Here is a 138,080-nt window from a genome sequence, read left to right as displayed (position 1 = left end):
GAAGCAGCTGAGCATCTGATTATGGTAATAGATGCTCAGCTGTTTCATTCCCCTCTCATGCAATGTAGCACCCCAAAATTAGAAGTGCTAGTACATGTGAATTATTCTCCTTCTTGTACTTATTAGACGTCGTACATATATACGGAGAAATATCGTTCAACTTCTTGTATTAGACTTATTACACGTCCGTAAAAAGAACTGTTACTGTACTTGGCCAAAGCCCAGAGCGTCGCCGAAGTACAGTAGCAGTAAACGGGACAGATGGAAGTTGGGAGGCGACAATTGAAAAGCCACGGGCACGCAAAAGCCTGCGACGGAATAGAAACAGAGATCGCTCACGGCCGAGCCAGAGCGCGGCTTCCCCGGGCCATTTCCTCGTGTCGTCGCTGTCCAGACCACCTCTCTCTCTCGCTCGCGCTCTCTCTCTCTCCTGTGGCCGGGAGCCAGGCTGGACGCCACGGCAAAGGCTGGCACAGGCGGCACGGCCACCAGTACAACAGGCGGCGAGACGAGGAGCCAGATGGGCAGCACGGCCGGCCGTGCTGCCGCCGCGGGGCAGGCACGGCACTACGCGTACCGTGCCGGCACGGTGGGCACGGCGGCCCGGCGTTTCCGTGCCGGCCCAAGCCCGACGCCGGCGATGTACGGAGGCCGGGTGACGTGGTGGCAGTGGCGGTATGGATGTGCAGAGGATGGGCGAAGCGGCGGCGGCGACGGTTAGGCACGGGGAGGTTATTGGAGCTCAGGCAAGGGGGAAGACGGCGGCGGCGGCATGGATGTAGGAGGCTGAGTGAGCCGGTGGCGGAGGTTATTGGAGCTCAGGCAAGGGGGAAGACGGCGGCGGCGGCATGGATGCAGGAGGCTGAGTGAGCCGGTGGCGGAGATGATCAGGTGTAGGGGAGGCTGTCTGAGCTCAAGCGAGGGGGGAGCCGTTGGTGGCTGGGGTTTGGGGAGGCGAGGACGTCGATGGCCGCACGCTCAGAGCTCAGACTCGCGTGCGAGAGAAGGATAGAGATCGAGGGGAGGAGAAGGGCGGCTGCTGATTGGAGGCAGGAGTGACGTGGATTAAGGTTTAAGAATATTTATATGAGTGGTTTATAACGGATCGAATCGTGCAGCCTATTAATCGTGTTGCGCCCGTGCTAGCACTACGGGTCAGGATTTCGGCCCACGCACCCCACTACGGCCGTTGCCATGCTAACACTGGCATTATATCCATCACGTCGGACCGTTTTTAGTGTCACTTGCCATGCAGCCCATAGGCAATATCGTGAGACTGTAGCCACCGCCGTGCACCCATGCCATGCCACTATACCAGTACGCTCGGCCGCCGTCCGGTCCTCTCCCATCATCACTAGTCGCCACGCGGTCCGCCGCCGAGGTTCCCGTGTGCGGCGGCGCATGCGATGCGCAGCCGGCGGGCCCCCGCGCGATTCATTCGCCTATTGGATCGGTGCGTGGCTGCCGCCTGGGTGGGATGACGCGAGCTGCGACCGCGCACAGCGCTGGGCTGCCGGCTAGCTGCGTGCCCCCGCCCCCCCCCTCCGGGCGCTGCGGCGATCGGTCGAACTGCCTGCGAGGCATGCATGCAGGCGGCGGAACCATGGCGCCGACGCTGTAGCCCGTGCTGGGGGCGGCCGGCCGGCTGCTGCGTCACGGCCGTGGTACGACTGGCCGGAGGGGCCGAGATAGGAATATGGACGGTGGTGCCATGCTTGTGCCCGTGTCAGCGCAGCACGGGCAAGCCGGCCGGGCCTGCTGGGGTGGCCTCGGCTGGTCTGGTCTGACCCGCGGCATGTGGCCAGATGCATGCATGCATGCGTTGTGGCAGTGTGGTCCGACGGGTCGGTCGCCTCTCCGGTCCCGCTGGCTGGCTGGCTGGCTGGCGCTGCCAGGAGGTCTATTCCAGGGCTGTGCATGTTCCCTGAGCCCACTGACAGGGCTGGGGATGGGGAGGGCCTAGCTCCTAGCTGGTGCCCGAAAGAGTGACAGCTGAGGCTATCTCCAGCGACGCGCTGTAAACCGTTCCGTTCCGTATGCGCGGAGGATACTGTAGCCCGATAGCGCTCCATCGGTGTACTCCAAAGCGTCCGGTAAAATGGAGGAAGCGGCATGCGTCCCGCACAGAGGGAGCGGCAAGCGGCGTCCTCCATCGCTCCTGCCCGCCCTGTTCGCGCTCGAGGCGGCTCCCGCGCGCGGGGCGGCGGGACGGCGCACGGGGCGGCGGCGCTGCGGGGCGGGAGGGACGGAGGAAGGGGCGGCCGGCGCTGCGGGGCGGAGCAGGAGCGCGGGGCGGAGGGCGCGGCGGGGGGCGGAGGAAGGGGCGGCGGAGGAAGGGGCGACGGAGGGGCGGAGGAGCGGAGGGCGCGGCGGGGCGCGGGCGCGGCGGGCCGGAGGAGCGGAGGGCGGCGTGTGGCGCGCAGGCCGGAGGAGCGGAGGGCGCGGCGGGGCGCGCGCGCGGCGGGCCGGAGGAGCGGAGGGCGGCGTGTGGCAGGGGCGGCGGGGCGGAGGAAGGGGCGGCGGAGGGCCGGAGGAAGGGGCGGCGGGGCGGCGCGCGGCAGGGGCGGCGGAGGCGCGGAGGAGGAGCAGGGGCGGAGGGGCGCGGGCGGCGGAGGGGCGGAGCAGGGGCGGCGGGGCGGCGCGCGGGAGGGGCGGCGGAGGGGCGGAGCGGCGGCGGGCCGGAGGAGGAGCGGCGGCGCGGAGGAGGAGGGGGGGGCGGAGGAGGAGGGGGCGGAGGAGGAGGGGGGGGCGCGGAGGAGCGCGGCCGGGCGGAGCAGGAGCGCGGCCGGGCGGCGGGGTAGGGGCGCGCGGCGGGAGGGGCGGCGCGGGAGGGGCGGCGCGGTCGGCGGCGCGGGCGGAGGCGTGCGGGGCGGTGGAAACGGCCGTTGGAAGAAAGTAAAGAAAAATAAGAATGTGGGGTATGGAGGATGCAAATAGAGGATATCGTTGGAGCTCGATTTGGTATAGAGAATGAAGTTGATATGGAGAATGGATATAGAGGATGAGATTTAGGGGATATCGTTGGAGATAGCCTCACAAGGGCGCGCGTCCACGTAGGATAGGCCACCTGTCCCGTTCCACGCAAGCCACACCACCACGCGCACGATGGCGAGCTCATCGGCCATCCCACACGATCGATCGATCGATCGATCGCTGGAGGGTGGGAGCTGCAGGCCTGTACTCCGTAGATAGCAAGCAGTAGTAGGCGTAACTCTCGGTCGCCATCGCAGCAGCCAGCATCAAGGACCCTGAAGCCTGCCCAGGCGGTATGGCCATGACCCGGCTCCCCGCCGATCCCCGCAGGCGGACGGAGACGGACCACGTGAGCGGCTGACGGCGCCCGGGGCGCTGTTGCCGCTGCCGCGGCATGCACGCAGGCAGCAGCGCCAGCAGACGTTGCCAACGAAGCGCGCACGCAGGGAGAGCAGGCACAACCGTCCGCGCCGGGGTTTAACTCCGGCACGCTCTCCGCCCTCGATCCGGCCGAGATCCGGTGGTCCCCGTCCCCGGGCGCGGCCGCCTGCCACCGTCCCATGCCGCGGCAGCGTACGCAATCCGCGCTGGGAATATTTGTAGGCAGGGTCGCAGGGAGCTCCAGAGCTGTGCGTGTCTACAGGCCATTGCATGGGGTTGCCCCCTCTGGCTCGGACGGTCCTGCGAGTGGCATCATACGCGCGGCCAGGTTACCGCACATATTAGGGCAAGCATCACGCATCAGGGGAGTGGTAACCGTCTGCCGCCTGGAGGCCGTGCTAGGGCTAGACGCTTTGCATGTTCTTGTCGTCCTCAGCACCTCCGCGGGGTTCCAAGTCCCAAGGCTCGGCAAAGCCTTCGATCGATCCGTCTTTTCGGCGAGCTTGGACGCATCCCTGCAGGCGAGGCACGCACACACAAGCAAGCTAGCGCGCGCGCACCTCGCCACGAGCAGTGCCCCACCCCCAGGCCGTCGCACGCACACTCGAGTGGATCGCGACGCGCGCTGGGGGGCAACGAGGCGTGAGCAAGATGGACGGAGAGGTCATGAGGTCTCCCCGCAATCATGCGGCGCGATCTTTGCCGGCCGGCGACATGGTGGTGGCGCTCAGGGGCAGCATGTGCGCGGAAGCAACGCTGCGGACGGAGTCGTGTGCATCAGATCATCAGCCGTATCGTCTGCGTCCCTCGCGTCCTTTTCTTTGGCGTTTATGCAGAGCTTGGGCTCCCATCTCCACGCCAGATTTGGGTCACCACAAATTAGACATTTGTGGTCACACTCCGCCACTAATATTTACTCATCCTCCTCCACTAATAACCAGTACGTAGTAATCCATTAAAGTATGTTGTTCCATGTGCTAGTGATGAGACGTTTCTTCATAGAAACATCACTTGCTTAATGGCAAAATGGTTAATTAAGAAGCAAGTATTATGGATTACTTGGCTCTCTTTTTTAGTGACAAGAGTGGGTAATTTAGAGAGAGAGAAAACCTTGGAACCAATAATTGGTTCCACCTAGGAAGATTCTGAAGTCCCAAGGTATTCTAGCTAGGTGTTTTTGTGGCTTCCAAATGGGCGTTCCGACCATTTTTCGGGATACTTTTCCGAATGGGGAATGCGCCTCATTTGGCCTAGCTTAACTGGGGGAGTATCATTGTATGCACTTAGTGCCTCTTTGAAAGGGAAGGAACGTACTGCAGTGTACCAACCGGCAGTACTTGTGTGCTGGTTGACGATGAATTGATAAGCTAACACTTGTAGCGTACTGGACGTAGGAGCAGCGTTCACTCATCAAGGCCACAGATGGTACACGACAAGTGCAGACCCCTGCGCCGAGCGGCCTTGTCGTGGCCACGCGGAGAGGATCAAAGGATGGGCCGGGCCTCGCTCGTCGAGTGAACTACGTAACGTCGTAACCGTAGCAAGCGATCGAACAGCGCCAGGCCGGCGATCGACCGTCCCGTGATGGCGCCACGCACAGGATCGAGCAGACCATTCGCTCGCCGCGCCGAGGATCGGAAGCGAGCACGCACGTACGCGATCGTGCCGGCCGGGGTACACGAGCGGAGCCGCTCCTACAGTGGGCTAGCTGTGGCCTCTCGTGCTCCTGGGCCCTCTCATCACGCGCGAATCGACGAAGGGGAGTTACCGCGGCGGCCGTGGGCATGACCGGACGGGCCTTAATATTTCTGGACGCGTGAGATGACCGAGTTCGTTCACGGAGGACACATCACCGGATCATCGGGATGCAGAAATCTGCCGCACTCGTTGCTAATAAGCGTAGGACAATTAGTACTCGATGTCAGTTAAAATTTGCACTTCGGATGCTGTCGGCTTTCTATCGAGCAAAGATCACATGTTCTCTTTCACGGGCGCCATTGTTACCTGTAAGGCAGAATTTACAATTTTTACCCTTCTCCGTAGCTTAAAGGATCGGAAGTAAACACTCTCTGATCTACCATCACGTCCTTCAATTCATTCCCCGACTGCTCGACCTCCAGGTACCACTTGCAAGCGCATCCACCCCAACCGTGGAGGCAAGCTCCTCCTCATCTGCATTTGTGTAAATCCGTATTTTTGGAGAGGCCGGTAATTAGCTCATTAGTGGCGGTGATTTATGCATCGTTAAAGCGGTCGATATTACTTACGCCAAAATTTACCGTCACGCACCGATGTGCTTTTAGAGCCGTCACTAATTATGATATCTGATGACGTAGTGCGGTGCAAAACTGTTAGAAATCCAGGAATGATATTGAGATCCCAAATAAACCGATCTGCCAGTTGTAGCACAAAATTCACTAGCTGGAGCGACAGCAAAGCCCCTACACAAGCCCTACTTAAAAAGTAGGAGCCGAGCGTTAAAAAACCAACTTCAGTAGGGTCCCTAGAGTAGAGAGGCACCAAAATCCCCCCTCCCAGCCCTACTCACACGGATCCCTAGGAGGCACCCTTACTCGGCCGTTTTCTGTTTTTCCTCCGCGCACGCATCCCTTCCTCTGCACCTCTTGCCTCCGCTCAAGCTCCTCACGTCGCCGCCTCCTCCGTCGCCTCCAAGCGCCCGAGCGTGGAGCCTCCCCGTCGGATCTGGCCTCTCCGCGGCTGGATTCGCGAGAGGGAGCCGCCACCGGTCCATCCACGACCAAGAACCAAGCAGATGACATCCTTCCTCCCGACCATGCCCGTCCTCCCCGCCGCCACCACCGAGCAGACCAAAAACTGACGCCAGCGCCTCATTCTTGTCAGGACAGCAAAGAAAAGGCCGGGACAGCAAAGCGGTGGTGCTGGGGCTCGTGAGGTAGCAGATCACCGGCGCGAGGCGTGGCTTGATGGCGGCGCTTATGCAGACACGCGGCACCAGGGGGGCGGCAAGTGCATCATGCAGCCCGCAAGCTTGAGCTCACCCCCACCTGCCGCTACCTGAGCTCGAGCACACGCGCCACTTGAGCTTGACCATGGTGGTGGGAGAACCAGCGGCGAGAGGATGGGAACTGGCAGAGGGGAGGATGCGGGCGGGAGGCGAGAGTATGGAGACGGCCAGACCTCCGATGGCAGGGTGTGGGCGGCGAGAAGACGATAAAAATAAAAGAGAGAAACATTAAAATAAATTAGAGCCACTGATGGATAGGTCCTACGGATCATATAGAAAGTAGGGGCTAAGGAGTTAGGGTTATTGCTGAAATTGTGGGTTAATTTTGGAGCCCCAGAAAGTTGGAAGACCCTTACTTAGAAAAGTAGAGGCATTAAATAAGTACTATTGCTAGAGATGCTCCAATAAGATTCAACTGAAATCCTCAAGATATAAAGATACGGTTGAATCCACCGTAGTCGCCTCAAGGTTAAAAAGGGGTGGTTACCAATACTTGGTTCATGTTATGGACAACATATATTTCTTTACGATGATAGGTAAAGTTATTTTTATAGTTAACTCTAGAAGGTTTGGTTCGTGCCCTGGAGAATATATGGTCTGCGTGCCTGTCACCACTAGCTAGGCTCCAATGCAATTGTCCTTGTCCTCGTATGTATTGTCCTCCCCTGCATGTAAAGTCCCTCGTTCCTCATTGTCTCTCCTTTTGTGCACTCTCTTGGCGCCTACTACGATTTGTAGACATGTCTTGAACATATATTTTGAAATTATTAGCTCAGTGACAAGCCATTAATATTGCCCCCTCGTGCGGGCTATCACCGGGGGTGACGTGCATAGCAATGGGATGACGTAACAATTATCTTCATGCAGGAATGCAGTCATGAATTACCACCATAAATACATTCTCACAAGTCTGACGATGCAATGCCCCATTTTTCTGGATGTGACCGTCAGAAACTACCATCACCAAAATTGGATCTCCACTGCGTTTGATTCGTGAAGGTTACTGTGTGAAGGTTGACCATCACAAATCAATTTTATGATGGATATATATACTCCTTCCGTTTCAAATTGCAGGTCATTTTAAAAAATCTAGATATATAAATTTTTCTATGCATTTAGATATATATTGTGTCTACATATATAGCAAATATTATGTATCTTCATTTGTTAAAACGAACTATATCATTTGGAACGGTTCTTATGACGGTTTTTCACCCTTGCGGATTTTTTATCTTTTTTGGTAATGCTCGCAAATCACGCTGACGGATGACATTGAGATTTTATACTCGTATGGGCTAGTCAATATTCATCCTGTGTGTGTTCTTGAATACAAATATACTTGAGGATAATGTGGGAGCCTGAACTTGTTTACAAATAGATTAGATTTGGACTAGCACGGTACCCATACGTTGTTGCGGGTAACAAAAATTCAATTTTACTACACATTAGATTGTGGAGGTTGAAATATGTCGAATTTCATAACTTCTTTTCTGGTGGCTCCTCTTCTTCTCCAACGTGCTTCTTCCTTCTTCTCCAAAGTCTGGCAACCTTCATTAGCTCTGGTGGTTTAGGATTTTGGGTTGGGGGTTGGGATTTGAGAGTTGGGATCCCCGGCTATAGAGGAAGCTTCAGGGGAGGCTGCCAGCCTGCGGTGGTGGCGGTGTGTGGGCGGACGGCGGGGCGGTACGCGATGGTGGCGGTGTGTGGGCGGACGGCAGGGCACCGCCCGCTGCAGGTGGCGGAGGACAATAGGTTGGCCTGTGGTGCTAAGGGGCGAGCATGGCCAAGGGGTTGCAAGGGAGGGAGTGGTCGGAAGGGTGGCGGCTCTGGCGGCGGCGGCGCTGGAGTCGAGCTAGGCCGTGATGAAGGTGGGGGAGCGCGGGAGATTGGGCAGCGAGAGAGAGAAGGGATAGGCGGTGGTGGAGGCATCGGCGGCAAGCACAGCAACGCTGAGATCACAAGGAGGTGGTGGCGGGTTGGGGCGGACGTCAAGTCGGACCTCACTCGACAAGGGCGGAGCGCCTCTGGACTCTGGAGGCAGGGAGAAGGCAACCATCGGATAAGTTTCTCTAGTTTTGTTCCGTGATCAGTAGATTTAGACCGTCATATCTCGATCAAATGGTCCAAAATTTGATAGATTTGGAACCTTTTTTTTCTAACGACAGATAAACAGACAGACACATAAATTTTAACTGGATCTATATAAGACCACCAACTTTGTGCAAATGTATTTTAATTCACTATGTGTACATGCTGTGTTGAGACCGCGCGAGGCATGATTGTCCGGGTACCGATTGGGATTCCGATTGATTTGTCCTGGTTCCGATTGATTTGTCCGGATTTCAATTAGGATTCCGATTGATTTGTCCGGATTCCGATTAAGATTGCGATTGATGACCAAGGTATCATTACTTATTTTAGAAATGAATTTTAATAGTGTCGGAGGAATTCTCCAGCCGGGTGGCAGAATGCACCCGCCTAATCCTAGTTAGGATGGGTTTGGAGGAGACTTAGGAGCGCTGGATCGCCGTGCGGATGAACACAGGAAGGACGCGAGGATTTAGAGTGGTTCAGGCCGCCGGAGCGTAATACCCTACGTCCACTTTAGTGTTGTATTGACTATGCAAGCCTGAACGGAGAGCAGCGTGAACGCGCATGTGTGTGTGAACCCTTTTCTAACGAGTACACTCTCCCTTTTATAGTCCAAGGGGAGTGCTTACACTGTGCGGGGCCCCGACAGGTGGGCCTGGCCAACAGGAGCCTGCTCTATGAGAGATGTGGAGATCTTCATCTCCAGCTCCTCTCCGTAGTCTTCTCTATCGGGAAGTTGATGTGCGTATCCATAGCCAGGATATGGCCGTGTACAGCCTTGTCTTGCACAGTGTCCGGTGTCAGTGTTGCCCAACAGCGAAGCCGTGCTGTCACTGTTGGGATGTAACCTCCTGTCAGGCGGTGAAACAGCGCTGACCCGTTGCGTGCGCACTGCTGCAGCGCACGCCTTGGCTCGCCTAATACAGGCTATCATCACGCACGCAGCGCCGTGACGGGACTGTACACAGCGCCGTGACGGGACTGTACAATGAAAACCCCACTAAGAAGTGATTTGTTCTATCACCACAGTCTCGTGAGATCATGGTTAATGTGTTAGTAATTAATCTAGTTACAGCTACTAGTGGTTATACAATTCATATAACCCATGTTATCTCAAAACCATGCACCAAATAAATGTCATGGCTATCATCTGAAACCATAAAAGTGAAACTATGCATTGGGAGAGATTGTTTTATTCATCCAACTAAATCTCTAGAAATAACACTCTTACAAACCGCGTAACGAAACACTACATTGAGAATTGGCGGCTCAATCTGGCTCGTTAGCCTAACAGGCCAACTCAACTCGGCTCGTTAACAAAACGAGCAAAATAGCGACTTGACTCGGCTCGTCAATAGCTCGCTAACTTATTAGACTCTCGAACCGGATGTGTAAATTTAGGATTACCACCTTAGTATATGCGAAATATAAAAATTATAGCAATATTAAGTTATGCTAGGTATATACCCGTGCGTTGCTACGGGTAAATAACATTCATCTATAAGCATCGATCTTTATCATATGAAATATTTTTAACCACATGTAGCAATGGAGGAATGCACTATACATTAAACAGAAGTACAAATCATCGTCAATAAAAATGACTATTAAGCAATTCTGTTTCCTAGCATCCGATTTTTCAACCAATGAATTCAAGTGACTGACACAAGATTTTGCGACACCTGAGGCATGATCCTCAGTAGTAGCATGCTTGTAGCTTCAATCTTCTGCACCAACCCTTGGGCACCTAAATGTGGAAATAAATAAGAAAAACTTTGAAAACTTACCTCTCCAATTGGCCATCAGAGCATGGAGGCATATAAGTGGTACCTCACTATCTCTCATCTCAAACATGGCAAACTGATGTTAAAAAAACCCTCTAGTCAGCTAACAAACAAAACTTGTAAGGATGTAATGGTAAAAACTCATACAATCAATCACTCATATTTGGACATGGAAATAAAAGAATCTAGTTGAGACAGTTTTAGATACTATTATAGCAAGTTCTGAAATTATCAGTTAATGGTAGTCTAGGATAACATTGTTTAGACAAGTCAAAGTTGAGTGCTGAAAAATATTTTGGTATCTGTCCAGCCAAATGGTTGCTATTGAATGACCTGCAAATAAAATAATCTAGTTGAGACCGTCTGAGATAGTACCATAGCAAATTCTCAACTCACATACTCTTAGAAAATACTCGGAACGTCCAGATGCAGTAATAATCAAAATATGTGATAGCTTTAGCTTGCATTACTTTGCCATATACGGTTACAACCAAAATGATAGAGATCCCAATATTCAAGGAAGGAAATTAGACAAGGAAATAGACTAACATGCCAGGCGTATCTCCTGTACAACTAAACATGCTACTGACTTTAACTAAGGCAGTATGGATATAGAAAATTATTGGCCCTGCCCATACATATAAGTACATCTGTTCTTCCGCACTCAAATAAAGAAGTCGACAGTTACCACTTATAATGGGGAAAGGTTCAAAAGTTTCTTCACATATCATCATGTATGACGGGGACGACACGATGGCAAGTACGGCGAGCAGCTCGAGCAATCGGACCGATCTCGAGCGTCCCAGCACAACTGTTTACGTGTGAGGGGGGGGGGGGGGGAGGAGAGGGAGGGAAACTTAGAGGTGTGCTCACCAATGGCGGAGAGGGCCGGATTTTGCCGGAAAATCTGGCCGGCTTCGGAGCTGCTCCATGGTGGCGGCTCGGCACCGGCGGGGAGGCTGCAAGGACTTGCCAAATGAAGTAGAGGGGAAGGTAGGGGATGTTGGCGGGGAGGCCACAGGCGGGAGGCGCCGCAAGGATGTCGGAGTGGGGTGAGGTCGCGAGCGCGCGGGAGGAGCCGGCGTCGTGCGTGGGGTGGCAGGGGAGGAGCTGGATTGCGAGCTCGCGACCGATTTTTCTTTCGCCTCTTGGGGTGGGACGGTGGGAGCGTGGGAGAGGCAGCGGCGGAAGGCAACGACAGGGAGGGGGCTGGTGAGGCGTGGACACTAAGCGTTTTTTAGCAGTAGAGAAGTACTGGTAAGTGTGTGTGTATATGTGTGTGTGTGTGTATATATAACTTCGTCTCCAAGAATTCTAGGACTTCAATTCTGCGCGCTTCTTACAATGCCTGACCTCTGTGCGGTTGCCTGCTTGGGTGCCATAATCTTGAGACCGTTTGCTTGCAAAACTATTTTAGTGACTAGTTATAATTGCATTCGGGCTTTATGCTCTTATTATTGATCATACATCTAAATCACACTTGAATGTGCCTAGAGACCAAACAGATGTTGTCCGGCGTCTGCTCCTATCTGTGCCGCGCGTGAAGTGTTATTACGTCGAACAGTATTGACAGCTCTCGGCGACACACCCGTGCGCGTATACAGTTCACTGTTACTAACCGGACGGTAAAATACATGTCTGTAGAGGGATCATCGAGAAGTGCACAAATTTACCAGCGAGAAAAAAGAGCTCCTGCCTTCAGAAATGCAGACTGTAACCATTTGAGACAGTGCTGCGCTGGAGCCAAATCCCCTTCAAAACTGCAACATCCGCAGAGAGGACAAAGATCCAAGATATATACAGGAGCCAAACCCACACCGTCAGGCCACAGGGCGACAGGTGCGTCTCAGAGTAGAGTGAGGAGGCATGGCTAGGCCTAGGTTAGACTGGTAGAGAGAGACACACACACAGAGGGAGAGAGAACGCAGTGTGCCCACATCATCAATCCAAAGGGCGCAACAGCCGCTTGCCTGCCTGCAGCCTGCTGCCGCTGCCGATGCGTCAAAATTAGCAGCAGGGAGGAGTGTGCACAGTTCACTGCTATATTTTTTCTCCTTTCTCCTGCCCCGTTACAAACACTATCCCTGTAGCTAGCTCGTGCGTAAGCCACTAAGCCCTCGCTGCTAACCTCGCCCAAGAACCTACTAGAAAATCCCAAATCGAAAAGGAAAGCAGCGAGCTTTCCCGTGCGCCGTCCGCCGGGTACGTCACCGACAGCCATGGACTTCGACGAGCACGACGACGGCGACGGCGACGAGGACATGACGCCGATGCCCGTGACCTCGAGCTACGACGCGCCGATGCAGCCGGGGCTGGGACCGGGCGGCGGCGGCGGGACCCCAAAGCCTGGGGACTCCGGAGGCGGGAGCTTCAGGACGCCAGGTGGCGGCGGCGGCGGGGGCGCGAGGTATCGGGAGTGCCTCAAGAACCACGCTGTCGGCATCGGCGGCCACGCCGTCGACGGCTGCGGCGAGTTCATGGCCGCGGGCGAGGAAGGCTCCATCGACGCGCTCCGCTGCGCGGCCTGCGGCTGCCACCGCAACTTCCACCGCAAGGAGTCCGACTCGCCCACGGGCGGCGCCTCGCCGGCCGATCCCACCGCCGCCCTGTCCCCGGCCGCCATCACCGCCTACGGCGCCGCGGCGCACCACCACCCGTTCTCCGCCTACTACCGCACGCCCGCCGGGTACCTCCTCCACCCGCACCAGCAGCTGGCAGCCGCGGCCGCGGGGCACATGCAGCGCCCGCTCGCGCTCCCGTCCACCTCCCACTCGGGGCGCGACGAGGGCGACGACATGGCCGGGCTGATCGGCCCCATGATGGTGGCGCCCATGGTGGGCATGTCCCTGGGCTCCGGCGGCGGTCCGTCAGGGTGCGGCGGGTCCGGTTCCGGCAAGAAGCGGTTCCGCACCAAGTTCACGCAGGAGCAGAAGGACCGGATGCTGGCGTTCGCGGAGCAGCTCGGGTGGCGCATCCAGAAGCACGACGAGGCCGCCGTGCAGCAATTCTGCGAGGAGGTCGGCGTCAAGCGCCAGGTGCTCAAGGTCTGGATGCACAACAACAAGCACACCCTGGGCAAGAAGCCATGATCCCTCCCCGCCGCCGGCGCCTGTGCTAGCTAGGTACACTGCCACCGATCGCATTGCATCATCGATCTCCCCAGCAGCTTAGCCTTTTTCCCCCTCATTGCCTTCCTTCTTTTTTCAGCTAGAAAAAAATGCGAGCTAGCTAGGTTCGTAGCGAGCAGCAGTTCCTGGATTTAGCTAGGATGGAGGAGACGGCCGTTGTTCTTTTTTCGCCTTATTTTATCCTGGTTCTTTGGCTGCGTGTGTTGTTTCCTAGTAGATGAGACGATCATGACGTTGGTGTTGGGAAGGAGGAGGGCAGGACATGGCCATTTGCCGATTTGGATCTTGGGAATGTACTAGCTTTTGTGTTGCAATTGAAATTTCTTCGATCGTGTCTGGGGATTTGGGTTCATTGGATTGTTTCATCCTTTTTTTTTCTCGTGCTTGGGACTTGATGAGAACCGGGATAATTTTACTCCCCGGCCAGGCCTCATGGGTCCGCCTGGCCGGCCGGCCGGCCGGCTTTGGCCACAGCTACTAGGGCAGAGGCAATTCATGAGAAGCGTCTGTTCCTAGTCTTCTACAGCGGCAGCAAACGCAAGCCTGCCGCTGCCATGCATGCCAGCAGCAACACTGTTGCATGCCCTTTCCAGCATCATCCAAAGTGTTGTGGGAGTAACTCTTGGTACCAGCATTACAGTAACTTGTTCTTGATCTGTCCATTTCCACAATCTGATCTGCTCTACTCTTCATCTTCTTTTTTTTTAAAAAAAGTTTGCTGACAATTCAACCTCGACCGGCGCCACTGTTGCGACGTCACCGCTCGGATCCGTACCATTGATGATCCGTGACGCCTCTTGCTCAATTTTGTGAGCAGCGAAAGCAGCCGCAGGCTCGCAGTAAACGCTGATGATATGCGCGAGGCCGTAGCGGCGGGCGAGCCGCCGGGCAGGCGATCAATGGCGGGGACTTTTCAGGCCTCCGAATTCAATGAAGCTCCGTCGTCTCCTTCCTCGCTTTAATTAGTTCCGGCATCCTCCTTTCGACCTTTCCGCTTTTAACTCCGGCGGCTTGCTCGAACGCGCGGGTTGCCGAGTTCGGCATTCAATTTCGACTGGGCCCTCCGGCATTTATGGCCACCACCTTCGCCTTGCGATATGCTGCTGCGCAGGCGTCCATGGCGGCTCCGGTGGCAGGCGGCGGAAAGGAAGGGGGCAGAGATGAGCCAGCGTTTCGAGCCACCCTCCCTTCGTTTTGGAGGAAAGGAGAGCGAGAGGAGACGACGATCTCTCCCTCCCGCTTTAAATTTCTCTCTCTAGTCTTTTCCTCGCGCTGCCTTTCTTTGTTTCCAGGCGTGGCTTGCGGACGCCGGCTGCCTCCAAGTACCAGCAGCTTCCTCCTGCGCCGGCTTTCCGCGCCGGGCGGCCGGCGTCACAGGCCAATGTGGGAACAACGGGGCACGGGCGGCGGGATTGAAAGCACGCGCGGCGCGTATGCGGTCACACTGAGGAGCGGCTGGTAGTTACCTTTCCCGTCGCCTCTCCGTGCTGTACTTTGGCGCGTCCCGCCATTATTGAAGCCCTCCTTTAATGGCCGAACCAGGGCGGCACGCACGCACGGCCGAGGGGCGGGGGGGCGCGTGCGCCGTGCCGTGCGGCGGTGGCCGGTGGCCGGTGGGCGCGCGCGCAGAATCTCTCTAGGGCGCAAGCTTTTGTTCTCTACTGCAGAGCGAGCGCGGCAGGGAGGGGGAGGCGGTGTGTGGAGGGTCCGGGTGCCGGGCGGCGGGGGCGGGCGCGGCAGGCCGGCCGGCTAGGCTGGTGGGCTCTGTAGATCGGCGTGGACCACGGCGCCGATCCGCGCCGCGCGCGCACGGGGGGTCCCTCGGCGCGGCGCGGCGCGGGACGCGCCACGGAGCGGGGGCCTGGGCGCGCGCCAGGCAGGCTGGCTGGCTGGTGGGGCTAGGACGCAGCGCGGCGACGTACGGCCTGGCCGCCACAGGACGGCGAGGGCGTTGGCCTGCGGCGGGGGCCGGCGCGGGGGATACGCCGCCGAGCTCGGGCTGCGTGGTAGTGGCGGGATGGATCCGACGTGCGGCCGTGGTCCAACGCCATGGCAAGGCCCGCCGGACGCCTGGGGAGGTGGCCGGAGTTTTACCCTTAGTGACAACACCTGCTGCTGGTGTTTTGGCAGCTGGGCTAGCGTGTCGTGTGATGGCACTGGAAGTTTATTCAGATGTTGCCAAAAAGCTCAGATTTCTTGTTGTGTATGCTCCACTTTTTGCTCCAGCAACTTTTGTTTTTTTTCTTTATGAAACAGCCAGCAACTTTTGTTACGGTGTTTTTTGGAGATCAAGATGGTGTTCAGTATGAATCCTTGAGCTGTACATGCATGGTGTGTCACATGCATTTACCGAGCCAGTGACTAGTTGAAGTTGTGTACACAAAGCAGCTGGAACCAGTAACCAGTACGGTCCTTGGTACCAGTTAGATAGCGCGGCCTCTTCATTTCGGCCTTCAATTTTGTTCCGTAATTCCCTTGGTACTTACGATACTGCATGAAAAGGTAAAAGGGTATGGCTAGTATTGTGTCATTTGTGTGCTGGTGATCTGAATATTCAATGTTTTACTTGACTGCTATAGTACATTAATTTTATTACTAGTTCACTCTGATTTTAGATAGGGAGTTGTTGGTCTGAGAGCATTGCCTAGCGAGACAGCAGATACCCAGCGGTCACTGACTACCAGGGCAGTTTGGTAAATGCAGCATCATCTCATGTGAAACAGTAAAATGGATGCGGTGGAAAAGCTGAACTAGCAGGCATAGTGGCATCCAGTAATATTGCAACACTAGCTAGTGCCATTTGATGTGCAAAAATAAAATAAAAAAGTTATTTTACTTTTCAGGTTGTCAACGAACCAGCCAACATACCTCTACATATAATGTCTCGCCCAAACTATTCAAACTTATGCCTCCTGATTCCTGAGAACTAAGGAGTTTTGAGGGTAAGAGAGATGGGTTCAGTCCTCAGTCCTCACGAAAAATACCCCACGAACAGCATTTGTTTGTAAGAATGAACGAATGGTCATATAGCTTATCAATATTTTCTACTTGTGTTATAGTAGAAATAATAACATTAGGGTTTGACATCATCTATTTGTCGACAAGCGTCTACATAAATTACCTGTGGGTGGGCTACTGCAGTAAGACTCTTGTTTTTACATTGCACTGAATTCATGGCCTCCTTTTCCACCCAACTATTGTGTTTTTTATGAACGCATGCAAACAAGTCCATGATTAGCTGTTCACAAACAATGAGTAGATTCGTCAAGAAAGATTATTCCATCAGTGTATATTAGAGCTTTGTTTCGCAAGTACCTTTCATACACGGTCAACCTGCTGCCTTATCTGGTGTAACACGAAGTAATTATGCCCGTGCTGCTGTGGTTAGCTGTATATGAACGAGCACAGTTTGTGCATTCCTGAAGGAAATCCTGTTTTGCTAGGGAAGTGCCAACCAACAAACTATGCAGTAGTGTCTATGATATCCATGTCATATGGACATCACTTCCCAATGCATAATTTGTAATTGTAGTTATAAAATAAATACCTTCAATGACCTTTCTTCTCTCTCTACCAATCCGCATCCTTCCCGCTCTTTAATTCTATCTTGGTATCTGTGATATTCCCAATAGGTATGGTGTAGTTTCTTAGACTTTGATTTTTATGCAAGAAATTTGCATGAGACCAAGTTTTTTGGTCTTTTCCTATCTCTCCTCTTTGATTGAATTGCCAAATCAGCAAAACATCCTACATAGTGTCATATTAAATGCTATGAAAATCATCCTAAAAATGCTTGGGACTGCCCTAAGAAGGTAGCCGGAGGAATCCAAGAGAAACATACGTAATCTTATTTTCTAAAATGGAGAACCCGAGACATTGCCTGCATGCACATGCTAATCAGAAGAATGGGATACAGTTTTGTATATCCTAGATTTAGCTAAGAGCCGTAGATGGGTTGGATCTAAACGTGTCCACCTAATAATGCACAGTTAAAACTTTAATAACTAACTGGACAGAAACTATCCAATTAGCTGGTTCAATCCAGCTAGTTAGCTAATAGATCAGCTTGGTGAATTCAAGTAAGACCTAGGCGGGTAGAGAATAGCTAACAACATAACCTACCTGTATTTTTTTTAGAACATATAGTTGCTTTGCTTGAGCTTGCGTGGTTTGGTCGTCTGGAGTTGAAACCTCAGGTTTTGTCCAGCAGAAGCCCTCATGCACTTATCCATGACATTATTTTTTTTAAAAAAGGATCCATGACATTATACAGTATAAAGTTGCTGCAGGTTGTCTATAGAGTATAGACACGTGCCTAGGGGGTGATCTAGTGAAATGTCAGGGACAGGCGCACAGTGGCATCCCTGCGCTGCGCGGGTTGTGGTGTTGACCCGGACTGCCTTTCGGTCAAGGCATGACGTGTGCCATCACATTGCCTACCGGGCTACTCCTACCACTGGCGCAGGCCATGACATAAGGCTAGCCTGGGGCACGCCCTGACACGACGCTTGACTCGGGTGATCTCTGCTGGCGCGCAGGGCTAGGTCGCGTGCTCGCAGGCGGTAGCGAGCATTCCGCCATTCCGGCGAGGACTCGCGAGGTCAAAGCTGTAGTGTTGCCAGATGCACGCAAGGAAGTGAGCAACTCCTTTCACACGAGCCGATCAACGACAGCATAGATCGACGATCACTCGCCTGCTGCCGGTCCGGGCATTTTTAAGTTCCCTCCCAACGTAATCATCTGCCGTTTTTCTGTTGCATTAGCACTTCATCAGGTTGCATCCAGAACACCCCCCCCCCCCCCCCCCCCCAAGTTGAATCAAGGGAAGTTCCTCCCCTCGTGTGTCCTCTGAAAGAGCGAAAGACTGGAAGGGAGCAAGCTCTAGCACGTACGTTGTAGCGACAAAACGCGCAGCTGGCCCTGTGGCAGGCGGCAAAAAGTTCTCAGGCCGGACGAAAGCTCCGAGCTGGGGGCTGGGCATCTGCCCTGGCAAGCAGCGCCGCCGGCGGATCGATCGGCAGCACGGAGGCGTGTTCGCTCTCGCTAAGCCTTTCGGCCCTTTCTCTCCGTCCTTCGGCTTGCGTCATGCGCGTGGTCGACCCGGCGTCGGGGCGGTGGCCTTGGCTGGCGTCGCGCAGAGGGCAATGCAGTAGGGAGGAGATGATGCCTCGACTCGCGTCGACCTCGACCACCTCTGGAAAGGGCGAGGGAGCAAAAGGGGACACGGGCGAAAGCCCGAAAGGGGCGCTGGCGCCTAAAGAAAGCCTAAAGCGGCGTGGCGACCTCGATTCCATTCCGTGGGCCGATGGCAGCGGCCGTAAGGTTCCAAAAAGCCCAGGCTCAGCTGCTGCCGCTGTCGAATTTTTTAAAGGTCGAAGACACGTCTACCACTTTTGCCTCCCCGCTCGACAAAGCTAGAGAGAGAGAGAGAGAGAGTCGTGGCGATCAATGGCTCAGATCAGATGCATGGCGATCAATGGCAATGGCATGCAGCTGCTGCAAGCCTGCATGGGATCCTCCGATAGGCCATTGCATGGACATTAGCCAGCCGCCTGCATGCGCGTGGTCGACCTGATGGAGACATAGAGCCTGTAATCAAACGCCAAACAGCAAAAGATTGTGCCATCGATGGAACAAGACCGCCAAAGCCTGTCGCGTGGCGTACGCCAGGGTGGCCAAGCGCGCATCTCGGACGGACGACGTATCGGGCAGCGGAAAGCTAGCCCGTGAAAGGGACAAAACGATGCGCTAGCCGCTGCGCCCGGCGACCGAAGCACCTGCTCGCTCGCCTTTTGGCTTTCCCTCCGAGGCTCCCTGACGGCTGACCACTCGTCGGCGAGGAAGAACGAAGGCTCCGGCGCCACCCGCGTGGCGCGCCGCCCAACGTGGCCGCGGGACGGCCACTGTGTGCCGGCCTTGGCGCTGGCATGGGACATGCCCCGTCGGGCCAGGCAGGCCTGGGCGACGGGTCTCACTGTGCGTGTGAGATCCGTGTTTCTCGGACGGATTCGTCGCCAGGACGCCGGGCACAGCAGTGCGGATGTCACTGTAGAGTGTAGACGCCCGTCCGCACCGCGTGCGCTAGGGCTGTTGGCTCCGTCTCCTGTAGCTAGGCGCCATTGCCAAAAGCGAAGCAAAAGAAGACGTTGTCGTCCACATATCCGTAGCTGATGCCCAGCTGTTTGTCGTCTCCACCGCACCGCAAGTCCGCAGCAAACAAACCCTAGCCACGATGGAAAAGGAGGGAGGGAGGAAAGAGAAACGTGGTGGGCTCCGAAAGGCCATGAACCTTCCCTGCCGCTTAGGAGCGGGCTTGGGCCGACAAAAAAAGCCTGCGTTTTGAACCGAACAGGCGGACAAAGATGTTTACGCCCGGCCTGCCTAATCAACTAGGCGGGCCCCGAATTGCCTTTCTGGTGTGGCCATGTAGCCACCCGGTGCTGGGCCTACAGGGCTACTAAATTCCCGCCCCCCATGCAAGAAACATCATTGTGCAATCCGCTCACAATGATGGGGATCTTCTGTCTCCCGTTGACCTGCAGGCTTTCCCGGAGCACGCGTTGGGCCCAGGCCTCTCAGCTCGTGCAAGCCCACCTTGCCTGGCCCATATCCGGAGGAGCACCACCTTTCTTCCTCCTAGTGCTGTAAAGCCGACCTCTTCTAATGTCTGAATCTGAATCATCCCCTCGCCCTCGGCAGATCGGCATGTCGCTCAGACACAGCGCCACCTTTTCGTCCCATTCTCTAGCTTCTCCTGCTACTGCCACTGCAGCTCAGTCCACTAGGGTTTTTCTAACACAATGTACTCCCAGTTGGCCAGTTTGTGCTCCGGAGTTGGTCGCTAGCGAGCGTGAGCTCGCGCCCTGCGAGGCGTGGTGGGTGCGCGGCTGTGGCTCTGCAGGGCTGCCCGGCCGTTGGCGAGCAGAAAGACACTCCACCACTGTAGCCCCCGTGGCGACAAGGCCAGCCGCCGGCGTGCGTCCTTCCTGTGTATAGCACGCACGGGCGCAATACCTGTTAAAGCTCTGTTCGTCATCTTATTCCCCGAGCCGGGACAGGAGCGCTGCGTGCTACTGCCTCTGAACATGTCGAGAAGCACGGGCCACGGCTCGGCTTTGGTGTGGCCCGCAGATAGTTGGCCAAATGGGCCACCCGCACGACCTAGCCCTAGCACGGTTTGGTCAAAGTAAGATTCGGTTCGGCCCTAACTGGTCCGATCAGTTAATCGGGCTTGGCTGGGCCGCCCGGCGTGCCGACTCAGCGGCCCAGGCACGACCCTAAGCCCTCGTAACAGGGCTGGCCTGGCCAGGCCACTCGGCACGCTGGGCCCTACGTGCCTGTACCGGCCCGTGCACTATGCCACAAATCATCACCACTCATTCAACTCATGCTCTATGTGCCAAGTTAAAAATATGAATTATTCAATCAGTTTCACGGTACCAGATCAACAAAACTTACAATTCAGAAGAAAAAATAAGGACAGGCACAGAGATAAGAGATGATTCAAATATTAAATATTATTGAGCTTTAGTGCAATGGCTGCCTCATTAAAAACTTATCTAGGTAAAAACTCATACCTCGTGAGAAAATTCTAGATAGCCTAGCTCAAATCAAATAGCTCAAGTTCAACCATATTATAGTACAGTTACACCCTAATATTACAATTATAAATTTGAACCATCAAGATAAAGTTGTCTAAATGGAGCTTCAAGATCTTTATCCTCCACTGAGTGTTGGGCTCTTGCTTGACCAGCTTCCCAATTCTTGATGCAGGTGAGCATCTCCACCATCTCCGAGTTCAATCGATGCCGCCTTTCTTCAATGATCCTGCCAGTAAGACTAAATGCAGATTCTGGAGAGATGGTAAAAGCAGGAACAGTCAAAACATCCTTAGCTAAGATTGAAAGCACTGAATAGATTAGTTTGTGCTCATGCCACTAGGCTATGATATTAAAATCATCATCATATTGGTCCACGGTGTCACTATCTAAATACGAAGACAATTCAGATCCAATACCAAAGCCAGCAGTAGTGCTTGTTGCATGCAGCAAAGCACTTGCTGATGTCCTTCTACATACAGAGAGTGGGTGGGTGGAGGAAATACAAGAACCCATACTAGATGAACTTGAACTTGAAGCACCATCAGATGCAAAAATCTTACTCCAGGTTGTTTTCTTCCTACCAGTAAAGGGTTGTTGTGCAGACTTCTGCAATCTCACTACACCAAACTTACTTACTAGCATACTTGTTAAACATGGTTGCAAGCTCAACTCTTACCTCAGTGAAGTAAGCAGAATAATCAGTGCCAGTACTTTTAACTAACAACAATAACACATTGTTGAAATCCCTTAATTTAGCTCTAGGATCCAAGATTAATGCAACATAATAAAGTATGGGAATGTCTCTCCAGTACCTCAATTATTTATCTTTTACAGGGACTACAACATTTCTAAGCAAACTATCATTCTTATAACAATTTAGGTGGCCACCAATCTCAATTATATGATGCAGTATTAGTGGAGATGTAGGATAATAAATACCAGAGAGTGCAACAATTGAATCATAAAAAAGTTCAAAAAATTCTAAGATCTTCTCACCAACATACCAATGTGCTTCAGTCAAGAGCATAATATCACCTTGTCCTCTAGGATAGTGAGTTTGGAGAAACATACTGAACGTGCTCTTATAAGGGATGACATGCTTAAGCATGAGGTAGGTAGATTTCCACCTTATCTCCATGTCCAAGCCAAACTTTCTAGATGCAATAGCTTTTGTATGCAACAATCGCTGGTTAGAAGTGTTCAATAATGAAATTGAAGATCTAAATGCCTCCAGGTAAAGCTTGAGGCTCTTCAAGCCACACTTAACAATCAGATTAATTATGTGACGGGTACAACGTTGATGCAAAAGAGTTCACCAACATAAGGAGACAATCTATGGGTCAATCTTTCCACCGTATTAGAATTAGCAGAGGCATTATCTAAAGTAATAGCAAACATCTTATCAGCTAAATCATACTCCTCAAGCACATGAAGCAAACGCTCAGCAATGTTCTCACCGAGACACATCAATGAGTCTAAGACCAATTATCTTTTTTTCTAATTGCTAATCAAAGTTAACAAAATGGGCAACCACATTAAGGTAGTCCTTCTTAGCATTTCCAGATCATAGATCAGATGTAAGAGCAACAGAAGAAACCCCATCACCCAAGGTCGTAATAAGCTTAGCACGATAATCAGCATAATACTTCACAATATCTCTAGTCGTGGTCTGCATAGACACAGAAGCAAACCTAGGGTTGTGGGCAATTTTAATGTACTCCTCAAAAGCATCAGTCTCATCCAAACAGATAGAAAGATCAAATCTAGCAATCAAACGATAGAGCTGGGTACGAGCAACCTCGGCATTATACTCCCAATGACGTACGCTATCATCAGGGTTAAACTGGATCATGGTTTGAGACATACGACTCACGAGACTTAGCATTTCTAACTTCACATCTCTCTCTATGATATTGCAGATGACCAGTACCATTGGAAGACAGACCAGAGTAGACAGTTTTGCAATGCTTGCACACAGCTTGGAAGCGAATGTTCTTACCGTCCACAATTTTGTAGACCTTGTCGAAATCATTCCAGACATTAGAGGTGTACTGGCGCCTCCTCTTGGCGCTGGTGGTCACGGTGTCAGGCTCGGCACCAGCACCAACCGCATCACCCGCGCCATCGCCATCACCATCGTCAGCAGCAAGATTGATTGGTGAGGCGGCGCTACGGCCGAACAGAGCTTCCTAGTCTGCCACAAGGTCCTCTTCGGCCCCATCATACAAAGATCATCATTGATGGTGTGCCCTTCGTCGTCATCGTCCATTGCGGCTGCTCTGGTCCCTCAACGGCCTGCAAAAGAACAAGAACATAAGAACAGGAATAGAGGTACAAGAATAGAAGAACAAGATCAAGAAAATGGGATTTACCTGCTGCGAGACCGGAGCACCAGAGCAGTCAACAAGGTCAACGACTAAATGGCCCACTGGTTCCTCACGACTTCACAGATCTGCAACCGATCTGCGAAGCCAGAGCACCATAGCGGCCGCTAGATGGAGCACTAGGACCAGGGCACCAGAATCTACGAGACTACGAGAAGGAGTGCCACAGCAAAAACATAAGAACAAGACCAAGGATCTGCGAGATCGGAGCACCATGGTTCAACATGGCTTCACATATCAGCAACAGATCTGCGAGACCAGATACCGGAGCACCATAGCGGCCGCCGAGTCGATGAGAGGATGAGAGCTCCAGATCTAGAACACGAGCGCGCTCAAGATCCAGTGGCAAGAGCGGAACGGAGAGAGCAAGGTGAGAGCTGGAGGCGAGGAGTTGGTCAGGGTGCGGAGGAGAGGCTCGCGGTGGCCTCTGCCGGCCGCCGGAGAGCTAGGGTTTTGGGAGGGGAGCAGAGAGCGGAGGGAGAGAGACTAGAAGGCGAGGCGTCGAGGAGGGGTGGAGGCGAGTGGAGGGAGGCGGAGGCTAGGGTTTCAGACGCTGAGGGAGGGCGAGCCGGCGGGGGCAAATATGCCCCCCTCCCAACGGTAAGTGGGCTAGGCCAACGGCTCGCAGGCCGGAAAACTGGGCTACCATCGGGCCTGTCTATTAGTCAGGCCGTGCCTGGGACGGTACTATGGGCCGGGTTGGTGGCCTAGGCACGGCTTGCTCCATCATGTCGGGCCGGCCCGAGCATGATTGCCATCATGCCGTGCCGGGCTCATGCCGAGCCTTTTTGGGCCGGGTTTCGTGCCGCCCGTTTGGCCCAGCCCACATAGCCAACAACTATAGCCTGCACCTTTTTCCAGCGGGACATGACGTTTTGCCCTTGCTGGCTGGCTGAGCCCTGCTCCTCCTGTCCCACACTTTGTGTCGTCGTGCATCTCGGTCTGCCGGTCTGGTGCTAAGGGTGTGCGTGTGCCCGATCATGCTCGGCCTGAACCCTACGCCACGCGGGCCGTCTGGCTCATCGAACGAGCCAAGCATCCGATGCGCACGGGCACGGTGACCTGACAAAGCGCCATGTCCCTCCGCACGAGCTAGCGTGCTCGAATCTTTTTGGCGCTAGCTCCACGGCCGCGCCCTCTCTCCGGCTGGCTCTCCAGCCCGGTCCAGCCCACTGGCGCATGCGCGGCACATCGATCTCCGCAATGATCCCCCGCCATGGGCGGCGATCGGAGGCGATCATTGCACGGCACTCTACGGCCGGGTGGTGGTCTGACGCCGCGAGCGCGCGGGCGCGCTCATCGATCGGCTCGCACGGACACAGACCGATCGCGCGCGCGCGTTGATCAAAGCCCTTCGGCTTCCGAGGCGCTGCGTGCAGAGCCAGCCGGCCGGTCCTCGTGCCCCGAGCCAAATTAAAATTGCAGTTTTTTTAGCCGCCTTTTGGCGGCCGGGTGCGATGATGATGGCCCGGACAACTCTGGTGATTGGCCGGACGGACAGCGGCAGCAGATTACCGGCGCGGAACACTCGATGAGCCGCTGTGCAGCTTTGGGCTCTGCCCCAGCCGCTGCCGCTCGTACAGTTGTCGACGCGGCCTAGTGGGGGATGCAAGATCCCCGTATGTTTTTTTTGAAAGAAATGATCCCCGTATGTGATCCGGCACGGCGGTACTGATCCTGTATGCGACTCAATTGCCAGAGCATCCATCCACCATCCTACAAGTACCAGTATCTTTTAGACCCGTTCAAATATCTGCAGAATTTCTTGCGACGAAACTCTGGTAGGAATTCTCGTGCCAATCCCAGCGTTTTCTTCACATGTCTCTTGACTCTCGGCATCAGCACGCTTGCTCGCCGAAGATGTGTCCCCACGGCAACCAATTTGACCAGAGCGCATCGGCACCACTGCGCTCCGGCCGGGCGGTCAGCACCGTGACTGGGACGCACGGTTCCACCCCCGGTTCGCCGGTGAACTACCAGGAATCCGGGCCTGCCGGATACGGTAATAAATTAGCTAGGGTGGAACGGCCGGATTGGTTACGGTTGGAGGCAAGCGGCGGCCTGCAGCCAGCCAGCCCTGCGCGCTGCGACGCGGCAGGGTGGCGGGCACGCGCTGCAGGGTTCCTCCCTGGCCGCCGGCCGCCGCGCTGGGGAAAGGTGGCCGGCAGTTGGGCCTTTGCACGCCCGCCCTTGTACGCACTCGCCTTGTAGAGTTGCAGGGTTGCTGGGCGAGTGCACCGTGTTCGTGTCTGCGAGGAGCTGGGGAAGGCGTACGTGTCGCGATCAAGATCGATCTCGAAGACGGCTAAAACCCTGTGGTCCAAAGCCAAGTTTCGTGCTGCAGATACCATTCATCTATTTCCCTGCTGAGCGTAGATCTCTACACGCCAAGCTGTCTGTATGTGAAGGATCAACACGAATTTCAGATATGAATTTGTCCTACAGATGAATGAGAACAGCATTCACCATAAGCAGATATAGCATCGCACAACATTGGGCGCCTCATTTAAGTCCGGATTGTAAAAAAAAGGTGGATTTTGGTGACAGTATAAGAGTTGCATTATCTTCTTTCCCTGCAAAACCTCCCACTCCCTGGGAACCATGGAAACTGCTTGGATGGTAAGTGGAGGTGTTTTTAGCTTCTACCCCTATGTTCAATGTAGCATCACGAGTCTCTTGATGTGGCTATTTATTCAGTGGTAGCCTACATATGCCCTTTCCAGCGGGATCTCTACCGTTCATCGGTATCAAGATATATGTGCAAACTGAGCGTGAGCGTTTGTGGCCATACTATATTTATCAAGAAAAATTACGACGCATCAAGTATTCATGTATTGAAAACACATGATTGAATAGAAGGTGCCATCCCATTACTACATTTTCCTATTCTTGTGATCCAAAAAGGCACTTCAAATGTATTTTTTGCAATAAAATATAAAAAAACACTAATAACTAGTGGTGAAGTATTCTTATCTCACCCGTTTCCTAAAAAAAAGCACGACCCCTTTTCTTTCCTTTTCATTCTAGCATATAAAGCATGTTCTTTAAGTTCAATCTTTTTAATTTACTCTGATGTTCTTATACCGCCAAAATGCATATATTTGACAATATATGGTATGCGAAACAGGATTCGTCATAGAAAATACATTCATGATTTATAGCTATTTTATTTGAAATAATATATGATGATAGATATTATTAGTCAAATTACTATATTGAAGACCAAAGTCATTATCCTAGTGGATTTTTATTTAGGAATAGAGGAAGCAAGATCTCTTAAATTTATTATCCTTCATACATTCATGTTGCTTTTATAATTTCTAAAACCGAAACCGAGCGGCAGTGAACCATACTATATCTCCTGAGCAGGATCCAATCAGTATGGGAATTCAGATTCGTGATACCCCTGATGCATGCAACTGTTCTCTAGGCGGTGGAGTTTAACAATAGCTCCTACTAATTCGAACAAGGAGACAGATGCTCAGCACTGATCGGGATGGTATTATAAGTTTGTGTTCCCAATGCTCCTTCTGACAAGGTCCCCCTTCTTTTAATTCCTAGAGAAAGCAATGCCCATGGTCTTAAAGCAGACAAGCAGTCAAACAATATAGGCAGGCAAGACAGGATTAAATAAAATTTAAAATAAATGATGAAGAATAATGCTGATTAGTGGTATTAGTTAGTATTACTAGACTCAACCCACTTCCCCTTTTCATGGGTTTTTTTTCCGAACAAATTGCAGGAGCACTACACTTTTCATGGGTTCTGTTCTCTTCATTTTCTTATGCTATCCTGATAATTTATTAACCTGGATGAACATTTTTTTTCTCATAAAATACATTTTTCATTCTCACCTACATTTTTTTTGCCAAACCTACATTTTCTCTTCACAATGAAATGGGAAAAAAAGAATACTAGAAATTACTGCAAACAACTTATCAGACACTCCAACACAGACAGGTCAGTGCCTAGTTCTTGTACATCTTGTCTACGGCCTGGTCCCTTCACCACCCTTTATTCTGATCATCATCTCATCGATCTCCTCCAGCTTTGTGCTCCTGTAAAGCCGTGGTTCGCCCCCTTTGTGGCACACCAAGGTTGTGCCGGCTGTCTACCCCTCCACAGTCACAAAAAGCTCAGCAATTTAGGTGTTGTCCACCTCACATCTTTATTCATCAACTTCTTGCCCTCTCGTCATGTCAAAACGCCCTCCTTTCCGCCTCCCCATTCTCAACGCACCTCCATCTCACACAGCAGCATTTGACCTTTTCTTCATCAAGATGATTGGCGCGGTAAAAAAAAACAAAAACAAAAGCAGACTAGTCAATTCGCTCTGATCATTGGGCACGCACTTTGACCGGTCAGGGCGAGCCATCATCTGGTGGTGATTTTTCTCCTTTTGCTGGTCACCGGGGAGGAGGCCGCGAAACCATAGGCCGAGGCCCCATGTGAGGCAACAGTCGCCGCTGCCGTGGCATCGTCGTCGCTCTTGTAGCTCAGGCAGCCAGCGTCCAGCACCCCCACAGGGCTCTGCGGCGCGGGGGAGGCCCTGCCGCTTGCAGATTTCGGTGGCACAGTGTTAATGGCCGGGGTCGCCATGGACTGGATCGCGCCCTGGCACTGCAACACCCGCTCCTGCAGACACAGCAGCCGGAGGCAACAGCTCATTAAATAACTCGCCGGCCGGCCGAGCTCACACACAGACAGGCACACGGGGTGTAAATGCGTTTCACGCATCTGTACCCGGAGCCAGCGTTTACGCAAGTACGGCTGCGAGATTTGAGCTATGAATGTGTGGGATCTCGAACTGTGCCGTTGCATTTTCTCTGGCTAGAGCAAACTAGGGAATGAAATGAGTTCTCATGAGGGCGTGCTTCAATGTACCTTGTCGACATGGGCGCAGGCGGCTTCAATGCCTGAGACGGCCGCTTCTCCGACCACGGTGGCTGCCACGGCGGCGGCGATCTCAGAAGGCCTGAAGCCGATGCAGCCGGTTCCTGCTGCGCAGGTGTGCAACAACACGTATCAATCACATTAGTACGAGATGGTGTGATCCACGCTGAGTTCACGGGTAATGTCATGCTTTGCATACCTCTGGCTACACACAAGATAAGCTCTGCCGACTGAAAGAACCAGCTTCTTGGAGCCCGGATGCCGCCGTTGAGCTTGTTTAGGAAGTAGTCCAGGTAGGAGAAAGGGGTTACGGCCTGCATCCTCCAATTGAGGGTGCTTAGAACAAGGAGCTCCATTCTCTGGATCGTCTTCGCCTCAAACACATACCGGGCATCTCCGACCTGATTTGCACAATTCAATCACGCTTGGAACAAGAATATGATCACATGAACAAGAACAGTGTGCATCGGCATTGCAATGCCTATAGGCAGTTTGCCCACCTGAAGGTCCAAGGATTGTGGGACAAAGGTTTCCTCCATCTTGGCGGCCAGAGAAAGACACGCCACGGAGAGCAGTTGCGTCATCCAGTCCTTGCCATCCTGAAAATAACATCGGCAACAAAGGTTAGCGAATCAAACACTTACTGATATTGATAGCATTACCAATTCGTTAAGTAACTAAAAGAATGCTAGTGTGGTTCTTACCGGCAGCTCGTACCGTGAGAGGAAACGATCAAGGTAGTTCACAGCCAAGTAGGCAGTAACAGGACCAAAGTTGTAGTATGTGTAGACCTGCAGAGAGATCGCAGGTAACAAGTTAGTAACCACACGGAAAATCAGCATAGCTCTAGAAACTTCACGTGAATTATATTCAGAACTTTTGCCAATAAAGGGTTTTTCTTGGTTATAGAAATAGTACATTTTTCTCTCGAAAATATAAAAAGTACGATGTTGAATCAGACAGTGCATCCCAGTATCTCGTGATTCAGGAAGCGGACGAAAGGCCAGCTTTGGCCGAGATGGTCCCAAGTTTCACCCGGGAAAAATGGTCACGGCATATCTACAAGGCACGTTACAACAGTGTTTTGATGTAATCACGCACAGTAGTGAAATCATTGGCATAAGTTAATTGGATACAAGCTAAACGCCAACACTATACGGCCATGAAAGATCGATGCAAATAATTAAAGCAATCAGCATTGCAGAGATTGGCGAAGAAACGATCTATGCTCCGTGGAAAGATGAACAAGTATTGCAGAAGTGTTTGGGTGCAGAAACAAAGAACAGATGCATCTTTCTATTCCAGATGAACAGAACTAGTAGTAATCAATCATGGAAACGGAATGCGTTGTAGAACCTCCAAAGCAATGAGCAAAAATGTTTCCTTTTTTCCCTCCCCCCTGTCCAACCACGCAAGACACTCAGATCAATCAAGAACCCACCTTCCAAATCCAATCGACGCCCTCCCGGCGGACGCAGAGATCGACGCCGTCGCCGCCGCGCAGCCGCTCGCCGTAGTCCGACCTGGGCATGTGCTCCGGCTCCCGCTCCACCAGCCCGGCCACACATTCCTCCGACTGCGGCGGGAACAAATCCGCGCCGAAACCGTCCGCGCAGCCCGGCGACCGGGCCCTCTTCCTCCCCGCCGCCGCCACATCGTCCTCCTCGTCCAGGCACAGGATGCTGCTGTGCTCCTCGGCGCACAGGAGCATGGACGCGGCCGCGTCGTAGCAGCTCGGAGCCATGGCTTCCTCTGTCACCGGCCACCGGCAAGCCAAAGACTGCGCCTTTCCCCTCTCCCTCTCCGCCGTAATCTCCGCTCCGGCTGGGCGGCGGTGGCTGGTGCGCGTGCTTGGGTAGCGAGCGAGGAGTAGTACGCTAGTGCCGAGCGGTCAAGGACAAGGCCAAGGGAGGGGGAAGACCGGAGGAGGCTGGGTGCGCCGCAGTTGTGCCGTGCGGCTGCCTGGCTGCGCCCGCCCTCGCGCTTTGTATCGGCGGGGGGGAGTATTTCGGGAAAGCGCACGCGGTGGTACGCCGAAATTGGGACAGCCGGAGCGGGAATGGAGGAGCCGGACGGCAGGAAAAGGCGAGCGTTTGCCGAGAGCGCGGCGGGATCCGGCGGCGGGAGACCCCGGCCGTCCGATCCGGGGATCGGCGGGTGCGATTGGACGCGGCGGTTGACGCGGCCAGAGGAGCGCCAGCCCTCGGGACCCCTTCGATCGCGAGGGTTTGCCTAAATTGAATCAGAGTGTGAACTGCGAGTTCGAATTGATTTTGAGTGGAAGCAGATTTCAAACGGTCAACTGCGCTCGCTGCCCCTTGTGAACACGCTTGCAAACATATTCGGCAGGTATTCGAACGCATCGCGTCCAATAGCAAATGCTGAAGTTGAACATCATGCCAGGTAAGATGGAACCTAATTTACAAAGCAGGCTACTAACTCTCCCTCTCTTTTTCGCAAAAAAGGAAGTCTTTCTCTCCTTAATTCTTCAAACATACATTCTTATAGTTCCATTTGTCACTCCTATTTTTCACCATCATGTGACCTAAAGATACAATATGATCAAAAGCAGGTGATTTTTTTTAAAAAAAATGTTAAGTTAGTCTCCCATCAAAAATTCTTGTAGGGCTAGTCTCACATCAAAACTTTGATGACGATAAAGCAAGTGGTCTTCACTTATTAGGTACTTATGTGTCTGGATGAAACTCTCAGTATCTCCAGAACTCCAATCCCATCTTTTATGATGACGCATCCCGCTTGTAGTGATATTTAATTTTCATATGATGATTGGCCACATGATCACATGAATGGGACTCTATAGCTACAACGGAGAATGCAGGGATTTCCAAAAACTAAAAAGAGTACTCATGTGGTTTCATAGTTTACTCTCTTTCTACTTAAATCTTTATCTTGTCATCACTTTTGCTTAGAACATGACTAATAGTATAGCAAACTACTGACTACGTACTATTACCATGTTATCATGAGCCATCGCTAATAACCAATCATAAATAGATTGGCTATTATGCTTCTGGCCACCTTCTCTCCAGCTCTTTCCTCTAGAACAACTCTGCTTGTTTTGAAGCACGTGTAAAGGGGTGGCTCTTGTATAAGATCGAGAGCCACCTTCTCTTAGTTTTTTTTTCTCTTATCTCTCTCCTCCAAATAGGCAACAATACCATGTAAACGGGTCTATAAACCTCATATTGTACTTGGTTTTATGCGACAACTTATCAGTTGAAAACCAGTTTATTAATTGAAAACGAAACTATCATTGCGAGTGACCTGATCGCCGCAACTGCGGCCACGTTGTGCAATCGATGAAGAAGGGATGTATTATATCAACCACAACTAATGTTGGATAATGGGATAAACTATATGCTCGCGGTAAGAATACAACTTCCTCCAAAAAAACTCTCTTTTTTTTCAAGAATTCGTTAGGGCACTAAAAAAACCTAGAGTTATTTAGACGCGAACAAAGAAACTACCCATAAGAGAGAACACGATGCTTACCAGCTAGCCATGATCTTGTTTCTCCATTAAGGCCGATGCACGTACGTCCTATACATACGGAATTATTAATATAATTGCAAGAGAGATAAGGCTACCGAAGCCCCCGTACAGAATGCGCAGGCAATTAGGTCACCAGCGGTACGAGCACCGCGCAGTACGCTCGTACCGAGCGAGCACAGATCCTGCGCCAGGACGGGCCGCCGGCGCGATCACACGGATCGGCAGTTTTATGTTCGCTGTCGCCGGAGTTAACGCTCGCTCGCGCCCCTGATGCACGCACGGCCTCGCGCGTTAACTCTCGAGGCGCTACGTACCTTGGCGTGGCGAGTTGGCTCGGAAAGCTGCACACGAGGCAGCAGCATTGAGCTGCTGGCGTCGCTCGGCGCCCACCCCCCCCCCCCCCCCCCCCCCCAACTCCCTGGCCGGCCCGCCCCGATCACATGTCCGCGTCGCGCTCGCGCGTTCGGCGTCGCCGGCGGTAGCGAGACCGACCGCGGCCGTGGGCGCCGCGCGGCGCCGTGCCTGCCGCCCCCGCTCCGCTCCACCTCGCCGACTTACCGTCCGTCCGTCCCGTATCGCTCGCTCGACGGACCGTGTCCGATCCCGTCCCGCGCCGACTGTGTCTTTTACCCCGCCCGCTAGCTTCTCACCGGCCGGCCTCGCGTACGTACGGCATGCCGGGGCCGGCATGGGCGGTCGTACGCACGTACGTACGTACGAGGGCTGTTCGCGTACGTGTACCTCGGCACGTCGTGTACCGCGCGGTCCACGCCTACGCTTACGGCGGCGTACGTGCGTGTCTCGGTGTGAGCGATAGGGTGTCACGTGTGGGCGCAACGGCGGCCCATTCCGGCGAGGGGCAGCGTGCGTACGTGTGCTTTGTTACCTCTGCGGCGTACGTGTGCTATGTGCTCTCCCGTCCGGTGGTCGCGCAAGAACGACGAACCAGCCGGCCGGTGGCGTACGTACGCACGTACGCGGTGATAGATGGAGCATGGATGAGCAGTCGGATCGTACGGTCGTTCGGACACGGACACGGCCGTTGTTTGTTGCGGCTTACTGGTCGTGACCGATGGGTCGTGGTAGTGCTCGATCGAGTTGGGCAGTCAACGTACCTCTGGGCTCTGGCTGGGTCTGTCACGTGCCTGCTGTTGTTTTCTCTGGCTCACACTTCGTTACATGGCCAGTTTTGCAGCGATACTTTAAGTTGTTGATTGGTGGCGTTCACAAAGTTGGATTCAAAAAGGAAACGATTTGCCGTGTCTCGCTTGACTACTGTACATTATCCCCGGATCATATCTAGCTCGTTTTCTTGCTTCAGACTTTCTTATGGCGGGTTTTGCATCAGTAACTCACAGATTAATCATCAAGTCGGGTAGTAGTTCTTGAGGTACGTACCTGCTCGTTCTTGTCATTTTTAAAAATATTTATTCTTTAAAATGTTATATTTTCACGGGAATTATTGTGCAAAGCTTTACTTTATACTTTATAGTAGATCCTACCGATGTCAAAGATGACATTTACTAGGCGGGGAGTAGGGTGCACAAAGTTTGAATCTTGTACCCTCCTACGTACATGAGCGCGCGCCTTGTAAAAAGGAAACGGGTAATAACGACAACCATTTAAGAGAGGAGGATAGTACTGTAAGCTAGCTTAACCTCTTGCAATTGGATTGCAATCCGGCCATTAAGGTTCTTGTCCCGTACGTTGTCCAGTCGACCCCTTGATTTGCTAGAATCATTTGGGGTAGGGAAGGACCTGGCGCGCAGCTGCTAACCTATTGGCTACTGCATTGGCGGCTTCGTGTTTTGACCTGGGATAACTCTACTTCTGACACAGATGAGTATATAGCCTAAACCAACTGGGCATTCCCTAAACGCATCGATGCTCAAAAAGATGTTCTAGACATGCATTAGGTCTAGATCTTGCGCGGCTCTCGAGCCAGAAGAGAAGGCCGCTACAGCTACAACCAGGTAAAAACAGGCGAAGTGACGGGCCCTGCCGTGTGCGTGGGCGCAGTAAGTACGCCGTTTTGTTCCTTGTGTGACCCATAACTGCACTGGCTGTAGTGCCACCTGCTCTAACTCCAAAGCACGCTCAAACCTAGGTTACCGCATGATGGTCGCCGTGAAAATTGAATCCTTCTTGGCTCCAATCAAAAAAGAAAAGAAAATGGAATCCTTGGTGCGTGCTCTCTCCTTGAGTAAAAACGTGAGCATGAGGTTAAGAGCTAGATGCCTCATTGTACTGGACAGGATATAGTTTTCTTCCCTTCTAAACATAGAGGGAAATCTCATTCTTGGCGGATGCGTTTGGGCATTATCCGTGACGGAGTACCGCGAGTACCCTAGACCTATGGCAAGCATCGAGAACATCCGCCACACCTTGCCTGGCGCCGCCGTCCGTGCTGAGCCACCACCACCGTATTCCCATGCATTGTTTCACGGCCACACCGACACCACACCACCAAAAGAAACGGTCCTGGTTCAGCTAGACATGTGACTCATGTCTCCGCCTAAACTTACTGACCACAGTACGTAGCTCGTAAACTTGGTCTACACAAATCAATTTGTGATTTGCCGATTGATTTTTGAATTTGCATTGGAGGGCAATTGCAGAATTGCAACTCAGGCAGGATTACATGATTGTGAAGGGATCCGATCAAGGGAGGGAGGGGAAGAATTGGATGCTAGCTCGTGAGAGTAACAAAAGCTTACGCTCAGATGGCTGAGGTTTTCTAAAGCCATTATGCTGTCGATAGGTAGCTAAACAGCTTTTCGTAGAGCTAAGCTCAAGCTCTAGCACAATCAAGTTTGCTAATTGGCATGTTTTACCTAGAGTGTATAGTTCTCAAGCTTTAACTATCGGTGCTGGCAGAACTGCCAGTGCACGAAGACCAATGGGAAAGTAGCTCGACCATTCTCATCTCCACCCCGGCGCAAGTGGCGAATCCAGCGGCCAAGTGAAGAGGAGGTTTATCTTATTTCTGTTCTTCTTTCTCCTCTCTTCTTCTTCCTTCTTTGTTTTCAAAAATAAGAAGAGGATTCAGGGAGCTATCCATTGATTTTGGGGAGGAAGGAGGGCTTGATCCGCTGGCCTCCCTGAGATCTGCCCCTGCCCGGCGCTGGGTCTATAATCAGCATTGTTTTCTTTCGTAAAATTCTGCTATTTCCGGCAGAGATGCTATAAGGTTTGAAAAGGGAAACTCCGCCAAGCAAATTAGAAAGCGCCTTCTTCCATGACAGGCTGAGAGCTTCAGTCTTCCGCTTTTCAGAGTTCGAGAGCAGAGTGACTGAAACGATAGCTTCACTGCTCTGAACCTGACAGTCTGACACTCGGGCTCCGCTAAAGATTGACTCGCTCTTGAAACAGCATTTTTTAGAGATACAAGGAGAATCCAGTGCTTCAAGAAGAGCACTGTTTCTGCGCGGCTTCAATAATTAGAACCCTAGCTCGCTCCCCAGCATCATGTATAACCACAACATATAAATGGAGCTGATGTGAGGGACTGAGGATATGGCAGTGGCAGTAGTGTTCCTGATCGATCCTGCAGTGTTCTTTGGTACTACAGTTTACGGGAGCAGTGCATCTAATCTAGGTCCCTACTGCAGTACTCCACGATAATCAAATGATCTAGGGCCTAGTAGGAGTAGCTTAGCTTCCAGTAGTAGGTATACGAACTAGATCTGCAGAAGCATTAATGCCCATTACATTTTACTATTAGCATCAAACTTTCGCAAGAAATCTAAATCATAGTTTTCAGATTTGTTTCAGAGGGAAGTCTTTGTCTTCTTTCTTTGGGGGAACGGAAGTATTCATAAACTCTATCAGGTCAAAAGAAATTGTCGAGCCTGTAAACAGGGTTAATTTAAAGAAAAACAGTTGAAATCGTTACGATCAAATTTGAATTCAGTCAAAAATACATTAGAGCAGTCGAACCGGCTCAATATAACGTGGTTAACGAGCACATTTTGAGCCTGGCCAATAATTTTTTTTTGAGGGAATGCCATCTGGCTAGCTTAATATTTTCGTAGTATTGCTACATTTGTGCCCTTCGTTATGTAAGATTCGGACGTGAGCCTCTGTTGGGCTGGGCTAAAGAAGACCCCCGGTTCGATGGGAACCAAAGCTGGCCCGAATAACACCACTTGGTAGCACGGGCCTATTGTGCAAGACTCGGGCTCGGTTGGGCCACCTGTGTGGCTTTTATGTTCAGAAATAGTTTTTAAGGGTCCATGATGAAATTGGGCCATGACTTTTTGAGAAGGCCCCGAGATATATGATTTGGATTAACCAACTAGGCTTTGGGGCCTTGGGCAGTTAGACCGCCGCCAGGCCGTCAGCCCCTTCGTCGCGCTCACTGGGCAGCCCACCATCACCTCGTGGGCTCGATTCAACGGATACTCGTCTTGTCTGCTGCCCGGGTGCTCCTCCCATCCACCGTATCCGCCGGCCGGCGTAGCCGCGTAGGGCGGGCCTCCCTCTTCCTCCGGCGAGGCCGTGAGGCGGCGCCGCCGCCTTCCACCAGGTAGGTCTAGGAGATGCTGCGCCGGTGTGTTAGCAGGAATAGGATCAAGGTAGCACTGCTGCTCGCTGCAGCCTTTTTAGCGGTAGATTTAGCATAGATCTCCCGGTCATTACACGCTTCGCATGTTGAAGAACAAGAGGGTGGCTTCACTTGTTGCGCCGCGCATGTCCGTGCGAAGCTGGAAACTCAGCAACGGGAAGGATCAGAGAACATGAGTTCGTTCGATTCTCTCTTCAGAATGATGATGATGAGATTTTTTTTTAAGAAAAAAGAAAGGAGGAAAAGGGAAAAGGACCAGGGATTGGCGTGCACATGCTGGCGCCCGTAATCGCACGTGCCAGGACCGATTCGACACGCACGCAACGGGCCGACTGCCGGCCGGGCCGCGGCGCATTGATGGGAGCGGAGCTGCGCCGAGAGCGCGTCCGGCCGGCCGGGCGGCCGCGCGGCTGACCGCGACCGCCGGCGTGCGTTCGATGAACCCACGACCACGAGCAGATGATTCAAGGGCATATTTAGTTCCCTGCCTCAGTTGCAACAGTTTGCCACGTTTAAAATTAGGCAGGTTTAATCGAGTTAGCCGTGCGTTTGGTTTGCATCTATATCTGTGGCAAGATTTTTCTTTTACTGTGTAGATCCCACTCGTCAATAATTTGTAAAAGTATAGCAAGATTTTTTTAGACATGCTAAGGTGTGGCGTAGAATTTCAGCGACTAACCTCAGTCAGATATGGTAGAAAATGTATAGCAACTTTTAGCACTTTGGATGTGCAAACAAACGTGCCCTCACTTTTCGGCGAACTGGACGGACGGATCGGCCAAGGGCCAGGCACGACCCGTTCCGGCGTCAGCTGTTTCCATCGCCGCACGCACCGGCCTTATCCGTTGTAACTAGTACAAGTTACAAAAATACTTCCACGGGCCTTGAACGTGTAGTCACTGGCACCAGTATGATGTCTGTATGATGGGCGGAAATAAAATCGGTCGACTACTGCAAACACGGTACTCTGTTCAGGTGTCCGTGAACCGCCGGAAAGGTCCGCACTGCTGCTCGGATCGCACGCGCCGCCGCCCGCCGGCGCCACGACCACGACGGCCTCCTTGGCTAGCCGGCGCAACGGAGGAAGGAGCTAGGAGCCCTTCGCCGCGCCGGCGGCTCCGTACTCCGTGGTACTTTGTGTGCTCGCGCAGCGCCCCTAGCTGACTTTCAGTTTTTCAGTGGAGGAGCAAGTCAAAGCTCAAGAGCTGACTTCTGGCAGATGTCTCGTCAAAAGAAAAAGGGGGTGAACTGCACGGCAACCACTGGCTGCTCGGAACTCCACGGGATGCTGTGCTCTTTTTTTTTTGGCGAACAGTCTTGACGAGCGTCTGTTTGACCTGGCTCGCGATCCCCACGTCACTTGCGACCGCGTGTCAGATACATGCTTCGTCTCTGAAACTGTCAGCAGCAGCCATGTTCTAGGAGGAGCTGCTGCTGCCGGTGACTTTCCTGTATTCAACGACTTTACAACGCTGTTTTCTTCAGAACTTTCGGGCCTGAAACTTTGGACTTCGCCGTGCTGTGTTGGTCATCAATCCATTATTCACCCGACTACACCTTCTGGAGCCGTTTACACTTCACGTCCGAACACGGTTAGTTATTTCCTTTTATGAGAAAGGAAACACAGTTAGTTATTTCATTCTCGTAGGATATTTTATCGCCTTCGACAGTCCCCTGTGTCAAGACAGGAAGTCGGGGCCCTTATTTTTTTTACTGCTCGTCTGCTCGTAGCATCTCCTCACACTTGTGTTCTCAGACTCCTGTCCTAAGTGCTTGGACGCTGGTCTTTTTTTTTATCTTAAAGGAAAGCTATTGGTAAACATGTTAAAAAAAGTACATGTTTTCAACAAAGAATAGCACAATGCGCAAGGCTTGAAGGCCACTCACGCCGTCGTCGTGCGCTCTTACTCACTAGTCCGTCGGTCCCACTGCCACGCAAGATCTTAGCCTGTGACTATGAAACGCCTTTCTCCAGGGGGAAAAAAAATAAGTTCTCCTCGAAATTTTAAAATCAAAAGGTGAGCGCCACCATCTGCACGAGCGAGCGGTGCACGCAGCTGTGCTGCCTGCGCTCTTCCTCGCTCTCCACTAGCACCGGAGAGATTAGCATCCCAAAAGGCAGCATCGTAGCCGTCCTTTTGGTCACTTGACACCCCATTAGCCCATCAAGGACACGTCCCGTAAAAGCAGTGCTAGTACTACTACCATCTACCGCCACGCTACTTACTCCCAAAAAGTCCGAAAAAGAAAGCAGAAAACACAGCGAGAGCGTGTACGAGCACCCCGACTTGGCACGTGTTTAGCGAAAGGAAAAGGCACAGGTTTAATGCAGCACTGATGGGCACTGCTCGGTGCTCGCAGGGTCAGAGTCTCAGAGATGTCGACACGCCTCGCCTCGCCTCGCCATTTCGTAGCAGCGCGGCTGCCTGGGAGGACGAGGACTGCCCCGTTCCAGCCCGCACCAGCTGCGCCCTCGCCCCCCGCGTTTCTGGAACGGTCGCCGCCTCGCCCGGCCACGAGCACAAGCAGGCGGCCGCGCACCACGCGCTCCCACCCTAGTAGAAATCTTAATTCAACCAGTCCACCATCCATGCCAAGGTGCAGGGCAAGGAGTCCGAGTCCAACGCCGCGACCAACGCACCCACCTGACGGACGCGGTGCGCACCGGCGCAGACGGGGTGCGGCCGGACGCGGCGACGTGCGGCAGGGCCCCATGCCGGGGCCGCCAGCCCGTCGCGCTCGCATCCGATTCCCATTCCCACCACCTGCGGCTGGCGCGGGCCCGTCTGGGCGAGGGCGGCGAGCGGAGCGGCCAGCCGCGCGCCGGCGGCGGCCGGAACGCTCCCTAGCGTGGCAACCGTAGCGTTTGGACTTTGGACGAGAGTATATTCAGTGTGGTGCCAGAGAAATCCCCTTTTTCGCGCGTGTGGCTGGATCCCCCGGCGCGGGCTGCCATCGGCGACGTCGTTCTACGCAAGAATCTCGCAAAGAGATCCCGTGCCGCGAAAAGGCGACAAGAAAGAAGAAAAAAAGTTGATCCACCATTGCGTTAAGACATCCGAATAGGTCGAGAAGCGGTGTGAGCCGCGAGCTGCTGCGAGTGGTAGAACGGGCGTCTTCTCGTCCGACCATTTCTCTGATCATTTGTGTTCTAGACGTCGAGAGGCCACCGGCGATCGGATTGGGTCCTGAACCACCAGCTCGGCACGGCACGGCTACGCAAGGAGGAACCTGGGTGGTGAAGAGGCGCCACACGGGGGCTCAAGGGGAATTCCGTCGTGAGGTTGCTCACTACTAGTTCCATGCAAGTAATCCAAGCTGAGCCGCCAAGGGTACGAGTACGATACATCAGGCATCGCACACGTACACGGTGCTTGGCTGTTTGCTGCTGGGAGCTCATGTGGCTTCAAGCAAGAGGAAAAGGTTCCGGTAGGTACAAGTCACGACGGCCCACGGGTCTGCCCTGCTGCTCGCACGAGATGTGAGAATTACAAACACCGTATGGAGAGGCGCTGATGGCGTCGGTCTGATTATCTTATGGTTGACGCATGGTTATGCATAAACGTGCCTGAGGCAGCGTGAACTGTTCATTCTGACTTTCGGTTTGTCTAATAACACATGAAAGCGTGCCACGTGACGTACGGATGGAAAATTTAGGAACTCAGAATTTTGTCCGAGGATCAGCACTCTACCCCCCAACTTGTGGGTTTTTTTTTTATGAGAACGATCAAAAGCGTGCACATCATGTGAGGATGTGTTGGGAATTTTTTTTAGAGTTATAGGGTGGCATCACCCCAGCCATACTTAGAGAAGTAGGACCGTCCATTTAAGCGGTTTACAACACAGGTTCTCAGTTTAACATCATGACAGACATAAAGCGCCGCGCATGACTGCCGAAGGAGCCGAAATACAAAATGCCAGGGGTATCCCCTTACGGCACAAGCTTCCTTTTGTCTTTGTTCGGGGCGACGTTCAGCCGCACAGCATTCAGCTCTCCAGGACACCATTGCCGATCTTCTTCAGCAGGGACGCAAGATGTGGAGGCGCATGCTCCCGGTCACCATCGGTTGCCATCAAGAAGGCCGCCAGTTCTTTCTGCAGCTCGCCAGCTACATTGCTAAATTTCCAGGTCGTTTTGCCAAGAGTTTCAATGTTTCTGCCAAGAGCTCGTGGCAGCTTCTCTGGTGGGCAGAGGAGCTTCCAACTATGCCCTAGGTTTGATATATGATGCAACACACCCTGAACATCTTTCCAGCTCCCATTCTGAAAGCATAGAGAACTTCCATAGCCCCCACAGGGCAGCAGAGGAGATAATATTAACAGCAGCATACTTTTTGTCACTAAGCCACAGTTTACCAATTGAAATAAGATCATCACCACATTTAAGGCCTACCACTTCAGAGATGCTGCACAAGATTTGAATGGCTACTACACAGCCAAAAAAGAGGTGACGAGGAGTTTCCTCCTCATTGCGGAAAAAAAACATCTCTTATTCTCTACATTTTTCCTCTTAGCCACATTGTCCCAAGTCATAATCTTATGCCGTGAGAGGAGCCAAAGAAAATAGACTCTAGATGGAATATTCAGGACAGATTGTTGATAGGTAGACAGGTCTAATGCCACCTTATACAGGGATTGGGAAGAGTAAACTCCATTAGAATTAAAGGTCCAAAAAAGCTCATCACTATCATCGGACAGGTTCAGGGTTGAAACCCACCTCCTCCCATTGTTGCATACAGTTCTCCTAAAAGAGTAGTGGGTAATTTAAAAAGATTTAAATTCATGCCCAAACCAGGACAAGATCATACCACTCCGTTCCGTTCCAAACAAACGAGAAATCCCAAAGGCGCTTGCGTTGCCGCTGTTCAACAGCTGATCATACTTTTCTGCTCCCCGTTTTCTAAGCCGTAACCCCGGGACGCACCCTTTCCGTCTACTAACGGAACGGCGGACCCGCCGTTGCCGTTCCCACAGAGCCACGACTCTGCTGCCGGCCCGTCACGAAGCATCCCGTTCCTAACTTCCTATTCTTCCGTCTTTATTCCAACGCCCCGTCCCGTCCCAGTCTTCCTCCGCCGTCTGTCCGTCGCGTCCGCCCAGCCCTCGAGGAAAATCCGCCACCGTCCGCTCCGAAAAACCCTAGCCAGGGCCCACCCACGGACGGCCCAGATGCGAAGCAACGGCCAAGCCGCGCCGCGCGCCTGCCTGCTTTCCGTTTCCAATGTGCCCGCGCCGCCGCGCGACGTGCGGGGAAGCCGCAGGCAGCCGGCCACCGACCCGACGCGGCCACAGCCAGCCGTCCGCCTCCCGCGTCAAGGCGAAGCGAACCCCGGAAAGCTCTGCCGCTGGGGCTGGCGGCCAGGTCGCCTCTCCCTCCCCACCCACCTCCTGACCTCCCCCCGGCCCCCGCCCGCGACTACGGACGAATCTGCCTTCCCCAGTCCGACCGCTGGAGGCCGCGAAGCCAGCCAGCCACCTCCCCCCGTCCGCTCGTCTTCTTCCTCGCCTCTTGCGCGCGGCGCTCCGGCCCAGCTATAAATAGCGCCCGCCCCCGCCGCCCCAGCACCGAGGCAGCATATGTCACAGAGGACCAGCGTCCCACACTCCTCCCGCATAGCCTGCGTCCTCCATTGCCACCTCCTGGTCTCCAGTCAGACGTGTGCCCCAGCTCCTATTGGCAGCAGTAGAAGCTAGCTAAATCTCGAGTTTTTCTTCGTTTCGTTTCGGGGTCCGCTCGAGCTTCCTTGAGCAGCTTCCGTTTTTGGTTATCGGCTTCCTTTGGTCTCGGATCCACCCTCCCCGATAAAAGGGAGGCGGAGAGGAAGGAAGGAACAGCGGCGAGGAAGAAAGCAAGGGAGCGAGCAATGGGGGTCAAGGGATTCGTCGAGGGCGGCATCGCCTCCATCGTGGCCGGCTGCTCCACGCACCCGCTCGACCTCATCAAGGTCCGCATGCAGCTGCAGGGGGAGGCGGCGGCCGCGGCGGCGCCGCAGCCGGCGATGCGCCCGGCGCTCGCGGTCCCCGCGGGCGGCCAGACCGTGGCGCTCCCGCAAGAAGTCCCGGTGCCGCCGCCGAGGAAGCCCGGCCCGCTCGCCGTCGGCGCGCAGATCCTGCGCTCCGAGGGCGCCGCGGGGCTCTTCTCCGGGGTGTCCGCCACCATGCTTCGCCAGACGCTCTACTCCACCACGCGGATGGGGCTCTACGACATCCTCAAGACCAAGTGGACCCAGGAGAACGGCGGCGTGCTGCCGCTGCACCGCAAGATCGCGGCGGGGCTCATCGCGGGCGGCGTCGGCGCGGCCGTGGGCAACCCGGCCGACGTGGCCATGGTGCGGATGCAGGCGGACGGGCGCCTGCCCCTCGCCGAGCGCCGCAACTATCGCAGCGTCGGGGACGCCATCGGCCGGATGGCGCGCGACGAGGGCGTCCGCAGCCTCTGGCGCGGCTCGTCGCTCACGGTGAACCGCGCCATGATCGTCACGGCGTCGCAGCTGGCCACCTACGACCAGGCCAAGGAGGCCATCCTCGCGCGCCGGGGCGCCGGCGCCGACGGCCTCGCCACGCACGTCGCCGCCAGCTTCACCGCCGGCCTCGTAGCCGCCGCGGCCTCCAACCCCGTCGACGTGGTCAAGACGCGGATGATGAACATGAAGGTGGCGCCCGGCGCACCCCCGCCGTACGCCGGCGCCGTGGACTGCGCGCTCAAGACCGTGCGGTCCGAGGGGCCCATGGCTCTGTACAAGGGGTTCATCCCCACCGTGATGCGCCAGGGCCCCTTCACCGTGGTGCTCTTCGTCACGCTCGAGCAGGTGCGCAAGGTCTTCAAGGGCGTCGAGTTCTGAGGCCGCCGGCCACCACGACGAAGATGATGACGACAACCGCCACCACCGCCGTGTTACCGGCCTACCACCGCGTCGGCTGCTACGAGTAATCGCTCGCTGCCACCCGGCATAGCTTGCATCCCGTGTCAGCCTAGCGATAATCCCTTCCTGCATCCTATTGTCTGGGGATGGAAATAGGGAATATGGAATTGAGTACATGACCAGAAGTTCAATGGAAATTTCAGATATTTTATTAAAAATCGCCGCTGCAATTTCTAGCGATTATTCACGCTTTCATTTCGGTGAGCTCCCAAGATGTTGGAACTTGAAAGAACTGAATAGACAATTGGACCCGATCGAAGTAGGGTAGGGGGTTGGCAATCAACAATCAATGGTGTTCTAAACTCGATCAAGAACAGACGGTTTGAGGATTTGACGGGCCATGAACGAACCCTCCCCGGTTCCAGCCTCCCGGATGATGCTAGCTGGGGCCGTCACGAGATCCCGCGGGGCGAACGGCAAGGCGCCAAGCCGGAGACGTGTCGCTGGATCTGCAAAAACTTTAGTACCATCTTGGTACCGCACGATAGCGACGTGCTGGTTCTGGGCCCCAGGGTCACTGCTAGCACTACTCTTTTTAAGATTCAAATCAAAATCCTCCTAAAAGTTGTCCACGTTCACACACGCAAAACAAAATGTTCTCTCGGTGTCTGACAGTGCTTGATGCCGATGCAAATTAGGTGTCACGGCTGCCATTAGAGGCCAATAGCAACGGCAGTAGGTGCGGCTCTGACAATTACCGGACCTAGAGCACGATAAACCAATAATCCTCTTGACAATTGGGTGCCAACTTTGCCAGCAGCAGCAGCAGCACTAGCGCAGGAACGAACATGGCAACCACGCAAAGAGGTCACAGCGGGTCAGGTTTGTTTCCTAGTAGCTGGGCGGCTGGGCAGACTTCCAGTTTCGGGTTAGATGTTTCTATTTACATCATGCTGAGATTTCAAATTATATTTCGTCCAAGAAAAAGGACAGGTTCCATAAATTTCAGCATAGTTTTAAGTGTTTAAATCCGACAGTAGTTCTTTTACCTTTAAGCATAACCGTTGACATCATGCGTGAGACCAACTGATCCTCTTGAGAAAACAACAATGTTGCCCTTCAAGCGCTTACTACAGCCGGCTCATCTGGTTCTCCCATATCCTGCAGGCTGACAAGGACGATGCTGAAAAACGCGAATCACATGGCATGGTTATTAGTAGTGGCGAAAAAAAGATGGGCTGAAATTCAGTTTTGGGCAGGTAATCATAAAAGGAATTCCATCCTCAACTTGCATTGGTCGATTCTAGGAAAGAAACAAACTGTCAACTTGGCAATCTGATTACTTTAAGTGGACACACTGTTCAGCATATCGCGTTGTGGCGTTGAGTTATGACCAACTTGTGCTGAGAATTTCCATTTATCAAGCTAGCATATCACAGTGCTTTGTGGCAGACAGGCAGTCAATGAAAATGCTAGCAGATGCTTAAGAGTTATTGGAGACATGCACTGTTAGAGGTATGAACTCTCTCGTGTACAGAAGAATAAGGCTAAGGCGAATACTGTGTATCAAGCAGAACCAGCAGATTAGTTGATCACGAATCAAACAATAATGACTAGGAGCCTACAACTAGGGCTATGTGAAATTGATGGCAATAAGTATGGTTTTAAGTATACGTACATGTACCAAAAAGATCTGATCATAGCTAGTGCTATGTTAAATTGGTGTCAAAAGTTATATTTAAATATACATCTAAATGCTGAGGTCTGAATGAAACGGACCTCATAAGCATCTATCTGTAAGGATTTCCTACAGCATACTTTCCTAGAAAAGGGAGTGTCCAAAAGAAATTGTCAAATAAGATTATGTATTTAACAATATATCTCCAATGCTATTCTATACCCAAGTACGAGAAGGTTGGATATAGGATGTGATTTGAAAGTTCATTTTATCTAGATTGATAGGTTTCATAAATTTCTCTAAATTTACACAGGCAGGGTTTCCAGTTGGGAAAACTTAAAAGCCAAAAATAGAGTTCGCAGTATATGCCCATCCTGCCATTTAGATGAAGGGTAGGAACCCGGAGATGCATACCTGATCATACGAGTGATGGTTTAATTAGTCCTTACCAACTCCAACAAAATTGTTGTGAGAAAATCATGGTCATCGACTTCCTTCAGACATACATCTGACAATGATAATCAGAATAACACGATGCTCAAACTGATAAGAGGGTCAATACAAGTCAGAAAGTTACACAGCTGGTATGTTTTCTAGAAACACCAGGGGGTCTAAGTATAACAGTAAAACTGAGAAGTCAGCGAACCCAATCATCACAAAACAAAAGGCACAAAAATTTCGAAGATCAATCATTTATCAAGCCAGCATGTGTCTTAACACAGAAATCACCTGAGGAAAAGCTTTAGTTGTGCAATGCACCCAGGTTCTTAGCATATAAATCTTGCTTGCATAGTTGCAAGGATGCAATCAATAGTGATACAGTTCAGAATGGAATTTTACCATCATCAGTATTTTTTTCTCTATCGAATAAGGAAGAGAGCTGTGCATCATTTCATTATAGAAGCAGCTGCGTGTTGAGCAAACCATCCTCACCTTTCATTATCATCAGTGTTATAAATGATCTTTAATGTCGTTGATCAATTGTTAGAATTACGTTCCACTACACCATTATTACTTGGACCAACTGGTTTGACCTGCAACATGTACAGCCACAGAATTGAAGTAGTAGAACACCAGAGACAGCCAGCAGAGAGAAAGAAGCCAAATGTGTTTTCTTTCCAGAAAAGAAGCGACATGTTTTAATTGTATATACATTCACAGGAAGTCATGAAAATAAGTGAAAAGTAACAGATCACAATAAAGGATTGCCAAGGGATCAGAAGTTCCCATGACAGCACAGAAGTTTTCCTCAGGCTTGAAGTGAGAACCAGAATTCTTTAGTTGACAGACACTTCACACTATAGGATCTAGTGGGCTGAATTGACCAGTACAATCTGTCGGCCAATTGGACTTGGCCCACTTGCTGTTTTTCATCTTTGCCCCCAGGACAAGTTGTATGGTTTTTCAAAGAGCCATAAAAGGTTAATAGCATGAACTTAGAGGTCTTACAAATTTATCATTCAATATTTCCACCTAAAGGCAAGCCTGCACATGATTATTTGTGAACACTTAAGAGAAGGGTGTAAACTACAAAAGAACAGGCTCAGCGGCCAAACCTAAACTCAACATGACACATACATCAAACAACACAAGCAACTTTTTTTTTTACAGGATTGCACCTAACCTACAGGAAACATACACAGGCTCAGCGGTTTGCTTAACATTTTATTCCTCTCTTGTGTTAAAATAAAAATTTCAAAATGATACTTTACGGTTATGTGAACAAACTTGTGCATTTCAACGGCACCAATTTCCTAAGCTGCAGAGTTTCCGGTGTTACAGAGGATATATCCTGATAAATAAAACCATGTACTACTAGTTTGAAAAAAAAAAAGTACTACTGGGACATTGAACATGTTCTTTATGAAGATGGACTGTTGATCTATAGGTCAAAGTCCCATGGATGCATGGTCTCTGTGAATCTGCTTGTGCAAACCTGAGAGACCTAGAGACTAAAGAAAGTATCTCAGGGACATGGATTACCCTATTCCTATCAATCATCTGGAAACATGTAGTGGACTTCTGAATTCAGATACCACCTTAGTGGACGTAGCTAAACTAATGTTGTGATAAACTTCATAGATATAGATAGGCTATTGGACAGTAGACAACATATGGTGGTGTGCACTCTCTTATTTTAGAGTCTGTACTCAGCTTTAGATGAAGATAAAAAAATTTACATCCCTTGGAATCAAATAATGGGGAGGACAACTTCCTTTTCCTTGACAGATAAGAAATTCCTGATCCAAGGAAATTTGAATCCATTTCTATCAAACTTTAAACAACCTTCACAAGGGTTCTTGAAAAAAAATATGTTGTTATCAAACTTTAAACAACTATCAAACTTTTAGAATGACATTTTACTGTTTACTCTGTTGTGAATATATAACCTAATCCAAAGATTCCAGGTTGCTGAACTGCAGAGTTTCCAGTGTCATTGAGAAAATATCCTGATGCAAAACTAAATAGTTGTTGGGATTCGAATGTGCCCCTTGTGAAGATAAAGGGTTGAGCTATAGGCAGGTCCCATGGATACCTAATTGTGAAAGCCTGAAGTGATCTAGAGATCAAGACAGTGCCCCTGTGGACATGAATCACACAATTTGTATCTATCATCTGGAAGCATGTAGTAAACTTGGATTTTGATCCCAACTTACTGAACTTAGATAAAGTAATGGCCGTGATAAAGTTCATAGACAAAGATAGGCTATTGAGCAGTACAACTTACAGTGATCTGGCAATTTCTTAATTTATGGTAGACTCAACTTGAGATGATAATTACAATTTTTGGCATCCTTTGCTTGGTATCAAGAAAGTGGAAGACACTTCATTTTCCTGAAAAATAAATGTGAATCTATTTGTATCAAACTTTATGTCCTTTCGCAAAGGATTCTTGGAAAAATTAAGTGTGGTCGTAAATATATCAGATCATCGAAGCAAATTACTACAAAGGAGTGCTATTCAAAGACTGGATTCGAAATAAGAAATGAAGTGCATGTGCATTAAAGAACAGCAGCGTTATCTTGGTAGTGATAGTACATCACTGGCAAATAGATGATACATGCCAAGGAGAACAGCACTAAATTTCTGTGCGGAACAATGTTCTAACTAAGGCAATCTTAAATGTTAACAAAGGCAATCTTAAATGTACAATGCAACTACGGCAAATCCTTGGAGCCATGTTCAGAAAGAGTAGCATCATCAAACAATAAGCATGTACACATACATAGGAACGTGATGAAAACAATTGGACTACCTTTTCATATGGAAACCAATCCAAATGCTAAATCTAAAGGCTGGATATACTTCCAAAAGGACTTATGAGCTTTTGTCCAAGTGCATACTGAAAGCTCCATCTCATCTAACAACAACTACTCTGTCAAAGTTCAAAGCACTTGTCACTTCCAGAAAGGACTCTCGTCATTTAGGACAAAGGTGGATTCTTTATCTAGTGTAACTTCGGAATGGCTGATCTGCACTGGACTAAAGGACCACCACACAGGAACCACTGTTCTACCCATTTTCTACAACCTGTCCCCAAACATAACAATCAAAAAGCTACTTACTGAAAATGTAACAGAGAAGACAACAAGACTTTGAATCACCGTCCATTCTATTTCCGTCAGGGGCACCTGGGACCAAATTAACCTATCCAGTCAAATTGCCATGCACCTGCAATCAATTATTTTCGATGGTGTAATAGGTGGTAACCCTCGTGAAGAGAACAACAACTACACGAAACCTGAACTTAGTCATCACCAGGAAGCATGAATATTCTCCAAGGCGACACCGTGAATCTCTGGATGGCGCAATCCTACCTAAACAACACCTACACCGCACGCACCAATTCGCAACTCCACGAATCCGCGTCGATTACCTATCCATCATATTCCTGACGCTGACGCGGGATCTTCAGGACGCTAACAGCCTACTTAACCTGCTGACCCATTACATCGAACACCTAGAGCGCGCACCAAACCACCACATGCCCCAGAATCCCCTCCCCCCCCCCCCCCCGGTCCGTCATCTTCCGCTTGTCGCGTTGCTCCTGGACTGCGGGATTTTAAGAGCGCTCGATCCACCGGTGGTCCACGCCTCGCGTGCGGGCGAAAAGGAGGGGATAAGCCTATATTTAGCAAGCTGGTGGTGGTGGATCCGGCCATCTATGGATTGAACAACGCGGCTGTGATCGCTGATCGGAGTGGATTGAGCCAATTCGTAATTGTTTGACTTGCAATGCGAGAAGAGAACGTGGACGAGTGCAAGAGGACTGGAGGTGCGTGGCCTAGTCTAGACGGAAACGAAAGGGATCCCGGAATCTTACGTTGCGACGGCGAAGCGCGGGGCCGTACCGGGCTGGTTGGTTGGTACAGAAGAAACAGCTTGTTGCGGTTGCGGCGGCGGACGCCGGCGGTGCGGCGCCGGGGCGCACTGCCACTGGGCAATGTGACTGACCGGCCACTGGGCTAGTGGGCTCCCACCCCGGCCCGTGACGCCAAGCGGCGAAGGTTGGTTCAACTTCCTCGACGACTTCAACAGAGGATGGAAAACGAAAACCGCATGCGCAGCTCAGCTGGATACAAAATGGCCGTTTGTTCACCATGGGATCATAAATTCCATTAGCTATGCCTCGGATCACCATAGAGCTGCCACATCCCTGCTGCTGGAACAGAAGTTTTTCTGTAAAATTACCACGAAGGTTCACGCAGATGAGGTCCACTACATCTTGTTCCAAAGCAAAATGCTTTTTTGCAGCCTGACGGCAAGATCGTTGCGTTGCGTTCAGATGATCAGATCGCCACTTCTCTTTACCCAAATGAGGATACGGACAGTAACTACCTAAACGAGTCGGCCCCGCTGGGCCTCCTGGTCTCGTCGGCTGCATCTAAACCTACTGGCCGACGACGTCGGCGGGCGCATCGGCTGCGACATGATCTGCGAGCTTGGTCAATACGACGCTGCCCCGACTGTGATACCTGAGGAAAAAGTTGGCGCACTAGAAAACGAACACACGCAGCGCAGCGTGAGCTTCGGCCAAGTATTCTGCTGGGAGACTTTTACCCGGTGGATAGGTTGGGACCTAAACCACACCGCAAGCCAACAAGTACTACGGCTTTTCCATAAGGTAGAGTACCGAGTACTCCATTCGGGAAAACGGCCAAGTACCAGTTCGAGACTTTAGACTTTAAACTACTGGGTCTCGCACGCACGTTCATGGGTAGCGCGGAGTAGGCGCTAGGCGCGATCTGTCCGAGCAGTCTCCGTCGAAGACCCCGGGCTACGCTGAACCAACAGGTAGTCGCGCACGTGCAGTGGACTCGCCTCCTTTTTTCTTCGTCTACTCCAGTATCTTTCACCGGTGTGCAAAGAGTGAGGCCATTCTTAATTTCAGCTGACAAGTAAACTGGGCGTAAAATTATTTTCAGCGAGCGGCAGTCGGTGAGGATCGGAATCTAGTGGGCAAGTGGCGAGACCGTCTACTGCGTCGTCGTGGTCTCACCGTGTCCGTCCATCGTAGACGCTGGCTACCTTGCATGTTACTACGTGTCCGGTCAAAAAAGAAAAACAGATCGCTCGTGTCTCCAGAGAAGGTGCGCGTGCTGCGGAAGCGAGTGTTAATTCCCTATGCCCCCCGCCGGACGCGACCGGGGCCGGCCCACGCGTCGGCTGGCGCGGAGGAATCAGCGCCGCGCGTGTAGCTCGCCGCGTCCGAGAGGCCAGGGCGATTGAGCCGGGAGGCGCTTTCGCCTTTGTCTCCTGCGTTGCGTCCGCCCTCCGGCGCCGACGTGGTGCCGCGTCGTCCGGACCCGGCTCGACCCACCCCACCGACCGACCGACCCGCCCTCGTCCTCCCTCCACCCGCCGACCGCTAGCCGCGCCCGACGGCTCCGACCAACGACCCGGCCCGGCGCGTACGGTACGTGGCTGCCGTCGCGCCCTCGCCACGCCGCACGCCCGCACGTGAGCACCCCGGGTTCGGCTTTGGCGGCTTCCGCGCTTACCACGCGGGCTCGGGCGACACCTGTCGCGCCCGTGCGCCGCCGTTGCGTGGGCGCGGAACGGGCCCGCGGGCGTCGGTCGTCTGGCCAGCACGTCTGCGGCCATGTTGTCTGTTCCGTCTCACCTCTCTCTCGTCCGGCCATTGGACACTGGCGGATGATCCACGGAAGCGACCTCCATTCTCGTACGAGGATAAATGAACGAGGTTACGGGGAAAAGGATCGAGGTGTTCGTGCCTGGTTCGGTCGGTGTACGCAATTGCGACACCGCTGGGTGCCGCTGCGTCCAGCACTTCTTTTCTCTGCTGGAGATTTTCACTTTTACCAACTTCCCATGCCACTTCACAGCCGATCGTTGCCTAATCGGAAGGCGATCAAATTCCGGCACACGTTGCACGTTGGAATGCCATGATGGTTTTGTTAATCCGGTGAGAACTGAATTCCGGTAACGATCGACTCCAAAGCTCAAACGGAACAGGCTCCTCTTAAGTGGCGTGACACAAGGAAACACATGAAAAGATGACTACACCAAGGTTTTTCCTCCTAAAAATACCTTCACCAAGACGAGACTCCAATAAATGTTCTTTAATTCGTGTGAAAAAAAAAACGGATCACATATTTCCCCAAACAAAAGGATCAGAATCACTTGCAATTGAAACGCCATAATACTCGATGTGTCAGCGCCAACGTTTTTCTCCAGGAAAGATCCGGAAACACTTCGATCATGACATGCACTTGCCTGGGACCCACTCGTCAGCCGGTGGGTCCCGCGGGCATAATGGCGGGTACTGCCACAGTTTCCCGCGATTCCTCTCCCGCGGAAAAGCACCTGCCCCTCCGTACCCCGCACACCGCCGCGGCGCAGCACCCCGCGAAAAGCATCTATCTGATCGACGGCCGCGGCCCGGCCGGTCAGACCCATCGGACGGCCGGGACCGCGCGTCCGCACGGAGAACCGAGCCCACAGGGGGCCCCCGTGGGAACCCATTCCTTTCTTGCCTCTCCCCCTCTGCCCTGCCGTAGTACCGCGCCGGCGCAGCGTAAGCTATCCGTTACTTGCCCCGTCTTCCTGCCTCGCACCCAAGTCGCGCGCGCGCCTTTTGCACCTCGCCCCCTCCACAAGTCGTCTAATTATTCCCCGGGTGCGTGCGCGGACCGGGAACGGATACCGCCGGGCTCCTTCCCTGCCGCCTGCCTGCCTCTCCGTCACTTCCAAAGACCAGACACAGACCAGGTGGAGAAACCCGAACCGGAGAAGAGGAGGGGAAAAAATTGGAAACCCTCGGGGTGTAAATTGCAGCGGATTCGCGCGGGTGAGGTGGGGATCGGGGCGCGGATCCGGCGGGTGGGAGCGGCGGGGGCGAGATCTATGCGCGGAGGAGGGGGAGGAGGAGGAGGAGGAGCGGGGTGAGGAGGAGGTGGGTGGGGGGAGCCAATGGAGGAGGAGGAGGCGGGGTCGCCCTCGGCGGCGGCCGTGGTGCTGGTGCTAGTGGCGCTCCTGGTGGCGCCGGGGCTGGCGCTGCTGGCGCGGAGCCGGTGGCGCCGGGCCGCGGCGCGGAGGGAGGAGGTGCGGCGCCTCGCGCGGCTCGCGGCCGAGGAGTCCGAGCTGGCGGAGCGGGAGTCCGTGCTCGCCTACTACTCCGAGCTCTTCCCGGGCGTGGTGCACGCCGCGGAGGTGCCCGAGGCGCCGGTGTGGGGGCCGACCCCGGTGGTGGCTCCCGCGCAGGAGGACGTGGAGGCGCAGCCGCAGCCGCAGCCGCCGGCGGGGGCGAAGGGGGTCTGCGCGGTGTGCTTCAGGCCCACCACGTTCAGGTGCAAGCAGTGCAAGGCCGTCAAGTACTGGTGAGTGGGCTGATGCCCTTGCTCCTTGGTCCTGATTCCATACCGGGTCTGTTTAATTTCTTCCAGTGATTGGGGAATTGTGGGGGGATAGTCCGTGATTTGTGCAGTTTTGGGTGGGGTTGTCCTGTATTCGGTACAAAATTGGGGTGTCGGTAGCATGTGATTGGCCGGTAATTCCACAAACTCTAGACTCTGCAGTACCTTGGTTTAGGGCGTCGCTAACCCTCCACTTAGTCCTTATGTATGTTTTTAATTGTGACGCATTAATCTTGGGCGCATGTACAGCATTGATCTACTCGGATTTCGTTGAACTTTGGTAATGAGTTGGTCAGCTATTGTATTAACCTTAAGTTATCTAGGACCCCTTATGGCTTGTTCCTTGCAAAATCAACTGTTTGTTTCAGATCCCTGAATCCATGCCTCTGCCTCTCAGAGTGTGTTCGAGTGTGTGTTGGTTTTGATAAATTTAGGCCACGGAATGTCGTATGTTATCAGCCATCTTAGTGACTCTGTATGTTGTTTTGATGAGCATGGTATTATTTCCATGCCTCCGTGTTACCAGTTCCATGGACAATACTGTCATTGATCTGGTGCAAGGATATACGGTATAGAAGGGACAAATGCGCTACAGGGTGTCAACATCTGTAGATATATTTAAGTATGTGCAAGAAAATGGTTGAAAATTTGTATGCATACTGAAATTTGCATAAACCTATCTCTTCCATTTTAGTTCCTTACATCTAAGTAAACGAAATGTGCAAGTGCGTTTGCACAGGCGTGGACATATGATGCGGTACTACTGGAGAACAGCAGCAGATCTGTGCGTTTATGACAATATCAATCAGTGGTCAAACTCATGTTCAGGGACCATGCCAGAAAAAAAATTGCCCCAAACATCGCTGATTTGTGATAGTAGAAAGCACCATGCATGACACACTTGTTTGATGGTGATAAATGCACAGTTATAAGGTGTGAGATGCCAGTATGCTATAGATCCATAGTGCATCTGCTTGTCCTTAAGTTTACATGATATATTGTTTAATTCATTTTGTTAATCCTTTGTTTAACTATTTATTTGCATGCGTGCATCTCCTGCAGAATAGAGCAGTATGACACTCATCGTTTCCTTAAATCATCAAATGGTAGCATTGGACATTTTGGAAATAAAACAAGAAGGCGGAATAGAGCAGTATGGCACTCATCGCTTCCTTAAATCATCAAAATGGTAGCATTGGACATCTTGGAAATAAAACAAGAAGGGGAAGGGTAAAGGGGCATGCCCCATGCAGAAATGGCATGCGTTCATTTCTGATGCTGTGCTGGGTGTTTGACACTTAGCATCATAGTATGATTACTGGTTGAGATAAAATGCTTGGTGGATTGGATGTGTCTTGCCTTTTTGGGGAAAGTTTTGCACGGGCATATGTGATTTAGCATGTTTGAATTCCTAAACGATGCTGAATTATTGTGTGTGTGTTTACAACATCAACAACTTTCTTAGTTGCTCAACATTATTGACACCTTCCTTTTTGCAGTTCCTTCAAATGCCAGATAGCCCACTGGCGACAAGGTCACAAAGATGAATGTCATCCACCTAAGCCCCTTGATGAAGGAAAAGTTGAACAGGAAAGAGCTGCTGAAGAGAATGTGCCAGCTGGTGTAAAGCCAGTTGCTGAAACAAACAAACCAGTTGCTGTTGGATCTGAAACTTCTGATGCAAACCATAGCTTGAAGAGTTTGAATGGTGATGGTAAACACATGCATTTAGAAGATGTATGTACCAGCACAGAGGTTCCTGGAGGTCATCAGTCCAATGGCACAGTCCAAATTCCTCAAAATGTTCCAGTATCTGTTGACAGTAGTAAGGTGGCATCAAATACTGAACATGCAAATTTTGTTGAAGATGGTCCTTCGAGCAAGGACTTCAATGAGGAGTTGCCATGTAAGTCTCAAACTACTGCACCAAATGTAAGTGGCCAGAGCAGTTCTTTCAATGAAAAATCCTTTAATCATTCCAAGGAACATCATAAAGCTCGGAATGCCAGTGTCGTTGAGGATTTTTCTCAGGCAAGTCATAACAGAAAACTTGAAGATAGTAGCAATCTTGGAGCTGCTGCATCTGCTGCCTTGGAGCCCAAAAGTTCTAGGACTCCTATTAGTGTGGAACTTGAGAGGTCCAAAACAAAACCTGTTGGGAATGACAACATTCAAAGCACAAAGCCTGTGCCATCTGCATTGACTGTCGACAAAGCTACTTCCATTCATGGAGGATGTTCTGTGATACCTATTCCATCTAAAGTTGCTGACAATCATTTTGATAGAAGTTTTAAACCTTCAGAGAGACCAGGTTCAACAGCAAATAACCTCACAACAACTCTGAAGAAAATTGTCAGCAAGCAAACCGCACCAAAAGTTGTGAGGCATTATCCATCAGAATCGGTAAAATAACTGAATATCTCTTTGTAATTAGCATCTTATTTTCTCTCATCTATTGCTAATGGTTCTTTTTTGTGCCAGACGCTTTTTCCATATGAACTTTTTGTGAAGCTCTACGACAAGGTTGAGTTGCACCCTTTTGGTCTTCATAACCTTGGCAACAGGTAAGCAGTGAATTGCTTTCAAATAGTATGAGTAGGAAGGTTAACTGGCATGCATACATGGTTTATCAATAAGGTTATCCTTTTTTTTGTCTGGCATTTGTAATACCTCAAGTGAATGCTCCCAAAATATTTGTATTTTACTTCCATTAAAACCTTCTTTGTGCATAGAAGGTGTCACTTTTAGGTGGATTGCATGGGCCAATATATTAGCACTGAACTTGTACCTTTCCGTTGCATAGAGCTTAGGGGCTAAGTTGCTGTTTTGGCTGGACTTATTTTTTACTGTGTTTTTGTTGTTCACTTTGCCTACCCTGTGTCTTCTTTTGCAGTTGCTATGCGAATGCTGTTCTTCAGTGCTTGATGTTTACTCGACCACTTACAACATATCTTTTGGAAGGGCTTCATTCAAAAAACTGTAATTCTCCACTACAATGTTTGTTATGCCGCTTCCTTTTTTTTACTCTTCACTTGAGTATTTTACATATATACCTCATGTGCTGTAGGTTCCAAAAGGGAATGGTGCTTCATGTGTGAATTTGAAAAACTCATTGTGGAGGGCAAACGGCGCAAGACTTCTTTGTCACCAACTGGGATACTCTCTCATTTGCATGACATTGGCAGTAGCTTTGGTCCTGGTAAACAAGAAGATGCTCATGAATTTCTTAGGTAAGGCAGCAGTATTTTACTATATTTTTTTTTGTCCATCAACAATTGACACTTGAATCTGAAGCAGTTCATAATCATACAGAAGCTATGTGCAGAAAAGTGTGGAAAAGTTGAATATATAGGTTTCATGATTATTTAATTGTTAATTTGAATCTAATTGTGGTTATGCCATATACCGATTATTATGGGTAAGCGGAAGGGGAAAAATTGTGCTTTACATCTGGTTGGGCTATTTTACTACCTGTGGATGAGCTCTTTTGCCATAGCAGATTGTTTAGATGTCCTTCCACGGAGGCTGAATTTGTTACACAAAAGCACACTAGTTTACAGTTAGGATGTCTTGATTTGATTTTTTTTTTTTGAAAAGAGATCAACTCAGCTTTTCTTGAAAGCAATAATGTTCGAATCTTGATTTGATTTTCCTTATCCTGTTTGAACCAAATGCAAGTTGTGATACCATTCGGTGCTTGTTTTGAACTCATATTCCCCAACTGGTTGCCTATTCACACTTTGGAGTTGCTATGCCTATCAGGACTTAGAGAACTTGATATTAGTAATGGATCCCACAGTGATTTATTTTGTTACTTTTTTTAGACCACTTTCTTTGGGGTTGCAAGTGACCCACAGGATAGTGACAAACTTAGTTGATCTTAAGCTACCTCATTCAAGTGCAAGAGTTATTCGATAGGACAAAAATGCCTTAATTCTTATATATGAATGGCATTACTTTTACTTCTATTGAAAGCATAGCACCTGGTCTTTTTACAGGTATGCAATTGATGCTATGCAATCCGTATGCATGAAAGAAGCTAGAAAAGGAGGTTCCCTTCGTTCAGCAGAAGAAACTACACTTGTGCAATTGATATTTGGGGGCTATCTGCGATCTAAGGTTTTATTTACATAAATCTTTTTTTTTTGTTTTGATATATATTCAGTTACCTTAGACTAGTTATATAGTGAACTTTTTTGTACACCCTTTCTGATTATTCCTTCCTCTTTCTTATTTCATAGATAAAGTGCTCAAAGTGTCATACTACTTCTGAGCAATGTGAGCGTATGTTGGATCTTACTGTTGAAATAGATGGTGACATCAGTTCACTCGATGAGGCTCTTGTGCGATTTACATCCACAGAAGTATTGGATGGAGAAAATAGATATCACTGCAGCAGGTTCTTACGTCACTTGATATTTTCTTTTTATCACTTAGTTTGTGCCTAACTGTGTTCATTACATTGGTCATCTTTTATCTGGGAGACCATAATCTTCGGCTATTATTGAATCTAAATAAAACTAAGGAAGCACTCCAACATTGCCTCTTAATTTTGAAAAGAACAGATAGTCAGCTGCATAACATTTTGTTCTGGTTACTAATGTGGTTAGAGATTTTCATCGTTATGTCATTGAAGGACAATTACATCCGCATGGGTCATCATACCCAACTGCATGGCAACCATTTTTGGATATTGAAAATGATGTCCTTTTCAGTGTCTTGGAAAAAGAGAAAAAGATTGGTTTTCTTAGGGCTATCTATCATGGCATTCTTAGATTATTTCACTATTCTAGTATTTATTGTATTAATGCTTGCTTCACGTCTAGTCACTTGTATGTAGCTTCAATTATTCTTTTGCCAAGTCCTGATTCTCGTAGCTCTACTCGTACCTTTTCAGATGCAAATCCTACGAGCGTGCTAAAAAGAAGTTGACAGTAGAAGAAGCACCAAATGTTCTGACAATTGCACTGAAAAGATATCAGGTACATGCCATTTGATAGTTACTTATTGAAAGTTATAGATGAACACCCTTCTAGGAAAAGAGGGGACACGTGCATCTAGACTACTGAAATGTTCATAGTTTCATGTATTGTTAGGAATTGAGTTTTGTTGAGATCTACTAAACATCCCTTTTATATGTGCAGTCTGGCAAGTTTGGGAAGATTAGCAAAGCCATCAGATTTCCGGAGACCCTGAACATGGCTCGCTATATGAACTCCGATACTGATGACAGACTGCCTGTTTACAGCCTCTATGCGGTGGTTGTCCATCATGATGTCATGAATGCTGCCTTCTCTGGTCATTATGTATGTTATGTCAAAGATACACAAGGAAAGTGGTTCAAGGCAGATGACAGTCAGGTATGCTTCTCATTATCCGGTTCCCATAAGCTTCTGTATTTCATTGACAGGCCCTGAATGCTGCCTTCTCTGTTCCAATAAGTGGTCAAACTATTTGAAAAGGTTATTTTGGGATCCAAAATTCAAGGATTTAGTACAAACATGAACTAAATCCTGAAAGTTCCTAGACTCATTCTTTCCTTCCAAACAGGCCCTTGGTGTTTTTCGTTGACAATAAATGAAATTATATTCGTTACTGGAAATATGGAATAATGGTCATACTATGCATATTATTAGGAAATAGCGAGGATAATTTTATATGTTTGTAAAAGAATTGTAAACGTATTATAAGTCAAAACTTGACAGTCACTGAACTGACTGTGCCTCAAGCGACCTCTACTGGGTTATCATCAAAGAGAATCAGTTGTTTTGATATGCTTTTCTTAATCGCTGATGTTGTATGCAGGTGAAACCTGTATCTGTGGACAATGTTATGTCAAAATGTGCGTATATGCTGCTGTATGCAAGGTGAATACCAGGATTCTCTTATTTTAATTGCATATGCTAGCACTTGTCCTGCACATGCCAGTGAGGGCTTTTATCAGGATATCTAAGTCTTGTTCTAATTAAATCAGGTGTTCACCAAGGGTGCCAAGCTCTGTGCGGCAAGCAATGATGGTTCAAGACCCGACACGTCCGAAGAAGGCCAAGCCGAAGATAGTTCCAGGAGGGACACCATGGCTAGGAGGTTCCTTCAGCGGACATCAAGGTGGTCACCCACATAAAGACCACACTGCAGATGACCTTACCCATACATTTGATGAATACGGAGATGCACCTTATCCGCCGGCAGAATCTCCAAGTCCGAGCGAGAGCTCGTCGCTCTTCAGCAACTCTGATGCTGGGTCGCACAGCACTGTCAGCACAGATAGTAGCGACAGCACAAGGAACTCAACAAGCACCGAGGAGTATGAGTACCTGTTTGGTACCTCAGATCAAATGTACCCAGGAGGCCCCATGGGAACACCTGTGGAGAACGACTACCTGACGTATTCCCGTTCGAGGTCCAGCTTGAATACCAGCTCGTCAGGTCGGGTGGCGGACGACGCCGAGAGGTTTGCCGAGCACAGGCCTCAGGGTGGTGGTGCCGGAGGGGGTTGGGTTGTGAGCGACGAGAGCCCGTCCTTGTTGTATACTGACAGAAGTAGACATCAGTCGAGCAGTAAGTTAACAGACCAGTATAGGCTGTTAGATAGGAGCGGACATGACCCTGGAGAAACCAGGGGCAGCGTTTTATTGAGAAGATCGGCTAGGGACAGGACCGCCCAAACATTTTATTGATGTGGAGGGGTTTGGGCTGTGTAGAGGAATAATATGATGTAGCCTGTAATATTATCTCGTTGCAATGTGTAAAAAAGAGGAGGAATGTGGTAGCCATAAAAGTGAAATCCTAACCCTAACTTGATAACTTCCGATGAACTTGGTAACAAACCTTGCATTTGCATTTCCATCCATTGGATCGACATGAATAGATCAACAACGCAAGGTTTAAACAAACACAAACACAAGCTCAGAAATGCAGGACCTGTCAACGTTGAAGCGGATGGCGTGTCACGCTGCACGATCGCAAGTACAACTTTGACAGGCACAGCATAGAGATCTCTCCTTGAATGACACGGGTGGGGTGGGTAGATACAAATGCAGGGCGACGCGAGGCTTCAGATTCGTTGTCCTGCAGCCGGATTGATTGCATGCGCCAAAGTGATGGCCAAGCCAGGACCAGTCTATCGGATAAGGTGATCAGTTGGGGGTTGGGGCCTGTCTGGAGTCTGGACATCTGGTTGGCCTAATGCATCACATGCTTGTTGATAGCGCCCGTCGCTATTACGGCGAGTAGCATGGATAGGATTGGCTCAGATGTGTGTTTTTTGGGTATGAAAACGTGGCTCAGCTATTGCATGAGTAGTTCTGTTTCTTTCTTTTTCTCCCATGAATGTGATGAACAGTCGCCTTGTGATTTGATTGGAGTGAGAAATCTCTGCTATGCCTCAAGAACTAAATTATCTTCGGCGAAAAATCCCCATAAAACCCTACATTATTAATGTGTTCCAAACAAGTTCTTGGAGTCTTCTTGCTAGATTTCACCTTTGAAAATATGCTGATTTCCTAACCGTTAGACCTCCGCTTGACGTTTTGAGTGAGTAGCAACTAGCAGAAAACCATAGCCGCCTCCATTGACCATTGGTAGTCGCTGCCAGCCAGCACATACACTTCTTGCACGTCCTTTCCCGTGAAACTTCGTATACAGGGTTCACCAAGCAGGACAAACATACAATCGCTAGCTCAAACTGGTTGGATGCATGCAGGGGTGGTAACGGATCGCAGCTCTAGTATTCTCTTCACAATTTAATTTAATTTTTATGTACATTTAGTTTAAAATTGAATAAAATTAGAGTCCGACCCTTTTAGAGCCCAGCCATTAGATTATTCAGCCACCTCTACCTGCACGGGAGTTACGGGAGAGTACTCGCTGGAGATTGGAGAAGATGATCACATCACAAATCGCGTCATGGATCATCACGATGCCAAGAAATGGGTCATCAGATAAATAACACAATTATTTACAAGCGAAGTCTATCAAACCTTGTATGCTGGGGCTGATCATGCCGTGTTTCGTGAAAGAAAAAAGGTACTACCGGATATAGCTTAAATAAAGTGTCAACTGGTTAGCCGAAAAGTACACATTTGTCTCAGCGGAGTGCTGGACATTTTGAATTTGGATCGCTGCCTCCTCACCTCTGTCTCGTTGCCCGACCTGATGCTCGCCGCGCAAACATGCAACGGCGGCGGCCAGTGGGGCATGTGCTTCTTCGGCAGGCGACACGCGCGGTCTCGGCCGTCCGGTCCCCCGTGCCCACGCCGGTCGCGCGTCGCTGGCGATCGCCGTGGCCCGTGGCTACCTTACCTCGCTTGGCGTACCGTCAAAGGATGCGGCGGCGCCACCGGCCGGGCCGGCCGGTGGTTGGGCCCCGATCAGTCCGGAGCGACAGATCCGCCTCCGCTCCGCGCGCGCTGCGCTTTTCGGCCAGTTTCCACTCGCCCCAAGCAACCTACACCTCACCGACCGGAACACACCGGCAGTCTGACACACGCAGCCGCGCGCACACCAGCATGGACGCATGGCGTCTGTGTACTTGGCAACAGTGTATCCAGCCGCCACCCACCACCGCCGGTCTCCGTCCATACTACTATACTAGCTAGGGCAAAAGAGGCAAGCCATGAGAACGAGTGAGATGTCAAAAGATTGGAAAAAATGAAAGCAGCAGGGCCCAGTCGCAGTCCCGTGTCATCCATCATTCGCGCCCGGATCCGGTGGCCAATCCTGTCTGTCCCTGCGGCTCATCCCCTACCCTTGCTTATATCTCGCCGACCGGCTCAAAAGTCCAAAAGAAACCCGTGCTCCGTCTCCCAGCTGCCCCGCCATGCGCGTGCCATGGAAAGGCGCCGAGGACCCCTCCTCCTACTATTACTACCACGACGCAGCCACCATTCTTGCCCTTACACCCCGAGCTAGCTGCTAGCTACTCTCAAACATCTCACCGTCGCGCGCCTCGCTGTCGTGTCGTTTGCCCCGGCGGCAAGCATGGACCGGGAGGGGCTTTACGGAGGCCGTGGCGACGGCAGTCTCGTGGGCCAAGCTGACTTCGCACGGCCGCAGCAGCAGCGGCAGATGGAGTGCTTCTCTGACGAGGCGAACAGCCGGGACGGCGAGGCGGAGGCGAACAACGGCGGCGGCCCGCAGGAGGCGGCGACCTCGGGGGGAGGAGGAGGCGACGCGGCGAGCGTGGAGACGGGGAAGCGGAGGCGGGGGCGGCCGCCGGGGTCCAAGAACAAGCCGAAGCCGCCGCCGGTGGTGACGCGGGACGTGGAGCCCGCGGCGGCCATGCGGCCACACGTGCTCGAGGTCCCCGCCGGCGGGGACGTCGCCCGCGCGCTCGCGGGCTTCGCGCGCCGCCGCGGCCTCGGGATCTGCGTGCTCGCGGGGACGGGCGCCGTCGCCGACGTGCCGCTCCGCCACCCGTTGCCGCCGCCCCCCGGCGCGGCCCCGGACGGCGCGGCCGTCGTCTTCCGCGGCCGGTACGAGATCCTCTCCATCTCGGCCACGTTCCTGGCCCCGTCCATGTCAGCGGCGGTGCCCCGCGCTGTCAGGGACCTCTCGGTGTCGCTCGCCGGCCCGCACGGCCAGATCGTGGGGGGCGCCGTGGCGGGGCCCCTCGTCGCCGCCACCACCGTCGTCGTCCTGGCCGCCGCGTTCACCGACCTTACCTTCCACCGGCTCCCCCTCGAGGACGATGCGTCGGCGTCCGCCTCCGGCAGCGCCGAAGCCGACGAACACCGTGGGCATCACCAGCCGCAGGACGCGAGCGGGCTGCGCCCGCACCTGCTCAGCGTGGCTCCGGCGACTCAGGCGGTTCCCTTGTACGGTCGCCAGTCCCAGGAGGTGTGGCCGGCGGCGGCAAGCGCACAGCGCCCACGGCCGCCGTATCAATAACGAACTCCGAGCCTCCGACGACGATGCTTTTCCTGACATCGGACGTCGCTTCTTATACGGTCAATGGCGCTCGATCTATTTCTTCATAGTTACACATCTGATTATTTCCGTCTAATTCGTCTCGAGACATTTGATAGTCTGGCCAGTGTTAGGGTTTAATATCGGAAACATTGATGCTTCAGCCTTCAGATGCTCCAGCTGGACAGCTAGTTGTTACCACTACTTTGTTAGGATTCAGCATTCCTGTTTGCATAAAAACATATTTGATGCCAATGGCGAGATCGAAGCATGCAAATAGTCTGTGTCATTTGCTCCCTCTCGTTAGGACCTTTGCCAACAATTACTTCATTAATTTTTATTTATATGCATTTCATTAATCTTTTATTTACATGCTACATACAAAAATATACTCTTTAGAACATATTTTGGGTACACATCTAATGGTATTATTTTTTTTACATAACATTATGTATGTGTGTGAATATATATATATAGAGAGAGAGAGTAATTATTGGTTCAAGGCGTGTTGTATGTATGTAACGAAATAAATTTTATAATTTCAAACTGAAAGAGTATCTGTTGGTGGTCCCACAGTCGTCACTGCGTGCAGTGGGCGGGTTAGGATTTGAGGAGAGGAAAATCTGGGTGTGACTCTATTAGCAGTGTTTCATGGCACAGCAATGATGATCAAGAACTAGGTAACTGTGCCAGATGCATGCCAGATAGATTTCATGGTGATGAAACTCCTCTCACATCCTATAAAACTCTTCTTCTCTTCTCTCTCCTAATCATATTAGCAAAATTGATGATGTGGTATAGAATTTAATGCCATGAAACTTTTCATGGAACTTCCACTGGTACTGGCCTTACGTGTAGCATTGCTAGTCCGCTAGAGCCATGGTCCATAGGCGACTGGAAGATGATAGACATTATCCGGAACAAGGGAAGCAAAGAAATAGCTAGACACCATCAAATAAGGTTGGTGGTGATCGTTATAGAATTATTGTCAAGAGCCATCATTATTAGAGATAAGGGGAAGTGGACGAGTGAAAGTGCTCTAAATCTTATGGAATACTCCATCCATTTTGAAAATATAGATTATTTTAATTTCTCTAGGTTTGTATATAAATTTTGCTACGTACCTAGATATATATTATATCTGGATACATAGTAAATATACTGTGAATTTTAAAAAATTAAAACGATCTATATTTTAAAATGGAATATTTTAAAACGGAAGGAGTAGTTGTGATTATTTTGCACCTCAATCATTTGTCATGACACTTGATTTCTATGGCATTTAATTATGTATCCTTTTCTCCTCCAGATGTCCCTTATATCTCTGCCCCTACCCGTTTGTACGCCGCACTTCCGCCATAACAGATTATCTCGCCGAAGCATGCATCCATTTACCGAGACCTCGTCGTAGCCTTTTCCTGTTGCTCAGCCACCTCTTCCTCTTCCTATCGTATTATCCGTACGACCATACCCTTATTCCGCCTATCGGTCATCATTCCCGACCTCATCAACTACGGCATGATCACTTTGTTTCTACACTCACCACACTATCGTTTGACTACAATGCTGCTTTGACTCCTTGCTGGCCGCCATCGTTGTTCTGCTGGCCTCCACCAGATATTATACCCTCTTAATTTATTATACGTGAGCGGGTACCGTACCCGTCCTTGTAAATACTGTTTTACCCGTCATGAAAAATATTTTGTGTAGTAGTGTATGTGACCTCTTTCTTAGTCCAAACAGCTGCACGAAACATGACGTTTGTTTAACCCTAACCTTGACGAGTCGGGGAAATCGCAATATCTATTGCATGGACTAAGAGATAGAGGTTCAGAAAGAGTGACGGCTAGGTTATCTTAAAGAAACACGTTTGTTCATTGCGATAGATTGTAAATGCTCTTATTAGATTGTAATGGTTGAGTAGCTGGTTGATAATAAAGCTATCAACTGGCCTGTTAGCTGAAATCCGGCATCGCCTAAGGGTGTATTCGTTTCCTCCCCTCTAAAGTTTAGACCCGTCACATTAAAGAGAATCTTGCTATTTAGAAATATTAAATAAAATATGTTTGTAAAACTTTTTGCACAGATGGGTGCTAATTCGCGAGATAAATTTAATGAGCCTAATTAATCCATAATTTGCCACATTGATGCTACAGTAATCATCCGCTAATCATGGACTAATATACCTCATTAGATTCGTCTCGCGAATTAGCCCTACGATTCTGCAATTAGTTTTGTAATTAGACTTTATTTAACACTTCTAAATGATAAGATTCGTTTTGATGTGACATCTCTAAACTTTAGATCCTAGAAAACGAACACACCCTGCGTTGGAGTAGGGTGTACTGGCATCTTATCTATCTTTTACTCATCCACGTGGTTTGGACGCTGGCCAGTGCAAGTTGCTGCTGCGTACTTGCTGGGAACATTACTCTCACTGTGCCGATGAGACAGGCCTTGCCGTCCCTGCGAGCCCATCTTCGCGCCAGATGTGTGCGGATGTTGCCATGGGACAGCCCGGCCATGTCATGCATGGCGCGCGACAGGATAGGTGCATGAACGGTGAACCTGGGTTCCGGGAAGACCCCGTTGCCCGTTGGGCGGCGGGCAGACAAAGCAAGCTCGGGCTTCCCTCGGCTGGAAACCTCAGGCCCACGCCTGGGATCGATCGTCAGCCCCTCAGCCGTGGCGTAGCGCGACGGCGCGCACGTCGACCGGCAACTGTCTGTGGCATGCACCGCATGTCCGCATGCTCTCTTCTTCCATGTGCTACCCAGCAGGCGGCCAGGCCCAGCTCCTCTCTGGGCGCGGCATGCAGCTCTGCGTGCACCAGGCCGCCAGCATGCACTCCAGCGTTGCATCAGTGGGAGCGTGGCCACGCCGTGGCACCGGCGCGTCGGCGCGTGGTTGTCGACCGGCGGAACGGGGCCGATCCCAGCCAGGCCGGGAGGAGGCGCGCCGCCGAAGCAAGAGATCGCCGGGGTTATTCCGTCGGCGATGCCGCGCGACAGCGCCCAGCTTTCGGGAAAGCCCTGGGGTCCGGCCGACGGGACGGATCGCGATGTGGATGCCGATACGTTTGCTGTGCCGCTGCAGTAGAGCGTGCTTTCTCTGCTTTCCTCGAAGGGACGACGCTCTCGGCTGCCCGCCGGCCTGCTTTCGCTGCTTTTCTGGCAGGCGCTTCCTGTGTACTTGCGCCACCCTGGCCCCCCGGTACCTCCTTTGCTTGACGCGCTCGGCTCAACCTGCTGCCCGGATCAGTTCTCCAGCGTTGCTGCTCCACGCGTTCTCTCTTCGAATTTTCCTTTCTTTTCTTTTTTGATGGATGGAAGAATTTTTCTTTCCGTTGGAGATGAATCTCGCTTGGTTAGGGTGTGGGTGTTGGGCTTTTCAAGCTGTTTTTATTTTTGCAAAAGCCAAACTTTCACCGTAGCACAGATGAAAAAGCACCCCTCCCCTACTTTCAGTGGCTTTTGAGATAAAATTACCCACCTGCCACTAGTTACGAAGAAAACGGTTTGTTCTAATCTCCCCAACCCGTCTTCCGCCCCCGCCTCATCCCGCCCTATCCCACCCCCATCTCCTGTCCCCATCCCACCCGCTGCCCCGCCTCCCGCCCCACCCCGCTTGCCCCCCCCCCCGGCCCGCCCGCCCCGGCGCTGCCCCGCCCCGCCCGTCGCCGGCACTTCATGACTTGCTAGTTTCTACTAACGGATCGACCTCTATCAATAATGTTTCATCCATTGAGTCATTGGCGATGTTCTTATGGATTGTCGGAGGACCACAATCATTTTCACAAGCTGAAAATCATTTCACTCGGTCGCTTTGGACAGTTCACATGAAGTTTCATGAAATGTTTAAGTGCATGCGCAAGTTAGGTAAAGATAATATTATTCCGAGAGATCCTACTTTTTCTACATACCATGCAAGAGTGAGAGAGAACCGTTTTTTGCCATACTTCAAAGGTGCAATTGGAGCAATAAATAGTTCACATGTGAAAAGTGGTAGTGCCAGTGGACGAAGTGGTTAACCACACATGTCGTCACGAATATACATCTCAGAATATACTTTGACATGAGGTTTACCTTTGTTGACACGGATATACATCAAAAAGATACATTTACATACAAAATAGTGAACATATTGGGTTTGTACGAGTATTTTGGTATATAAACAGTCCCAGAGGTATTACAATTATTTCACCCATAACACACAGTTTCCCATAGCTTATAGTTGTTCTAACCAAACGGTCTTCTACTTTTTTCCACAGCAGATTTTTCGCAGCAGTTTTTTCACAGCCCACACTCAAAACAGCTTTTTTTTTTTTTTTAATCACGGTCCAACCAAAAACACCCCTAGCGTAGCGCCAAACAGTGGGCTGTATCATCAGCGCCAATATGGGCTTTAGTCGTCCCTCCCCGAAAATGCAAAAATGGGCTTCGCGTGGTATTAAGCACAACCAGCCTACAAGGAAGCACCTTAGACACGGCCTATTGAAGCCCAACCAAGGCGTCGTTGTTCCCGGCCCGTTTGAACCCACCAAAATACTCCGCCGCCTGCGACTCTGCCCACTACGCGTGATCCACCACCACACCCATTTCCTCGTGCGGTCGGAGCGCAGCGCAGCGGCGGCGGCAGCGGGAGAGGGGAGCCGGCGGAAGGGAGGAGGCAGCGGCGGGCCGGCGAAGATGAGCGGCAACGGCGCGAAGAAGGTGGCCGACATGGCGGTGAAGGCCGGCAAGGCGATCGACTGGGACGGCATGGCCAAGATGCTCGTCTCCGAGGAGGCGCGCAAGGAGTTCGCCACCCTCCGCCGCACCTTCGAGGACGTAAACCACCAGCTCCAGACCAAGTTCTCCCAGGTGCTCGATCCTGCTCTCTCCTTCCCCTGGCTGATCTGGCCTAGGGTTTCTAGATCTGGCGCCCATCTATTTCCTTCCCCTGATTGGATCCGATCCGTTTGAGTACTCGATGTAGAGACTGCGCCGCGCGGTAGGTAATGTCTAGTGGAGGCAATCCGATTCTTCTGAGATTTATTTTAACGCGGGGGCGTTTTATGTATGTTTTTTTGTGTGACCACCAGCGATCTCTTATTGATCTAACTTGGTTGGATATATTATTATATTTGTACGAAAGGGGACAGCCCCTTGATAGGCTGCTGCTATTCGAAATTGATCGACTGATATGCTACATTTCACTTAGAGGCCATTGTTAGTTTAGTTTTAGTATTGATCGTAATGAAAACAGGAGCCCTCCATGTCTTAGGATCCGGAAGGTTACGTTCTGTTCCTGATGAGAGAAAATATGGAGGAATTACATTTAAAGACTTAGGTTTCAGAGTAAATATCTCTTGTATTGATAGATGGGATCATTTTTGGCTTCATATGCGAACCAAGCATTGTCTCTTGGCCAGAAATGTCTGTTGCATCTTGTAAGTTGTGGGGTTTATTATTCAAACTGCAATTACATCTCCCTTGGTAGGCAGCAAGCTTCCTCTGAAATAGGATTAGTGAGGGGAAATTGAATGACCCTTTTCTGTCATGTTGGATGCTTACCTCATGTTCCATTGCTACATTATCTTGCAAGTTCCTGAAGTATCAAGACAGCCGCGACATGCATTGTCCCATGAACTTGTAGTACTGCATATTCCACAGATGTTAGTTTAAATCCTAGATCAATGTGTTTTCTAAGTTGTGTATGTGTTTTGTTGTTGCAGGAACCCCAACCGATTGATTGGGAGTACTACAGAAAAGGAATTGGATCTAAAGTGGTCGATATGTACAAAGAGGCTTATGAAAGTAAGTATCCTTGTACTGCGGAACTAAGTTCATTTTTAGAAATCTGAAAGGAGTGTTTTCTGGGTAACATTGAGGATATTATTAAGTAACTACCTTGCTCGGTTGATTTTTCGAGCTTCTTTCTAGTTACTGGGCAAGGGTTTATACTCATGAATACCTTATAAACCTTTGAAACTTACAAACCAATCTGCCAATGTGTTTCTGGTTTCAGTTCCTTCTGTTAGTCAGAACAATTGTTCCACTGTGTTTGAAGGATAAATTCATTGTATTTCCTTCCATTAGGCCCTGTTTGGATACTCCCCAACTAATGATTAGCTAGCTAATTGATAATAGTCTCCTGTGCTAGCTAAAGATTAGCTAATGTGTTTGGATCCACCAACTAGTTGCTAACTGTTAACATGAATAGACCATGCTACCCCTGTGTTAGGAAATTCAACAGAAGGTTTGGGGTAATATGGTCTTTTGACGTTTTTAGTTGGGATTAGCTGGGTTCAATCGACTAATGAAATAATACTATTTCAATGAGCTGAAACATCAAAGCTAGTCCATTAGCTGACCTGTTTGGATCCATAATAGCTAAATTTAGCTAGCTAACCATTAGCTGGAGGATCCAAACAGGGCCTTAGTGTTTCTATTGAATACTTGTGTTGCAATATGTTAGCATGTTTTTGCTGGAAGCTATGGACATGTAACACTATGTATCATATTGTTTTTTCACTTATAGTGGACCTTTGTCTACCTCAATTTCGTTGAAACTGATGCTGTGAAGTAGTTCTGAGTTATTGAAATACTTCTCTGGGTGATTGTCGGCCGAACAAATGTCCTTTTGGTTCATTATATACCTCACTCGCTGAGATAGAAATCTTGTAATAAATGCAGGCATCGAGATCCCCAAGTATGTTGACACCGTTACTCCCGAGTACAAGCCGAAGTTTGACGCTCTGGTCAGCAGCTACTGCTCTCACACTATTGTCTTTTCAAGTTTATTGCCTTATGAAAATTTTTGTTCTGTTCGTTGTGTCTTGAGTTGTCCTACCAGCATACTGATGTGCTTTTTGTTGCTCCTATATGTATGTTATCTGTAGGTTGTTGAACTGAAGGAGGCTGAGAAAGCGTCTCTGAAGGAGTCAGAAAGGATAGAGAAGGAAATTGCTGAACTCAGGGAAATGAAGGTGGGGACATTCTTTAGTGCTACTCATATAAGACCACTTTCCCTGAACTTTCGCATCTATTTGTCATTTTTAAGACGGCATGTTCATTCACTTCGATATCTTGTTTGGCGCGCAGAAAAAGATCAGCACAATGACAGTGGATGAATACTTTGAGAAGCACCCTGAAGTCAAGCAGAAGTTTGACGATGAAATCCGTAATGACAACTGGGGATATTGAAGAGCAGAACGGAACTCTTATCTGGCCATTTCCATGTCTGTGAAGAACCAATAATTTTTCCGTGCCCTGATATGTATAGGGGAAATCCACCATCTCAAATCTGGTGGTTTCCGTAACATGTGCATGGGGCTTGGTGGAATCCCTACACAATCGACTGTGTCAAGCTTTCCCGAAATTCCATCTAAACACATTTTGTTTGACCTCATCATTTTCTCGAGGATTGTCCGTTGTCTTATAAAGATTATATGTTGTGTCCTTAGCTCCTTTCTACTTGAATAAGAGGACTCTGCAGACTTTTTGCCTCCACTGGCCTTCAGTAACGTGTTAGTCTTTAGTCCGAACGCTTGCTGTTTGGTGCAAGTGTAACACTGATGCTGCCTAATGCCCATTTTAAACCTTTTTTTATGCTTCTGGTGTCGTCTTGGACATGAACCACCTTGAAACGTAATGGATATATTAATCTCAAATGTGGTGTGCTTATGAATGCTAAATATCCATGTGCTCCCTCCATTCTTACATACATAACACTATTAATTCTCTTTTCGTTCGTTTGACTTTTCATCTTTTCTATAAATATTTATGCAAATAGAAAAAACTCTATATGTCAAATCTAAAGTATATTTGACGATAGATGTGGTGGTACATATATTACTTTATTTAATTAATTGAGTCGGTCTCAAGTAAAAAGTCAGTGATATCATATATATTTAAAAACGGGTAGTAGTTAGTTTTGTTAAGAAAAAATCTATACTTTTGTAAATGCATCCTCTACATTTATTAATTTCCAGTGGAGCTATTGAAAAAAAAAATGAGAAGATAAAAATAACGGCCGTGTACAAGAGTAATTGAAGTCCGGGATTGGAGAAAGGATGGTCCCACCTGTCACTGACTCGGAAGCCGCGAGGTCCCACTGGCCCAGCGAGTAGCTCCGGCCGCTACACGGAACCGGTGCGTCGCGCACCCACGGTTTCCACCAAGCCACGCGCCCCGCGACATGGCGGCGGTGCGCGCATCCCCACGCCTCCGCTCCCTTCCCCTGCTGCTCTCCCAGCCAGACGCCGCCGCCGCCGCAGTCCAGCGTAGTTTCTCCTGCGCCAGCGCCTCCCCCTCCCCGGCGGCCGCCCGGGCCATGGCGTCCCCATCCTCGTCATCCGCGGCCCCCTCCCCGTACACGACGCTCGTGGGGCGCGTGAGCTGCGAGCGCGAGATCAAGCGCAGCAAGTTCATCGCCATCGCCGCTCCCGTCCCCAACGAGCGCGCCGCCATGGCCTTTCTCGACGAGGTGCTCCTCCCTCCCTCCGGCGTTTATCTTCTAGCGAGGTCATAATTCCTCATGTCCAGCTGCAGCAGAATCTGTGCCTCATCTTATAGTTAGCGTTGCAATTTCGCTGTAATTCCGGTAGCTGGTAACTAATGTGGAGCAATTCAAATACTAGAAATACTGCATCGAGGAATTCATTCATGCAACTCCCAACCAGTATTTCCACTAATCTGCACTGCAAACTTATCCATGCTACAAAGTACCGAACTATTTCTGTGATCCGTAACTCTGTTAACTTATCCACTTGGTTCTGTGTGATAGGTCAAGGATCCAAAAGCTACCCATAATTGCTGGGCATACAAGGTTTGTAGTCCCATCTAAAGCCTGCTATTCATGTATGTGTGTTCAACAGTGAACCAATCTTGTGCGAATTTGTGTTTAGCTGGGAGAGCAATTCCGTTACAACGATGATGGTGAGCCTTCTAGCACTGCTGGGAAGCCAATTTACTCTGCCATCATTTCTTCGGGCATTGATATGGTCATGGTGGTTGTCATTAGGTAATCATTTTGTAAGTAAAACACTCTATTCATATGTTCTTCAATCATGATTTACCCAATTGGCTTTAGTTATCAGTAACTGGTATCATCCATACAGTGTATGTTCCACCACATATTTTGATAGGATACACTTTCCATGTGATTATTCTTTACTTTACCTTTCTGTTTTAAACAACCTGAACAGATATTTTGGAGGCATAAAATTGGGTACTGGTGGGCTGGTCAGAGCTTATGGTGGGGTTGCTTCTGAATGCCTTAAAGATGCTCCTACTTGCCTTGTGAAACCAAAGGTGATCGATGTTTAATTATTTAGCATATTTGTTTTCTTGTTGCTTGTTACATGTTAGGTATAGTTCTTACATGGTGTGTATTTACATTCCAGGCTCGTGTTGGTATGGAGGTACCGTTTGATCTGTTGGGCACTGTCTATCATCAGGTAATTCTAATCATCTTGCTTTAAAGAACGTATAGCACAGATTATAAAACTGGATTTACCTACACTTTTCATATCCTTGATGGAAGCTTAGTCTATAACTGTTGTAAGCATGTCAAAGTGCATTTGTGGTGTCAGTGTAGTGATGCTAAGAAATTATCTTTAAAAATCTAGGTTAGTTTACCTAATATGCGCATCCACCTCTTATGTTCATGCAATGATATACAGAATACACTTCCAAAAAACAATATCCAGAATTGACTAGCTATACGTCTACTTATTTGATCTGCCATACAGTGTGTAGTTTTTGTACTTCCTGTTACTAGTGACCTGATTACAGCAACTTTGTGCCTCTTGCAGCAAGCTAGAAGTAGAAGGTTTCCTATGACCAGTAGTTTGGTTAAATATAAAAAGTATTCTTATTTTTTGTTTAAAGAGTCTAAACAATCAATATATACTTGCTATATCTTGTTTCTTAAAAATTGTTGAGCTGGTGTTCTTTTTTGGTACACTACTTTGGGACCCTAGCTGAGCAGAGTTGAATTCCTGATTGTCTATTTACATTCAGGCGCAGTTGGCCCGATCTACAACTGCATGAAGTTTTACTCTTAGTTTACAAAATCAATTGAGCGGAGTTATTTGTATTTTGACACCAAACTGACATCCTAGCTCCAGATTGTTTGAAAATGATTTCAATATTCTTACTTTGCTAATGCTAGCATATGGGGCTGGAATGTTTAAGCATCCAAGGTTCTGGAAGTTGATACTGGATTGATATGTGCCCCGTTGGGGGTGATAGTGATTTCTGGACTGTAAAGTAAAACAGGTTGAAACCTGACTGGTTATCAAAAAAAAATCAGCAAAGCTTAGTGAACCCATGGTCATGTGATCTAAATTCTAGGTTGCAAGAGCTAACGTTAATCCCTGGAGGTAGATGTTTTTCACGCACGCACGCACACACAGACACAGACTCACACAAAAATAAAAAAAAACTCTGTTGTCACACAAGTTCTGCTGCCTGTTGGCATATGGGCATCTGTTTAATCCTTATTCATTTGACATGCTTATGACTTCTTTTTTTATTTCTATGACTGAATTAAATCTTCAAACAGCTGCAGCATTTCCAAGCTGAAGATATTAAACAAGACTATGACACTGGCAAAGATGGTACTGTTATGGTCATGTTCAAAGTGGGATATGAAAAAATTGAGGATCTTGGAAATGCAGTGAATTCAGCTTGCAGCAGGAAAATAGAACTGTTTCTATAAATGGCAGGCAAGGATAAGGATTATTTTTCAGTTGCACTGGTGTAAGTTAGAATTGGTACAGCTTCTGCTAGTTGATTGTAAGTATGGAAACACTCAAATCCTCTGCACTTGCAAGCCAGCTCTTCATTCCCTCCTGCTTTGATACTCATTTCCCTTTTCTGGAATCTTCATGGCTTATTTTTCACCCAGCATGTAGGCATCAGAAATATTTGGTATCTTGTTTGAGCTAACAGCTAGACCATATTGAATTGCCCCAGTTTACACTGTATAGTCTTCTGTCTTTTAAATTTCACAATGTTAATAGATTTATGATCTTTGTTCCAGTTTTCCCTTTCCATGTTCTAGTAGTACTGTCATAGTAATCAGAATTTTTGCTGTACTATCTGCATGCTCTAGTGCTTTGAGGGTTTGCTCAAACACTTGATATCTAAGCCACTTGAAGTCTCATCCCAAATCTTTATCTTGCTCGCAAATGTAAAAAAAAAAAAGTAATACTTTATTAACAGAAGACAATATGGTACAATACTCAGTACAGTCGACTGGCTGCATTCACAATCACACAAAATGGTAGCCAGTATCATCCAAATAGCAGAACAAACATGACAAATACACTGATAGTGATCACATATGACAAATCAAATTCCTGACTAACAGTAATAAATAGAAGTCTCCTGCTACCATAAACTTCAAGGGCTGGCGGTTTGTGGGGGTGGGGTGGTGAATGGAATCGGTGGCATCTGGAGCCCGGGAATGGTAGGGATTGTTGTTGGCATCGTGGTTGGAATTGATGGCACAGTAGTGGGAATTGAGGGAATTGGTGGCAATGTAACCGGCACTGCAGGAATGGTTGACACGGTGGTCGGAATCACAGGGTTTGGTAGAGATGGGATTGTGCCAGAGGCTGCTGGTGGCAGGGCGACCTTTGGAATGGGAATGGATGGAATTGGTGGGATTGCCACCTTTGGGACCGCTGGAATGGAAGGAATTGGAGGCAGTGTGGTTGGAACTGCTGGTATGGAAGGAACTGGGGGCAGTGTGGTTGGAATCGCTGGTGTGGATGGCTGAGCCGGTGCAGCCTCTGGTGCAGCTGCTGTGTCCAAAAGATGGCGTGCTGCGAAACTGCCATTGAAGGCTGTCAAGGCTAGGAGCAGGACGAGAAGACGGCAACTAGGTCCACAACGAGCCATGGTGACACAGAAAGTTTCTCCTTGCTGGGGGGCTACTAGAAATGTTTTGATTTTTGGTGATACCTGTGATTTTGTGAAGCTCCTGGTGCTGGGACTATTTATAGCAGTATGTGGTCAGGTGAGCAAGAGCAATGGTATCGTTGGTTGTTGACCTGTGCCCTGGCTTCTGAACGCACCTGGGCTTGGTGGTTTACCGACCAATGTGCTTGGGGTTTGTAGTTCAGGGAGTTGGGAACTTCTTGCTCAATTGTTGAACTGATGGACAGACCAGTTGTTGGATTGTTGCTCTGAGCTTTTGACATGCTCGCCGGTGAGAAATTCAGTAGACATCTTCTAGTTGAACCGTTTAAATTTGTAAATGTGATATATCAAAATTTTGAGTGAGAACCTGTTCACATCGCACGCCAGTTATTGGGTAAAGAGACGTGCAATTTTAACGTTCGACCTTTCGCTACTGCTATGCGGGAGTATCGATGAAAACTAGAGTGGAGTCACATTCAGAACTTCCATTACTTGGACGTACACGCTGAAACCGTTCCATGGAATATATCGATGAATAACGTTTCGAAGCCAGAAATGGCATGAGTTTTGCAGACGAATATAAGAATGTTTAAAACTTGTAAATCAGGCTATCTACACTTAGTATCTTCCTAATTCATAGTTCCAAAATAAATTCCCATCCAATCCTCCTCTCTTTTCCAGTTCCTATCTACCTTCTCCCTTCTTTGGTTTTCGCGCTGAACGTGTTTCTTATTTCTTACTCAAATATAAGGCATTGAAAGTCCTTAATATAAGGTACTCTAGCCATCCTTGACTCTCCACTAGTTTCTTCTCAAATGTTGCCTTTTAACTCGTATGGACACCAACAGGCCAATAATAATCAAGGAAACAGCTGCCAATGCACAAATGAGGCGCATGTAAGTCTTTTCCTTGCCCCTTTAATACATGGAGAGCGTGGAGCGTGCATGTGTAGGTTAATACTACCTCTGTTCATGAATATGTGACACCATTCGACCTGATCACTTTTAATTTTTGGGAAAATCCAATTTGCACCCTTGAACTGTTACCAAAATCCGATTTTTAACATTCAATTACAAAATCGGATAACATAGGCCATCCAACAATCAAAACCGGACGAATTTGGCCCTTTAGGTGGTTTCGAAGTTGGTTTTTCATTTTATAAAAATTAAAAATATTCAAATTTAAAGTAAAAAATTATAAGTAATTTGTTTTAAATAAAAAAATACAAAATGGGTATAAAAAGTTTTCTAAAAATATAACCTATCTATTGGTATTATTCTTGTCAGTTATTCCGTTCAAATTTTTTTTTATGTTCATAGTATTTGATTGCTTGTAGTTATGCCTATTATTTTTGAATAAATCAGAATCAAATAGAGCTATAATAGATAGGTTATATTTTTTAGAAAATTTTGGTACTAGTTTTATATTTTTCTGATTTAAAATGAATTAGTTTTAATTTTCGGATCTAATTAGATTTTTTTACTTTTTTAAAAAGTACAAAACCACCTTCAAAACCACTCTAAAGACCAATTTGTCCGGTTTCAACGGTTGGATGGACTATATTATCTGATTTTATATAATTTTATAGTTGAAGGTTGAAAATCGAACTTCTATGATACTTCAAAGGTATAAATCAGATTTTTCGCTTAACTTTTTAGCGACTGCGGCTAAAGTTGCATAGCCTAGGGGCCGTCTGGGAGGGTTTCTCCCAAAATGGCTTCACTAGTGAAGCCAAAACGAGATGAGCCAAAAAAGTGGCTTCACCTGGCTTCCGATTCATTTTAGCAAGGGTTACAAAACGGCTTTACGCTACAGTATCTCAATTTATATGAAACATGAAACAGTTGAAGCCAGAGACAAAATAAGTCCCGCCAAATAGGCACTCAGAAGCCACCTAGTCAATTGTTGTAGGTTGATGCATCTGCAGCACTGCGCCAGCAACACTTCCAAACACTCTCATTGAATTTTTTTTCCTTCGGTTTATAGAAAAAGAAAATAGTCAACCGACATCCGGTATCCAAACAACCTCTTAGAGCATTTCCAGCAGATTGTTCATCCATATCTCCAATACTAAAAAATTAATACTTTAGTAATTAGAGGTGCTCTAGCAGATTACATCTCCAGAATACATCTCCCTCTCCCCTAAATGAAGGAGATTATCTCTCTACCCTATCTTTGGTGATTAGATTTTAGTAGTCTGCTGCAGCAACCATTACCAAAATCACAAAAGTTATTATCGGTAACGAGAGAGTATGTATTTTAGGTGTGAGGTACTCACTTCATCTATTTTTATAAGGCGCACACGCATATCAAGATTTAAACTTTGCAATCTTTGACCAATAGTTTGACTATTAATTTTTTATTTTTTAATGTAAACTTTATATAATTCGATTCGTAATAAATATACTTTACCATATTATAAGTTTATAACCATAAATGATATACTATATGATAAATGAATGATCAAAATATTATATGAAAGACTGTGCTATGTTATACTATACCTTATAAAAATGAACGAGGGAGTGTAAGGGGAGTATAAGGCCAATGTCAATGGGGGTTTCATAAAGGGTTTCATGAGCATTAAATGTCATACCACATCAGCAAATTTACTGACATGGTAGAGTCATTAAGAGGAGAGAGCAGGGGGAGTTTTATAGGATATGAGAGAAGTTTCATCACCATAATACTCCTCTGGAACAGTTACCGAGTTCTTAGTTTTGGTAATTGTACAATGAAACTGTGCATTGAGACCGGTCTAAGTAATCTATTGAAGATGCTCTTGCACCTCCTTTAATTTCCATGATCCGGCTCTTATTCATGTGCACTGGGCCAAGTTGTCACTTCAACAAGCCAACTAGAGTACCAGATGTCCAATAGCGTCCATAACTGGCAGCGCCATTGAACACAAGTAGATGGCCAAACGGGCCGTGCCTCGTGGGCGGCCTGAAGCACGGCCTGGCCCTATCCACATCGTGCCTGGGCCGGCACAGTCTGATAGGTCGTGCCGTGCTTGGGCCGCATGTGTGGCTCGTCGTGCGGCCCAGGCATGACCCGTTTATTTTGGCAGTCTGATCGGCCCGTATAAAACTAAAATTCTAACCCAACCCTAGCTGCTTCTGGCTACCCGCCTGCCACCTCTCCCGCCCGCCACCGCTTCCCTCCTGCTCGCTGCCCGCCGGCGAACCCATGGCTCCGCTCGACAGCCGCCGCTCGGCCCTCTCCGTTCGTCCGCTCCTGCTCCAGCCTCCTCGCTCGGTCTCTCCGCGCGCCGGCCGCCGCCGCTAGTCTCCTGCGCGGCCTCTCCGCCCAGCCGCCGGCCGCTCCGACCTCCAGCGCCTCCTCTTCGCCCCGCCGCCGGCCGCTCCGACCTCCAGCGCTTCCTCTTCGCCCCGCCGCCGGCCGCTCCGACCTCTGCTCCGCCCGATCTAAGCCCAGGCTGGCATGAGCACTATGAGCCCGGCGTGCCGAGCAGCACGGCCTAGCCCTATTTTGGAGGCTTAGGGTCGCGCCTAGGCCGCTGAGTCGGCACGGCGGGCAGCCCAGCCCAGGCAACTGATCTTGCTAGATAGGGCCGGGCAGCCAAGCCGTGCTAGGGCCGGGTCGTGCCGGACGATCTATTTGGCCAACTATAAACATAAGTGTATCGCCTCCCCGACCCCCAGATCTCGAAACCTAACTCGTCGGAGCCATCACGATGGTGGGGAAGACGACGTTGCTCAAATTACTCGAATACGTGTGATGTTTTAAGCTAGTTTTAGGTGATCGGGAGAGAAGGCATTTTCAAGAGACTTTGAATAAGCAAAACTATTTTTTCTTCTTCTTCTGAAGACTACATAGAACTAGTCAACAATTCCTTGTTTACAAGAGGTGGAAAGGCTCAGCACACTGCACACACCTACAGAATCTCAAGAACTAGCTCCTTCTGTTCATGCAGTGTGGCATGTCTAGCCCTCAAGTCTCCAACCCATCAGCACCACGCTGCCCTAAATTCCACTGTCGCAAAACAGTATACCCGACAAGTCTGCATACGACCGTTCTATACTTTGCAAGTACAACTGTTGAATGGCACGTAGAATCAGACTAGCACGAAGAGACAGGCGTACGATCGAGTGTCTCAGCAGGGGCCTCGTTTTGCCACCGCCGCCGCCTAGCTCGTCACGCCGTTCACTTCACCTTGGCGATCTGCGCGGAGAAGCGCGGCCGCTTGTACCCCTCGGCGGCGGCGAGGTGGTCCTCCCGGTTGAGCAGCACGGCGCGCAGCGCCGCCCGCAGCGTGGACAGCGCCACCGCCCCGCCTTTGTCCGTGGCTGCGGCCGCCACGTGGTCGTCGTCGCGGCAGACGTCCAGCTCCACGACGCCGCGGGTCCTCCCCCCAACGGTGGCGATCTCGGCGCGGACGGGGCGCGCGTTCCCGACGGACCGCACGGCGCGGCCCAGGTCGGCCATGAGCCCCGGGCGGTCCGCGCAGCACACCCACGCCCTGACGCGCCGCGGCGGCAGGCGGCCGTCGGCGGCGCCCGTCCCGAGCAGCCCGCCGGTGCCGCAGCGGCGGCCTCCGGGCCGCCAGCGGTCGTCCTCCTCCTCCTCGACGCCCACATCGTCGCCTTCCCCGGGGATGACGCCGGCGCCGACGCCCTCCGCCGCTTCGCTCGCCTTCCCGCGAAGCTCCCGCACGTACCGCACCACCTCGCCCAGCAACGCCGCCTTGTCCATCTGCACGAGCGCATGTCAGCCCATGCCTAGCTTCGTCTCGGTGGACTCGCTCGCGTAGCGCGCGCACGTACCCGGGATGCGGAGGGGACGAGGGTGCGGAGCGTGGCGAGGTGCGCGTTGATCCGCTGCCGTCGCTTGCGCTCGGCCTCGCTGTGGCTCCGGCCCCGCTCCTTCCGCACCGCCGGCGCTGGCGCCGGGCGCTCCCCCTCCACTCCGCCGTCCGTCACCACCATCTCTCTGCCGCCTCTCACCGCTCGCCAACCGGTCCACGAACTGAGCGGACACCAGCTGCCGTGAAAAAGCTCGTGCCGCTTGGCTGGCGATCGACCGGAATCGGAAGCGTCGCGGGCCGGGGCGTTTAAAAAGGAGCCGTCGATCGAGCCGGCGGGGAACCCCAGGAGGCGACCGCGACATGCCGGGCGCAGTGACTGCGCAGAGCTCGGGCCGCGCGCCGACACGCGGTGCGCCCCCTTTTTGTTCGGGGCTGGCTGGCTGGCGTCAGCGCCGGGCGCCCGCGACGACGGCTGTTTTGGCGCCTGGCGCGCGGTGGAAACGGGGCTCGACTGCCCGGACGGGGGACGCTTTTTCCTCGTCGGCCGCGCGCGGCCGGCCTAGCCCCGGAGCCGAAGCGTCGGGCGGCGGCGAGGAGGCAGGCCGGCCGGCACGTCGCGTCGCGTCTCGGGGACATGGGAGCGACACGGCGCCTGTGGCTGATCGCGGCGTTGCTTTGCGTCAGGAGGGGCGCGGCAGCCTTTCTTTGGTTGGGGTTCAGAATTCCTGCTGGGCTGGGGGATGCTTTTCCACGTTCCCTTGGAACGTAACCTGTCGGCTGGTCAGCGAAAAGCGTCGGCGGCCAAAACGCTGCTGCTGCAGAGCGAAGCTTTGCTGCTTGAAAAATTACCCGTCCGGATATCTCGTTTGGGAACAAGAAATTCATTGATCCCCGAGTAGACCTGAGGTTCTATTTGGACCGGCTGGGCTAAACTTTAGGCCTATCACATCAAATATTTAGTTGGTAATTATAAATATTAAATATAAACTAATGATAAAACTAATTCTATAAGTCCTAGACTAATTCGCGAGACGAATCTATTAAGTTTAATTAATCTATAATTAGTCTTTGTGATGCTACAGTAAATATATACTAATTTATGGATTAATTAAGGTTGATATATTAATTTTGTGAATTAGCTCTACGTTTTTGCAACTAGTTCTATAATTAGCTTATGCTTAGTTCTCCTAATTGATATGGAAACATACGATATGATAGGATTAAATTTTAGCACTTGGGATCCGAATACAAACAACGGACCGGGCCATCTTGCTTGCTTTGGTTCCAAAATAGCTATGCGGGCCTGACCCTAAACAGTTTCCACCAGCCGTTTTCGGGCCATGGATGGGTGAACTCGAGCCAGCTTAAACCTTTTTTTTGGACCGGCATTTTGTTCATAGGTCTATTCTATTTCACGGTCTCGAAACATTTCCTACAAAATTACTAGATGAACACCGCAATAAAGTAGTAGTTATGTTTTAGTCGGTACATATAGACAGGGGTACCTTCTGTTAGGGTGTCCAGACCCTTAGCGTCTTGCTATCCGTAACTTCCTCCTCGTCCTCTGGGTGATGTGGCATATGGCCTAGGCCTGACAGCTAGGATCATGGTCTCCGGACCTTCCCCGTGCTCTTATAGGTCCAGAGCCTCCACGTGCCTATGAGGGTAGGGGTGCTCTCGGGTGGCCCCTCGGACCCGGACTCCCCAGGGAGGTCCGGGGCCGCCACGTGTGGCGGCCAGACCTCCACGGGCCTGACCGCTCTGACCGGCTTCGGGGGCTTGGACCCCCCTCCCCCGGGGGAGGGGTCTGGTGCCGCCACATGCCGCCTCCGTGGTAGGAGCGGGGCTGGCCCTGCCACGTGCCCGTGGCAGAAGGCTCTTCGCAGGACTCCAGCCCAACTACCATATTAAATGCGGATAGGTGGGCTGGGTGCGCCCAAGTCAAAAGTATGGCCTGCCACTGACACACAGGGCAGGTAGGCTGACACCACGGTAAGCCCGCCTGATCTGAAGGCAGCGCGTCCTGTGCTCTGCGCGCAGCCAGGCGGCATGTTGTCCCATCACGGCGCCGCGCGTGTGGGTAATGATGGCTTGCAACAGGTGAGCCAAGGCGTGCGCTGCAACAGTGCGCGCGGAGGCAACGGCGCGGCGGGTCAGCGCTGCTTCTTCGCGCTGACAGGTTCTGACCCAACAGTGGCAGCACGGCTTCACTGTTGGGTAATACTGCTGTCACTGTACCCGCAAGGCGGCGCACGGCCATATCCCGATTGTGGATACGCACGTCAACTTCCCAATCGTGAGGACTACAGTGAGGAGCTGGAGATGAAGATCTCCATATCTCATAAAACAAGCTCCTGTTGGCCGGACCCACCTGTCGGGGCCCCGCTCAATGTAAGCACCTCCTTTGGACTATAAAAGGGAGAGTGCACCCGTTAGAACTCAAGTGAAGTTGGACCCAGGACTACTACAATCAATACAACTCCCAAGTGGACGTAGGGTATTACGCTCCGGCGGCCCGAACCACTCTAAAATCCTCGTGTCTTTCCTGTGTTCATCCGCTCATCGATTAAGTGCTCCTAGGTCTCCTCCAAACCCATCCTTCCACCACCCGACTGGAGATTTCCTCCGACAGTAGATAATGCTTCTCTCCACCCAATTCATAGAGCTAAAACCTAAAATGCTCGGCGACTTTGATATGGGGGCCCCAACAAAAAGGACCTTTACGATTGCATACTTAAAAGAGAAAAGTCTGATTTTCACTCTTGAAATACAGTAAAAGTTTGATTTTTAACCTTCAGCTATAAAATCAGATAACATAAGCCATCCAACTGTCAAAACCGGGCAAATTTGGCTCTTAGACTGGTTTCGAAGGTGGTTTTGTATTTTTTTAAAAGTAAAAAAAATATAATTAGATCTAAAAAATCAAAACTCATTTATTTTATATCAGAAAAATATGAAACTAGTACTAATTTTTTCTAAAAATGTAACCTATCTATTATAGCTCTATTTGAATGTGATTTATTTCAAAATAAGAGGTATAACTACAAACAACCAAATACTATGAACATAAAAAAATTGATCCGAATAACTGACAACTATAGTGCCAATAGATAGGTTATATTTTTAGAAAACTTTTGATATCCATTTTTTATTTAAAATAAGTTACTTATGAATTTTTTAGTTCAGATCTGAATATTTTTAATTTTCATAAAATAAAAAATATGAAATTTTAGTTCAGAGCTGAATATTTTTAATTTTTATAAAATGAAAACCACCTTCGAAACGGCCAAATTCATCCAGTTTTAATAGTTGGATGGTCTGTATTATAATGGTTAAAAATTGGATTTTTATAATAATTCAAGGGTGTAAACCAAATTTTTCCCTACTTAGAAATATCTTCCATACTAGGGGACCAACGCTCCAGGTTTTATTCATATGACGTGCTCAATTATTCCTTTTTTTTTCCGAAACGAGGTGCTCAATTATTCGTGTCTCTTGTCAATCCTTTCTTTCAGAGTTTAGGTTGGAGCTTCCGTCAAAGTTTTTAGAGCTATCCTGCAAAAAAAAGCCTGTAGTCTAAAGATCAAGATTTGAATTAGGGCTAACCCAAGGCCGGTGGGCTTGAAGCAAAGTTCCGCAGGGCGACCGATGCGGCATGGGAGTCACTCGAGGCAGGACGAAGTTCTGAGCTTCGACAATGGTAGAGCCAAAATTTGAATTTTTCTAGGGAAATCACTTTTCACCAGCTCCAGTAAACTGGAGCTTTTTCATGGCGACCGATGAACCGAGACGAGGGAGGGACAAATTCACTGCGCAACTTTACCGCGTGTCCCCTCGCGATGCAGCAGCAGCACTCGGATTCCACCTTTGGTCGCAACGCAGGCAGAGCAGGAGACTAGCTGCACAGGTAGTCAGGGGGGAAAGGAAAGTCAAAAGAGAGCGTCAGGGACATGTCACGGTTCGTGAGTCGCCCATTTGGATCGTAAATGTTTATAATATTTGGAACTTTTTGGTACTGTAACGTTTTCGTTTGTATTTGATAAATTTTATCTAATTATGGACTAACTAGGCTTAAAAGATTCGTCTCGTAATGTACAATTAAACTGTACAATTAGTTATTTTTTTTACATACATTTACTGCTCCATGCATGTGTCCCAAAATTGATGTGATGAAGAGAGAGTGTAAAAAGTTGGAAGTTGCAAGGGATCTAAACAAGGTCCTGAAATCTTGCAAAGTTGCAACAGGAATTTCTGTGACCTCACACAGCCATGTAGCGGCAGGGAACAGGAATTTCTCTGTAGACGTGACAGCGTTCGTTCACCCCCGGCAGGTCCGGTACAAATGCGTACGGTGTTGCTCCTCTGACGCCGGCCTCACCGTCACTGCAGGGTATCCTAGTGGCAGGTCAGGTAAGATTTGATCCATCAGTTCAGAGCTCTACTGTCTACGTGCACATGCATTTTTCTTGTTCATCTACTACTTTTCACCGGTTGCAGTTGCATCTGCGATGTCCCTGTTTTGACAGTAAAAATTCCGGCCCTGAAATGCTGGAAACTAGTACTAATTTAGGGGGCAACTCAGCAACTTGGTGATAGTGTATAGGCACCACATTTGCCAATTTTGGATGGTTGCAGTTGCAGCAGTACCGAACCAACAACGTGCTTACATAGCAATTAAAAACAGCCTGAAGTCCTCTGTAGAGAATAGTTGCTATGTGTTCCAGTACATAAGGCACCATATATAGGTGTTTCTCAAAAGCTGAATGCCAGTAGGCAGTAGCGACTCAATATCCCTTGAGCTACCAGCCGCACCAGCCATCGTGCAAGGAGCCGATGACTGCAAAATATTGGCAATCGTTCGCTGAACCTTATGTTTCTGAAAGTCGTCGCAAGAGAGTTAGCGTTGTCGGTTGATGGCAGAAACCGCCTCGTTCCGACCAAATGGAGATCCTGACGGAGCAATCAGGCCAAGGCTTTGCATGATCCTGATTTGCCTGATCTGGCGCGCGCTAAGTTGCCCCGGTGTCTTCACCACTGCTTCCCTGCTCTGGTGAAAGCTCGTCAAATTAGCGTGCAAAATTTGAGATCATAAAGGGAGTTGGAAAGTGTAGAGTGTGGACAACGGGGTCAACTTACATGGGTCGTATCAGTATTCCCTTTCATGGTCTCTGGACTTGTCGTGTGCAAGGCGTCCTCACTTGCTTCATCTCTATGCCTTTGTCTGACATTGCTTGACTCACCCTCAACTCCACTACCACTCAGCTTGGCACCTCGACCACCCTTCGTAGAAGCAGCAGCACCACCACTTATGATGTCATCAGTAGCACTACAGATTCCATTAATCACTTCATCCACATAAGCCATATCAGCATCATGCTCCCTATCAATAATGTCTTTGAACAGAATATCCCTGACCATGGCTTTTATTTCAGTATGAGGAGCTGGAGTTTCATATAGCAGTGAATCTTCAGTTCCATGTATATCAGTGAGTGGTTCTGTATTTTCTTCAGCTGCGACCAAATATTGCTTGGCATCAGAACGAGCTGATCGTCTCAACACTTCCCTGCTGCCCACCGAAGCACTTTGAGCAGCATTCTTCTGTCTCTTGTTCCTTAAACCTTCAGCTGAAATTTCACTAGAAGCTTTGTCAATGGTATCATGAATAGAACTTGGTTGTCTCACACGTCCACCCTTTTTCTTGCGAGCAGTAACTCCAGTAGTTTCAGTGCTCCCAACATCTTGGTCGTCTTCTTCTCCTTCATTATATTGTGGCTTCAAACCTTCTTGTTTTCTGACTTTTCTAGATGAGTTCTTCTTTGAGGTCACTTTGGTGGAACCGCCTGAAAATTCAATTTTAGAAAATTTAGATGCATAGAAACTGAAGCAAAATTAAATTTGCTTCATTGACAATAAGCTTGAAATTGAACTTATTTCACAAAAACAAAAGCTCAAGCGGATAAATTCACATGTTGCATAACTGATATCTAATAACACCACTGTTCATAACATCTGACATTTTAAGCAACCACAAGATGAATTGTCTTTAGTCCTTACATAAACACTATGCCACATAACATGTTCCCAAATAACACCAAAATGAAGAAATTCAATAACTGAAATACCCTTGTCACAAGAATCAGTGAATCACGTTAAAAAAGAGGGTGATGAATAATCAAATGATTGTCCACAAAGACCACCATATTGAGGACACATGACCTGTATGCATTAGATTGAACACCAAAGCAGAAAAGGTTCACCTTTTGAGTTGACAACTTCCTCATCACAATCACTGGGTGAGTTAACACAAGACAGCTCCTGCATTATTGGATTAAACATGTTTCTCAACTACCATTACAATTTTTTTACTTGTAACCTGTCTAGTCTAAATTGTAGAGATGACTGCTCTACCTTCTCAAGCACCTCATGGAATGCTTCCATTGCGCTCTTGTTTTCTTGTTTCAGCATCTACACACAATGCATTTATATGAGAAATCCTTATTACCACCACTATAGAACAAGGTCCATATTATTGTCCTTATGAGACAGGAGCTTATGCATACCATTTCAAATTCTGAGTTAGACTTCCAAGGGTCTATGTAGAAGCTGAAAGTAAAATAGCATGAACAATAAAAGAATGTCACCAGAGTGTCATGACAGAGAGAAAAGAAAGGAATAATGTGCCATAGGATCCCTTACTATTGACACGTGCCATAAAGCCGGACTAGGCAATCATACTTGTCTTTCTTCTTAGGCTTGCTACCAACACATGATTCATCAATGACCTTGAACTCAGAAAAAGAAAGTCAGGGTAATTAGATGCAGGGGAAGCTAGAGTCCAGAACAAGTAGTGTTAACAAAAATGTCATAACTTCAGATCATAAGCATGCTAAGATGATGGCAAATGAACTGTAAATACAGTCCATTCCAGTCGCTGTTGATCGATGTTACTGTTCAAACACAAATGCCAAGCTACAGTACCAGACAAATTTAGATTCTAAAATTTTAAGCTAGCATCTGTCCAGTGTTTAGTTCCAATGTGCAGTAAGCCACATGGACATTTGCCACTAGCAATCTAAACTTTTGCCTAGTTACAAGGAGGGAGGGGGCTACTTTCTGCATTAAAAGATATGCTAACAAGGTGCAGTGTGATAACACATACCTGGGCTGGCCACCATGAAGATCCACCAAGCTTAACCCATGTTATATCTCCCAATCGAAAATTGTGCCTTGACTTATTTTCTGGAACCTGAGAAGCTGATGGGCTTTCATCAATACCATCATCTTTCTCCGCATTTTCATTCACCATAATGATCAGTGCAAACCTGCATTACCATGCAGCAGCAACAACAACAACAACAATTTAGTCTTTTGTCCTAAGCAAGTTGGGGTAGACTAGAGATGAAACCCACAGAAAATAAGAATAAGAAACACAAAAAGCGCACAAGCCAAAGGAAGAGTTATGGGTTAAACAAAAAGTAACAAAGGTCACGGTTCAGGTACGTTAATTGCTAATCTCTAAGCGCTCCTATCCATAACTAATTCCTTAGCGATATTCCACTCCCTAAGGTCTCTCTTAACCGTCTCGTCCCAAGTTAGTCTAGGTCTACCTCTACCTCTCTTTACATTATCGCCCCGCTTTAAAACTCCACTACGCACCGGCGCCTCGGGAGGCCTCCATTGTACATGTCCAAACCATCTCAACCGATGTTGAATCAACTTCTCCTCGATAGGTACCACCCCGACCCTATCTCGAATCTCTTCATTCCGGACTCTATCCCTTCTTGTATGCCCGCAGAACCAACGCAGCATACGCATCTCTGCTACACTCAGTTGCTGGACATGTCGCCTTTGTGTAGGCCAACATTCAGCACCGTATAGCATCGCCGGGCGAATCGCCGTCCTATAGAACTTACCTTTTAGCCTCTGTGGCACCTTCTTGTCACAGAGGACGCCAGAAGCCTGCCGCCACTTCAACCAACCGGCTGAAATTCTATGCCTAACATCTTCATCAATGTCTCCATCTTTCTGAAGCATTGATCCTAGATACCGAAAAGTATCCTTCTTGGCCACCACTTGACCTTCGAGACTAACGTCCCCATCCTCATGCCTAGTCGGGCTAAAGTCGCACATCATATACTCGGTCTTGGTCCCACTCAGTCTGAACCCCCTCGACTCAAACGTGTGTCTCCACAGCTCTAACTTCATATTAACCCCTGCCCTACTCTCGTCAACTAGCACCACATCATCAGCAAAGAGCATACACCAAGGGATATCACCCTGTATGTCCCTTGTGACCTCATCCATCACCAAAGCAAATAGATAAGGGCTCAATGCTGACCCCTGATGTAGTCCTATTTTAATTGGAAAGTCACTGGTATCGCCATCACATGTTCGAACACAAGTCATCGCATCTTTGTACATATCCTTGATGAGGGTAATATACTTAGTTGGGACTTTGTGTTTTTCCAAGACCCACCACATGACGTCTCTCGGTACTTTGTCATACGCCTTCTCTAGGTCAATAAAGACCATATGTAAATCCTTCTTCTCCTCTCTATATCTCCCCATCAATTGTCATACTAAGAAAATCGTCTCCATGGTCGACCTCCTAGGCATGAACCCAAACTGGTTTTGGGTCACCCTTGTCAATCTTCTTAGGCGATGCTCGATAACCCTCTCCCAAAGCTTCATCGTATGGCTCATCAGCTTAATCCCCCGGTAGTTAGTACAACTTTGAACATCTCTCTTGTTCTTGAAGATCGGTACTAATATACTTCTCCTCCATTCCTTCGACATCTTGTTTGACCGGAAAATTAGGTTAAAAAGCTTAGTTAACCATACTACCGCCCTCTCGCCCAGGCATCTCCACACCTCAATGGGGATGCCATCAGGACCCATCGCTTTACCTCCCTTCATTCTCTTCAAAGCCTCCCCGATCTCTGCCTCCTGAATCCTCCTCACAAAGCGTCTGTTGGTATCATCAAATGAGTCTCCCAACTCGAAAGTAAGATCCTCATTTTCCCCATTAAACAACTTGTCGAAGTATTCTCGCCATCTGTCCTTGATCTCCTCATCCTTCACCAGAAGTCGATCTGTCCCATCCTTGATGCATTTGATTTGGTTTATGTCCCTTGTCTTCCTCTCGCGGGTCCTAGCGATCCTATAAATATCCTTCTCTCATTCCTTCGTACCTAGCCGTTGATAAAGGTCATCAAAAGCCTGACCTTTCGCTACACTTACAGCTCGCTTTGCAGCCCTCTTCGCTACTCTATAGCCCTCGATGTTGGTTGCGCTCTTGTCAAGGTGAAGGCGTTTGAAACACTCCTTCTTCTCCTTAATAGCCCTTTGCACCTCGTCATTCCACCACCAAGTCTCTTTCACTTCCTGCTTGCCTCCCCTACTCACACCAAACACTTCTGAGGCAACCTTCCGAACACATGTCGCCATCTTTAGCCACATATCATCTACATCTGCTCCTTCTTCCCAAGGCCCCTCACCTAGCATCCTCTCCTTAAACGTTTGTGCCTCTTCCCCTCTAAGCTTCCACCACTTCGTTCTCGCAATCTTGGCACGTTTGTCCCGGTGGACACGTACCCGAAAACGAAAATCCGCCACCACAAGCTTGTGTTGGGGGACAACACACTCCTCAGGTATCACCTTGCAATCTAAGCAGGCACGTCTATCCTCTCTCCTAGCAAGGATAAAGTCGATTTGGCTCGAGTATTGTCCACTATGGAAGGTCACTAGGTGGGACTCCCTCTTTCTAAAGAGGGTATTCGCTAACAGCAGGTCGTAGGCCAAGGCAAAATTCAAGACATCCTCCCCGTTCCTACTACCATACCCGAAACCCCCGTGTACTCGCTCATATCATACATTAGTCACACCCACATGGCCATTGAGGTCTCCTCCTATGAAGAATGAGCTGGTTGCTTAATGGAAAGGATGTCACTCTACCAAAGGATCATTTTCAAGCATCTGCAACTGCAAGGATAAATCAGGGCAGCTGCAGTGCTGCACTACCCAATTGATGCCTAAAACCTATTTTCTAAAAGGCTGCAGCTCATTCTATGCTTATATAAGCAGCAGTCTACCCATATAACCCCTGAAGGAATTTAAGAAAAACCATGGTAAAATAGGTGATTCAGTTATGAGTTATGAATGCAGAATACATGTGACCTTGACATCCAAGGTTTCATCAGAAGCTTTTGAAGCCAAATTGTATTTCTCTCCAGTATGCACTGAAATTAAACTAGATTTGTTCACTTCACGTTCAAGTTCACAAACACTCATGAGAGTAACACCAGTCAGCGAGGCAGCAAGCCACACTCATGCAAGAGTAACACCACCTGGTACTCCACTACTTCTTTCCTAAACAAATGACGGCTATCTGACGCAAAATTATAAGAGTAAAACATGACCCTTCAACACATTTCGCAGTTCGAAAAAGTTGAAATCAGGTGCTAGCTTAACGTGGGGAACGGGGAATCCTCCGAACACCCTAAAAATCTTTGGGAAAATAAATTAAACCCGCACGGCCGCACCTTAATTGGCGTCCTAACCTAACTCCAATGCCCTATGGGGCTAAAAGGAGATGGGGTCGCTCGATCTCGCCCAATAACCGCCCAATCGAACCCGAATCAGGCTGGATGGGTGCTTGGATGCATAGATCAGCATGCATCGAACAAACCCGCTCCTACCTGCCGGGAGAGTAGGTTTTGGATTTGGGTGTTCCCATGGTGGGTTCAATTGATTTACTAAAAAAAACCTTCACCCATAGAGCTATCCATCCATTTCTTTCAAAAAAAATAGAGCAATCCATCCATGAAAGCGGATTCCTTACCAGCAAACGAAATCGGCCTTGAGTCCCGATGGATCTCCACTCCACCACGCTGAGCTAGTACCAGTTGAGCTGTGGGGAGTGGGGGTTGGAGGCGGCCGACGACACAGCAGCAGCAACCGACCAATGACGACGAGACAAGACTGCAGAGGATGCATCGATGATCACATGCGGGTCCGGTGGGCCGCTTGCTGGGCCTCCTCCTGTCGGACAGCCCATGAGCCCCAATAGGCCACAGCAAAAAAACAGGTAAAGCTATCTTTTGTTAGCCCATATAGCCCACTACGTCTACCAGGCAGGCACGGAAGTACGGAACGGAGCCGCCATTGCGCTCTGTTTCTTCCTGCTCAGGTCAACGCGGTGCCGTCGCACAAAGTCCTCGCCACCGGCCACTATCTTCAACCATAGACTATCAAAATCAGATGATCATGGGCTCCTCATCTCTTTCTGTCATCTCGGATTTGCAATGTTCAACTGTTTTGCTGTAGCTGCCGCTGCAGACTGCACCATCGCGGCGCTGGTCTTCAGACAAGCTAGATTTGGAGCAGCTGCCAGATAACTGAACTTGTTAAAAAAGGACAGTAGGTCATTCAGGTAAAGGCCTAAATCTTTTGAACCGACTCAAAACCGACTCAACTTGAAAGAACCAGGCGACTTGTATTTGAAAAGAGACATATATCATTTGCAATATCAACACTCTCGAAATGTGACCGACTTACTATTCCACAGTGAAGTTGAGCGAGTGTAATAGTAGTAACATGAGTCTTTCCAATCAACTGCACAAAAATTGTACCAAGCGTTTCAACCAAAAACAGCATCCATCATGCTTACCATGTGTACCTGGACAGCATTACTATTGCCAAGTATTTCAACCAGCAACCGCATCCATCATGCTTACCAAGTGTAGTGTGCCTGGACCAGTTCTTCTATCCTGGCAAATGCAGAATTACCAGGTCATTCAGACTGGCCAATAGAACACACACGGGTTCTGACGCACATCTAACGATTATATGTCCACATTTCAGCAGCTTCATACTATTTCTAATTAATGTGCTTTCACTGAGCTTATTATTCACCTCATAATCTTACAAGCAGAGAGCATATCTGGCACTTGAGCAGCTGCCACTCTACTACATGGGACATCTAACAATCTAATGGGATGATACAAAGAAAGCAAACACACTAGCCACTATGCTACACTTTGCAATGAAAGTAAGGAGGGCAACCTACAACCTAATCACCAAAATTCTCTTGAATGGAGAAGCTCTGATTCTGGACCACCTTATCATGGAGGAAGCTCCAATGCTCAACCATCTCACTGCACCCATGTCATCTGCGAACAAGAAAACTCTCCTACAGATACAGATTGTTTAGTTTACAGCAGATGCAGATGCTGAATGGCGCAGCCAATGTACACAATTTGCCATTCCATCTTCATAGTAGTCCTGATCTCAATAACCACTTTCTTGTTCTTGCCGGCTTGTCACCTTTGGGCTGTCCTCACTTTCTTGCCCCAATCTTTACATGTGAGGACTTCATTGGCATTGTCGCTGCAGCGCTGATGCTGTAACTATGGGAGTGATGGGAATGCCATCGCGGGCACCAACAATCAAAGCTCTAATTGATCTCAATCACCACTTTCTTGTTCTTGCTGCCTTTGGGCCGCCCTCACTTCCTTGCTTCAACCTTTAGATGTGAGGAATTCACTGGCTTTGCCACCGTCGGCGCTGGCACCGCTGATGCTGTAACTATGGGAGTGACGGGAATGACATCGCGGGCACCAACAATCAAAGCCCTAATTGATCTCAATCACCACTTTCTTGTTCTTGCTGCCTTTGGGCCGCCCTCGCTTCCTTGCTTCAACCTTTTGATGTGAGGAATTCACTGGCTTTGCCACCGTCGGCGCCAGCGCAGTTACTGCAGGGGTGACCGGCATTGGCGCTGTTACTGTGGGGGTGACTGGCACTGGCGCTGTCATGGTGGGGGTGACGGGAATGCGACTGCTGGCACCAACTGCCGTGTTGCCTTCCACAATGCCACCTTGTCCCAGCAATGGCAAATATGGCCCCATTGGATAATATCCTAGAGCAGAAGGGGCTTGCTGCCCCGGGGAACTGACTGGTCTGGCGAATGCAGGGCCACCAGGGAACCCCATGGGGAAGAACCCCCATGAGCAGTAGTACATGTCGGTGCCTGGCACGATGGGTGGCGGCGTGGCGATTGCCGTGGCGGCGAATGGCCGGCGACAGCTGGGGCAGAGCAGCGTTTGTGACTCGTAGGAACGGTCGTACTGGTGTAGGTGGCAGCAGGAGGGGCAAGCCGTCCAGAACTGTGGTGCCTGCGGTGCCTCCCCCTCCTGGTTCTGTTCAACCGCCGGCGGCGTTTTGGCAGCGCGGGGCGGCCGGCCGCGCTTTGACGGTGGCGTGGCCAACACGGTCTGCCGTGGCTGGGGAGCAGGTGGTGGCGAGGCTGGTTGAGGCGGCGGCGGCTGATGCAGCTTATCTGGAAAGGGAACGGTGGGTACACGAGCTGCAGATGCTACTGCGGCGGCGGCGGCGGCTTTGGCGGTTGCAGCAGCAGCGGCCGCGTCGAGGTCGGAGTCGAGGGAGGCTTTGCGAAGAGGATCCGACAGGAAGGCCCAGGCGTCGGCGACGAGGCGGGCGGCGTCGGCGAAGGCGAGCGAACAGGGGCGGTCGGGGTGGGAGCGGTTGAGCAGGAGGGAGAGGCGGCGATAGTGGGAGTGGACGACGTCGGGATCGCGGGAGCCTGGAACGGCGGAGTCGAGGCCAAGGACGGCGTAGGGGTCGGGGGGCCCGGACGGGAGGCGCCGGCGCTGGGCGGCGAGGAGGGCGTCGGCGGCGGCGAAGAGGTCGTCGGCGCCCGGGGCGCGAGGGTCGGCGGAGAGGGCCTCAGCGACGAACTGCTTGCAGCCCTCGAGGTCGCGCGCCATCAGGAGCTTCTCGGCGATGCTCATGGACCGCTCCGCCTCCCGCCGCTGGGCGGGGGAAGGATCCATGGGCTCGCCGGCGGGGGCACAGCACACTGGAGGGCGGGGATTTGACTGGGGAAGGGGAATGGATCGAGGGGACTTGTGGGGTTGTGGTCATTGGGTGCGTACAGTAATTTTGGTTGCAGCACGGGTGCTTGTACTCTTGCGTCGGTCTTTCGCGTCTGAGCTAGGGTGAATTGCTACGTGTACCCACACAGGATACCTGGTCACAGTCGCAAATATCCCAAAGCATCCACAAACAAATAAATGCACAAGCAAGCGCGCAAACCATCCGAAGAATGTTCTATGAGCCCAGGCTTATAAAAGAGAAAAAATCTATTAAGTCTAATTTATTTATAATTAGCATATATTTACTGTAGCATTATATGAGCTAATTATAAATTAATTAGGTTTAATAGATTTATCTCGCGAATAAGCCTAGGTTTTGAAATTTATTTTATCATTAGTCTATATTTAATACTTCTAATTAGCATCTAAACATCCGATGTGATAGGAATTTAAAAAAGCCCATGGAAACCAAACACCCCCCTTAGATCATGCTAACGAGTAAAAATCATGGTGGGCAGATAAATTTATCTTTTCATAAATATATTTAGGGTCAAGTTATATCTAGACAAAGATAAAAATGCGGTATATTTTCTCGTTTGTTGATATGGGTGATAGGTGTATATTAAAAACCACTGATAAATAAAGGAACCAGGTAACACCTTGTGCCTTTAAGCGGTTCAATACCATAAGCACACTCGTACATACCGAAACTACTAGCAAAAATAGTAAAATTGATAGACTCTTAATGTCTACTTTTAGTAGGTAACTTTTGATTCAATACGATGAACAAGTAGCAACTAGCAAGAACCATATGTCAACTAGGACTACTAGTAAATATAGCAAAATTGACAGCATCTTACATGCTTTTAGAACTTTGACCAGTTTGAATGACACGACGATTTACCTTAGGAAAGAAGATTGAGAGAGTAAGTTTTCAGTGGCAAACAAATAGTTTGTCTTAGGAAAGGTGAATAAGACAGAAAGTTTGAGTGACAACAATCATTTGCTTGGGAAAAAGGAAATTGAGAGGGAAAAAAGCGTGTGGAGGACAGGAGGAGAGACCATTTTTCTCCTGCGATCTGACTTCTGAGACCCATAAATCAGTCTACAGACATATTAATACTTAGAGTTAAATGGCCACTATACCTGCTCATGCATATCAAGATATTTCCTTTTGTCTCACGAAAATGGCAGCATTAAATTTGTTACAAGAAGTACTCTAGTATATTTCTTATTTTTTGTAACTTGTTACTTTTTGAAAGAAAATGATCATCAACTGTTCGTCTGTGATATTATATTGGTAAAAGAAAGAACACTTACAATCAGATTCAGTAAATCAAAGTAGAACTAAATCTCTTCCAAAATAAAATGGGAGTAGAAAGATCTAAAGCCAAATCATGTCATGTTGATCTCTGTCGGAGGAATTCTCCAGTCGGGTGGCGGAAAGCACCCGCCTAATCCTAGTTAAGGATGGGTTTGGAGGAGACTTAGGAGCGCTCGATCGGTGGACAGATGAACACAGGAGGGACACGAAGATTTAGAGTGGTTCGGGCCGCCGGAGCGTAACACCCTACGTCCACTTGGGAGTTGTATTGGCTGCGTGAGCCTGAATGGAAAGCAGCATAAGCTTGTGTGCCTGAGCCTTGGATGTCGGAACCCCCATCTAACGAGTGCACTCTCCCTTTTATAGTCCAAGGGGAGTGCTTACACTGAGCGGGACCCCGACAGGTGGGTCCGGCCAACAGGAGCTGTTCTATGGGAGATGTGAAGATCTTCATCTCCAGCTCCTCTCCGTAGTCTTCTCGATCGAGAAGTTGATGTGCGTATCTTTAGCCAGGATATGGCCGTGTACAACCTTGTCTTGTACAGTGTCCGGCGTCAGCGCTGCATAACAGTGAAGCCGTGCTGTCACTGTTAGGATGGGACCTCCCGTCAGGCGGTGAAGCAGCGCTGACCCGTTGCGCGTGCAGCGCACGCCTTGGCTTTGCCTATTACAGACTATCATCACGTGCGCAGCGCCGTGACGGGACTGTATACAGTCCACGCACTATGTACGGTGATACGACGCGCCGCCTTCAGATCAGGCAGGCTTATCGTGGTGTCAGTCTACCTGCCCCATGTGTCAGTGGCAGGCCGCTCTTTTTGACTTGGGCGCGCCCGGCTCAGCTACCGCATTAAATGCTGGTAGGTGGGTTGGAGACCCGCGAAGGGCCTTCAGCCGCAGGCACGTGGCAGGGCCAGCCCCGCTCCCTCTATAGGACGGCACATGGCGGCACCGGTCTCCTTCCCCGGGGGAAAGGGGGTCCGGGCCCTTCGAGGCCGGTTGTAGCAGTCTGGCCCGTGATGGTCCGGCCATCACACGTAGCGGCCCCGGACCCCCTGGGGAGTCCGGGTCCGCGGGGGCAACCCGTGAGCCCTCCTGCCCTCCAGAGCGCGCAGAGGCCCCGGACCTCCTAGAGCTCCGGGAGGGTCCGGAGACAGTGGTCCCAGTTGTCAGGCCCGGGTAATGTGCCTCGTCACCCAGAAGGCGAGGGGGAGATTATGGATTATGAGACGCCAAGGGCCTGAACACCCTAGCAGGAGGTACCCCTGTCTGTATGTACCGAATGAGGCCCCCGAGCCCACCTTGGGTGAGGGATGAACCCGCAGGTGGGGCCAAGTCCCAGCTTCGCGCCGGGTGGACAGCTCGTTCTCGCCGGGTAAGGGCATGGATGTCCTTTCGCCCATAGCGGGATCCCCGAGGGGCCCGTCCCCCACGCGCGCCGTGCGCGTCAGACGGTTCAGATTCTTGTCTTATTCGAGCCCGTCGTGTGGCTCGGGCGGTTCGGATTCCGCCTTTTCCCCTTCCCTCTAGTGGTCACGCCTTTGACTGGCGGGCCCGGGCCCACCAGTCATAGGGTGTGAGAGGAGGGGGCCTGGTGTAGACAACCGTTCGGCTTCTCCTCGGTCGCCGCGGGCGCGAGAAGGCAGCGGCCTTTTGCATAAAAGGTATGCGCCGAAGGGAGCGGCTACCTTTTCGCTCTTGCCAACAACAGACGCCGTAGCGCCCCTTCGTCTCCGCATCCCTTCTCGTGATTGGTTTCCTTGCACTCAGCTCCCTTCTCTTCTATGTTCCTTTGCAATCCACTCCCAACATTCACCATGGCTTCGCTTCCTTTCCCGCACCGCTTCCAGAGCCAGGATCAGTTGGACGCAGTGCGGCGCCTTCTGGGATGGACCGCGCCGGCGTACGCCGGGAAGGTCCGGGCCGGCAAGATTCCTCTCCGCGACCTTGCCGCGGGGGAGTTTGTCCTTTTCAATTCGTACATTATATGCGGGTTGGTTCCTCCGATCTCCTCCTTCTTCCTCCTGCTCCTGGAGGAGTTCGGCCTCCAACTTCATCATCTCACCCCCCACTCCGTCCTCCTCGTGGCGGTCTTCGTCCACTTTATGGAGATGTTCGTGGGGGTGCGCCCCTGCACCACCATCTTCAAACATTTCTACTCCCTGGTTGGGACCGGGAAGAAGCGCGGCGAGATCGGCGCTTATTACTTCCAGCTCCGGCACGGGATGGCGGGCTCCTACATCGCCGCCTTCTCCAGCTCCAAGTGGGAGGACTGGCGCGAAGGCTGGGTCATCGCGGCAGTCGAGCCCCACGACCGCCTGGAGCTGCCAACAGAGGGTCCCCAGAGCGACCGGAGCACATGGAAGGCCAGGCCATCGATACCAGCGGAACTCGACCCGGTGCTGTACCGAATCAAGAAGCTGGCAAGGAGCGGCCTGACTTCCATGATGGTGCTGGGCGACTTCCTGAAGCGGCGGATCGCCCCCCTGCAGCAGCGGTCCCGGATGGCCTACGTGTACACGGGGCTAAACGACTGCTGCAGGATCGCACACGTGCCCGGCGGCGACTTCACCAAGGCGGAGCTGGAGGCGGCGATCCGGGCGATGACCGGCGAGGTGTTCGTTCTCGAGTCCCTGGTCCTCCCGAGTGGGGTGAAGGCCCTGTGCGAGGACCAGGCACTGCGGTCATCGGTCCTGGCGTCGATGCCGACTCTGGACGAGGGCGGCCTGGCGGTCCGGCAACTGGGGGGCGACCCCAACCGCGGGCTCCAGATCCCTGGCGCCTCTCCGGACCGCCAGCAACGCCCGAGCGAAGGTCCCGGGGAGCCGGGACCCAGAGGTCCGGCTCCCAGCGGAAAAGGGAAGGAGAAGGTGCCGGCGCCAGCGCACCGGGAGAAGGACAATGTGGGTGCTGGCCCGGCCCAAAGGAGCAACGAGGCTCAGGGGGCAGCACCCACACAGAGCAGCCAAGCCGAAGGGAGCAAATCCCGGAGGCTCCAGCGAGGCGACGGCTCCTTGGTCGGGGAGCCGGCGCCCAAGCGCCAGAGGACGGCGGGGGTGGAGGAGCAGAGCGGAGCTGCACCACCTCCACCACAACACCGACCTCCCCCGAGACAACAGACTCCACCGCCACCACCACCAGAACGGCGGCCCGCGACACCACCACCACCGTCTGAGATCAGGCCACAGTCCCCATCGCCGCCGCCAGGAGGCTCGAAGGCCGGGGACGCCCCCCAAAGGTCCGGGGGGTCCTCGGCAGGGAGGAAGGTCCCCCCAGCCGCCCGGGGCAGATGGGAGTGGTGCGACTTCCCGTAAGTAGTTTTGTCAAGGTTTTTTATTTCCTTTCTTGGCTTCTGGTTCTTAACCATACAGGTGATACGGCAGGCCGCAATCTTCAGACGTACCAACTGGGGGATCCGGCCCCCAGCCAGCGTCGGGACTCTTGGCGCCGTCCCCAGCAGGACCCCCGCCCGAAGCAGCTCCAGAAGCTACCGGACCCATGGGCCCGGAGCCGGATGCCTCCACCCTGCCATGACCCGAAGCTGCCCCCCAGGAGGAGGCCACCAAAGCCGCTGCTGCTATGGAGGCAGCAGCCGCCGCTTCAAACGACGAGGCCAGGCCCTCACCAGCCGAGCCAGCGGCTGAGGGGGCCGCTGCCACGGCGGAGGCTGCAGCGCCGGAGGCAGCAGAGGTGGCAGCACCGGAGGCAGCGGAAGAGGCGGAGGGGGCGGCACCAGGGGTCGCCGAAGTTGCCAGCAGCAACGCCCCACCGGCAGAGGAGGTGGAACCGGAGGTGGTACTGGGAAGGCGCCTCCTCCCAAGCACGGCGGAGATCCCTCTTCCCCGGCTCATAGCCAAATGCCACCAAGCTCAGCAGGAGCTGGAGGCTGGCATGCGCCGGGAGTGGGAGAAGCTGGAGGCCCGCTACGCCGAGGAGCGCGCCAAGCTCGTGCAGGGGCGCTAGCTTCTGCAGGAGGAGCTGGAGCAAGCTCGCGTCCGGGAGGCGGCGGCGCTCCAACGGGAGAAGGAGGCCAGGCGGCGGGAAGCAGAGGCCCTCGAGGGGCTGATTGCTGTGGAGGAGATGAAGCAGGCGGTGGCAGACAGGGACCGGGTCGCCCGAGAGCTGGCGGCTCAGGCCAGGAAGGCGTCGGCAGCGGTCGAGGCGGAAAAGTCCGCCCTCACAGATTTGGCGGCGGCGGCAGCAAAGAAAGAAGAATGGCTGGCCGCCCGCGAAGCAGAGGAGGTGGCCCGGCTTCAGGAGCTCCAGAAGCGGGAAGAGGCCGTGGAGGAGGAGCTGGCAGCCAGGAACCGGAGGCTCCAGAAACGCGAGGCAGCGCTCCAGGAGAGGGAGGCCAAGGTGGAGGGGCTCCTGGCAGAGCAGCGCGCCGGCTCCGACCGGTTAACAAGATGGGTCGGTACGGTGAACCCTCTGCTAGAGGCACTCGGAGCCAACCCCATCTGGGTACCGGAGGCTCCCTCGCCATTTGGCGCCGCACTCCAACTGCTGGACTCCACCGCCAGGCGGCTACAGGACGCGGAGGCCGGGATGCAGGACCTCCTGGAGACAGAGGGGCGAATAGTTGCTCGGGGGATGGCTGAGTACATCCTCACCAGCTTCCGGAGCCATGACCCCTCCATCCAGCTGACTCCTGTCTTGGTCGGACCCCTTCGGGTGACCGCAGCCGCCGCGCGAGAAGGGGTCCAGGAGGCAGTGGACATGGTCGCGGCCCGCCTCCGGCGTCGTCCCGAACCTGCAGAGAGTGGGAGTGCCTCCGGACCACCAGAGGAGTAGTGCTAGTATCTTTTTGTTATTTCTTTTGTAACATAACTTTTGTTATTGTAAGATAGCTTTAAACTGTTGTGCACATTATTAGTAATGCGTTTAAGTATTTGATGTGTCTACTTTTCGCGAAAAACTTAGCTTTTTTCCTGATTGTCGATCTGCAAAGTGCTGTTGGGCACACCGAGGTCCCGTGGCCCCCTGGGAGGTAGTCGCGATAGGTCGGGACTAGCTGCCATAAGACCAAGGTCCTGCACATGACTTAGGATCGACGTTTAGTAGACGTCCCCACGGGTTCTCAGTCTGGCCAGCGAAGGTCCTCTAAGTTGCGTAGCAAGCCAGAGCACTAGGACCTGCGTTCGGGGATCAAAAAGGGGTCCCGGCCCCCGGGTCCACGGTTCAAGGTACGACGGTACCCACCCTAGGGGGGCAGAGTGTGTAGGCTTTGGGTACGGAACTAGGCTAAGCGGCTAGACAACCCTGGACCCCAGCAAAGGGCGAGCACGTCCCCCTGAAGCCAGTTCCCAGGAATCCGGTCCCTTCTCTCCTGCGAAACAGAGGTCCGAGGCAGAGACGTAGCATAGCAACTCAAGGGAGGCTTTAGGCACAACACAGACGTGAAGAACACGTGGGGGGTTAGCATAACAAGAAGCGAAAAAGTATAGAATCGCATAGACTTCAAGGATACATTTGAGAACAAATTTTCCCTTAATGAATTGGTACAGAAGAGTTGTGCGATGTATGCCAGGGGCCGGGTTTACGAGGGCGGACCTCTACCGCCCTGGTCCGCACGGCAATGCTACCAATTACAAAGGAAAAATTTCCTCTCAACCAGGTCCTAGGGATAGAATTTACGGAGGTGCTCAATGTTCCATGGATTCGGTAGTTGCATTCCATCCTCCGCAGCCAGGCGAACAGATCCGGGTCGGCATACCTTTGTCACCTTGAAGGGCCCCTCCCAGCTGGGGGAGAGCTTGTGCATGCCCTCCCGGTTCAGGATTCGCCTTAGGACTAGGTCCCCGACCCGGAGCTCCCTACTTCGCACGAACCGTTGGTGGTAGCGTCGGAGCGCTTGGTTGTACCGTGCATTTTGGACTGCTGCTTGCCATCTGCGCTCGTCGACGAGGTCCATGTCTTGGCGACGCTGTTGTTCCTGCAAATCCTCATCAAAAGCCTGGACTCGGAGAGAGCCCATGGTGATCTCCGGGGGAAGGCACGCTTCAGCCCCGTAAACTAGGAAGAAATGGGTTTTCCCTATTCCGCGGCTGGGTGTGGTCCGGTTCCCCCATAACACACTCGGAAGCTCTTCAATCCACCTTACGCCATGCTTCTCAAGATCACAGTAGGTCCGGATCTTGAGTCCTCTGAGGATCTCAGCGTTGGCCCGCTCAACTTGGCCATTGCTCCTGGGGTGCGCCACTGAGGCGAAACAGAGCTGTATACCCATATCCTCACAGTACTCCTGGAAGTATTGGCTCGTGAACTGAGTCCCATTGTCAGTAATGACCCGGTTCGGGACCCCGAACCGGCATACAATTGACCTGAGGAAAGCAGTTGCCGACACCTTGGTGATGTTGACCACAGGGGTTGCCTCCGGCCATTTGGTGAACTTGTCAATGGCGACATAGAGGTACCGGTATCCGCCGACGGCCCTAGAGAAAGGTCCCAAGATATCCAACCCCCATACCGCAAAGGGCCAAGAGGGAGGAATCATCTGCAGCGCCTGAGCTGGAGTGTGTATCTGCTTTGCGTGGAACTGGCACGCTTTACAGGTCTTTACCAACTCAGCTGCATCCTGGAGTGCTGTCGGCCAGTAAAAGCCATGCCGGAAAGCTTTACCAACCATCGTGCGGGATGAAGAATGACTTCCGCACTCGCCTCCATGGATCTCCACAAGCAAGTCGCGGCCCTCTTCCTGGGTGATGCACCGCATGAGGACGCCGTTGGCGCCACGGCGGTAGAGATCCCCTTCTACCACTGTGTATCGCTTAGCCATCCGGACAATGCGCTCAACAGATGCTTGATCTTCAGGAAGGTAATTATCTTTCAGGTACTTCCGGACCTTAGAGATCCATGCATCGGGACCTTCCTGAGAAACTGGGCGTGGCTCCCTGAGGTCCTCGGGTCCCTCAAGGGAGCACACGACCCTTGGCGGGCACCACGGATGGAGCGCCGCCAGGACCGCTAGCTTCGAGGTGCTAGTCCGACCCCCATCGCCCAGGTTGGCAGGCTGGGCGGAAGGCTTCAGCAGACGTCTCTGGAAGACGGCCTCAGGCACGGGTGCCTGGGTCGACGCGCTCGCCGAGAGTGCATCAGCTGCTGTGTTGCCTTCGCGTGGAACATGTTGCAGTTCCAGCACATCGAAGTCCTTCTCCAGCCTCTTTACATGAATGAGATAGGCTGCGAGCTGGGGGTTGTTGCAGCAACACTCCCCCCGGACTTGCCTGACGATGAGCTGGGAGTCCCCTTTGACTAGGAGCTCCCGGACCCACAGGGACAGAGCCGCTGTGAGCCCAAAGATTAAGGCCTCATACTCCGCCATGTTGTTGGTGGCCTCAAAATCAAGGTGCACCATGTACTTTAACTGCTCGCCACGTGGGTCGATGAGGACCACGCCAGCCCCGGCCCTCTTGCCGCAGGCGGACCCGTCAAAGAAGAGGGTCCAGTGAGGTCCGGTAAAGACCGGAGCCTTGACCTCCGGACGTGGGGGGTCCGTCCCTTGGTCCGGACCCCCGGAGGCGCTTGGTGCAGGCGTCCATTCCGCGATGAAGTCAGCAAGGATCTGGCTCTTGATGGCGTGACGCGGTTGGAAGTCGAGCTGGAACCCAGCGAGCTCTGCTGCCCACTTGGCGATGTTGCCTGTGGCGTTGGAGTTGTGGAGGATGGCCCTCAATGGGTAGGCGGTCACCACCACAATCCTATGGGCCTGAAAGTAGTGGCGGAGCTTTCTGGACGCTACAAGTATAGCATAAAGGAGCTTATACGTCTCAGGATACCTGGCCTTTGCCTCATGAAGGACCTCACTGACGTAGTAGACCGGCTTCTGGATGGTCCTGGCTCTGCCAGGTGGACTAGATCCTTCGGCTCCAGCTGGGTACCCGTCGGCCCCGAGACTGCTTAGCGCTTCTCCGGGTCGGGACCCGGCCGGATCCTCCGAAGTAGGGCCGGTTACTGGAGTGGTGGAGGCCGGACCTCCCTTTCTAGCAGGGGGGTCTGCGGGCGCCTCCTGTGGGAGAGGCTCGGACCTCTCGGTGACCAGCACCATGCTGATCACTTCAGTCATTGCTGCAAGATAAAGAAACAGTGTCTCACCTGGGTCCGGTGCAACCAGGACCGGCAAGGAGGTAAGATACTGCTTCATCTCTTGGAAGGCACGTTCTGCCTCTTCGGTCCATGCGAATGGGCCGGACCCCCTCATCAACTTGAAGAAGGGAAGTTCCCTCTCCGCCAGCCTCGAAATGAAGCGGCTGAGAGCTGCCAGGGACCCCGTCAGCCTCTGTACATACTTGAGGCGTGCAGGGGGTCTCATTGCCTCAATCGCCCGGACCTTCTCCGGGTTGGCTTCGATTCCCCGATGGGAGACCAGGAAACCAAGGAGCTTCCCCGCCGATACGCCGAAGACGCACTTCTCGGGGTTAAGCTTAGTGGAGGTCGCTCGTAACTTGTTAAAAACACGAGCTAAATTTTCCAATAGGGAACACGACTCTCTAGTCTTGACAACGATGTCATTGACATAAACCTCTACTATATCTCTAACCAAATCACCTAGAGTGATATTCATTGCACGAGCAAAGGTGGGTAGAGCATTGAGCAATCCATAAGGCATCACTATATAACAATAAAGACCATCTACTGTTACAAAAGCTGTATGCTTCCTATCATTCCTAGCCATTTTGATTTGATGAAAAACCAGAATAGGCATCTATGAAGGACAGCAAATCACACCCGAAGGTGGAGTCTACAATATGATCTATACGCGGGAGTGGATAAGGGTCTTTTGGACATGCCTTATTAAGATTGGTGTAGTCGATGCACATCCGATGTTTCCCGTTGGCCTTTGAGACCACAACTGGGTTGGCCAACCATACAGGATGGTAGACCTCCTCGATGAAGCCAGCCTGCAGCAGCTTGCGGACCTCTTCACGGATGAAGTTTTGCCGCTCAATGGACTGCTTGCGTGGCTTCTGCCAGACTGGCCTGGCGTCCGGGCGGATCTTCAGATGATGCTCAATCACCTCCTTGGGGATCCCGGGCATTTGTGACGGTTCCCAGATGAACACATCAACATTTGCCCGGAGGAAGGCGATGAGCGCGCTTTCCTATTTCTCTCCCAGGTTGCCACCGATGCGGGTGGTCTGGGAGGTCTCCGCTCCGACGTGGACGGTCTTCACGGGAACATCGCCTGTGTCGGACGGACAGACCCTCGGTGCCTTGGCCAGAGCCTTGGCACGTGAGGTCGAGGGGTCGGACCCCTGGGCGCCGGCTGCAGGGGCAAGTCCTGTTGCCAGTGCGTGGAGCTTTTCAACCGCCACAACAGCAGCGGCACGGTCACTCTGGACAGTGAGGACGCCTGCCGGAGAAGGCATCTTCAGGGCCAGGTACCCGTAGTGGGCGACGGCCATGAACCGGTACAGGGCCGGTCTGCCGATGATGGCGTTGAAGGGGAGGTTAACTTCCGCAACCTCGAACTGCACGTTCTCGGTACGGAAATTATCCTCCGTCCCGAATGTAACCGGTAGGGTGATGGTCCCCACCGGGTACACGGGATCCGGGCCCACTCCTGAGAATGGGCGTGATGGAGCCAGCTTGGACTTCGGGATCTGCAGGTGCTTGAACGCTGCATAGCTGATGACGCTGAGGCCGGCGCCTCCGTCAATCAGCACATGGTGAAGGCGGACATTGGCGATAGTGGGTGCCGTGATGAGCGGCAGCACTCCAGCGCCCGCCATATTCTCTGGGCAGTCAGATGGCCCAAAGGAGATGGTGGTGCCCTTCCACCGCTGATGGGGCGCCGCTCTCGGCACCCCTGGCTTCACCGAGAGGACCTCCCGGCGAAGGGCCTTGACGTCCCGCCGGGAGACGAGCTCCGAACTGCCGCCGTACATAACGTACAGCTTCTTGCGGCGCTCGTCCCCGCCGGACTCGGAATCAGACTGCTGGAAAAGTCCCTTGAGGTCTTTATTGGGGGTTTGATACCCCAGCTCCCTCTCAGTCGCAGCCGCGTCGGCATCAGAGGCTTTCTCCTTGCCGGACCGCCGCGGAGGTGAGGAGCCTTCCTTGGAGGCTTGGTCACGCCTCTTACTGAGGCGCTCCGCGAGCTTTTGGATCTCGCGGCACTCAGTGGCACTGTGGCGAGCCCCAGGATGGACAGGACACGACCCGGGGTCGGTGCGCTGCTGTCGTGGGCGCTTGCCACGGGAGTTCTGGCCCCCGGTCGTCGCAGCTGCAACGGCCGGACCCCCAATCCGTGACTTGTCGAAGCCACGGTTCTTCCTGTTCTTCTTCTTGCCGCTGCTAGGGGCAGTGACACTGGGCCCACTCGTTTGAGCAGGTCCTGCATGGGTTGCAGAGTGCCATGCACGACCTTCTGCAGCCCGAGCGCACTTGTCCGCCAGAGCGAACAGGGTGGTGACGGCTTCCACTTGGTGGGTCGCCAGCTTCTCTAGCATCTTCTCGTCTCGGACCCCCTGTCGGAAGGCCGTGATGATAGATGCATCGGAGATACGTGGGATAGTTCCACGTACCTTGGTGAAGCGGGAGATGAAGGCCCGGAGGGTTTCCCCGGGTTGTTGCCTCCACGCCATGCTGCTGGTACGCACTGGCGAAGTTCGCCGTGAACTGTGCGCAGAGCTCACCCCAGGACTGGATGGACCCCGGGGTAAGATTCATGAGCCAGGTCCGGGCTGGCCCGGTCAAGGCTACATGAAAGTAACTTGCCATGACGGCTTCGTTACCTCCAGCCGCCGTGATGGCGGTGATATAGACCTGCAGGAACTCTGACGGGTTGGTGGACCCGTCATATTTTTCTGGCAGGTGAGGCCTAAACTTGGACGGCCAGGCGACCGCGCGGAGGTGGTCTGCGAGTGCCGCGCAGCCCACGCCCGACACCGGAGCCTGGGGGGTCCCTGCGGCCCGACTGCAGCCGCATCGAGCTCGGGCGCAAGGTCCCGACCCTCAATGTTGAGCCGTCGGTTTTATGCTCGCTCGATGGAGATCCTGGCATCCTCTCCCGCATGCCTGCGGTTGAGCTCCGCCCGGAGGTCCTCGGTCCGTGCACTCCTCACGGATGGTGAGTGCACAGAACCGGATGCGTCGCCCTGGCGACGGCGCTGCCTGGATACAGACCCCCCCGCTGGGCCTGGGGAAGCCTGCGCCAGGTTGAGGAGGCGATCGACGTCGTCACGCTATTGTCTGTGCGCGTCTCGCGACGCCGCCTCACCAGGGGAGTTACGGAGCAACTCCCTGGCTGCCATGAGGGACCCACTCGGTGAAGGCACCGATTGGGCCACAGAGGCCCGCTCTGCTGCCCGCTGTGGAGCAGCGCGCGGGGCCGCCCGAGAGGGGGGACGGCACGAAGCGTGTGGCGTCGTGGACGCCACTTCTTGTCCAACCATGAGGTCGTGATGACCGTTCTCCTGTGCCATCGCAAGAGCCGAGGAGGTCGACCGAGTGCTATCCAAACCTAAAGTCCCTACCTGGCGCGCCAAATGTCGGAGGAATTCTCTAGCCGGGTAGCGGAAAGCACCCGCCTAATCCTTGTTAAGGATGGGTTTGGAGGAGACTTAGGAGCGCTCAATCGGTGGACAGATGAACACAGGAGGGACACGAAGATTTAGAGTGGTTCGGGCCGCCGGAGCGTAACACCCTACGTCCACTTGGGAGTTGTATTGGCTGCGTGAGCCTGAATGGAAAGCAGCATAAGCTTGTGTGCCTGAGCCTTGGATGTCGGAACCCCCATCTAACGAGTGTACTCTCCCTTTTATAGTCCAAGGGGAGTGCTTACACTGAGCGGGACCCCGACAGGTGGGCCCGGCCAACAGGAGCTGTTCTATGGGAGATGTGAAGATCTTCATCTCCAGCTCCTCTCCGTAGTCTTCTCGATCGAGAAGTTGATGTGCGTATCTTTAGCCAGGATATGGCCGTGTACAACCTTATCTTGTACACTGTCCGGCGTCAGCGCTGCATAACAGTGAAGCCGTGCTGTCACTGTTAGGATGGGACCTCCCGTCAGGCGGTGAAGCAGCGCTGACCCGTTGCGCGTGCACTGTTACAGCGCACGCCTTGGCTTTGCCTATTACAGATGAAAGGATCGATGGACCAAGAGGGGGGTGAATTGGGCCTTTTTCAATTTCTAAAACAAGGTAAAGCAATCTTAACCTATGCAAAGCTAGAAAGGCACCAATTCACCAATCGGGTAACTAAACTACCTACGCAAACTAGGACAGATAAAAAGAGGAAAAGCCAAGCAAGGTAGAGCTAACTAGTGATCCCTAAATCAAGCACATGAATAAATTGCATGAAAGATAATGCTTGAATAAGTAAAAGGGACAAGGGACAACCGGATTTTTTCCCGTGGTATCGATGTGTTGGCACACACCCCTAATCCACGTTGTGACACTCACAAAGAGTATTGTCACCTCCCAAGTCACCAAGACGAGGGCGCTCACTAAGAGTCTCCGTTCACCGTCCCGGTGTGGTGGAGATCAAGCCACGTACAATCTTCTTCTCCAGCCTTCCACAATCCTTGGCAAGCTCCGCGAGAATCACCTCGATCACCAAGATCACCTAGGTGATGCCAATTACCAAGAGTAACAAGCTAAGGCCTTCACTTGAGCAAGAACCGATCACCAAGAACGGATGCACACAAGCTTCTCTCTACTCAAGTCCTTAATCTTGCTTCTTGAATGATTGAATGAACAAGTATGTGAAATGATGAAGCTCAAGGTGGCTCTTGACTATAGTATGAGTGTTTGGATGTTGCCTGGTGTCAAGAGTTGTAGAATGACCCATTGGAGGGGTATATATAGGCAGCTCACACGAATAGAGCCGTTGGAGAAAAAGCTGCCAGAAAACTGCGTAGCGCCGGTTAATCCGACGTCCCTCCAATAGTCATCGTCGGTTTAACTGGTGAATGTAAACTACCCCTTCAGAAAACTAGCCGTTACAGCTTGGGTAGATTAACCGTTGTATCATCGGTTTAACCGGTGAGTGTAGTCATCCATTGATCAACTGAAAAACCAAGTCTCTGGACAACTACACCGACGTCCAATTTCAAATATCGTCGGTTTAACCGGTGAGTGTAGTTGTCCACTGATCAACTAAAAAACCAAGTCTCTGGACAACTGCACCGACGTCCAATTTTAAATATCGTCGGTTTAACCGGTGTATTGACTTGTCCAGACTCTGCTGACTTTGTTTAACCGACGTATAGAAAAGTTTAAGCGTCGGTTAAACCGGTGTTAAGAATTTTTCCTGATTTCCCTTTTCTGATTTGAGTCTTGAATGAAATCTAAATATTCTTGAGATATGAGTTGAGAACCACTTATTTGAGCTTCTAGAAACCTGAGTGACCATTGTGTGCATCCATTTTCAAATGATCATGTCCATGCTCAAGTTACTAAGCCTAAACCCTCTTAATAGAGCGATCACTACAAAACTATAAAACCTATACTAACCTAAGTGTCCTTCTCAACCTTATGACACTTAGGACTAGAAAGATCCTTAGTCTTGACATATTATTGAGTTGAATGCCGAGATCGCCTTTTTGAATAAAGTGAATTAGGGGCCTCTTTTGACATATAACCAAATGAGCGATAATGATCTATAAAGCTGCACAAACTCATTAGTCACAATAATGGTTGTCATTAATCACCGAAACATACCTTGAAGGCCTAGATGCTTACAATCTCCCCCTTTTTGGTGATTGATGACAACATAAACATAAATAACGAGAGAGCGACAAAGATAAGGCACAATAAAACACAAGCAGGCTCGAAAGAAGAGAACCATAGAGCTTAAAGGCTCAAAAGAAATCCATAGATATGTCTCAAAATGCAGCATACTCAAGTGACAAATGTACATATCCATGAACTAACATCAAATGAGATACAAAATATCAAAGTCCTGATCACGAGCTCTCTCTAATGCTACCCTCCCCCTGACTCTCACTCCCTCTCCCCCTTTGGCATCAAAGCACAAAAAGGAGAGCTACTGATCCGGCTGTCGCGGAACGGCGAGGAAACGATCCGGGTCATCATCATCGTCGTCATCAGACGGTGGATCCTCGGTGACAGATGGGAGCTGCTGATCTGAACTGCCTGCTGGCGCTGAGCTGACTGGAGGTGTAGCTGTCGTCGAGGCTCGTGTGCTGGCGCTGCTTGGAGGAAGGTCCGTCGAAGTAGTAACCGGCTCAGCAGAAGATGTGTCAACATCTGAAGAGGTAAGTGCTGAAGCTGCCGGCTGTGTAGACTGCTGAAGCACTGAACCCTCTCCACCTCCCACTGAAGGTAACGGCTGTGGTACTGCTGGGAGGGCGACTGTGTGAACTGCTGAGGGAGACTCCTGGAAAAGTGAAGTCGCTGGCAGAGGAGAAAAGAAAGGGCGACCCGCAGACCCAAGAAGTGCAGACATCGAGAACATGGTCTCCGGGGTCACGGAGGAAGCTAGAGCAGTGGAGGCTGGAGCTGGTGTGACTGCAAGTGGTGGTGCTCCAACGCCCTGAAGGCCTGACTGTCCTGGCTGCTGTGGGGCGAGTCCGGTGTGAGAGTACAGCTGTGAGATCATCCCGAACATCGCCATCATGCCCTGCTGCATCTGCTGAAACTGAGCGTCTGTCCTCTGAGATACTCTGTCAATGAGACCGACAAAACGCTCCTCTGTAGCAGCTCGCTCTCGGGCGGCCTCTCTCTGTATCGCTGCAAGCTGGGCTTCATGGGCTCTCCTGGCCTCCTCCTGTGCGCGACGGTCCTCTCTCTGCTGTGTCACCAGCTGCTGCAGAAGTGCGGTGAGCTCAGACGGCTGAGACACCTGAGACTCTGAAACTGTAGTAGCAGCAGCTGACACTGGAGCTGGCTCTCCGGACCCCCCTGCCTCATGATCATGACTAGCTGGTGCTGATGCAGGGAAGTACTCCTCATCCTCGGAGGAGTCTGACTCTAGGTCGGACCAATGTATGTCATCGTCTCCTCCGGGAAGCTGTGCCTCTGCGGCTAGCAATGCCTCATCCTCCTGGGCCACTCGGGCCTGTACCTCGGGTGCTGTGACGCCCTGAAAATTTACCAACTTAAAACATGCGTTAAAACATTCCGATCAACGACTTAGTCGTCGACGAACCCTAGCTCTAACCCGCTACCTTTCCCCGCCATTTTGACAGCCGACGCAAGCCAATTAGGTTTTTCCCCCCCTCGCCCTGTGCCGCGACGCGCTCGCGCACACGCCGCGCCCCGCGCCGCGCCGTCCGTCGCCACGCCCTCGCCCTGGCCCGCACCGTGCCGCGCCGCGCGCGCACGCGTGCACGGACGCTGTGCCGCGCGTGCCGCCCGTCGCTGCCCCGCCCCGCCGCTGTACCGCCTCGCCCGCCGTGCCTCCCCTGTGCCCGCACACCGCCGCCGGCCCCCCCACGTGCACGGCTGTGCACGGCCGCGCCCCGCCGCAAGCCACGGGCGCCATTAATGGCCGCCCGTGGAGCCGCCCCGCCGGCCACCGCCTCCCCGTGCCGCTCGGCCGCCTATAAGTAGGCCGGCCGCGGCCTCTCACCCCCCACAAGCCTCCACCGCAGCCCCTGCCTCTCCCCCGCGCTCCACCGCTGCCCCACCCGAGCCGCACGGCCGCCGCCGCCTGCCCCACGCCGGCCCGCCGCCTCGCGCAGCCCCCGCCCGAGGTGAGCCCCAAAGTGGAACCCCCTCTTCCTCCTCTCCCTTTTCCTCCACACACCCGAGCCGATTAGGCCCCTAGGCCGCCGGATTTGGGGCCGGCCCGAGCTCCCCCTCCCTCCTCTGTTTCACGGGTGAGGGGAGGAAGAAGAAGGGGCAATTTTGCCCTTAGCCCCTCCCCTTTTTCCCATTTTGTTAAGAGCCCTCCCACCTTTGTAAAACTTGCAGAAAAGCCCCTGGTTACTATTTCCTTTCAAACCTAATCCCTCCACCTTATTTTATTATTTCCAAATAGACCCCCCCACACACTTCTCACTGCCCCCTAATATTTCTAGGATTTGCAAATAGGTCCTCACTCTTTCCGGATATTTACGAACAAGCCCCTGGGCCCCCGTTTAACCCCTGAAGCCACCTTTAACTCGTCATTTTATGTGCGAAACGACCTCTGATTGACCCGAAACTTTACCACGCCCTTTCTAGTATAGTTTTAGCCATGCCATTAAGAAACCACCCAGAGATATTGCCCCGACCTCCGTAACTAAATTATTTCCGATTCAAGCTCAACGATAAAAGCTTTTAGTTCTCGTGCTTGATTGTGTGCCTGTTTGTTTGCGTCGTAGGATACGGAGTGAACGAGGAAGGTCCCGACTGTGACCAAGCGAACGAGGACCAGTTCCGCGACTCAGAGCCCGAGGGGCAGTGCTACGATCAGGACTTCTCGCAAGAGTTTGACGATGGCAAGTTCAATTCCGCCCTTTGATGCATATTTCTGTCCTAGTTTTTATAAACACAACCCAGTGGCCTGTTTTATAAAATTGCATGGTTTTGCGTGTTGAAAACATGGTAGGATAGCCACCCTTGCTTGAGACAACCATACTTTGACCACCTGATTTTATAAAGAAAATGTGTGTGTGTGGAAAGGGATAAAGTGTGGTTTTGAAAAGTGAGTTAGACGGGATGGATGGCATTTCTGTGTGAATTGCCGTTGGTGTGCTCGTACCTGTGTGGTTGAGCGAGGAAGGGAGATATCCATCTTGTCACCCCTAAGGACCGAGTTGATGTGACATCTCACCTAGCTTCTTGTCGTGCAAACCACTTGACCGTTGTATGGGCAACGGCTTAGCATAAATCCCACTAGTTAGTCTGATAGCCATCAGGAGAGCTGAGAGCAACGGGTGATCAAGGAAAAGGGATAAGCTCTGTGTGACTTATGCCCCGGTTAAACCTCGGAGATAGGTCGAATGACCCCTTGATGGATCCCGTGGTGGCTTGTCAGGTCTAGCTAAGGTGGGTAATGGCTTTGTTGGGATCTGCACCGGCACTAAGGTGTTCGTGCTGTGGTACCCCACCTGTGGGTAAAGTTGCACACCTCTGCAGAGTTAAAATCTATTCGAATAGCCGTGCCCACGGTATTGGGCAGGTTACGGTGTGGTCACATAACTAGTGTTTATCTCTGGGAATGGATGGGCTGGTGTGAGTTGTTTGGAAAGTGTCCGGCAGCTGTGCCGTGTGCTACGGCGGACGGGGAGTCCGGTAGCAGTTTAAAACTTGGATCCTGTGTGGATCAACATCGTGTGCTCTTGGTGCAAGAAAACTCGTTTTAAAAATGCTTTTAAAACAAACCCCTGCATACAACAGAGTTTTCCGCAAATGAACCACGACCTTATCCTTGGATTGCCCTGTGCATTAATTTCTGTTATACCCCTCCGTGGGTGTGATTGGACTTGCTGAGTACGTTTGTACTCACCCCATTTTTACTTTTACAGTGGAAGACCCAGACTACGTCCCCGAAGACAACGAGTAGGGTTTCGTCCTGCACCCAGTCTTGCCTGTGGTTGAGGCCACCGTTGGATTCCGCATGGCGCAAGACTCTGATGATCCTTTGTTCGTAGTTAGTATAGTTGTGTGGGTTTTTGTTGTAATCCTCGCGATAGTGGCGCTTCACTGCCCATTACCGCGTAGAGTTGTACGGTGATGTACCATCTGATGTAATAAAAGTGTTATCAGCCTCCTGGGACTGATAAATCAGCACTTTTAAGTCTTCCCTGATGGGGGGGACGCTTCAGGTGGTATCAGAGCCGTAGACTGGCCGTAGGACGCGACCCTAGGAGTGAAACCCCTCTTCAGGTCCTAGAATTTGTCCCGATTTAGAAATTTTCTGCAAACACTCACCCCTAGTCTTTGCCTTGTTCCAGATGGCTGGCAATGGATGGGTTAGCGGAATCTGCCACGCAGAGCCCGGCCTCCCCAAGCTGCTATTGCTCAGCCTGGAACGCGTCGGGGTTATGGAACCACCGGAGTATGCCTACCGTGAGTACGTCGCCGGAGGCACCCTTCGGTGCGACATGATGGTTTTTGTGGAGAGAAGCACCCGCTACCCTGATGTGGACCCTTGGTTCATCTCCACAAAGGGCTTCCGATTCCCCGACACCTACCGAAAAGCCGCCCGTAAAGCCCTGCGCCGATTACGTGTGCTCTACAGGCACCACCTTCAGCGGACTCCTATGGGGTTTTTCCCACCCGCTGAAAGGAGTGGACGCACTTGGATTGCCAGGATGAGTAGACTTGGACGAGAAGAAGAAGACTTAGAAGATGCGGTCTCCCACCTATCCATCTACCTTACTGGCTTGGATGCACTCTGCCGCGAACAGTCGGCACAGCTAAAGAAGCTAATCCATGGGGTTGAAAAGTTAACCCAGGAGCTGGAGGAACAACGGACAAGAGCTGCAACCGCCGAGTACTCCTTAGCCGCCCTCCAAGCCCAAATGCAAGAATACGAGACCCGCAACGGAATAGGTGGATGGATAGAGGAAGAAGAAGAAGAAGAACCCATGGAGACCCATTGGGATAAGGGTACACAGACCGAAAACGAGATGGATCGGTTCCTTCCGATAAAGAAGCGCTCTATCAGGACCGAGGAAGAATCCCCATGATAGGATTAGCACCCCTAGCAAAAACTCTACCCTAATGACCACGTATCCATGAAAACTGTACCACCCTTGTTGTAATAATAAATATCATCTACTCGCTTTTGCACCTGTACCATGTTGTTTACCCTACTTCTGTTTCAGATGGCTGAGGAAGGATGGACCCAGGGCGATTGCCAAGCTGCACCTGGATTCCCCAGCCTTTTGATCGACACCCTGGAAGGCCTTGGCGTTACGGAACGCCCAAGGTACTACAGCCGAGAGTACGAGCACCATGGTACCCTCCGCTGCAGGGTGATCCTGGTCATCGCCAGGAGCAACCGCTACCCCAACATTCAGCCCTGGCGGGCGACCGCCACAGGGTTCAGACACCAAGGCACCTATCCCTTGGCCATCAGGAAAGCACTCCGTTATTTGTGCCGGATTTTTGAAGAACACCTCGCCCCCACGCCAGCGAAGTTCTTCCCGCCGGCCATCAGAACCCCAGTCTGGGAAGCGCGCATGAGAAACCTGGAGCGACGTCGCCACGAAGAAGGCCCCCTGTACCAAGTAGCGACTTACCTAGCCGCCCTGGACCAACTTTTCGATGAGCAAGCCAATCTTCTAAGAGAGCAGACCCATCGAGCCGAGCAAGCAGAGCTCGCGGTGAGGATACAGCAGATCCGAGCCGCCCATGCCGAGGCGAGAGCCGCAGCCGCGGTCAGTAGCGAAGCTGTCGCCCAAGAAAGCCTTAGACAGGCCCGAGACCGGCGTATGCAAGATTGGACCCAAAGTGGAACACCAGTCCCGGCGATAGGGGAAGACCACGTTCTACTCGGGACACCCGTCATAGGGTGGGGATCACTCTTCGGGAGCGCACGAGCCCCACCCGAGAACCCTGAAAGCTCTGCTGCCGCCGACGAAGGGGATGCTGCAATGCAGCCCCTGACCGATGGGAACCCAGAGGACGGCAAGCGAGGACCTCTCACCCTGTCCGCCCCGGAAGAAGACACACCACGCAAGTAGAGTGACCGACGCCATCCCAGTGATGCCTTTCCCAGCCTTTCTATTTAAGACGTGCCCTTTTGCAAAACCCTGGCCGAGTAGCACGAGACTTAGCCGTACCCCTAAGTTGTACCCTCCCTGCTTAATAAAATAGTTGGTGCTTGTTGCTTGTGATGTCGTGTGCTGGTGTGTTGTGTGCTGCTTATATAGATACCGGCAGAAGGTAGATTCTGCCTTATATATACGAATTAAACAACTTAAACATCACCAAAATCGTAACCCCGATTTACCCAATCAACAGGTGACCCCCCGGAACGCCGCGAGGGCCTCCCGTGGCCGGAACCCCGTAGCCGCTAGTGTCGGAGCACACCCCGTTGAACAAGACCTTCCCCAAGGAGAGCAAGAAGTAAGCCAGAACCGAGGGGGAAGTCAAGAAGGAGAACAACTACCACCACCCCCACCCCTCGGAGACCTGGCACAAATCATCCATAACCAGACCCTCATACTGGAGACTCTGGCGAACGCCCTCATTAACCGGCAGCCACGAGGGCAGACTATGAACGACAAGCTGACGGCCTTCTTAAGGACCAAGCCACCTACCTTCGCCGGATCCTGCAACCCGTTGGATGCTGACGACTGGTTGCGAGTAATTCAGAGGAAGCTCGAACCATTCGAATGCCAGGACCGGGATAAAGTCCTACTGGCAGCCCACCAGCTCACCGGAACGGCATTATCCTGGTGGGAAAACTATTGTGCTGCAGTCGAAGATGCCTCTACCATCACCTGGGGAGAATTCGTAAGGGAGTTCCGCCGCTACCATATCCCTTCGGCCACTATGAAGCGCAAGGCGGATGAATTCCGCGCACTACAACAAGGAAACATGTCGGTGGAAGAATACACCCACCGGTTCATAGAATTGGCCCGGTACGCGCCGGAAGAAGTGAACGACGACGATAAGAAGCAGGACATGTTCAAGAAGGGGTTAAGCCCGGAGCTACGGACCTTGCTTACTCCCCAGATCTATCCGGACTTCAATACCCTAATGAACAAGGCCATCCTTACGGAAAGGGCCAAGGCTGAAGAAAGAAAGGACAACAAACGCAAATTCCTGGAAAGCAAGGCCCGCCAGCAGGACCGTTTTCAAAAGCCGAGAAATTCCAGCTATACTGCACCAGGAACTCAAGCCCCAATGCAGTATAGAACTCAGTCCCAGGTGACAGGATCACAGGCCCCGCCTAGAAGCCAGAATACCTCGAGGGCCCCGCAAAGCAATGCAAGTCAGGCCACCCCCGACAACAACAATGTTAGGGCTTGTTTCAACTGCCGAGAGACAGGGCACTTCATCGCCAATTGCCCCTACGCCAAGAATAAGCCGGCAACGTCGACCTTCTCCAACACAGTGAATGGGCCCAGACCAGCCCTGACCGGTGCCAACCGAGTGCCCGTCCGCAACAACGACAACGGCCAGCAAGTGAAGCAACAATCATTTGGACGAGCCCGCGTCAATCACATCGACGCGCAGGAGGCTCAAGAAGCACAGGGCGTAGTGCTCGGTGAGTACTTAGTCAACTCAGCTCTGGCGACAATATTATTTGATTCTGGAGCATCACACTCGTTTATATCCTCGAGCTATGTGGCGAAGCACAAAATACCTACAGTACTACTAAAAACACCCCTATTAACCCGGACGCCTGGAGGCGACATCAATTGCCAATTAGGTTGTTCACGGGTAAGGATCAACTTAAGTGGGGTAGACTTTCTAGCAGATTTGGTAGTACTTAAGCCTGGGGGAATAGACGTGATCCTTGGGATGGATTGGTTAAGCCGACACAATGGTCTCATAGGCTGCACCGACAAAGTGGTACACCTAACAAACCACGAAGGAGTACAAGTGATCTGCCGAACCCGAGATAGTAAGTTTGACCCAATGGTGTTTAGCGTGGAAGCCAAGCCCTTAGAAGGAGTCCCAGTAGTAAGCGAATACCCAGATGTATTCCCCGAAGAGCTTCCCGGTATGCCGCCAGACAGGGATATAGAATTTGTCATAGACCTCATTCCCGGAACCTCTCCGATAGCCAAGAGACCCTATAGGATGGCGGCTTCTGAGTTGACGGAATTAAAGAAACAATTAGAAGAACTGCAACGAATTGGCTTCATTAGACCAAGTTCGTCGCCATGGGGAGCCCCAGTGCTGTTTGTCAAAAAGAAGGATGGGAGTATGAGGTTATGTGTAGACTACCGGGCACTGAATGAGGTTACCATTAAGAACAAGTACCCTCTCCCCAGAATTGATGACCTGTTCGATCAGCTAAAGGGAGCTAAGTACTTTTCTAAGATCGATCTAAGGTCAGGATATTTCCAGCTCAAGATTAAGGAAAGTGACATCCCTAAGACAGCTTTCGTCACCCGCTATGGGCAGTTTGAGTTCACCGTAATGTCCTTCGGACTAACCAATGCCCCTGCTTACTTTATGAACCTCATGAACAAGGTGTTTATGGACGAGCTGGATAAGTTTGTCGTGGTCTTTATCGACGACATACTCATTTACTCCAAGAGTGTTCAGGAACATGAACAACATCTGCGGGTGGTGTTGGAAAAATTAAGGGTACACAAACTATATGCAAAATTCAGCAAATGCGAATTCTGGCTGGAGAGAGTAGCTTTCCTTGGTCACATTCTGACCGCGGAGGGAGTAGCAGTGGACCCAGAGAAGGTTGAAGCCGTATCCAATTGGCAGCAACCGACTAACGTTAGTGAGATCAGAAGTTTTCTTGGATTAGCCGGATACTATCGGAGATTTATTGAAGGATTCTCTAAGATAGCCCGACCCATGACGGAACTTCTTAAGAAGGAGAAAAAGTTCGCTTGGACAGAATCCTGCGAGAGGAGTTTTCAAGAATTGAAGCGAAGACTGACGACCGCCCCAGTGCTAACCCTACCGGACATTCATCGGGACTTTGTCATTTATTGTGACGCATCCCGACAAGGATTAGGGTGCGTACTGATGCAAGACGGGAAAGTCGTTGCATATGCCTCCCGCCAACTAAAGACCCATGAGCAAAACTATCCGACCCATGATTTGGAACTAGCAGCTGTAGTGCATGCCCTTAAAATTTGGAGACATTACCTGATCGGGAATAAGTGTGAGGTTTACACCGACCACAAGAGTCTGAAGTATATCTTTACCCAGCCGGATTTAAATTTAAGGCAGAGAAGATGGTTGGAGTTGGTCAAGGACTATAATTTGGAAATTCAGTATCACCCCGGAAAGGCGAATGTGGTAGCCGACGCCTTAAGCCGGAAATCCTATGGGTCCAAGGATAACAACCTGCACGAGGAAATGGCACGATTAAATGTGCACATTGTCCCTCAAGGTTCCAGCCATGTGTTAAGCGTCCAATCAACCCTAGAGGATAGAATTAGAGAGGCTCAAAGCTCGGATCAGGAGTTAGTAAAGATCTGCAAGCAAACTGGAGAAAACAAAGCGCCAGGTTTCAGAGTGGACGATGAGGGAACATTATGGTACGAGGATAGAATTTGTGTACCCCAGAACGGAGATTTCCAGCAATTGATCATGGACGAAGCCCATAACTCGGCCTACTCCATCCACCCAGGATCCACCAAAATGTATATGGACATAAGGCAAAAGTACTGGTGGAATGGAATGAAAGCGGATATCGCACGATTTGTGGCACATTGTGATACCTGCCAAAGGATCAAGGCCGAACATCAAAAGCCAGCAGGATTATTGCAACCCTTGCCTATTCCGGTCTGGAAATGGGATGAAATAGGAATGGACTTCGTAGTAGGCCTACCCAGAACACAGAAGGGACACGATTCCATATGGGTAATTGTGGATCGACTCACTAAATCGGCACATTTCATACCCGTAAGGACCACTTATGGCGGAGAAAAGTTGGCAAAACTTTACGTGGAAAATATAGTGAAGTTACATGGAGTGCCCAGCAGAATCGTCTCGGATAGAGGGACCCAATTTACGTCTAGGTTTTGGAAAAGCCTGCATAAAGCTATGGGTACTAAGTTAGACTTTAGCTCCGCATACCACCCACAGACAGATGGTCAAACCGAAAGGGTGAACCAGATTATGGAAGATATGCTGAGAGCATGTGTCTTGACCTATGGAAATGATTGGGAGCAAAGTCTGCCTTATGCAGAATTTTCGTACAATAATAGTTACCAAGCCAGCTTGGGTATGTCGCCGTTCGAAGCCCTCTATGGAAGAAAGTGCAAAACTCCCTTAATGTGGTCGGAAGTTGGAGAACGTGCGCTAGTAGGACCCGCACTAATAAAGGAAGCAGAAGAAAAAGTAGCGGAAATCCGCGAGAAGTTGAAGGCGGCTCAGTCCCGACAAAAGAGTTACGCAGACAAGAAGAGGCGGGAAATAAGTTTCAACCCGGGAGAATCCGTCTATCTCAAAGTCTCACCCATTCGAGGGACACGGAGGTTTCAGGTACAAGGAAAATTAGCCCCTCGATATATTGGGCCATATCGAGTTCTGAAGAAGGTCGGAGCAGTAGCATACCGATTGGAGTTACCAGAAGAAATGTCGGACATACACCCAGTATTTCATGTCTCGCAATTAAGAAGGTGTTTGAGAGTGCCTGAGGGAGAACATGTGCCAGTGGAAACAATAGACCTGCAACCGGATTTGCGATATCAGGAAGTGCCGGTCAAGATTCTAGACACTGTCACTAGGAGAACCAGAAACTCCGAAGTACGGATATGCAGAGTTCAATGGAGTAGACATGGAGTAGAGGAAGCAACTTGGGAGCGCGAGGAGGCCCTAAAGAAGGAATTTCCCCATCTGTTTAGGGGCCAGCCGAATCTCGAGGACGAGATTCATTTAAGTGGGGTAGGTTTGTGACGCCCTGAAAATTTACCAACTTAAAACATGCGTTAAAACATTCCGATCAACGACTTAGTCGTCGACGAACCCTAGCTCTAACCCGCTACCTTTCCCCGCCATTTTGACAGCCGACGCAAGCCAATTACGTTTTTCCCCCCCTCGCCCTGTGCCGCGACGCGCTCGCGCACACGCCGCGCCCCGCGCCGCGCCGTCCGTCGCCACGCCCTCGCCCTGGCCCGCACCGTGCCGCGCCGCGCGCGCACGCGTGCACGGACGCTGTGCCGCGCGTGCCGCCCGTCGCTGCCCCGCCCCGCCGCTGTACCGCCTCGCCCGCCGTGCCTCCCCTGTGCCCGCACACCGCCGCCGGCCCCCCCACGTGCACGGCTGTGCACGGCCGCGCCCCGCCGCAAGCCACGGGCGCCATTAATGGCCGCCCGTGGAGCCGCCCCGCCGGCCACCGCCTCCCCGTGCCGCTCGGCCGCCTATAAGTAGGCCGGCCGCGGCCTCTCACCCCCCACAAGCCTCCACCGCAGCCCCTGCCTCTCCCCCGCGCTCCACCGCTGCCCCACCCGAGCCGCACGGCCGCCGCCGCCTGCCCCACGCCGGCCCGCCGCCTCGCGCAGCCCCCGCCCGAGGTGAGCCCCAAAGTGGAACCCCCTCTTCCTCCTCTCCCTTTTCCTCCACACACCCGAGCCGATTAGGCCCCTAGGCCGCCGGATTTGGGGCCGGCCCGAGCTCCCCCTCCCTCCTCTGTTTCACGGGTGAGGGGAGGAAGAAGAAGGGGCAATTTTGCCCTTAGCCCCTCCCCTTTTTCCCATTTTGTTAAGAGCCCTCCCACCTTTGTAAAACTTGCAGAAAAACCCCTGGTTACTATTTCCTTTCAAACCTAATCCCTCCACCTTATTTTATTATTTCCAAATAGACCCCCCCACACACTTCTCACTGCCCCCTAATATTTCTAGGATTTGCAAATAGGTCCTCACTCTTTCCGGATATTTACGAACAAGCCCCTGGGCCCCCGTTTAACCCCTGAAGCCACCTTTAACTCGTCATTTTATGTGCGAAACGACCTCTGATTGACCCGAAACTTTACCACGCCCTTTCTAGTATAGTTTTAGCCATGCCATTAAGAAACCACCCAGAGATATTGCCCCGACCTCCGTAACTAAATTATTTCCGATTCAAGCTCAACGATAAAAGCTTTTAGTTCTCGTGCTTGATTGTGTGCCTGTTTGTTTGCGTCGTAGGATACGGAGTGAACGAGGAAGGTCCCGACTGTGACCAAGCGAACGAGGACCAGTTCCGCGACTCAGAGCCCGAGGGGCAGTGCTACGATCAGGACTTCTCGCAAGAGTTTGACGATGGCAAGTTCAATTCCGCCCTTTGATGCATATTTCTGTCCTAGTTTTTATAAACACAACCCAGTGGCCTGTTTTATAAAATTGCATGGTTTTGCGTGTTGAAAACATGGTAGGATAGCCACCCTTGCTTGAGACAACCATACTTTGACCACCTGATTTTATAAAGAAAATGTGTGTGTGTGGAAAGGGATAAAGTGTGGTTTTGAAAAGTGAGTTAGACGGGATGGATGGCATTTCTGTGTGAATTGCCGTTGGTGTGCTCGTACCTGTGTGGTTGAGCGAGGAAGGGAGATATCCATCTTGTCACCCCTAAGGACCGAGTTGATGTGACATCTCACCTAGCTTCTTGTCGTGCAAACCACTTGACCGTTGTATGGGCAACGGCTTAGCATAAATCCCACTAGTTAGTCTGATAGCCATCAGGAGAGCTGAGAGCAACGGGTGATCAAGGAAAAGGGATAAGCTCTGTGTGACTTATGCCCCGGTTAAACCTCGGAGATAGGTCGAATGACCCCTTGATGGATCCCGTGGTGGCTTGTCAGGTCTAGCTAAGGTGGGTAATGGCTTTGTTGGGATCTGCACCGGCACTAAGGTGTTCGTGCTGTGGTACCCCACCTGTGGGTAAAGTTGCACACCTCTGCAGAGTTAAAATCTATTCGAATAGCCGTGCCCACGGTATTGGGCAGGTTACGGTGTGGTCACATAACTAGTGTTTATCTCTGGGAATGGATGGGCTGGTGTGAGTTGTTTGGAAAGTGTCCGGCAGCTGTGCCGTGTGCTACGGCGGACGGGGAGTCCGGTAGCAGTTTAAAACTTGGATCCTGTGTGGATCAACATCGTGTGCTCTTGGTGCAAGAAAACTCGTTTTAAAAATGCTTTTAAAACAAACCCCTGCATACAACAGAGTTTTCCGCAAATGAACCACGACCTTATCCTTGGATTGCCCTGTGCATTAATTTCTGTTATACCCCTCCGTGGGTGTGATTGGACTTGCTGAGTACGTTTGTACTCACCCCATTTTTACTTTTACAGTGGAAGACCCAGACTACGTCCCCGAAGACAACGAGTAGGGTTTCGTCCTGCACCCAGTCTTGCCTGTGGTTGAGGCCACCGTTGGATTCCGCATGGCGCAAGACTCTGATGATCCTTTGTTCGTAGTTAGTATAATTGTGTGGGTTTTTGTTGTAATCCTCGCGATAGTGGCGCTTCACTGCCCATTACCGCGTAGAGTTGTACGGTGATGTACCATCTGATGTAATAAAAGTGTTATCAGCCTCCTGGAACTGATAAATCAGCACTTTTAAGTCTTCCCTGATGGGGGGGACGCTTCAGGTGCCAACTGTGCCATAGCAGCTCGATCGGCCTGTCTGCCTCTCCTCCTGTCTGAGGGTGCTGTCGGACGGTAGACTGGAAACCATGGAAACTCGTCCTGTCTGTAAACTGCACTGACGGGTGACTCAGCTGGCACAATCATAGAACAAATGAAGCTGATCCAGTGAGCATAAGGAAACTGACGCACGACACCCATCCCGTCAGTGATGACATCTTCAATTTCAGCCAAAATAAAGTCAACAATATCGAACGGCTCGTGAGTGAGAATGTGAAGAAGCAGTAGCTGCTGCAGACCTGTGAACCCCTCTGGGTAGCCACTCATCGGGAGCAAAGTCCTCCGGAGTGCCATGTGAACTGCGTAAGCCTCTGGGGTCAGCAGGCTAGGTACTCTGGCGTAGGAGGCCGGAAAGGGCTGGCGGAAGCACTGTGAGATCGCCTCGTGAGAAGGTGCAATCCCGCCAATCATAGCCCTGCGTGGTGGATCTGCATCACCGTAGACCATCTCGTGCAGGGAGACGTCAACCAAGTCAACTCCAAGAATCCCTGCAAGTGTCGCCCTGGACAGACCAAAGACCTGGCCTCCAAACATGAAATGTACTGCTCTACGTTCTGGGGCAATCCATGATGTGGCATAAAAGACTCTGACCCAGTACTCAATATATCTGTTCCGCTCAATCGAAAGCAACCTGGGCAGACCCCTGAAGTGAGCAAAGTGCTCTCTGACATCGGCTCCTCCTGCAGCTGTCCTCAAAGATACCCAGTCAAGTACTCTGTGAGGGAAGATCCTGTGGCCCCGCCTCTGATAGGTCTCGTAGAAACTGGCCTGAAGAAGTGTCCAGAATCTACGATCGACCCTGCTGTCACGTGTCACCGGGAACCACTCCTCCTCCTGTACACTCCACCTGAGCCTCTTGACCTTCGCCGCATTGGCCTTGGTCAAGTTCTGGAGCAGCACACCTGGCTCCAGACGCACGACAGTGTCCATGCGGAACACTGCGCGCTCGGCTGCTAGGGCCTCAGCTCGATGAGCTGCTGCTGCTGCGGTGGACCTGCGAGGCTCCTGTGGCTGGTGGCCTCCTCGCGTCCTCGGTCCGGTGCGACGCTCGGTCGCTGGTGAAGTGTCACCTGCGGGGGACGTCTGCCGGGTGCGGCCAGAACATCGTAGAGCTGGTGACTGTGTGCCCTGCCCCTGTGACTGCTCGGACTGCGCTGTCTCTGTATCTGAATCTGTCTCTGCAGCTGAAAGCAACTGATCTGACTCTGCTGCTGCTGCTGCTGTCGTGGCTCTGGTGGCCCTGGCACCTCGGACTCTGCCCATGCCTCTGCCTCTGCCTCTGGCTGGCGTATCCCGAATCGCGAACGGACGAGCACGGCCTGATGCCTGCTCCTCGGCGGCCTTAGCCACCATCTCGGCCCTCTCGGCCTCTCTCGCTGCACGAGTCCGCTTGCGAGCGGGCTCCTCGACCACGATCTCCTTCCCTTTCCTCTTCTCACGGCCCATCACGACGCAGGAAGTAACAAGGATGCGACGACGCGGTGGCGTGCAGGCGACACAGGATGCACGGCCGGCAAAGTGACGTACGGGCGGTGCTGCGGCGGTGGCGGTGCAATGCGGCGGCGCGTACAGGCGGGGGTGGTGCAATGCGGTTGCGCGTGTGCGGCGCAGAAGGCACGGTGGCGCAGAGGGTGCTGATGCGGTGGCGCACGGGCGGCGAACGGCGGCGGCGTGGCAGCAGTGCAGGCGGCGCGCGGGAATGCACAGGTGGCGGTGAGCGGAGCGGTTGCAAGCGCGGTGGACGGCGGTGGCGGCGTGGTTGCGCGCGCGGCGGCCGGCGGCCGGCGGCGCAGCACGGTGGCGGAGGCGACGGCGGTGAGATCGAAGGTGAGGGGGCGGTGAAGACGGAACGACGGCAGAAATGCGAAAGCGAGCGGGTGGCCGTGAGCAGGCAGGAGAGTAATATGACATGTGGACCCCGCAGATTTTCTTATCGCCGGTTGCTCCGACGCTTAGGTTTTGTACACCGGTTGATTGCGTCGGTGTAGTTTACCAGGGATTCTGCCAAATCTGTATCTGTACGACGGTTGAACCGATGCTTCCACAAATGAACTCGTTGGTTGAACGATGCAAATAACAGTTGATTTTCAGGTCAAATTTGTGATCTGTTCACCGGTTAATCCGATGCTGCAAACTTTGTATACACCGGTTGAACGCTTGAAATGACTGAGCTGAACCTGAAACTTGGTAACGCCGGTTAAACCGATGGGTATAGATCCATTGAACGTCGGTTTAACCGGTGAACCCAAAAACCCTCTCTCAGCTCACTCTTCTATGCTAAGTCCAATGAACTTATAAGATTCAACTAAACTCAAGTTAATGGACTTGCATAGGCGACTTTACCCCTCAAAGTAAATAGGATAGCTTAATAGCTTAAATAATTTTTCTCTTCAAAATCAAGGAAAAGTCGCAAGAGAGACAAAGTGCCAAATTAAAATGTATGAGCCATGTCATAAAAATATTGAAGAAGAAAAGCTTCAAACTCACCATGACATTGCTCACTAGGCAATAACGCACCTAACACTTTACTCTTTTCACTTCTCATGAATTAAGATCTTGTACGTAAAACAAGTCTCATTTTCATCAAGTGATCTCCTTTGTGACCATTACGCATGCAATGATAATGCAAACTACAACCACATGCGAAAGAAAGGTAGACATGAAGTGCACAACTATATGACAAGAAATGCATAGCGAGAATTTGAATTCTACTTGTCAAGTTTGATCCCATGGAAAGCTTCATCATGATGAGCCTTTCTACAAGCCTAGAGGAAAACAAGTGGACCACCACCTCTAGCTAAACCCTTGCTCATCACTATCTTACCATGGTCAGACAAGTGTCCTATTATATATGCATTTTTCTATATGACATGGCAACTTACATGACGTTTGCCGCATCTAACACATTAAGCTCATTCCTTAGCCTAACAAAAGTACTCTCGTCTAAAGGTTTTGTGAAAATATCCGCCAATTGCTCCTCGGATCTCACACCTTGAAGGGAAATGTCCCCCTTGGCTTCGTGATCACGCAAGAAGTGATGGCGAATATCAATGTGTTTTGTGCGAGAGTGTTGAACCGGATTCTTGGCAATTTTTACGGCACTTTTATTGTCACAAAGGAGTGGTATCTTGTCTAGTTTCACACCAAAGTCCAAAAGGGTTTGCTTCATATATAGAATTTGGGCACAACATGCACCGGCTGCTATATATTCCGCTTCCGCGGTGGACGAAGCCACGGAATTTTGCTTCTTACTCGACCAAGAAACTAGAGAACGCCCAAGCAAGTGGCAACCCCCGGAGGTACTCTTGCGATCCACACGGCTTCCGGCAAAACCGAATCCGAGTATCCCAAGAGATCTAAGCTAGCGCCTTTGGGGTACCACAAGCCTATGCTAGGAGTGTGCTTGAGATACCGAAGGATCCTATTCACAGCAGAAAGGTGTGATTCCTTAGGGTTAGCTTGAAAATGGGCACACAAGCACACACTAAACATTATATCGGGCCTAGATGCGGTAAGGTAAAGCAAAGACCCTATCATAGAACGATAGAGGGATTGATCAACTGGTTTACCGTCCACATCCAAGTCGAGATGCCCATTTGTAGCTATAGGAGTCTTAATTGGCTTGCATTCATCCATCTTGAACTTCTTCAAGATATCTTTAGTATATTTTTCTTGATAGATGAATGTCCCTTCCTTCATTTGTTTGACTTGAAAACCAAGGAAGAAAGTCAATTCGCCAATCATGGACATCTCGAATTCCCTAGATATCATGGTAGCAAACTCATGGCTTAGTAAATCATTAGTTGAGCCAAAGATAATATCGTCAACATAAATTTGACAAATGAAAAGATCCCCGCTGACGTCTTTTGTGAACAAAGTGGTGTCCACCCTCCCGATCTTGAAGCCTTGCATGATTAGGAAGTCACGAAACCTCTCATACCAAGCCCTTGGAGCTTGTTTAAGCCCATAGAGTGCCTTGTGCAACCTATAAACATGGTTAGGATTGCTCGGATCTTCAAACCCGGGAGGTTGCTCAACATAAACAAGTTCGTTAATAAAGCCATTTAAGAATGCACTTTTCACATCCATTTGATATAACTTAATGTTATGATGTGAAGAGTAAGCAAGAAGGATGCGGATAGTTTCAAGTCTTGCGACCGGAGCAAAAGTTTTACCAAAATCCAAACCTTCGACTTGAGAAAACCCTTTTGCCACAAGTCTTGCCTTGTTGCGCACCACCACCCCATGTTCATCTTGCTTGTTTCGGAAGACCCACTTTGTGCCGATGATATTCTTGTCTTTCGAAGGAGCTTCGAGGACCCAAACTTCATTGCGGGTGAAATTGTTCAATTCTTCTTGCATGGCCATCACCCAATCCGAGTCCTCAAGTGCTTCCTCTATACTAGTGGGTTCAATACAAGAAACAAACGAGTGATGTTCGCAAAATGAAGCATGCTTAGAGCGAGTTCTTACTCCTTTGGAAGGACTACCAATGATTTGACCAATTGGATGATCCTTGGAGATGCGACCATGCTTCACTAGCGGTATTTGCGTGGATGCTTGTTGGGGTGATTCATGAGTGACTTGTGCTTGTGGTGGAATATTTTGCTCTTCTTGTTCTTGGACTTGGGGTGTTGGCGTTGGCACATTTTCTTGAGGTGGTGGATCAACTTTATCTTGATCTTCATCCACTTGGGGTGCCGTGGAGGTGTTTGGTAAAGATGAGGAAGTTCCTCCCCCTTGATCATTGTCTTCATGCACCTCCTCCGGCTTGATATCCCCAATGGACATCTTCTTTAAGGCTTCTTCAATCTCTTCATCCCCTACATTTTCATAGCCAACAATCTCCTCTTGGGAGCCATTAGATTCATCAAACTCCACATCACATGTTTCTTCAACTAACCCGGAGGTTTGATTGAATACTCTATATGCTTTGGAGTTTGATGCATAACCAAGAAAGAAACCTTCATCACATCTACTTTCAAACTTACCGAGCCTTTTCTTCTTATAGATGAAGCATTTGCAACCAAAGACTCGAAAGTATGATATATTTGGTTTCCTCCCAGTGATGAGCTCATATGGAGTTTTCTTGAGCAGTCGGTGAGGATACACTCGGTTGGATGCATGACACGCCGTGTTGATTGCTTCCGCCCAAAACTTCTCGGACGTGCCATAATCATCCAACATTGCTCTTGCTAGGGTGATGAGTGTCTTGTTCTTTCTTTCCACCACTCCCTTTTGTTGAGGCGTGTAGGTGGCGGAAAACTCATGTTTGACTCCTTCTTCATCGCACCATTCTTCAATCTTCATATTTTTGAACTCGGTACCGTTGTCACTCCGGATCTTCACTATTGGAGAATTGTATTCCCTTTGAGCTTTTCTTGCAAAAGACTTGAAGATTTCCGGAGTTTCACCCTTATCGCCTAGAAACATGACCCAAGTATAGCGCGAAAAATCATCAACAATTACTAGGCAATAGAGGTTACCACCAATGCTCTTGTATGAAGTTGGACCAAAGAGATCCATGTGTAGTAGCTCGAGCGGCTTGGAGGTACACAACATCGTCTTGATAGGATGATGTGTTGCAACTTGCTTCCCGGCTTGACATGCTTTGCATAGCTTGATCTTGTCAAAAGTGACGTCCTTTATGCCGGTGATCATCCCTTTCTTGTGGGCTTTCTTGAGGTTGCTCATGCCAATATGAGCAATTATTTTATGCCAAAACCACCCAAGAGACGACTTGGTGAAGAGTCAAGTCATGGTGCTTGTTTGCTTTGAAGAGAAATCCACCAAATAGATATTGCCATGCCTAAACCCCGTGAATACCAATGACTTGTCTTTTTCATGAGTCACTACAACACCATTCTTGTCAAAGGCACACGTTAGTCCAAGATCACATAATTGTGCAATAGAGATAAGATTAAAACTAAGTGCTTCTACAAACAAAACATTTGAGATGGATAAATCTTTTGAAATTGCAATTCTACCCAAATCTAAAACTTTCCCCTTTGAGTTATCACCATAAGTGACATGTTCATGATCGCCGGGGTCTTCAAGAGAGGTGAACATGCTATCATTGCCGGTCATGTGTTGAGAGCAACCGCTATCAAGTACCCAATGTTTTCCACCGGCTTTGTAGTTCACCTACACACATGAGAATTCATTTTTGAGTTTTAGGAACCCAAACAAGCTTTGGGCCTTGCACATGTGTGACAAGAGCTTTTGGGACCCAAAGTTGCTTGGGGAGCTTCTTCTTGAACTCCTTAGCAATTTTGCCAATGAACTTGGCCTTCACCTTGCCCTTCACTTTACTCAAGAGAAAATGGTTATTTTGGAACATTGATGAGTAATTCTTGGGTAATTTAGGAAGAGGACGTGATGGCACAATGCACTCCCTAGTGTAGTGCCCGGTGACTTGGCAATGTTGGCAATATGAACCCACTTCCTTGATGAAGCTTGTTTTGATCTTCGGAGAAGGAGTTGTAGCCATGTTTGGCTCCGAAAATGAACCAAGACCTCTCTTGCCATAGTCACGGGCATTGTTGAAGATAATCTCCTTATGGATGTATTCTCCTCTTGAGAGTTTCTCCACACTACTCTTGAGGCTTGCCACTTGATCCATCAATTCCTTTTCCCTAGAAGAGGCAAGCTTGGGCACAACATTAGTGGCATTTGCATCAATGAGTAGGTCATCATATGAAATAGAAGCGTTGACCTTTTCATGAGCAAATTTCTCAAGACTTTGGTCAATAACTTCATAGGCAATACTTATAAGCCAACTCCCTATGCTCTTGTTTAATCTTTTTGTGGCTCTCTTCAACTTGCTTAGCAAGTACAAGTGACTCATTGTGCTTTTTGAGCAAGTCATTGTACTTACTAAGTAAGTCGGAGTGGGTAAGATCTAACTTGGCATGAGTGCTTTCAAGAATTTTGACTTTGCCCTTTTCCCTCTTGATGACGGATGTATACTCATTGATGAGGTTAGTGAATTCATTAGGATCAAGCTCTTTATCACTATCATTTTCACTATCTACCTCACATACCTTGGTGTTACCTTTTGCCATGAGGCACATAGGAGGCGGAGGTAGAGGTGGTTCTTCATTGGTGAGGGCGATGGTGATAATGTCTTCTTCATCACTTGAGTCTTCGCTTGATGAGACATCGGTCACCCACTCTTATTTTTCCACCAAGAAACTTTTCTTGGTGTGCCCTTTCTTCTTTGGGAAGAGCTTGGTCTTCTTGTCCTGGGTCTTCTTCTTCCCAAATCTCTTATTTTTGTTCTTTCTTTCCTCTTCTTCATCATCGCTTGAGTCATGGCGATGCTTGCTCTTGTTGTCCTTGTTTCTTTTATCCGGCTTGGGGCAATTTGGACGGATGTGCCCTTTTTCGCCACAATTGTAGCAAATCTTGTTCTTGACATCCATTGGCCGAAACATTCCCTTCTTGGAGTCAAAGTTGAAACCCTTCTTATTGATCTTCTCATTCAAGCGTGTGAACTTTCTCATCATGAGAGCAAGTTCTCCATCATCTTCAACATCGGATGAGCTTTCATGACGATCATCTTCTTCATTGCTTGAGCTTGAATCTTGCTTGATCATCTTGAGCTTGCGGGATTTGTTTGTCTTGATCTTTAGAGCAATTGATTTGCTTGAAGTTGGCTCTTCGGACATACCAAGAATGCTCATTTCATGAGCGCGAATTTCCCCCACAAGCTCTCCTACTTCCATTGTGTCAAGGTCCTCCTTTTGAAGCATAGCATTGATGATGTTATACTTGGGCTTCGGGAGGAGCATGAGGATCTTGCGATTGATGGATGCACTGTCAATTTTGGATATTTCAAGTGCATTAATGTCCTTGACAATGACATTCAAGCGAGAATACATATCATTGCAATTTTCATGAGCTAGCATTTTAAAGGAATCATACTTAGCTCTAAACAAGTGATATTTTTGCTCTCGAACTTTGGTGGAACCTTCATGAATTTCAATGAGCTCCTTCCAAATATCACTTGCTAGGTCCATGCCATTTACTCTAGCAAAGACCTCCTCACTAATAGCTTCAAAAATTGCATTTCTAGTTTTAGCATTCCATTTTAATTGTTCGGGGGTGGGAGTTCCGGTGAACCCGACTTTAGTTGCCGACCACACTTCGGGGGCAATCGCATCAAGATATGCGGCCATGCGAACTTTCCAATAGGCAAAGTTCTTGCCCTCGAAGTGAGGCGGCGAACCACCCATCTTGGCCATAGCTCTAGGCGGTGAAGCCTAATGATCCAAATGAGCAACGTGGCTCTGATACCAATTGAAAGGATCGATGGACCAAGAGGGGGGTGAATTGGGCCTTTTTCAATTTCTAAAACAAGGTAAAGCAACCTTAACCTATGCAAAGCTAGAAAGGCACCAATTCACCAATCGGGTAACTAAACTACCTACGCAAAATAGGACAGATAAAAAGAGGAAAAGCCAAGCAAGGTAGAGCTAACTAGTGATCCCTAAATCAAGCACATGAATAAATTGCATGAAAGATAATGCTTGAATAAGTAAAAGGGACAAGTGACAACCGGATTTTTTCCCGTGGTATCGATGTGTTGGCATACACCCCTAATCCACGTTGTGACACTCACAAAGAATATTGTCACCTCCCAAGTCACCAAGACGAGGGCGCTCACTAAGAGTCTCCGTTCACCGTCCCGGTGTGGTGGAGATCAAGCCACGTACAATCTTCTTCTCCGGGCTTCCACAATCCTTGGCAAGCTCCGCGAGAATCACCTCGATCACCAAGATCGCCTAGGTGATGCCAATCACTAAGAGTAACAAGCTAAGGCCTTCACTTGAGCAAGAACCGATCACCAAGAACGGATGCACACAAGCTTCTCTCTACTCAAGTCCTTAATCTTGCTTCTTGAATGATTGAATGAACAAGTATGTGAAATGATGAAGCTCAAGGTGGCTCTTGACTATAGTATGAGTGTTTGGATGTTTCCTGGTGTCAAGAGTTGTAGAATGACCCATTGGAGGGGTATATATAGGCAGCTCACACGAATAGAGCCGTTGGAGAAAAAGCTGCCAGAAAACTGCGTAGCGCCGGTTAATCCGACGTCCCTCCAATAGTCATCGTCGGTTTAACTGGTGAATGTAAACTACCCCTTCAGAAAACTAGCCGTTACAGCTTGGGTAGATTAACCGTTGTATCATCGGTTTAACCGGTGAGTGTAGTCATCCATTGATCAACTGAAAAACCAAGTCTCTGGACAACTGCACCGACGTCCAATTTCAAATATCGTCGGTTTAACCGGTGAGTGTAGTTGTCCACTGATCAACTAAAAAACCAAGTCTCTGGACAACTGCACCGACGTCCAATTTCAAATATCGTCGGTTTAACCGGTGTATTGACTTGTCCAGACTCTGCTGACTTTGTTTAACCGACGTATAGAAAAGTTTAAGCGTCGGTTAAACCGGTGTTAAGAATTTTTCCTGATTTCCCTTTTCTGATTTGAGTCTTGAATAAAATCTAAATATTCTTGAGATATGAGTTGAGAACCACTTATTTGAGCTTCTAGAAACCTGAGTGACCATTGTGTGCATCCATTTTCAAATGACCATGTCCATGCTCAAGTTACTAAGCCTAAACCCCTCTTAATAGAGCGATCATTACAAAACTATAAAACTTATACTAACATAAGTGTCCTTCTCAACCTTATGATACTTAGGACTAGAAAGATCCTTAGTCTTGACATATTATTGAGTTGAATGCCGAGATCGCCTTTTTGAATAAAGTGAATTAGGGGTCTCTTTTGACATATAACCAAATAAGCGATAATGATCTATAAAGCTGCACAAACTCATTAGTCACAATAATGGTTGTCATTAATCACCGAAACATACCTTGAAGGCCTAGATGCTTACAACAGACTATCATCACGCGCGCAGCGCCGTGACGGGACTGTACACAGTCCACGCACTGTGTACGGTGATACGACGCGCCGCCTTCAGATCAGGCAGGCTTATCGTGGTGTCAGTCTACCTGCCCCGTGTGTCAGTGGCAGGCCGCTCTTTTTGACTTGGGCGCGCCCGGCCCAGCTACCGCATTAAATGCTGGTAGGTGGGTTGGAGACCCGCGAAGGGCCTTCAGCCGCAGGCACGTGGCAGGGCCAGCCCCGCTCCCTCTATAGGATGGCACATGGCGGCACCGGTCCCCTTCCCTGGGGAAAAGGGGGTCCGGGCCCTCCGAGGCCAGTTGTAGCAGTCTGGCCCGTGATGGTCCGGGTCCGCGGGAGCAACCCGTGAGCCCTCCTGCCCTCCAGAGCGCGCAGAGGCCCCGGACCTCCTAGAGCTCCGGGAGGGTCCGGAGACCGTGGTCCCAGCTGTCAGGCCCGGGTAATGTGCCTCGTCACCCAGAAGGCGAGGGGGAGATTATGGATTATGAGACGCCAAGGGCCTGGACACCCTAGCAGGAGGTACCCCTGTCTGTATGTACCGACAATCTCTCTTTTCCATTAGAGTATCTGCAGCCGTTCCCAGTAAACATCTCCCAATAGTATTAGGATGTTCCAATACCGCTTTTATAGATTATTAGGAGAGATATTTTATAGTTCTCCAATAACCTCATCTCAATACAACTAACATATTGGGAGATCCAAAATTCTCCGTTTATTTGAGGGGAGTTAGGCTGATGAAACAACCTAATAATTATTAGGGAAAAGGAGATGTTTTGGAAAACTAGAGTATATCTTCTTTCCAATATTGTCAATTTATTAGGGAACTTAGAGATGGCTCTTAGACCATATCTATATCGCAATGCCCTTATACTACCTCTATACCTAATTATCTGGCGTTGGTTAGTCCAAAATTTGCATGTAAGTAATATACTGTGAAGTTTCACATCTGCATGTAATGCGCTTTAGGCATGTTGGCCCTCTCTTTTTACTGGCCATTACATTTTATTTGAGTATGATGCTCCACCTAGACAAAGTTTTATGCAATTTTTACTTACACGCTCACACGTGAACGAGAGCAACCTTGCATACTGATTTGAAACACAAACACTCCTTGCGTATGACGTGAAACCTTCAAGTTGGGGTAAAAACTAAAAAGGTGTTATTGTCCGCGTCGAGTTTTTAAACTTTTTTAGGGCCTTTTGAAGACATAAATTCGACATGAGCAATTTCAGCATTCAGCAACCGACCTGAAACACGCATGACGTATGAGTCTCTTCCCAAGGGGGGTGGTCAAATCAGCGAGAGCATAAGATTAAGTGAAATTGGTGGGGCCCACACGTCAATGATGAGCCATAGCAACACAAAAGCTATGGCCCGCAAAGAGCCCCGTTATATCATTAGATCGCCCCAATTATAGGCCCACCAGGCCCGCAAAGGCCGAGTGAACAGTAGTGCTGAGCAATTCAGGTCCGGTCCAGGCTGTGGGACGCGGGCCAAACGACCTCAGTCCAGTCCACCGGTCGCCCCAACCTCCTCCCCCCGCCGGCGGCCACGGCAGCGACGGCGAGGAAGCCGGCATGAGCGTGTTCGGCGGCGACAGCTGGGCGCGTGATGCGCAGCAGCGGAAGCGCCGCCTCGACGACCTCTTGTCTCCCTCGACGCCCGAATCCTTCAGGAGGCTCCCCAATGGCAAGCTCGCCTGCCTCGTCTGCCCCCACCGCCCCGTCCTCGACTCCCCTCTCATGCTCTCCGTAAGCCGGCATCCCCATCCCCAATTCCTCCTGTACTAGACTCCCCCAGTTAATTGGCTGATCCTATGTTTGCGTGAATGGTTGTTGGCCAATGCATTGGAGAGAATACCCTCCCTATCGTTTGTTTCTCTGGCTTGGCATATCATGATTCTGGTGTCCTGTCACGGAAAAGGTTTGGTGATTTTAGGGGGGGGGGGGGGAGTTTAGATTGATTGGAGACACCGGGTTGGCTGGTGGACAGCGGCTGTACCAGCGGGTTGGAGTAAATGCATTGCTCACATCAGTGGTCGAAACTGAATATCGGTTGTCAAAAACTTAAAATTGAAAAACTGTACTGCATCTTGTCCAAAACAACATACATTTCTAAACGGAGGTGGTTTATCATACAATACAAGTGGTTCATCTATCGATGTTGCGGTAGTTATTTTATAAACTTTTGTCATAAATCTAGTTATGTACTAGGTCTCTTCTCTAGAATATGTTTCTTATCAGAAAGCTAGCTCTCATTCTTCCTTAGGTACTTCTTCTTTTTTGTGCTTTGTTTTGTTAGACATTGTAGCCGTGGTTCTTCTGTTATTATTGCCTTTCTAATACGAACAAATTGGCAGATGCATAATAAAGGTGCACGGCACATCGCGGCAGAATCTAGGCTGAGGGAGAAAGAACTATCTAAGAAGCACGAAATGAACAAGAGACTGGCTCTCTCATCAGATGCTTCCCATTCAAATTCTGCTAATCCACACTCCAGTAGTAAGCTTACCAATATGAAAGAAAAGCCATTAATTGAGCAGACACGGAGGGCAATCCTGGAAGCACAATCAAGCAGGTTCCATGATTTCAATGGCAAGAAGGTATCTCATGATTTGAAGTGGATGGCAAATACTTCATCCTCTGATCCCCATGCTGCTCCTTCTGATGTTACAATGGAAAAGTTGACTGGAAATACTGGATCAATACAGTGTAACAGCAGTAAAGGAGAATCTTTTGCCGGAAATCAGATTCAAGGCAAGTTACTTTCAGATTGGCAAACAGAAGCCCAAAAACGCCAGGAGCAAGAACTTCGGTTCACGGCTTCAGGCTGGAAACGGGATGGCCATGGAAGATGGTACAGAGATGAAAATGTGAGTTACATAATTTTTGCACTATCCTGTGAACCAATTGCTATGAGACAGTATCATCCCTAAAGATTCATGAAGATTGGTTCTGCTGCTCTAATTCTATGTATTATTGTGGCCCAATTTTAAGCTGATTTTATCAATCAGGTGTGGATGTGCTGTGCTGTTCTGAAACTACAATTATCTACACTTGAAGTCTCCTAGTCTTAACATTAGTATACATTTTTCATGCTGACATAGAAGGTGGCATCAGTAGATTTATCATGTTACTTTATGACACGATGCCCCACAAAAAGTGGGTCCTTCATTACGGCAATGTTGTTATGCTTTATTTTATTGAAATTTGAATCAGTTTTTCTGTGCAAAGTATGAAGTTTTGTCCATTAACCATCCAATGCTGGATGGCAGGTTGAATTTGACTCGGATGAAGATGATCCTAACATCTGTCTCCGCTGATCATTTAAGAAGGCATTCTGAATTGATCAATCTAATGGCTCAACTGGGAACATCGAATTCATCACAATGAGGCCCCTCCAAAAATGGTAGAATTGATTGTCAGTCTGTCAAGTTTTCTGGTAAATGGTGATGACACATTATGTCCCTGTTGAACTGATATTTGTTTCATTATGAACCAAACCTGTATAATGATACGTGAGAAAAAGTGTGTATTTATGTTGTTACTAATTACTTGGAGATCAGAGAATTTTTTAAGATGTACATGCCTGGACCTGCTATTGGCACTGTAAAGATAGGTGAGACATTTTTGTTTTGGAGCTTATTTTCAGACTTCCCTTTTGAGCAAGTGGCTTATGCTTGATCTTGGTATTGATTTGTATAGTACGATGATACTTTCAGAACAATTTGTAAGGAAAGAATGGCAAGGAAGCAAAACATTTACTGGGCCACCTACTTACAGAACTGATAGATTTTTAAAATTGGATTAAATGACAAATGCCATACCACTTCATCTACCGTGCATGAATTGCGTGTTACATAAACAAAACACAGGTAAACAAGTTATCTGCTATAGATTTCTCTTCCTTACACTCAACAGCCAGCCTAGAATCTCATCCGCTTTCTTGTCAACACACCCTGGTTCAGAGAAGTCAATGGACAGCACACATGCATATCTTTAGTTTGGTAGTCGTTACAAATAAAAATCTGAACACCTTCCTAAAATTTAGGAGAACTACATATCTATCATTTGTTCTTTGTTTTCTTCTTGCAAGCTTTTGAAGATAATGATAACAAAGGGTTGGATAATAGCAGACAGTATTGCAGGTCTCGTCTATGTTTTTTTTTTAGATTAGCTGGAAGATATGACTTCTACGTTCTTGTGAGCCACGTGTTACTACAGCTTACTATGGTTTCCAAACTTGCTGTTTTCTCTCTCTTTAGAACCATGATACGTATTCCTGATAATGAATAAAGATCCCTGTTTGTGTTTGTTTTCGTAATAATAAAGATATCTCCCTGTACCCTGTACCCATACTCTTAAAAGTGGCAACCACAAACTTTTGTGTTATAAATATAAAACATAACTGCATTTATAAACGCTAACATCATTATATAACTGCATTTATAAACGCTAACATCATTATAGTTTCCATTCTAGAAGCGTAAGTTGTTATCTATTAAGAAGCTGCAGGTGCATGCGAAGCTAATATGATGGGGACTTTGTTGCTTGTATCTTCCAGCTTCCAGCTTCCAAGTGTATAATATTTGCAAATGTTTCGTTGAATATCCTAAATTCTAAAGCAATAAATGCTTTGGCAATTTCCAAACAAAGATGTCCAACATTTGTAATGCTAAATGCTAGATTAGTTTAGATCTCTTTGTTGAGGGTGTGCAGTCATGGCAACCATAGGATCCTCTGAAGTAGTTTAATATGGTATTTTTATTTGTATTTCAGAATTTTTAATTTGTTTTCTTTTGTATATTCTTTTTTTTCGCGAACGTGAGCATATATTTCATTAAGAGGCTTTTGTCTATTCTCTCACTTTGGTTCTTTGGAAACTAGGTCAGGTACATTTCATGTCTTGTAAAGTAGCAGTTACGTTATTGCTTAATGCCATAGGCACCTTCCACTTGTGGCAAATATCCAAACAAATGCCATGATCCTTCATAATGGTCCATGTTGCGAACTAATAAATTGAGATGGCATAGGGATTTTGATACACAGGCTCCTGGACAACCACAATGGTCAAGGTCAGATGCAATTGCGAAGAACACATTGGATGAGATGTTGTTTCTCTGCAGCACAGTTTAAGGTTATTGAGTAAAATTGTGTCTGGTGTAACTCAAAGTTGGTGAAATTTTATTGGAAGGTGTGCTAGAAATAATTTGTTGGAGATGTTGCCCTTTTAGCTGCATATTGAACATGTTAGTCTTGAATACAGCTTTAAATATAGTATGCTGAATACGCATGGCACTGATGTCTTATTCTAGCTACAAGAAATTGAAAGGAACTGTCGACTTTGCTCGAGGATTAAATTAATCAGATTGGTTGGCTTTTCCCCATTAATTTGGCCATGTGGAGGCAACGTTGTTGCTTCTTCCTTGAGTTAATCCAGAGTCCTGGATATGTCTCTATAAAAACCTTAATGGTCTGCTTGCTAGTACTACCTGCACGGCATTCTGTTCCTTTTCATAACTCGGAAGTGCACAGCTTGCTTTGTGCCATCTAAATCGAAAGATGGCAAGCACTAGTTCTGCAGAAGGTGCACACCAGACCAACCCTGAAAAGGTCAAGCTGGTCACCGTTCTGAGCATCGACGGTGGTGGTGTTAGAGGAATCATCCCGGCTATCATCCTTTCCTTCCTCGAAGAGAAGCTCCAAGTAAGTGACAAGTTCGTGCTCATGCATATCAGGTGCACTTGTACTCTATCCTGTGGAACACTGCCATGGTATGCTGTTCCTTCTTCATGCATATCAGGTGCTGATGTCTCTGAGTTCTCGGGATTTGCTTGTGCAGGAACTGGATGGACCTGATGCTAGGATTGCTGACTACTTCGACGTTGTTGCCGGCACGAGCACCGGCGGTCTCTTGACGGCGATGCTCACAGCCCCGGGCAAGAACGGACGGCCACTCTTCGACGCCAAGGATTTGGCGCAGTTCTACATCGACCACTCGCCCAAAATCTTCCCACAGAAGTAGTGCATGGCAAAATTATACTGCCACTAGACTCGTTTTTCTTTAACAGTTCAGAAGAGACATTTACTCAGTACTAGTATTGCGACAGAAAGGATGCATGGTAATGATCCCCGGGCATTTTGTAGGAACTGGATCCTGTCCAAGATCTTTGGCACGTTGAGGATGGTAAGGGGCCCCAAGTATGATGGCAAGTACCTTCACGCGCTGCTTCGTCAGTACCTTGGCGACTTGAGGTTGGACAAGGCGCTAACTAATGTGATCATCCCAACCTTCGACATCGCGTTCCTTCAACCCACGATTTTCTCTAGCTTTGAGGTAACTTAATGGTTCATCCTGTGCTATGCTCCTGAGCTCATCACCCAGAATTAAGCACCAGGCCTGAACAGCTACTAAATTGTCACTACTGCAAATGGAAA

At 50.4% G+C, this 138,080-nt stretch overlaps 13 protein-coding genes and 1 long non-coding RNA gene across 19 annotated transcripts in view; 8 read left to right on the top strand and 6 right to left on the bottom strand.

Moving 5' to 3' along the window:
• Window positions 1–12,434: 12,434 nt before the first annotated feature.
• Window positions 12,435–13,394, top strand: LOC112898031 (zinc-finger homeodomain protein 2-like). Its single transcript, XM_025966446.1, has one exon. The coding sequence runs from the start codon at window positions 12,435–12,437 to the stop codon at window positions 13,302–13,304; it is 870 nt and encodes a 289-aa protein (XP_025822231.1). The 3' UTR covers window positions 13,305–13,394.
• Window positions 13,395–27,104: 13,710 nt separating this feature from the next.
• Window positions 27,105–30,167, bottom strand: LOC112897472 (cyclin-D4-2-like). 2 transcript variants are annotated; one of them, XM_025965772.1, is made up of 6 exons: window positions 29,663–30,167; window positions 28,926–29,012; window positions 28,722–28,820; window positions 28,421–28,622; window positions 28,213–28,328; window positions 27,105–27,963 (listed from the first exon to the last, which is right to left on the bottom strand). In XM_025965772.1, exons 1-6 carry the CDS (start codon window positions 29,963–29,965, stop codon window positions 27,703–27,705), a joined length of 1,068 nt encoding a protein of 355 aa, XP_025821557.1. In that variant the 5' UTR covers window positions 29,966–30,167; the 3' UTR covers window positions 27,105–27,702. The 2 variants fall into 2 exon arrangements, with proteins under 2 accessions (XP_025821557.1, XP_025821558.1); XM_025965773.1 differs by having other exon boundaries at window positions 28,213–28,325.
• An 11,692-nt stretch (window positions 30,168–41,859) lies between these two features.
• LOC112897103 (mitochondrial uncoupling protein 5-like) lies at window positions 41,860–43,382 on the top strand. Its single transcript, XM_025965302.1, has one exon. The coding sequence runs from the start codon at window positions 42,166–42,168 to the stop codon at window positions 43,141–43,143; it is 978 nt and encodes a 325-aa protein (XP_025821087.1). The 5' UTR covers window positions 41,860–42,165; the 3' UTR covers window positions 43,144–43,382.
• Window positions 43,383–43,473: 91 nt separating this feature from the next.
• On the bottom strand, window positions 43,474–49,291 carry LOC112897104. 2 transcript variants are annotated; one of them, XR_003229584.1, is made up of 5 exons: window positions 49,167–49,291; window positions 47,571–47,677; window positions 45,776–45,876; window positions 45,257–45,350; window positions 43,474–44,347 (listed from the first exon to the last, which is right to left on the bottom strand). It is a non-coding gene; the product is annotated as an uncharacterized LOC112897104 (long non-coding RNA). The 2 variants fall into 2 exon arrangements; XR_003229585.1 differs by having other exon boundaries at window positions 43,474–44,332.
• Window positions 49,292–51,888: 2,597 nt separating this feature from the next.
• Window positions 51,889–59,523, top strand: LOC112896843 (ubiquitin carboxyl-terminal hydrolase 17). The gene is made up of 11 exons (XM_025964968.1): window positions 51,889–52,683; window positions 54,219–55,122; window positions 55,201–55,283; window positions 55,613–55,698; window positions 55,787–55,949; window positions 56,718–56,838; window positions 56,961–57,118; window positions 57,617–57,701; window positions 57,864–58,079; window positions 58,525–58,586; window positions 58,694–59,523. The coding sequence occupies exons 1-11, from the start codon at window positions 52,277–52,279 to the stop codon at window positions 59,397–59,399; spliced, it is 2,991 nt and encodes a 996-aa protein (XP_025820753.1). The 5' UTR covers window positions 51,889–52,276; the 3' UTR covers window positions 59,400–59,523.
• A 1,988-nt stretch (window positions 59,524–61,511) lies between these two features.
• On the top strand, window positions 61,512–62,917 carry LOC112897671 (AT-hook motif nuclear-localized protein 28-like). The gene has a single exon (XM_025966021.1). It carries the CDS (start codon window positions 61,702–61,704, stop codon window positions 62,608–62,610), a length of 909 nt encoding a protein of 302 aa, XP_025821806.1. The 5' UTR covers window positions 61,512–61,701; the 3' UTR covers window positions 62,611–62,917.
• Window positions 62,918–67,189: 4,272 nt separating this feature from the next.
• Window positions 67,190–70,221, top strand: LOC112897972 (ATP synthase subunit d, mitochondrial-like). Its single transcript, XM_025966379.1, has 5 exons — window positions 67,190–67,490; window positions 68,345–68,426; window positions 69,306–69,370; window positions 69,512–69,598; window positions 69,714–70,221. The coding sequence occupies exons 1-5, from the start codon at window positions 67,317–67,319 to the stop codon at window positions 69,813–69,815; spliced, it is 510 nt and encodes a 169-aa protein (XP_025822164.1). The 5' UTR covers window positions 67,190–67,316; the 3' UTR covers window positions 69,816–70,221.
• Window positions 70,222–70,733: 512 nt separating this feature from the next.
• On the top strand, window positions 70,734–73,651 carry LOC112897257 (IMPACT family member in pol 5'region). Of its 2 annotated transcripts, none has more exons than XM_025965523.1 (6): window positions 70,734–71,097; window positions 71,398–71,439; window positions 71,519–71,634; window positions 71,819–71,924; window positions 72,017–72,070; window positions 73,186–73,651. In XM_025965523.1, the coding sequence occupies exons 1-6, from the start codon at window positions 70,810–70,812 to the stop codon at window positions 73,333–73,335; spliced, it is 756 nt and encodes a 251-aa protein (XP_025821308.1). In that variant the 5' UTR covers window positions 70,734–70,809; the 3' UTR covers window positions 73,336–73,651. The 2 variants fall into 2 exon arrangements, with proteins under 2 accessions (XP_025821308.1, XP_025821307.1); XM_025965522.1 differs by having other exon boundaries at window positions 70,742–71,097; window positions 73,180–73,651.
• Window positions 73,652–73,810: 159 nt separating this feature from the next.
• LOC112897258 (vegetative cell wall protein gp1-like) lies at window positions 73,811–74,578 on the bottom strand. Its single transcript, XM_025965524.1, has one exon. The coding sequence runs from the start codon at window positions 74,520–74,522 to the stop codon at window positions 74,022–74,024; it is 501 nt and encodes a 166-aa protein (XP_025821309.1). The 5' UTR covers window positions 74,523–74,578; the 3' UTR covers window positions 73,811–74,021.
• A 4,132-nt stretch (window positions 74,579–78,710) lies between these two features.
• LOC112898316 (transcription factor AIG1-like) lies at window positions 78,711–79,492 on the bottom strand. The gene is made up of 2 exons (XM_025966662.1): window positions 79,331–79,492; window positions 78,711–79,259 (listed from the first exon to the last, which is right to left on the bottom strand). Exons 1-2 carry the CDS (start codon window positions 79,490–79,492, stop codon window positions 78,711–78,713), a joined length of 711 nt encoding a protein of 236 aa, XP_025822447.1.
• A 4,384-nt stretch (window positions 79,493–83,876) lies between these two features.
• On the bottom strand, window positions 83,877–90,321 carry LOC112896818 (DNA mismatch repair protein Msh6-like). 2 transcript variants are annotated; one of them, XM_025964948.1, is made up of 8 exons: window positions 90,152–90,321; window positions 86,471–86,633; window positions 86,008–86,093; window positions 85,872–85,914; window positions 85,720–85,776; window positions 85,569–85,626; window positions 84,448–85,151; window positions 83,877–84,358 (listed from the first exon to the last, which is right to left on the bottom strand). In XM_025964948.1, the coding sequence occupies exons 1-8, from the start codon at window positions 90,304–90,306 to the stop codon at window positions 84,209–84,211; spliced, it is 1,416 nt and encodes a 471-aa protein (XP_025820733.1). In that variant the 5' UTR covers window positions 90,307–90,321; the 3' UTR covers window positions 83,877–84,208. The 2 variants fall into 2 exon arrangements, with proteins under 2 accessions (XP_025820733.1, XP_025820734.1); XM_025964949.1 differs by having other exon boundaries at window positions 83,898–84,353.
• An 863-nt stretch (window positions 90,322–91,184) lies between these two features.
• Window positions 91,185–93,272, bottom strand: LOC112896819 (SH3 domain-containing protein C23A1.17-like). The gene is made up of 2 exons (XM_025964950.1): window positions 91,930–93,272; window positions 91,185–91,751 (listed from the first exon to the last, which is right to left on the bottom strand). The coding sequence occupies exon 1, from the start codon at window positions 93,162–93,164 to the stop codon at window positions 91,944–91,946; it is 1,221 nt and encodes a 406-aa protein (XP_025820735.1). The 5' UTR covers window positions 93,165–93,272; the 3' UTR covers window positions 91,185–91,751; window positions 91,930–91,943.
• Window positions 93,273–133,136: 39,864 nt separating this feature from the next.
• Window positions 133,137–135,304, top strand: LOC112897390 (sodium channel modifier 1-like). Of its 2 annotated transcripts, XM_025965679.1 has the most exons (4): window positions 133,137–133,394; window positions 134,003–134,245; window positions 134,354–134,515; window positions 134,918–135,304. In XM_025965679.1, exons 1-4 carry the CDS (start codon window positions 133,221–133,223, stop codon window positions 134,963–134,965), a joined length of 627 nt encoding a protein of 208 aa, XP_025821464.1. In that variant the 5' UTR covers window positions 133,137–133,220; the 3' UTR covers window positions 134,966–135,304. The 2 variants fall into 2 exon arrangements, with proteins under 2 accessions (XP_025821464.1, XP_025821463.1); XM_025965678.1 differs by having other exon boundaries at window positions 133,138–133,394; window positions 134,003–134,515.
• Window positions 135,305–137,145: 1,841 nt separating this feature from the next.
• Window positions 137,146–138,080, top strand: part of LOC112897183 (patatin-like protein 2) — a 2,681-nt gene continuing 1,746 nt past the window's right edge. Inside the window, exons 1-3 of the mRNA XM_025965425.1 lie at window positions 137,146–137,348; window positions 137,485–137,663; window positions 137,790–137,979. Coding sequence (XP_025821210.1) covers window positions 137,205–137,348; window positions 137,485–137,663; window positions 137,790–137,979 — 513 coding nt within the window. The 5' untranslated portion in view covers window positions 137,146–137,204. The remainder of the gene's footprint in view (window positions 137,349–137,484; window positions 137,664–137,789; window positions 137,980–138,080) is intronic.

The sequence above is a fragment of the Panicum hallii genome, chromosome 6, assembly GCF_002211085.1.
Source record: "Panicum hallii strain FIL2 chromosome 6, PHallii_v3.1, whole genome shotgun sequence".
NCBI classification, from domain to species: domain Eukaryota; kingdom Viridiplantae; phylum Streptophyta; class Magnoliopsida; order Poales; family Poaceae; genus Panicum; species Panicum hallii.
The sequence above is the reverse complement of the archived record's forward strand: the minus strand, read 5'-3'. Positions and strand labels throughout refer to the sequence as shown.

Coding starts and splice junctions, on each gene's coding strand:
- LOC112897472 (XM_025965772.1), bottom strand. CDS start 29,965: ATGGCTCCGAGCTGCTACGACGCGGCCGCGTCCATGCTCCTGTGCGCC. Junction 28,329..28,420: donor TATCTTGTGTGTAGCCAGAG/GTATGCAAAGCA, acceptor ACACCTGCGCAG/CAGGAACCGGCTGCATCGGC. Junction 27,964..28,212: donor CCTGCGCCCATGTCGACAAG/GTACATTGAAGC, acceptor CTGTGTCTGCAG/GAGCGGGTGTTGCAGTGCCA.
- LOC112897390 (XM_025965678.1), top strand. CDS start 133,221: ATGAGCGTGTTCGGCGGCGACAGCTGGGCGCGTGATGCGCAGCAGCGG. Junction 133,395..134,002: donor ACTCCCCTCTCATGCTCTCC/GTAAGCCGGCAT, acceptor ACAAATTGGCAG/ATGCATAATAAAGGTGCACG. Junction 134,516..134,917: donor GATGGTACAGAGATGAAAAT/GTGAGTTACATA, acceptor GCTGGATGGCAG/GTTGAATTTGACTCGGATGA.
- LOC112897972 (XM_025966379.1), top strand. CDS start 67,317: ATGAGCGGCAACGGCGCGAAGAAGGTGGCCGACATGGCGGTGAAGGCC. Junction 68,427..69,305: donor GTACAAAGAGGCTTATGAAA/GTAAGTATCCTT, acceptor TAATAAATGCAG/GCATCGAGATCCCCAAGTAT. Junction 69,599..69,713: donor CTGAACTCAGGGAAATGAAG/GTGGGGACATTC, acceptor TTTGGCGCGCAG/AAAAAGATCAGCACAATGAC.
- LOC112898316 (XM_025966662.1), bottom strand. CDS start 79,492: ATGGTGGTGACGGACGGCGGAGTGGAGGGGGAGCGCCCGGCGCCAGCG. Junction 79,260..79,330: donor TCGTCCCCTCCGCATCCCGG/GTACGTGCGCGC, acceptor GCGCTCGTGCAG/ATGGACAAGGCGGCGTTGCT.
- LOC112897258 (XM_025965524.1), bottom strand. CDS start 74,522: ATGGCTCGTTGTGGACCTAGTTGCCGTCTTCTCGTCCTGCTCCTAGCC.
- LOC112897103 (XM_025965302.1), top strand. CDS start 42,166: ATGGGGGTCAAGGGATTCGTCGAGGGCGGCATCGCCTCCATCGTGGCC.
- LOC112897671 (XM_025966021.1), top strand. CDS start 61,702: ATGGACCGGGAGGGGCTTTACGGAGGCCGTGGCGACGGCAGTCTCGTG.
- LOC112897257 (XM_025965522.1), top strand. CDS start 70,810: ATGGCGGCGGTGCGCGCATCCCCACGCCTCCGCTCCCTTCCCCTGCTG. Junction 71,098..71,397: donor CCATGGCCTTTCTCGACGAG/GTGCTCCTCCCT, acceptor TCTGTGTGATAG/GTCAAGGATCCAAAAGCTAC. Junction 71,635..71,818: donor GTCATGGTGGTTGTCATTAG/GTAATCATTTTG, acceptor CAACCTGAACAG/ATATTTTGGAGGCATAAAAT.
- LOC112898031 (XM_025966446.1), top strand. CDS start 12,435: ATGGACTTCGACGAGCACGACGACGGCGACGGCGACGAGGACATGACG.
- LOC112896843 (XM_025964968.1), top strand. CDS start 52,277: ATGGAGGAGGAGGAGGCGGGGTCGCCCTCGGCGGCGGCCGTGGTGCTG. Junction 55,950..56,717: donor GATGCTCATGAATTTCTTAG/GTAAGGCAGCAG, acceptor GTCTTTTTACAG/GTATGCAATTGATGCTATGC. Junction 58,080..58,524: donor TCAAGGCAGATGACAGTCAG/GTATGCTTCTCA, acceptor TGTTGTATGCAG/GTGAAACCTGTATCTGTGGA.
- LOC112896818 (XM_025964948.1), bottom strand. CDS start 90,306: ATGCATCCTCTGCAGTCTTGTCTCGTCGTCATTGGTCGGTTGCTGCTG. Junction 86,634..90,151: donor AAGGCCGATTTCGTTTGCTG/GTAAGGAATCCG, acceptor ATGGTAATGCAG/GTTTGCACTGATCATTATGG. Junction 85,915..86,007: donor CTTTATGGCACGTGTCAATA/GTAAGGGATCCT, acceptor TTTTACTTTCAG/CTTCTACATAGACCCTTGGA.
- LOC112896819 (XM_025964950.1), bottom strand. CDS start 93,164: ATGGATCCTTCCCCCGCCCAGCGGCGGGAGGCGGAGCGGTCCATGAGC.